The 134788-nt window shown below is 35.2% G+C and overlaps 13 protein-coding genes and 1 long non-coding RNA gene across 15 annotated transcripts; 8 read left to right on the top strand and 6 right to left on the bottom strand.

The window, feature by feature from the left end:
* The first annotated feature begins 20031 nt into the window (after window positions 1–20031).
* LOC115998295 (pathogenesis-related protein STH-2-like) lies at window positions 20032–21097 on the top strand. Its single transcript, XM_031237829.1, has 2 exons — window positions 20032–20215; window positions 20799–21097. Exons 1-2 carry the CDS (start codon window positions 20032–20034, stop codon window positions 21095–21097), a joined length of 483 nt encoding a protein of 160 aa, XP_031093689.1.
* Window positions 21098–24301: 3204 nt separating this feature from the next.
* Window positions 24302–28544, top strand: LOC115999339 (cationic peroxidase 1-like). Its single transcript, XM_031239196.1, has 5 exons — window positions 24302–24349; window positions 24483–24680; window positions 24812–24960; window positions 27822–27837; window positions 28398–28544. Exons 1-5 carry the CDS (start codon window positions 24302–24304, stop codon window positions 28542–28544), a joined length of 558 nt encoding a protein of 185 aa, XP_031095056.1.
* Window positions 28545–30334: 1790 nt separating this feature from the next.
* Window positions 30335–32403, bottom strand: LOC115999338. Its single transcript, XM_031239195.1, has 3 exons — window positions 32093–32403; window positions 31662–32016; window positions 30335–31564 (listed from the first exon to the last, which is right to left on the bottom strand). The coding sequence occupies exons 1-3, from the start codon at window positions 32401–32403 to the stop codon at window positions 30335–30337; spliced, it is 1896 nt and encodes a 631-aa protein (XP_031095055.1).
* Window positions 32404–44869: 12466 nt separating this feature from the next.
* Window positions 44870–46410, top strand: LOC116000421 (CBL-interacting serine/threonine-protein kinase 14-like). The gene has a single exon (XM_031240504.1). It carries the CDS (start codon window positions 45006–45008, stop codon window positions 46308–46310), a length of 1305 nt encoding a protein of 434 aa, XP_031096364.1. The 5' UTR covers window positions 44870–45005; the 3' UTR covers window positions 46311–46410.
* A 5290-nt stretch (window positions 46411–51700) lies between these two features.
* Window positions 51701–57088, top strand: LOC115998905. The gene is made up of 4 exons (XM_031238575.1): window positions 51701–51870; window positions 52055–53700; window positions 54127–55139; window positions 56736–57088. The coding sequence occupies exons 2-4, from the start codon at window positions 52219–52221 to the stop codon at window positions 56902–56904; spliced, it is 2664 nt and encodes an 887-aa protein (XP_031094435.1). The 5' UTR covers window positions 51701–51870; window positions 52055–52218; the 3' UTR covers window positions 56905–57088.
* A 627-nt stretch (window positions 57089–57715) lies between these two features.
* LOC115998367 (prosaposin-like) lies at window positions 57716–63847 on the bottom strand. The gene is made up of 6 exons (XM_031237927.1): window positions 63722–63847; window positions 62787–62900; window positions 62179–62348; window positions 61589–61786; window positions 58271–58330; window positions 57716–58064 (listed from the first exon to the last, which is right to left on the bottom strand). Exons 2-6 carry the CDS (start codon window positions 62893–62895, stop codon window positions 57852–57854), a joined length of 750 nt encoding a protein of 249 aa, XP_031093787.1. The 5' UTR covers window positions 62896–62900; window positions 63722–63847; the 3' UTR covers window positions 57716–57851.
* A 1617-nt stretch (window positions 63848–65464) lies between these two features.
* Window positions 65465–68810, bottom strand: LOC115998111. The gene is made up of 6 exons (XM_031237585.1): window positions 68781–68810; window positions 67532–67639; window positions 66933–67075; window positions 66123–66296; window positions 65935–65994; window positions 65465–65802 (listed from the first exon to the last, which is right to left on the bottom strand). Exons 2-6 carry the CDS (start codon window positions 67632–67634, stop codon window positions 65659–65661), a joined length of 624 nt encoding a protein of 207 aa, XP_031093445.1. The 5' UTR covers window positions 67635–67639; window positions 68781–68810; the 3' UTR covers window positions 65465–65658.
* Window positions 68811–78915: 10105 nt separating this feature from the next.
* Window positions 78916–79787, bottom strand: LOC115999337 (fasciclin-like arabinogalactan protein 1). Its single transcript, XM_031239192.1, has 2 exons — window positions 79774–79787; window positions 78916–79462 (listed from the first exon to the last, which is right to left on the bottom strand). The coding sequence occupies exons 1-2, from the start codon at window positions 79785–79787 to the stop codon at window positions 78916–78918; spliced, it is 561 nt and encodes a 186-aa protein (XP_031095052.1).
* A 1928-nt stretch (window positions 79788–81715) lies between these two features.
* LOC115998612 lies at window positions 81716–84263 on the top strand. The gene is made up of 2 exons (XR_004093926.1): window positions 81716–82029; window positions 83873–84263. It is a non-coding gene; the product is annotated as an uncharacterized LOC115998612 (long non-coding RNA).
* Window positions 84264–94301: 10038 nt separating this feature from the next.
* On the top strand, window positions 94302–102158 carry LOC115998610. 2 transcript variants are annotated; one of them, XM_031238218.1, is made up of 4 exons: window positions 94302–94417; window positions 99897–100057; window positions 100349–100391; window positions 101629–102158. In XM_031238218.1, exons 2-4 carry the CDS (start codon window positions 99941–99943, stop codon window positions 101919–101921), a joined length of 453 nt encoding a protein of 150 aa, XP_031094078.1. In that variant the 5' UTR covers window positions 94302–94417; window positions 99897–99940; the 3' UTR covers window positions 101922–102158. The 2 variants fall into 2 exon arrangements, with proteins under 2 accessions (XP_031094078.1, XP_031094076.1); XM_031238216.1 differs by lacking the exon at window positions 94302–94417 and having other exon boundaries at window positions 99863–100057.
* A 1760-nt stretch (window positions 102159–103918) lies between these two features.
* LOC115999336 lies at window positions 103919–110063 on the top strand. Its single transcript, XM_031239191.1, has 7 exons — window positions 103919–104029; window positions 104112–104144; window positions 104326–106113; window positions 106482–106735; window positions 106945–107097; window positions 108269–108415; window positions 109859–110063. Exons 1-7 carry the CDS (start codon window positions 103919–103921, stop codon window positions 110061–110063), a joined length of 2691 nt encoding a protein of 896 aa, XP_031095051.1.
* A 198-nt stretch (window positions 110064–110261) lies between these two features.
* LOC115999334 lies at window positions 110262–111071 on the bottom strand. Its single transcript, XM_031239190.1, has one exon. It carries the CDS (start codon window positions 111069–111071, stop codon window positions 110262–110264), a length of 810 nt encoding a protein of 269 aa, XP_031095050.1.
* A 5087-nt stretch (window positions 111072–116158) lies between these two features.
* LOC115999333 lies at window positions 116159–117043 on the top strand. The gene is made up of 3 exons (XM_031239189.1): window positions 116159–116289; window positions 116391–116695; window positions 116799–117043. The coding sequence occupies exons 1-3, from the start codon at window positions 116159–116161 to the stop codon at window positions 117041–117043; spliced, it is 681 nt and encodes a 226-aa protein (XP_031095049.1).
* Window positions 117044–117675: 632 nt separating this feature from the next.
* LOC116000404 (transcription factor bHLH61-like) lies at window positions 117676–121229 on the bottom strand. Its single transcript, XM_031240483.1, has 4 exons — window positions 121051–121229; window positions 120220–120351; window positions 119096–119263; window positions 117676–117970 (listed from the first exon to the last, which is right to left on the bottom strand). Exons 1-4 carry the CDS (start codon window positions 121126–121128, stop codon window positions 117875–117877), a joined length of 474 nt encoding a protein of 157 aa, XP_031096343.1. The 5' UTR covers window positions 121129–121229; the 3' UTR covers window positions 117676–117874.
* Window positions 121230–134788: the final 13559 nt, after the last annotated feature.

Genomic DNA, 134788 nt, shown 5'->3' with positions numbered 1-134788 from the left:
CCCCCCCCCCCCTCCCCCCACTAGCAATAATTTTGCCCGATAAAAAAATAATAGAGTTAATGCCCAAAATGGTCCCTCGACTATAGCGAAATTCACAAATTGGTCATCGACTATCAAGTTTAGAAAATCAAATCGTCAACTATTCAGTCATTACTCAATAAGGTCCTCAACTGTTCAATTTTTACAATATTTGTAAAGTAATTTATAATTGTACAATTATAGAAATATAGAAAAAAAATTATTAATCCCATAATGACCAAAATCATTCCCAATCATGCAAAAACATAATTAAAATATTCAATCTTGTTCTATATCATCAAATAAGATTAATTAAATGGAAGAAAAGAAAAAATTAAACTTAACATAGATTTATTTTTAAAAAAATGCAGGAAAATAATTTTCAAAGTTTTCTATTTGTAATATTTGATGCTCAACATTAAATTCTATGTATATAGTCAAGCTAATTTAATAGCCAAAGTTCATGTTAAATTTTATGTTGTATTTCTTTTAATACACTCTAACATATAGATAGTATATGTTCAACAATTATGCTAACTTTGATTGGATGTACTTCAAACTTAAGACATTCCTTATTAAAATCAATTAGTAAGTTAAGAATAATAAATACTTAATAGAATACTCTATTACTAAAGTTTTACACTGACGGAGTGCAGGGGTATCTAGGAAAAGTAAATGATATAATAGAGGGTAGATTACAAAAAATAATAAAATAATATAAAATCAAAATAATATAAACCATTCATTTCATCAAAGTATTGGATGGTGCTACACCCTGCGACGTGCACCACAACATATTCAGAAAGTTTAAGGTGCGTAATAAGATTATAGCTTTAGGTGCCTAAATTTAAAGTTTACGGTAACTTATGTATTTTTGAATCGTGATCAACATAACTGTGTGAACCACAGTCCACGCAATAATAATGTTGGATCACACCAACCCCATATAATATAAGCAAGCCTAAATTAATAGAAAGTTAGTGAAAAATGTAATGCGCAGCACACAGAGATGTTAAAACAATAGTTGTAACACAAGAGCTTGATAACGCAGTTTGGGAAAACCCCTATTCTGCGAGGCACTTCTCAGTCTTGAGAATTTGCCTAAATCCACTAAAAGCTTAATATTCAAAGTACATAGTTTTGGGACCAGAAATTACACAATAGATTGATCTTCTCCTATCTAATCTATTGTAACCTAAACACATGTACTACTTTCTAGGGGAATTTAGAATCCTCTCAAACTCTCTTATGCCTCACAATATTAGCTAGGGAATTCGTGAATGGTGTAATGGTGAGAGGTCCTTTAAATAGCCAACTAATCAGAACCAAAACAGTATTGGTGTTATTCCTAGTTTGTTTGGGATTTGATTTCTAATCTTGGTGTACTCCTTTTTCTGACTTGAATTGGATTTCTTTTTGCCAAACAATTGTGATCAACCTTTTGATTCAACACTCTCCCCCTTTGTCAAATTTTTGGCAAAAACCTTGATTTCTCCCCCTTAGTTGATTCTCCTGTATTTCCTCTTTTGGTCCTGAATCTTCTGTTTGAGTCTTTGTGACTTCAGGTCAGTATGGTATTTTTTTTGAGAGACAGAGGAAATGATTATAGTAGTACCAATTAGTGAGTAGATTCATCAGCATCAGATTTCATCATTTGTTAATGATTTGAATCATTTAGCTGCTTAGAGAAGTTTCATCATTAGTAGTATACATGATAGTTCATAGTATTCTGAACTTCATAGTAGCATTAATGGTACAAACATATGTTCTTATCATTCCAGCATATTAGAAAAAAAACTTCATCATCAGCATATTAGCAAAAGACTTGTCTTCATCATTAGCATAATATTCAGCAAAAGATTTCATCATTAACAGATCTTCAGTAGATCAACAAAAGAGTCAGAATATTCAGCAAAAGATTTCATCATCAACAGATCTTCAGTAGATCAACAAAAGAGTCAGAATTGAATTTGTTTCTCCCCCTTTTTTGCTCAAAAATTTCCTTCTGGAATCTTTTCTTCTTCTTGCCTTTCTTCTCCTTGATTTTCTTCTTGACTGTTTTTTTCACGTGTTCTTGGACCCACATAGTCAGATATTTCTTCAGTTTCTCCTTCTTTTTCCTCACTATTCCAGCTCTTTTCTTTTCTTTTCTTTTCTCTCTTTTTTTTTTGAACTATATTTGGCATAAGCCAATTTCGGATCTCAACTTTGAGAATCTGTTTCCATCTAGTGCTTTCGTAAAGATATCTGCCAATTGTTTGTCAGTACTAATATGTGTGAGAGATACGATTTCATCTTCAACTAGTTCCCTTATGAAGTGGTGTCTGATGTCAATGTGTTTGGTTCGTGAATGCTGAACAGGATTTTTGGAGATGTCTATTGCACTTTTGTTATCACAGTATATGGTCATTGTTGATTGGCGGATCCCATAATCTTCTAACATTTGTTTCATCCACAATAGTTGTGTACAGCAACTTCCGGCAACGATATATTCAGCCTCTGCTGTTGATAGGGATATTGAGCTCTGTTTTTTGCTTAACCAAGACACCAAATTTGTTCCAAGTAGGAAGCATCCTCCTGATGTGCTTTTTCTATCATCCATATTTCCTGCCCAGTCTACATCGCAGTATGCAGATAGGTGTTGGTTTGTGTCAAAAGAATACCATATACCTAGATGAATGGTCCCTTTTACATATTTGATGACTCTTTTTACAGCTTTTAGATGTGTTTCCATGGGATTGGCTTGATATCTGGCACATATCCCTACCCCAAAACTTAAATATGGTCTGCTCGCTGTTAAATAGAGTAGGCCCCCTATCATGCTTCGATACAGAGTCTGTTCCACCTTCTTCCCTTCTGGATCTTTAGAGATACTCTCTGTTGTTGGAACAGGTGTTCTAACAACTTTGCTTTCATTCAATCCGAATCTTTTGACAAGATTTCTTGCATATTTGCTTTGTGAGACAAAGATTCCATTTTCTAATTGCTTAACCTGTAACCCCAGAAAGTAGCTTAGTTCACCAACCATACTCATCTCAAATTCTCCTTCCATATCTGTAATGAATTGGTTCTTGTAGCAGCTTTGTGTTGATCCAAAAACTATATCGTCAACGTAGATTTGTGCAATCATGATATCTTTCTTATGAGTTTTTACAAATAGTGTCTTGTCTACACTCCATCTTTGGTAACCTTTATTCAGCAAGAATTGGGTTAATCGCTCATACCAAGCTCGTGGAGCTTGTTTTAAACCATATAGTGCCTTCTTGAGCTTGTAGACATGTTCAGGATGATATGGATCTTCAAAACCTTTTGGTTGGGCTACATAGACTTCTTCTTTTAGGTACCCATTCAGAAATGCGGTTTTTACATCCATTTGATACAATTTTATTTTTAGGATGCATGCTACGGCTATTAGAAGCCGTATGGACTCAATTCTAGCTACTGGTGCAAAAGTTTCTTCAAAGTCTGTTCCTTCGACTTGTGTGTAGCCTTGGGATACTAGTCTGGCGTTGTTCCTTACTATGTTTCCTTGTTCATCTGTTTTGTTTTTATAGACCCATTTTGTTCCGATGATGTTGACATCTTGTGGTTTGGTGACTAATTCCCATACCCCATTTCTTTCAAACTGTTGTAATTCCTCCTGCATGGCTTCTATCCAAAATTCATCTAACAATGCTTCATTGGTGTTCTTTGGTTCGATTTTTGATGTATAGCAAAGATCTCCTTCAGACATCTTGAGGTAGTCTCTCTTTTTCCCTCTAGTCCTTATTCCATCTTCTAGATCTCCAATGATATTTTCGAGGGGGTGATTTTTTTGAGTTTTTGATTTTGGTATGAGAGGCTGTTTTTTAGTTTCTTCATCCTCATCTTCTGATTTGGTCTCTGTTTCTGTTTTTTCTGAAGGGGTATTCATTGATGGTGGAACTGTTGTTTCAACAATTTCTGAGTAATCATCATTATCAGTGTTTTTTTCTGAATATTCATCGCTGATGGTTACATTTATGGATTCCATCACACTGTTTGTCCTGAGATTAAACACACGAAAGGCCCGACTGTTTGATGAGTATCCTAGGAAGATTCCTTGGTCACCTTTGATGTCGAATTTTCCAAAGGATTCTCTGTCTCTTAGTATGTAGCAGTTGCTACCAAATACATGTGTGTGTTTTAGATTTGGTGTCCTACCTTTCCAAATTTGGTAGGGTGTCATGTTTGTTTCTTTCCGTATGTATACTCGATTTATCAAGTAACATGCGGTGTTTACAGCCTCTGCCCAAAACTTTGGTGATATTCTTTTGTGATTTAGTAGGACCCTTGCCATTTCTTGTATGGTCCGATTTTTCCGCTCAACTACCCCATTTTGTTGCGGTGTTTTGGGAGCCGAGAATTCGTGATGGATTCTATTCTCGTCACAATATGTTTTGAATTGTGAGTTTTCAAATTCTCTTCCATGATCACTTCTTAACCGGATGATTTTTCCCACCTTTTGATCCTTTTCATTTTGTATTTTGTTGATGAGGATTTTGAAGGCGTTGAATGTTTCTGATTTGTCTCTGAGGAAGTTTACCCATGTATATCGTGAGAAATCATCAACGGTTACATGAACATACCGTTTTCCTCCTATGCTTTCTGTTTGAGTGGGTCCAAAGAGGTCCATATGGAGAAGTTCCATAATTCTTGAAGTGTGAATTCCTAGTGTTCTTTTGTGGCTACTTCTTGTCATTTTGTTTTCAAGACATGCATCACATTTTCTATTTTCATCAATGTCCAGTTTTGGAACACCTCGGTATGCTCCCATTTTTAGTCCCTTTTTCATATCATGAAAATTTATATGCCCCATACGTTGATGCCACAGAAGTGTTTGATTGATAGTGACTTGGTTGCAGGTTAAATGGCTATCCCATGTGTAGCATTTATCCGAGGACCTTTTTCCCATCATGACGCATTCTTGTCCTTGGTTGTACACTTTGCAATTTTCTTTTGAGAATTCTACCCTTAGTTCATCTTCACACAGCTGACTTATACTGATAAGGTTTGCTTTTAAGCCTTGTACCAGGAAGACTCTTGATAATCTGGGGAGACCATGGACATTTAGTGTTCCGCTAGCAATGATTTGCCCCCGTTCTCCATCTCCAAAGGTTACATGTCCTTCACTTTTGTAATGGATGTCCTCTAGATTGTTTGGGTTTCCGGTCATGTGTCTTGAACATCCACTGTCGAAGTACCAAACACTTGTTTCTTTGCTGATTTTTGAAGTATAGGCTGTGACTGGTGTTTGATTTTTTCTGACCCACACTCTTTGGGCTGGTTTTTGTTCTTGCTTTGCCCAGATTCTGTTATGGAGATCATTTTGTCTTTTGTAGCAGTGTGCCTTGATGTGTCCCAATCTGTGACAGTAGTAACATCTGATTCTTCTACGGTGTTGAAAGTGATGTTGTAACACTTCTCTGTTTTCGACTGCAGAATCTTTCCTTGTTGCTAAGTTTGATTGTTCTGCATTTTCAGTTAGTCTTCTTATTTCCTGTAGCAACTTGTCTTCCTCTTTTAGTGATTTCATTAACTTTTCTTAGGTTTCTTTGTGAAGAAGTATTTCATTTTCCTTTTCACTTTTAAGGAAGTGATTTTCTTGCATGAGATTTAAGTTTACTTTGATGATTTCTTCTCACTTGGCGTGCAGCTGTGTATACGAGTTTAATAGATCTTGCATGTCCTCCTTTGATTCATCATCGCCTTCATGATTTGTGAAAAAGGCCACAAAATTTGTGTTGTTTTCTTCTTCACTATCTGAGTCATCACTCAAGGTTGTTACATATGTTTTGTTCTTCCTCCTTAGGTAATTTGGACATTCTGACTGAATATGTCCATATCCCTTGCACTCATAGCACTGTATTCCATCAAGGTTTGGATTCCCTTTCTTCTTGGAATTGACGGATTGGTTTTGTGCAAATGATGGACTCCCTTGATTATTTGAGAAGCTCTTGTTCTTATTTCTGAATTTGTTAAATTTCTTGAGAACTCTGTTGAAGTTTTTTGTCAACAAAGCAATGGATTCTTCCATTTTTTCAGTATCTTCATCTGAGTTGGTGTCTTGTTTTGATTGAAGGGCTATTCCTTTGCCATTAGGCTTTTTGTTTTGCAGCATCTCAAACTCATATGTTTTAAGGTTTCCCATTAGATCACTTAACTTGCAGGTATTGAGATATTTGCTTTCTTGAATAGCTGTTACTTTCATCATAAATCTTTCTGGTAATGATCGCAATACCTTTTTTACTAACCTGTTTTCAGGAATGGGTTCCCCTAAGTTATAGGCTTTCCCAGCAATTTCTAGTATTCTTCCATTAAATTGTGTGATATCTTCTTCTTCCTCCATCTTCAGATTTTCAAACTGAGTTTGGACCATTTGTAGTTTTGATTGTTTGACTGTTGAATTTCCTTCATGATGATCACACAATATATCCCATGCTGTTTTTGCTACATTTGTAGCAGCGATTAGTTTGAATGTTTCTTCACTCACGGCTCCGTAGATGGCATTCATAGCTTTTGAGTTATAGTCGAACTCTTTGAGTTCTTCTTCGCTCCAATCAGCACGACCTTTTGCTTTGTTATTGTCATCAAGGGGATGTTTCCATTCGTTTTCAACAGCCCTCCATACTCTTTCTCCTTGTGCTAATATGTAGATTTTCATTCTAGCTTTCCAATAAGAATAGTTTGTACCACTTAGGGCTGGTGGCCTGTTATTTGATAGTCCTTCTCTGGGAAACTCCATTAGGATCCTGCTAATAACTTAAGCAGTTTGGCTCTGATACCAATTGAAAAATGTAATGCGCAGCACACAGAGATGTTAAAACAATAGTTGTAACACAAGAGACTTGATAACGCAGTTTGGGAAAACCCCTATTCTGCGAGGCACTTCTCAGTCTTGAGAATTTGCCTAAATCCACTAAAAGCTTAATATTCAAAGTACATAGTTTTGGGACCAGAAATTACACAATAGATTGATCTTCTCCTATCTAATCTATTGTAACCTAAACACATGTACTACTTTATAGGGGAATTTAGAATCCTCTCAAACTCTCTTATGCCTCACAATATTAGCTAGGGAATTCGTGAATGGTGTAATGGTGAGAGGTCCTTTAAATAGCCAACTAATCAGAACCAAAACAGTATTGGTGTTATTCCTAATTTGTTTGGGATTTAATTTCTAATCTTGGTGTACTCCTTTTTCTGACTTGAATTGGATTTCTTTTTGCCAAACAATTGTGATCAACCTTTTGATTCAACAGTTAGAATAGAGTCCATCAAAGAAGTTGCCCAAAATAACCAAAGCCATCATCATTGTGACTCAATTAGTTATATCATGAATCAGGTGTATATACTTAATGCATCTCTACTTTTTTTCCTGAAGTTACCTTTTTCCTTTTCTTTTTGAACAAGTAAAATTAATGTTACAGAGTCAGTAATACTAAAAATGAAAGTAAAATTAATGTTACAGAGTCCAGTAATACTAAAAATGAAAGTAAAATTAATGTATAAAAACTATATCATTAAAAGGTTCATTCATATTTTTTAAATGACATTCATATGGATATTTTCTTTTCAATTTTTTAAATAAATTTACACGTACATAAAATTATTATTTCAGACATATAAGTCATTATATTATTGTTATTTGATAAAGTTACAACTATAGATACATAAATTTACTACATTAAGTACATAAATTCACTACTATAAATTCAAAAAAAATCATTATTGCATATTCATGAAGTTATCACTTCATGTCCATAAAATCACTATTACAAATTCATAAAGATACCATTATAAGTTCATAAAGTCACTATTATAAGTTTATTAAGTTATTAATGCAAGTTCATAAAGTCACTATTATATGTATATAAAATCACTACTGAAAATTCATAACAAATTATTAAAACATATGTAATTTAGTTGACATATTTTTATATATTAATTTTATTTATAAAAAAATAAAAAATTTTATTTAATTAATAATTGATCAATTAATATCATTTTTTTTAAAGAATACACTGTATTATTTATATATGTATCTTGGTGCATAATGTAACATACAACGGGTTGTTATGCCGTGGACCCAGGTCTACCTTGTAAGGTGGACCTGGGTCTACATTCACATATCTTATACTCTCCATTCACATACACTATACTCTATATTCACAATTTGTAAACTCCACATTCACACATTACAGGATTATATGTTTAGTAACTATATTACCACTGTTATGCATTCACACATTCAAAACTCTATATTCACAGGTCCTATACTCCATATTCACAACTTGAGAACTCCACATTCACACATTACAGGGCTACAAGTTGCTAGAACTTCTTAACTCTATTACAGATTCACACATGCATAACTCTACATTCACGATTTCTATACTCCATATTCACAATTTGAAATCTCCACATTCACACATTTATGGGCAACTCTACATTCACACAATCATAAATCTACATTCACGATTTCTATACTCTACATTCACACTTTGAAACCTCTACATTCACACATTTGTGGACAACTCTATATTCAGCAATATGTTTACTAATTAAAAAAAAACAAAAACAAAAACAAAAACGATGTAGTTTTGGACCTATATCCACCTTGCAAGGTGGACCTGGGTCCACAGCATAATTTGCCACATACAACTTGGTCCATTATACGGCAAGACAACATCGCAGTCCAATTAGACGAAGGTCCTGTTACGGAAGCCCCAATGCAAGAAATAATCCACTGATTCGCCAAAAAGCCCAACTCTCAAATCCAAGTAAAAGGGTATTCTTGGGCAAATTATACATGGTTCAAAACAGCGTCATTTTTTTAAATGAAAGAAACGGGCCTCGTTCTGCGCCGTTCCGCGTAAAGTAGCTCTATTTGTATAACATATTCAATTTCATTTTATCTATAGTGTAGTTGAATTTCAACACAACTACAGTTTCATTTCGATATAACTACAGTTTCATTCGACATTATACACTCAAATATGTGAAACTGTTAAACTGTTATTCAGTTTCATTTTGCATACAATATAGTTTCATTAGAACACAACTACAATATCATTCTGATATAACTACAGTTTCATTATTGAACAATATATATCCAAATATGTGAAACTGTTATTTAGTTTCATTTTATATACTATACACTATACACTGCAATTTCATTTCAACATAACTAGAGTTTCATTTCGATACAACTACAGTTTTATTTGACATTATACACTCAAATATGTGAAACTGCTATTCAGTTTCATTTTATATATACACTATAGTTTCATTACAACACAACTACACTATCATTTCAATATAACTACAGTTTCATTGGACAATATACACTCAAATATATGAAACTGCTATTCAGTTTCATTTTATATACACTGCAATTTCATTTCAATACAACTACAGTTTCATTTTAATTCAATTACAATTTTATTTGATAATATAAAAAAAATATTTAAAAATTTGTTTTTTTTATTTTTAAATATGATTCAAGTTTCATGATAATTAAAGCTTATATTACTGATTTATTTGAGTTTCTTCTGAATTTCCTTTTGTACTGATTTTTCTACCTCTATTTCAATTAGACTACCTATTGCAAAGCTTTGCTTTGATCTAAATAAAATTCTCTTCATGAACATAAATGGATGGGATTGGGACCGAGAGTGGTTGCACTAAGCAGCTGTATTTTATGCATTTAGGTTACTTGGGTTGCAATTAAAGATGTAAAACTAACATTCCATGATTTTCAAGAAACTTTACTTTGATAATTTCAAAGCTGCAAAACTTATTATTAGTACAAGCCAATGTGATGTGATTTGGTTTTATATATGTGTAGGCATAAACAGACCCGGTGTAAACATTTTAGAGGCCATGGGCGAAATTTAAAAAATTGACCCCTTATATAAAAAACTAAAATTTAAATGTAATGTTATACTCAAAAATACTAATATCAAATAACATGATTCACTATTAGAAAATTTTCATTATTTTTTAAATACAAAAGTAATCATGACAAAAAAAAATTCTACGTGCAATGCAAAATCATCGATAATTGCATCAAGATTAACATTCTCTAGCATATCCTTCTCAATACACAAAATCGTCATTAACATGGCCTTATTGGTCATTTCAATTTTCTTTAGATTGTTTCAAATTTTCATTAAATGATTTTGATTTTATGAAAAATTTATTTAGCTCCTCTTTGTGATTCTATTAGCTGCTTTACTTGTTTTTTTTTTCTTTTTTCACCCTCACATAAATGCTTTTTAGGTAACTTTATATAAAACAATTTTAAAACAGCTCCACAACTACAATTTTTTTGTTCATTTCTTCTTTCACTCTCTATCCATGTAAATATAATAGATGAGACAGAACTCAATAACTCAGGGTAATTATAAATCAAAAATTATATATATATATATATATATATATATATATATATATATATATATATATATATATATATTCTACAATTACAGAAATCGCAAAATTCATTATCCAAATAAACATTACTCATTAGAGAATTATAGATTTATAGCCCTAAATCCCTAATGTCCTCCCTATAGGTGTGTTGTGTTGCATAGGAAATAAAGACAGAACAAATTAGAAATAGAAGAAAACTTACAAGTTACAATGTACAATAGGGCCCAAACTAGCAACAAATGAACAATCGTTGATTAATCGAATTGGAAAAAAAATTATTGAAGATGACGAATGGATTAGCTGGTTAGGGTGTTGATTCTAATAGATAAAAGATAATTAGGTGTCCTCAACTCCCCGTGTCGATTCTATTTCTAAATTATTTAATTAAGCGTCGATTCTCAGCTTCCTGCAGTCCCATGTATTCTTACTTTTTTGTTTTCTAATATAATTATAACACTAATTTTTTATTTTTTAATATAATTATAACACTAATTATAACACTATAATAGATATATGTATACATATACATATATATGGATGGGCCCCTTCTATCATGGGGCCCTGGGCGGTCGCCCATCCCGTCCGTGCTCAGGACCGGCCCTGGGCATAAAGAGTTCGGTTTGAGTTCCACAAGGGTGCTGCTAACCATACATTCATGAGGATTGACGGTGAACCATGGAAACAACCCCTTCCTATAGACTCAGACACTGTTCTTGTGGAAATTTCTCATTTTGGGCATGCCAACATGCTTGCTGCTCCCAACTGCTAATCTAGAAGTGTTCATGCAACGGCAGTCTTCCCACTTCTACTCTCAAATTATATGGACGAATTGCGTCGCAACTGCATTCTTCTCACTTTATGCCATGGCCTCCAACTAATCAAGCTGAACATTGTGCTAATTCAAATGTCGAAAACCTAAGAGATGATTAGATTATATGTATTACTATATTTGGTACCACTTTTAATGGTGTAACACTTTAGAATACTATACTTTTGTTATTGTTATTGACATTGAATTTCTTAATATAATATATTTTGTAATTATATTATTGACCTATTATATTATAGGTTTATTATTAATTAATTGGTAGATTCTTAAAAAAAAAATTAAAATTTAGTTATACACAACAATCGTAGTAAATCCTTAGCTAAATACCTGAAAATTTTTGTCGCTAAATTTAGCGACGGATATTTCCGTCTCTGAGGTGTAACTAAATGGCACCTATAGAAACAAATTTAATTTGCGACGAAAATTTTAGACGCTAAATATTGTGACGAACTTTAGCGATGGAATATTGGTCGCTAAATTTAGCAACAGAACTTTTCGTTGCTAGTTTCTTACAAATGTTTTCATTCAATCGTCGTGGGGAGGAAATTAGCGAAGGATATTTTTAAGTTTAGCGACAAAAAATCCGTTGCTAAATTTTGCTACGAAACTAATTGCGTCCTAAAATTTTAGCGACGGACCGATTCCGTCGCTAATCGCATTGACGGATTTTTTCCTTTTTAGCGACGGAATTGTCCATCGCTATTTTTGCATTTTTTTTAATGAATATGTGAAACAATTTCATTTTAGATACATTGTAGTTTTATGTTGTAATTAATACACTAAAAATACGGACTGCGTTAAGATGTAACTACAACCGTTTCTTTACTTAAAGAAACGGCGCCATTTTTGAACCATGGTCCACAAGGCTTTGTCGACCTTGTCCAAAAACAACGCCGTTTCTTAAGCTTATGTGGACCATGTTCCATGATATAACAACTGATATTCTTGAGCTTATTTTATTATGAGGTTTTTTTTTTTAAAAAATATTTTTTTTTAAAGCAATTAATTTTATTATGAGGTTAATATACGTTTTTTGTTAGAGTCCTTATTATGTAGAGTTATTGGTTTGATTTTTATAAAATCTGATCATTTTTATATTTCAAAGTAAGTACGTTTCAATGTCTTAAATTTGTTGGAAAGATTGATCACTTTTTCTAAAAAAAAAAATCATTTGATGTAATATAATTGATGAAATTGGGGAGTGATTTTATATATTAATTTCTTATTCTATATATAATATCATCATTTCAATGATATATCAATATGATTGAGAAATCTAACACAGATTCCTTTGATATAGGATAAATAATCAAGTATATATATTCTTGTCTTTGCACTAGATTTATATAGAAAAAAAAAAAAAAAAACCAGAAAACCTCTATTAGTTTTGATTATTTAAATATAATCTACTGAGGGAAATATAGTTTCGCGCGCTTAATAGTTAAAGTTAGGTTTGGTGTAGCTATTATATCAAATAAAATAAAATTAAAAATCTCACTATCCTATCACCAATACAAGTTGTTAATTAGAAGGGAAAATAATATTTGTAGGTCCTTAAATGTGAATATAGTAATAGATTAATCTTTTAATTATTTATGGTATAAATTTACACGGTTAATAATTGAGGGACCATATTAACATTCTGATTATAGCTAAATGATTCAAATTGTCATTCGTTATGTCAAGTAGGTCGAGTTGTGCTGTCATGTCGGCCCAACCTATAATTTTAAAATGTCAGCTGCCATATCTGATATATTTTAATCAATTAAAATATTTAAATTAATAATTTTAAAAATTTTAAAATCCAATAAACTATATTTATAATTTTTAATTATAAAGTTATTAAATATTTGTATAATTGTTATATTATATTTTTTTTGTACAATTGTTAAACTATATATTAATTATATATTTATAAAGTTAAAATTTATACTTTATAAACTAAAAACTTATAATTTTGGAAATTAAATTTAACAGTATAAGTTATTGATGGGGCCATTGGGCCTCGGGGCCTATCTTTGGCCAATTATACAATGGACTAGAGTCTACCTTGCATTATGAACTTTGGTCTAAAATAATCTTCAAATTATCTGTGTACAATTAACATATTCTGTAACTACATTTAATATTTTATGTGTCTATAAATAAATTGAAGGACATAAAATGTTACAGACATATAAAAATGGTAACTATAGACACAAATTATTAACTGTAGGTACAAGTGTACAACATATGTTAACTATAGGCACATAATATATTAACAATATATTATGTGTATGCAGTCAAAGTATTATGTACCTACAGTTAACAGTTTATGTGTTTGTAATTAATATGTTATGCACATGAATTGTTAATTGCAGATACATAATATACATAATTTTTAAACTAGGGTGCACAATGCAAGATGTACCTATTCCATGATATAACAGTTTCTAATTTTTATTGGTAGAGTCTTGGCCAATCAAGTGGGGGTTGTCTTTATTAGTGTGGTTTTGCCCCAAGAAGAATAAAGGTCTTGATGAGCTAGAGGTAGAGAAGGTATAGTGGCTCAAGAGGTGGAAGGAAGCCTTGATGAGCTAGCAAGGAGGAAGACATGGTGGTCCAAGGGTGGAAGGAATCCTTGATGCACCAGAGGTACAGAAGAAATGGGGCCCAACGAGAGTGGTGAAGCTTTTACGTCCATACACAAGATGGGAAGGAAAGGGAGCAAAATATTAAGAGGTGCACCAAATTGGAAATTTGGAATCAAACCTGCAACTTCATACACAAAAACAAATTAGTCCCAACCTACCAAGCTACTCCATACTTTGTTTAATGATGTGCGGCAATATACATTTATTATATTGAAGCACACTGGTAGCAAATGGGGGAACTCATGACTGGCCACCAACTGGCTTACACCTAGCTAGCGAATGAGTATGCAACGAAAAATATTTGTTACCCCCTTTTACTTGTGTTGCACGTATTTGATCTTGTTAAAAATTAGATTTGGTTGTTTAATTACTGGAATATATGTAAGTGCGGTAAGTAAAAGCTAAGAGAGAGAAAAATTTTTTGAAGTGGTTCGGCTAAAACCTAATCTACGTCTACCGTACCCTTCTTCTAAACTATAGGAGGATTGCACTAAACCCCTTAGTACAATGGCTAGTACTTGTGCCTTGACCACAAAGCCAGTCACAATCCTCAAGGTTTTTCATAAGTCAACACTTGTTACTCTACCTCTTTCTACTAATCCTAGTAGAGATAGATTGTTTGAACACAAATTTATTCACAATTTCCAACTATAAGACTCGACTTAATGACTTCTTGTTGATCGTCGTAGTCCATAGAGCTTGATCTAGATGTTTAGCTTTAACTCTCTCTTCACTAGTCTACTAGATGGAATACTTGTTCGCTTGCACTGCACTTAATCTCTTGTATGCAGAAAATAACTAGCACCTCACTATGACTTGAGTGGAGGAATTTATAAACCCATTTGAAAATTTATCCGTTGGACGGAAATAAATTTCAAGCATCGATCTATTAACGTATGTGCAAAGACCAGTGGGGTAATGTAGTAGGTTCCTTTTGTCAGATTTCCAATCGTTGGAAGCACCTTTTTGCGCTTGCTCCTTCTTTCTGAGCTGTGCAAAATGTCTAGCCCCTTTTAGAAATCTACCTTGCGATGTTAACCTAGGAATCATATTTCCTTGGTAACATTCTTCTTGGGACATTTGAGGATGTTTACTGTTCATTCAGAGAATGTTTGAACAATAGATACGGTGAATAGGTAACCTTGAATTCTCGTAGTATTAGACAGTGACTGTTTCCCAGGACATTCTTTGGCATGCATTCAAGATGATACGACGCAGCACCTTCTCTAGTATTTTTTTTATGCGCGATGTGCAAAAAATATGTTCCAAATATTAATATTTTATATTAAAATTTTAAATTTATTTATATTTATATTTTAAATATTTAAATTATTGTAAATAATAATAATAATGTAAAATATTTTTTATAAATATTTATATTTTAGAAAATAACTAACATATAACTCCAATATATAATGTGTATATATTCTTATTATTGAAGAAGATAAGAAAATATATGGTGGATGCATGTGCATGGTAACAATAACGGAAGTTATAACGGTAGGGATATGTTTGTCCAAAATATTGTAAAGTACAACTTTTATAGCACAACGTATAAAAAATTTAACTGAAAAACAGACATAAATGAAAGATATAACCTTCATTCACACTTGTTATGTTTTTAGATTAGATTAGTTATGTGTTTGATAATGGTTATTTATCAAACACATATATTAATGCTAGTGAATAAATATAGATATGAAAATATAATTAGCACCAAAACAACCTAATTAGTTAAATAAATAAGATTATGATTCAATTGTAACTTTTCTTAAAATAAGAATATTGATGTGACTTTTATTCTTTAACATGCTTCATTATATGTTTTCTAAAAAAAAAAAAAAAAAAAAAAAAACATGCTTCATTATATTACTCGCTGGATTTAAGAGATATATTTTACATTTTTTTTAAAAAAAATTTCTTAATTACTTAAGGTTGAGTTGAACAATTTAAAAAGAATTTTCTCACCTGGTTTTGTGCAAATGATTCTGGTGGACAATACTTGCAAATTGTTTAGATCAACATATAACTCTTTGTTAACACTAAAGAAGAGAAGACTCGCATTGTACAGATATTAATGTGACTGCCAAACTATAAGCCAAGTTGGTTGGGTCGTTCAGATAATCACAAGGTTACAAATTTAGAGGGTTCAAATTCAAGACTACACAAGTTCTTAATCACCAAGCCACACAAGATCTTGTACATTAAAGGGTAGGAACCTCCACTTATGCATGAGAGTGCATTGAAAGCAAAGTAGTGGATGACATGTGTGTAACTAAAAATAATGGCTGCCAAATGTCGTACATTTGTCAACGATATGTGAATCCTCCTACAACAGCATAAATAGGCATCATTCCCTCCCTTTAAAAGGCGTCCCTACTTTGTACCTACTATTTTAGGTAAAGTGTCTCAGATAATAATACTACTATTTTCTTACCCCGTCTTATATCCTTATAATCGATTTATGGTGGACTCGGTCTTGACTTTTACTTTCAGTTCATCGATTATAATGGCATCTTCTTTAGTCACCGACTTTTTCTACTTTTTATCTTCAACTTTTAAAAAAATATTTTATTTTTAATTTAAAATGTTCAAAATACCCTATAATGAAAATTGTACTACGTACAAATTAAGAATATTTTAATTTAAAAGAAATATTTTTAATGGAAAATATAAAATAAAACAAATCCAAATTAATGATAAAAATAAAAATGTTGGAGTACAAAAATTCATGGATCCATGTGAAAGACAAAATCAATTGACTGGACAAGCGGGAACCATGTATCCGAGACTCAAAAGTGTGCCAAACATTTGACTGCAGCAATCGGCATGCCAAAATAATAATTAAAGTATGTGCTCCAAGCTGATAGTTGGACTGCCCCTGAACTGCACATATCAATTATGTTTATATATATTATTTATGCTCAACACGTCCCCTCACGTGTGCGGGCCAATTATATTTATATATATTATTTATGCTCAACACGTCCCCTCACGTGTGCGGGCCAATTACTTTGATGGGCTCCAAGCTACACGTGGACCATAGTCTCTTTAGGGTGGCGCGGAGATTCGAACCCATGACTTTTTGCATGGCTCTGATACTAAATTGAATCATGTGCTCTATCTCAACTAAAAGCCTAAGCTGATAGTTGGAGTGCACATTTATGTTTATACTAGTTTTGTACGCGCATAGCGTGAATGGGTTAATGCCCAATGTTTATATTTAAATAAATATTTGAAAGTATATCAATGCAAGACTATATAGGAGAAGTTTATACATGGGTAATTGAATGTTGAGTTTTTTTATTTAAATATCTAACTCAAAGTATATGAATCCAAGATAATATAGAAAATTCATTATAATTACTACTAAAATAAATGTTTGCAACCTTGTATATTTGGTCTAAAAATGATAGTCTAAATAAATATCACTTTTAATTTGAATTTTTCTAAGTGTTCTTAATTTTCTTTTGAGTAACATTGTCATTGTCTTCATCTTTACTATTTGTTCTCTTCCTTTTTGTTGGTAGTGTGTTATTTGCAATTCGGTTATTGTTGGTAGCATAGATGACAACGTCATACAATGAGATTATGATATAGGAACTATGGACTTTCCATTAGGTGTTCTGCTTGGGGTTCATTTGGTTCAACCATTATTGTTGAATGAGTTATTGTGGATAAAGAAATTCCTAGTTTAAGAAAAAAGATTAAATAAATTAATAAAAATTTGAAAATTTAAAATATTATGTATTCCAAAATATTAAAAGGTAGTTTCTAGCTTCAATTTGTTGGGTAATGGGTCATTTGAGTACTTTCATTGTCAACAAATCCCCCAAGTAGTTAATATGATTGGTTTCAAACTATTCTTTTTTATTTTTTTTCATGGTATTAAAGAAATACATATGTATCATTTTTGGTGTAACTACTAATTTATTTAATTCAATAAGAGTAAATCAAAACAGAGTGATTCTGTTTCAATTTGTTGGGTTATTATTTGAGTACTCTCTTTGTCAACCAATCCCCAAGTAGTTAATATAATTAGCTTCAAATTATTTAAAAAAAAATTCATAGTTAATATAATTAGCTTCAAATTATTTAAAAAAAAATTCATAGTATTAATAAAATACTTGGTAAATAAATATATAAAATTCATAGTATTAATAAAATACTTGGTAAATAAATATATAACATTATTTTTTATTATAACTAACTTTGATATTTAATTACAAGATATTGTAAAAATAAGATAATGGACAATGTAATGAATATCAATTGATAAATTTGAATTTAAAGAAACAATGTAATGAATATCAATTGATAAATTTGAATTTAAAGAATCTTTGCATTGAATATCAATTGATAAATTTGAATTTAAAGAATCTTTGCATGAGAGAAAATAAAGACAATTTGAATTTAAAGAATCTTTGCATGAGAGAAAATAAAGACAATATAACTAATAAGAATCTTTGCATGAGAGAAAATAAAGACAATATAACTAATGAGAATCTTTGCATGAGAGAAAATAAAGACAATATAACTAATGGAATTATTTCTCTTATTTAATTTAATTTTTTGGTAATGAATAATTTTTTTCAAATAAAGGTATTGTAGACACATGATTCTAAATTAAAGAAATACATATGTATCATTTTTTGTTGTAGCTACTAATTTATTTAATTTAATAAGAGTAAAATAGAGTGAGAAACTTAATTATGTTAAATTTGATTGAGATGAGGTTCGAACCTAAGACCTTTCTTAGATAAATTAATGGGTAAGTTAAAAGTTAACGGAATATTAACGGAGAAAAGAATATTTAACGGAAAACTTAACGGATAATCATAAAAGTAAGGTTAAATTAGGTAATCTCTATTAATAATATTAATCTGAATTATATTAACCATCTATTTGATTAAATAATTCATCTGAACCATTCATTTGATTAAATAATTTGACCGCCATTTTTTCTACCCATTTTAGGCCTAACTCTCTTTGGCTCCTAACTCTCTTTGGCTCTTATTAATATAGTAGATATATTATTTATTCTCAACAAAAATAATCTAATCCTGGAACAAACTGTGGATCCGATGGCCAAAAATCAACAGAAATGCCGCAAATCCGAGGTGCTCTTCTAGACTTTTGATGTCATTATCCACAGAATACTAAAGTTGCTAGATGAAACCAGAGAACTTTTATGTATGTTTTAACTAGACTAGACTATTTCAAAATGGAATACCAACAAAATGTCAAAAATGGAATGATAATAATAATCAATTAATAATAGTAATATTGTTACTTTACAGTCAAACTTCATAGTAATTGTCACGATTAAATTCATTAAAAAGTTTACTCCATTTTGAACAACTTTAGCTGAGTTAGTGGAACAGTTGACTAGATAACCACAAAATTTCAAGTTCGATTCCATGTGAAAGCTATCTATCAGCCTTCTAGATTTGAGTAAGTCAATTATAGACAGCCTAAGATGATTTACAACTGGCTAAGGTCACAAGGCGAGTTTCACGCAAAATACATATTCGAGTAACCGGTGCACGCTTTCTCATGAATCAAAAAGTTTATTCTTTTTTTTTTTTCTTTTCAAATTCAATAAACTTTTTCATACTGCATTGATATACATAGCTTGTTCGATGAAGCTAATTCAACCAAATTTTTACGGTAAGTGAATTTATGGTGTTTGAGTTTTTCAAAAATTTCACTGATAACCTAAAATGACCAAAATACCCCATTTTGAACATATTTACTCTATATCACATATAAGAATATTTTAGATTAAAAATAAACATCAAAAACCAAAAGTGAAATAAACTCTTTCCTTTAAATAATGATATAAATAAATAAAAGAAGAATGCACATAACATCTAGAATATAATTTACATGAAAGTCTATAATGGAGTGCCTTGAATGTTGAAATTATATATGTATCCTCAGTTTCACTCAACAACCTTGCACCATGCCTATAAATAGAGTCACAGCTTCCATAATTATCCCCACAGCTCAGTACTAAGCATTCTAGCTAACCTTAATCTCTTCAAATTTTTAGTTTTACTAAACTAAGCAAAAAAAAAAAAAAAAAAAAACATTATGGGTGTGACTACCTATACCCATGAAGTGGCAACTTCAGTTGCAGCTCCTAGGATGTTCAAGGCTTTGTTTGTGGACTCACACAACCTCCTCCCAAAGGTGATCCCACAGACCATCAAGAGCATTGAAATTGTTCAGGGTGATGGTGGTGATGGGTGCATCAAGAAGACCAACTACCTTGAAGGTTTGTAAAAAATCTTAGCTTACAGTAAAAAAAAAAAAAAAAAAATGATGTCTAGCATGGGTTTTACAGGTGTTTAGTATCAATTACGCTATAATCAACACTACATAGAAATATAACCTGGGAAGCGTGGTTAAGTGGAATGGACTCATCCATCCTTAACCAAGCGTTAAGGGTTCGATGACCATCTTTTTTGGTAGTGTGAGTAATATCTGATCCATATTTGAAGCTAATAATTAAGTATGCATTTTTTTAGGCCCTGTTTGGTAAATGGTTGTTGGCTGTTTGGGTTAGAAGGTATGATTTGTTGATAATATTAGATGATTGTAGAAAATTGTTTGATAAATTAACTGTTAGCTGATAGCTGTTTGGTATAATTTCTTTTCTCAAAAACCTAATTGAAAAGGCTGCTTTGAGTAGTCTTTTGAATTTTAGCATTTTGGAGTTATAAAAAGCTTATTAACCAAACAACTAATAGTGGTCAAATAAGCCAAAATTGGCTGATAGGCTGATTATTTACCAAACAGGACGTTAGTGTTTTAAAATGTGATAATGTATGCTCATTCTTTTGATTTTGGAACAACAGATGGTACCTTAAAGTACGGGAAACACAAGTTTGAAGTGGTGGACATTGATAACTTGGTGTGCAAGTACTCATTGATCCAGGGAGACGTGATGATTGACAAAGTTGAAATCGTTTATTATGAGGCGAAGTTTGAAGTTAGTGGCAATGGTGGGTGTGTTTGCAAGACCACATGCAAGTTTCACACCAAGGGTGACTATGCTCTCAAAGAAGAGGAAATTAAGGAAGGCGTCGACAAGGCCATGGAACTTTTCAAGGTTGTCGAACAATACTTGCTTGCAAACCCAAGTGTCTATGCCTAATCAACTTGGGTTTTAATTTTCCTTTTTACTGTCTCGTGGGTGTGCTATAGTTTGTGTGCCATTTTTGGCTTTAATAAGTTTTGAGAGTGTACGTAGTCCTTCCCTCTCCTTTATGCGATACAATATGAATAATAACACGATTTAAACTCGTGTTACTTATGTATGTTGCTTTCTAAGTTTCTATTTCATATATAAAATAAAATAAAAAGGTTATTTGAATAAAAAATTATCGTGCAAATCAAAATCGATTGCTAGGAACTTAGTGACTAGAATCCAAAAACGATAAAAATACAATTTCAGTTGTATCTGTTAAGATGTTCGAGGCTTTATTTATAAACTCATTCATAAAACTATTAAATATGGCTTAGTTCACCGGTTTGTCCCGTCCCCCACAAATGGCGGGCCTTGGCTTTGGTAGGGTGCCCCAATGACCCATCAATATTTATAATAGTATAAATTAATTAATTTTTATTTATAATTTATTGTTTTTAGTTTTTAAACTTTAATTTGCACTATTTTTTTTTGAATTATTTCGACTATTAATATGTTAAAACTTTATATTAATAATTATTTAAATTATATAACCTATTTTATTGTTCTATTATTAAATTTTCATTGAATATGTATTTTTAAAAATTTAGCAATCGATCGAACTCGTCAAACATACAAGTCTTAACAAGGCGAAAAAGGCTAGCATTTTCGTCGACTTACTTTGAGAGTATTACTCACACAACCGCTACTCAAATGTGATGTTAATTGTTATATCATGAACCAGGGTCTACAATGTAAGATAGACCATAGTCAAACAATTATGTGTCTGAAGTTGATATATTCTATACATGCAGTTAACTGTTTGTGTGCCTATAAATAAATTGAAAACACATTACATGTTATTATAGACACATAAAATGGTTACTACTATATATATAACGTTACAAACACATAAACTATTAACTAGCGCGGACTATGTTAACAATATATTATGTGTCTGCACATATTCTATACTTGCAGCTAACATTTTATGTAATTGTATAGTAGTAACCATTTTGTGTGTTTGCAGTTAACATGTCATGTGCTTTCAATTTTTTTACATGCACATAAACTATTAATTATATATACAATATATATCAATTGTAGACACATACTCTTAAAGTTATTTTGAACCAGAGTCCACAATGCAAAGTAGATATTTGTTCATGGTGTAATTTGCCTGCCAAGACCATGAAGATGATTAGTTAATGAAATTAGTGGTTTTACAAAAATGCCCATGAGTTTCGGTGGGAAAAAGTATCCATGCACTTCTGTTATATATATATATATATATATATATATATATAATTAAAAAGTAAATATAGTAATTTTGGAAATATCTTATCAATTTTCAAAGAATATAGCAAAATGTACAAGTTATAAATGCACATGATTACACCAACAATTTTATATTCCATATTTCCATTAGAACCTTAACATCATGATTGAATTTATTTATACAAAAATAAATAAAAATGAAAACAAGGTTTTTCAACTGGAGATTATAAACCCAAACGAAAGAAAGGAAAACTCAAGTCGTGTATACTTATAATTTGCTTCTTTTAATAAAAGAAATATAATTAGCTAATCTTAGGTCTGATTTGGGAGAGGAGGAGGCCTTTTATAGGCATCAACTGGAGCAGAAAAATAGTCAGCGTACGCACATACACCCATGCGTACGCTGCCCAGAATGCAGTGCAGTACATCCATTTCTTCTTGCTTTTCCAGATTTGGTTCTTTGTATCCATGCAATTAATATTGCTCCTGATGATCCTCATCTTCTTGTGCTTTTTCCTCTTATTTTTTTGTCATTCTTTGTTTTGTCTTGTTGGCTCCACCTACTTTCATCACCAATGAATTCCAAAATCATACAAAATGATTAGGTAGTTAATTGCGATAATAATAATAATGATAAGATTAGTCCTACCTAATATCATAATTGTGCTAAATTATTTTTCCTTCTTCAACTATGATTAAATTGCAATCTATTTATCTCAATGAGGAAATTATGAACATATAATCTTAATGATTAGTGACAAAAATAAGCATTAAACATGGGGTAAAAATATGGTCAAATATGTACTTATCAACGCCAAAGCTAACGGAGACCATTTTGACTTAAAATTCAATAGTCGGGCGAGATCACTTTGAACGGAATTAAAAGTCAAGGAAGTAAATTTAAAAAATACCATAATCGAAGGACCATTTTGGAAATTAACTCTAATAATGTATGTTGACATTGAGTAACATAAGAAATTATAAGTTTGATTTCATTTAGATTTTACGGAGTAATTAGCTAAGTAAGGATTAGTTAGTTATTTCCAAAAATATAAATATAAATTTTATAAACATATGTACATTATTATTATATTATTGTTGTATAAATATCTAATATCTAAATGAAAAAAAAAAACTTATAACAGTGAACCCATGTTATTACCCATGATTTATATATGTATTTATACGTTAATTGAGTTGTACATTGTGTTATAAATATTGTACTCTCATTTTTATTAGACAAAATTATATGAAATCGTTAAACATCAGTTAGTATATACACATATTAAATTCTACCATAATTATATTTATTAAATTATCATATCAAAAATTTGTATTCACCAAATCTTAAGACTTGAATTCACTGCTGACAGTTGTTATGTCATTGTCATGGATCACACTTGTGTGAGACCGTCTCACGGATCCTTATTCGTGAGACAGGTCGGGTCGGCAAAGCACCATGCAAATGTCATACTTATATTCACCAAATCTTAAGACTTGAATTCACTGCTGACAGTTGTTATGTCATTGTCATGGGTCACACTTGTGTGAGACTGTCTCACGGATCCTTATTCGTGGTGTTTTCACGACCTGGTACTGGTGTTCATTTCACGACTTAGCATGATGTTTTGGTTGTTTCAGTCTTATTTTGAGACCTATATATAACCGCATGCTCGCCACACAACCTTCAAACACTCATCACATACATTATATTCATTCAAATAATAATATAATATAATGGCCTCTCTTAGGTTTTATATTCATGCTCTGGTCTTGATTTCTCTTGCAACTGTAACACTCACGCATCTCTCTCATTCCTTCTATGAGTATGCCTGCCCCCAAGCTTTGCCCACGATCAGACGCATCGTTGAAGATGCTGTTAAGCAAGAACGACAAATGGGTGGCTCTTTGTTGCGCCTACATTTTCACGATTGCATCATTAATGTAATGTGCCTTATATGTTTCATTTATCTATAAATGCATGATTAATTAGCTTATTAGCTAGAATTGTTTTAGTCATCATTAACTGTAAATATATTCGAATAGGCATTAATTATATTGATTGTACGTGGTGCAGGGTTGTGATGCTTCGATTCTTCTAGACTCTACATCAACCATTAATAGTGAAAAGAATGCAAATGCTAACACAAATAATTCTGCTCGAGGTTTTGAGGTTATTGATAGAATTAAGTCAGAAGTTGATAAAATTTGTGGTGGTCCAATAGTTTCTTGTGCAGACATTTTGGCAGTAGCAGCTCGGGACTCCGTAGTTGCGGTAACTATTATATATATTTCTCTCAACGTGCTTTACCAATTAGCTAGTTATAGGGTATGCTAAACTAGACATATATATATACTTAATTAATTAGCTTATTGTGCGTGCATGCATATAATATATATATGCAGTTAGGAGGACCAATGTGGGAGGTGAAACTAGGAAGGAGGGACTCTACTACAGCTAGCAAAGATGCAGCAAACGATAATCTTCCAACTCCCTTCATGGACTTGCATAAATTGATAACTTCTCCTGACTTCTCGAATTTATACACTCCCTGGTTGAATTAACTTCCTGATGTCTTTAATTCTGAACCATTATTTACTCCCTATTTTAGTTGTTTTTTATAGTAATTGCCTAATTCTTAATAGGAAATTTATACTTTTTATATATTTGGTGCCTACAAGTGCAACTGCCTAAAACAAGTAGCAAAGGAAGGATTTTGGAATGTTTTGGATCAATTTCGGAAGCAAAGGAAATTACATAAGCACGAAAGGGAACAAGAATCAAAATTGGAAGTTTCCAGGTGGGCCGTGAGGCCCATCTGTCTCTTATTTATGTTACGATTTTATGCTATTTTACTTGGTTCCCTTACTTGGTTCCCAACCGTAGTTAACTTTAGTTTATTTTTTCCCTCTTCCCTTTAGATTTTCCTAGCATAGTTTAGATTAGTTTTACATTAGATTATTTAATTTCAAGCTTAGAATCACGCATAGTTGGATTTGTTCTTCAGTATTAGTAAAGTTCTCTTATTCCGTTATTTATTTTCTTTTCAAATTTCTTGCAATGTTTATGGTTATTTATTAATTTTTTTCTTTGTTTACTTCTGTGATGCATGAATAGTTAGCTTTTGGGTTTGGATTAGGGTTCTATTGCTATTCTTGATGCTATGTTTATGATTATTGCATAAAAGGGATAATTTATTAACCTAGGGTTTTTATGTTTGAATTGGATTATAAATTCCTCTTATTGATAATTGATGTGCAGCTTTTATTGATTTTTTTTGGAGATGATTTCATCTCAACGAAAGTTGGGTGAAAGACTCAAGCCTTACCAATTTCAACCCAATTTTTCCTACTATGAGAATAGGGGTAATTTGGGAGCTTACGATGCTTTTGTGTTTAAGGTTATGATTGATGCATCATGAAAGTGGGGCAATCCTAGCCTAATTCTTGTTTATTGATTACGAAAGTAGCTGAACTGAATTTTTGAGTGCATTGCCAATAAATCCCTTGGTTAATTGTTTTTCCCCTAGTTCTAAGTTTGTTAGAACATTGCAATACCCCTAATCTGATCCGTTCTTTTATCATATAGTTTTTCCCTTATTTTATTTGCATCCTTTTATTTTCATTCCTTAATCTTAGATGCTTGAATTCTAGTGAGTTCTAAGACTTTAGTGGCTAGAATTCTATATATCATACAAGTACGTGCCATATTCCCAATCCTCAGCGAAAGGACATTTACACCCTCATTTTTACATTCACCATTTTACTCATCACAATTTTGGCGCTGTTGCCGGAGATTGATTTATTTGGTTGTATTGTATGATTGTTTTATTTCTAGCATTAGAGTTTGTGAATTCTTAGGAGATCAAATTTTTATTTTATTTAATTACCATTTTTTCCTTATTGCTAATGTGCATGCAAGTCTATATCATTTGATTTGATTGAAAGGAATGTCCCATGAAGGATCAAGGAGGATATTGTAATTCTCAACCCTACGAAGGGTATGGACACTACATGTCTCAACAAGGATAGCATAATGCCCCATCCATTAGTCCTTGTACAATTCAAGCCCCATCTCTAAATAATTACTAGATCCTCAACAGTATCAAAATTCTCAATTTGCTCCATATGGCTAATATTGTACTCCCAATATTCATATAATTAAAATCCACCTTAACATCCTTTCCCACCACAAGATTACTCTGAAATTTCATACCCCTCACCCATTCATTACACATCACACCCCCAAGGCACTCAACCCCCATATCACCACTACAACCATGTTGTTGAGGTTGAGAATTTTTAATAATAGATCCTTTAACATAGTGTTTTTATGAAGGAACATACAGAAAGTATATATAAAAAAGGATTTAATTTTAGAAAAATTAATCACAACCAAAACTTGGTACGAAACCAAATGATTGAATTTATTTATACAAAAATTAAAAAATAAAAATGAAAACAAGGTTTTTTCAATTGGAGATTATAAACCCAAACGAAAGAAAGGAAGACCAAAGTCGTGTATACTCATGCTCACATAGTGTTCATTATTTTTCTATTTTTTTCGTACATTATATTATAAGAATTGAACTATACAATTTTTTGGACTAAAATATTCCCACCCCGTTATAACTTCGGTTATATTTTCCATTATTATTATTATTATCATGCATGCATACACCATATATGGTTGTTTGAATATCTCAAAAGGGCTATGGGTCATGTGCCCAGCTGTACGGTGCTTGATCAGATCTACTGGAGCTCTAGGTAAATTGGAATAAGAGAGCATTTATAGAGAGAGGCAAAATAAATTGCACAAGAAATTTTATTCCAACATCATCCGTGTACATAATGCAAATGATATATATATATATATATATATATATATATATATATATATATATATAATTACAATGGTAACAGAAATGAATAATGGAGACATAAATACGAAGACGGTTACAACCGTTATATAATTCATTCATAATATCCACACTAAATAATAATTATAACATCAATTAATTTTAAATCATATTGTATATGATACGTACATATATTATTTATGTACCAATATATATGTAGTTGTTAGCTTAGTATAATAGATTATTTTTAAAAATAAATAAATATATTTTTTTTTTTGAAAATTGACTACATTATTATTAAACAAAGATATAAATTCTCTCTTTTTTATCTCTATATTATTCAAATAAGATAATTAAAATTTTAGTTACATACAAGGTAAATCCCAAAAATTTTAGTTACATACAAGGTAAATCCCAACTCCTCTTATAAAGAGATCGCACTCATACTCGCGATGAATTACAAGAATCTTTATGTATTAGTTTATATTTATTTGTTGTAATCTAACTAGTAATTAAACTTGTAATTTGTATTAATTTATTAATTCTTAAAATTACAGGTTTCTAGCTTGTAAAGTATGAATTTTAACAATGTACAAATAATTTATAGGTTAACAATTATACAAATATGTCACGATTTGCGGAGAGAAGGTAGTGAAACAAGAAGGAACTATCTGGATTATTTCTCATTGATTATGGCCACAGTATGGGAGTACATTATATACAGAGGAACAGAAAAGGGGAGGGAAGAAATCTAACTGCACTTAACAGATGGCTAACTGATGCTAACAAATCTTGCTGACTTGGCATCTTCTGATATCCTCCCGCAAGCTGGATCATACATATTATGTAGACCAAGCTTGGACACAAAGCTTTTAAAGGAAGCAGGGGCATGTGGCTTAGTAAATACATCGGCTAGTTGGCTAGCAGTTGGAACATGTAGTAGCTTGAGAACCTTGTTCTACAGTTTCTCCCTTACAAGATGACAGTCCAGCTCGATGTGTTTGGTCCTCTCATGGAAGACTGGATTCTCAGCAATGGCCATAGCTGACTTGTTGTCAGTGAATAGGGCAGCAGGTTATTCTAGTTTAACTTCCAGGGATTTAAGTAGATAACACAGCCATTGCACCTCACAGGAAGTTGCAGCAATGGCTCTATATTCAGCCTCTGAAGATGATCGAGACACAGTCATTTGTTTCTTGGATTTCCAGGAAATCAAGGCAGACCCTAGGAACATACAGAAACCAGAGATAGAGCGTCTAGTATCTGGGCATGCAGCCTAATCTGAGTCAGAGAATCCCTTTAGTTTGAGTTGGTTGTCTGCTGGGAAGAACAGGCCTTGGGTAGGTGCAGCCTTGATGTATCTTAGAACCCTGTAGGAAGCCTGTAGGTGTATGTCTGTAGGACAATCCAAGAACTGAGATAATTGCTGAGTAGCAAAACAAATATCAGGCCTGATTATGGTGAGGTATAGCAATCTACCCACTAACCTTCTGTATTGTGTAATGTCTGTTAGGCTAGTACCCCCTTCTTTGCTTAGCTTTGTTGTAGGAACCATAGGAGACTTGACTGGCTTGCTATGCATAAAACCAGTGCTGTCTAGCAGCTCCAGAGCATACTTCCTTTGGTTGACTGAAATCCCTCTCTTGCTTCTAGCAATTTCCAGCCCTAAAAAATACTTGAGTGGACCCAAGTCCTTGATCTGAAAGACACTATGCAGGTGTTCTTTAATCATTTGTATCTGGGTCTTGTCTGGACTAGCTAGAACCACATCATCCACATATACTAGAAGAGCAACAAAGGTGTCTCCTGCCCCTTTGATGAATAAGGAGGGATTTGCAGCAGTTTGCTTGAAACCAAGCTGGGTAAGTTCTACAGTGAGCTTGGCATTCCATTGTCTGCTGGCTTGTTTTAGACCATATAGGGATTTTGTCAATTTGCATACCATACCAGGTTTTGGAGTAATAAACCCTGGTGGTAGAGTCATGTACACTTCTTCATGGAGATCTCCATGAAGAAAAGCATTGTTCACATCTAACTGATGTAAATTCCACCCTTTGGCAGCTGCAACAGATAGAAGAGTTCTGATAGTTGTGACCTTGGCCACTGGGCTGAAGGTGTCAATATAGTCTAATCCAGCTGTCTGTGTGTAGCCCTTGGCCACTAACCTAGCCTTATACCTCTCAATGCTTCCATCAGACTTCTATTTGACTTTGTACACCCATTTGCACCCAATAGCTTGTTTGGTAGGTGGCAAATCAGTGAGTTTCCATGTGTTGTTTGCCTGCAGTGCTTCAATTTCAGCATCCATAGCTTGTTTCCAACAGTCTTGTTGAATGGCCTCATTGTATGTCTTGGGTTCTTTAACACAAGAAATGCTCATGACAAAGGCTTGGTAATTTGGGGATAGCCTGTCATGAGTCATAACTGAGGCTATGCTGTGAGGAGAAGTCCTACCATTATGGAAATCATAGTCTGCAAGGTAAGAAGGGGCAGCCCTATGCCTAATAAACCTTCTTAGTTCTATAGGTGGAGGGTGGGAGGGTGCTTCACTTAAAGTATCAAACTCAGTGGAGTGCCCCTGGCTGGACTGGATGTTTGCAAAATCACAACCAGCATTGGTGGCATGTTCAATGGGCATGACAGGTTCATCTAGCTTCTTTGCAGGTGTTTCTTTTGTCTGAAAAGGAAAATATTCCTCATAAAATACCACATATCTTGAGGTGATGACTTCTTTAGTCTGAACATCATATCACTTGTATCCTTTTACTCCATTAGTGTACCCAATGAATATACACCTCTTTGCTCTAGGTGAGAACTTTGTCCTATGACCACCATGAGTTGTGGCATAGGCAAGACAACCTAAAACCTTAAGGTACTGGTACTGAGGCATTTTGTTGAACAAAATCTGATAGGGTATTTTGTTACCAAGTGCTGCTGAGGGCAACCTATTTATTATGTACACAGCCTATAGTATGCATTCTCTCCAAAAACAATCAGGCAACCCTGCTTGAAACTTTAAGGCCCTTGCTACTGATAGAATATGACCATGTTTCCTCTCAACCACACTATTCTACTGAGGAGTGTATACACATGAAGTCTGATGCACTATGCCTTTTTGAAGATAGAATTCTGGCATTAAGAACTCCTTTCCATTATCTGTTCTGACACATTTAACCATTTTCCCAAACTGAGTATGAATCATAGCATAGAAACCCTGCACAAGTTGTCTCACTTCATCTTTACCCCTCAAAAGATAAGCCCATGTAGCCCTGCTAAAATCATCTACAATGGTGAGAAAGTATTGATGACCAAACATAGTTCTAACATGGTAGGGTCCCCAAATATCCATATGCACTAAATGAAAGCAATCAGTAGTAGAGGATTTACTAGGAATGAAAGGAATTCTTTTCTGTTTAGCCAAATGGCAACAATCACAAACACTATCTTTTCCTGCATTTATATTTACATTCAAAGATTGCAAGAATTTTATTTTGGCATGAGAAGCGTGCCCTAATCGGCTATGCCACATATTGTTGGCTACATAATTCACTAAAGGAATACAATGTAAGGCTGAATCTGCTGGTACTGTAAGGTGATATAGACCATCTCTTAGTTCAGCTGTACCAATCATCCTCCCAAGGTGTGGATTCTGGATTATACATCTGTTAGAATGCATTAATACTTGATAGCCTGATGTTTTAATCAGCTCACCTATTGAGATAAGATTGTAATAGAATACTGGAACACACAAGACTCCCTGCAACACAAGCATATTGGACAGATGAACAGAACCAATGTGTGTGATTGTGGCCTTGTTTCCATTTGGTAAGGCCACATATTTTCCATCAACCTTTCTACAATTAGTTAGGAGGCTTCTGTCACATACAATGTGATGTGTAGCACCACTATCAAGAATCCACATACTCTTATATTCACTGGAGATTTTGGTAGTAGCCTTACCTTCTGATTCAGTATTAGGCACAAAGTTTGTTGCAATGATATTGGCTTGAGGTGTTGTTCCAGTGCCTCCTGCATCAAGAGGAGTGCTCCTTTCCTTTTGCATATACTCAAGAAACTCAAGGTACTTCTTATACCCATCCTGATTTACCAGAGATGAAGCTTTCTTGTGTACTGACTTGATTGGCTGACCCAACATTCTTCCCTCTAAGTTTCCATCCGGGAGGATATCCATGTTTCTTGTAACATTTCTCAATGGTGTGCCCTGTGAAGCCACAGTAGCTACACACTGGTTTGGTTCTGCTGGAATAATGCTTGTCTCCTTTGACAAGCATTGCACTTCCTGATAAGTTGTCATTCAAATACTGACTGATAGGATTGTTAAATCCCACTGAAAACTGTCTTTCTTGTTGAGAAATCATGGAGTAGGCTTCACCTACATCTGGTAAGGGTCTCATCAACATTATCTGATTCCGTGCCCTAGTATACTTATCATCCAATCCAATGAGGAAGGCACACAACATATCATTCTCAAGGTTTACTGCAGTTTTATCTAAGAAATCATCACTACACTTACGTTTCTGAGTGCAAATGCAGGTAGGTGTAGGTCTTAGAATGCGGAATTCATCCCACAACAGCTTCAATTTTGCAAAGTATTCATTCACACTGCTACTTCCTTGCTTAGTCTGATAAATTTCAGCTTGAATTTCTACTATTCTAAATACATCCTGCTTACTGAACCTCTTTTTCAGATCCTCCCAAACTCCTTCTGCTGTGTCAATCCATAGAATAGTTCTTGCGATTGTTGGGGATAGTACGCGAACTATCCAGGAAACTACCATATTGTTGCAAAGTTCCCAAAAAAACATACCTCGGATCGTCTACATTCGGCATCTTGATCGCTCCATTAACGAAGCCGAATTTGTTCTTTGATGAAAGAGCTACTTTCATCGCTCTGGCCCATTCGTTGTAGTTGTTTCTATCTAGCATACAGGATACCAGTTCCACTGTAGGACTCTCGTTCGCGTGGAGATGATACGGACTGGTATTGTCCTTTGGATCAAAAGTGATCAGATTCGTCGGATTAGGGTTCGGAACTGAATGCTCTGCGGCAATTGGGTGAGGCAGAGAACTGGAGCTTGCTTGTCGAGTGGTGTTGACAGATGGTAGATTCCATGCCATTGTTTAGCACGAATGGCTCTAATACCATGTCACGATTTGAGGAGAAAAGGTAGTGAAACAAGAAGGAAGTATTTGGATTATTTCTCATTGATTATGGCCACAGTATGGGAGTACACTATATACAGAGGAACAGAAAAGGGGAGGGAAGAAATCTAATTGCACTAACTACTGCTAACTACTGCTAACTGCACTTAACAGATGGCTAACTGATGCTAACAAATCTTGCTGACTTGGCATCTTCTGATAAAATATGTAATAAATTTAAAATTTTATAATTATAATTAAAATTTTTAATAAGTATAAATTATAATTTATAGAATTGAAAATTTTTAAAAAATTATTATTTTAAATATTTTAATAAATTAAAGTGGATTGGACCATACTAACATTTAAAAATGTTAGTTGGACTTGCACACCCCACATTCTATGGTGGGTTAGCAAGGCATGACCCACTTGTCATCACTAATGTACATGTAATATTTTGTTTTAAAGAAAATTCTGCAGTTAATACTTGAATATACGCTTTGAGTGAAAATATCATTTTGTGAACCTCACTGACAAAGGACCATAAGATTGTAAACCAAGTTAAGTTTTTCATAATTAACCAACTTAAACTAAAAATGTCATTTTACATCAATAAATCCCTTGACTTGTCTTAAATTTTATTTAAAAAAAAAAAGATAAAGATAAATACATTGTAGTTTGATGATATCATTGTTGCTTTCCATAAAGTCTCATATTTAAGTTTAGGTAAGACTACATATACTCAATTAAAAAAAAAAAATCTTTTCAAAATTTCAATTGAAGCAAAATCGTATGTCTATCAAGTTTATCTATACTTATAAATGACTCTAAAAATAACCTCTGGAAAAGTCGTTGAGTGGAAAAAATTTATCCATCCTTAATTAACAAAAGGTCAAGGATTTAATTTTTAACTTTGGGGATTGAACAACCTTAAATCCAGCGCCGGATTTTAGGGCGTGCAGTGCAAGATGGGCAATAGCACAAGGTCCCAAAATTTTGGGGGCCCCTAATCTATCCTTGGCCCAATAGTTAGTATATGTATTTGTGATTATATTGGCTCAAAATTAAGTTTTCATAACTTGATCTAAATTCTACTACGTATTATTCAAAACAAAATTCTACTCCGTAATATCCACACGAATCACTTTTCTTCAATTCATAGTTTATTTATATTTTGATAGGGTCTTACTTATTTACCAGCACAAAACCACACAAATAAAAAAAAAAAAAAAAAAACTGGCCCTGCTTAAATCTCAAAAAAAAAAAATGTATGTCTTTTACCCTGAAATAAATTAATACCAACACACGCCAAAGTGATACGTGTTCAAGGGAATTGACGGATTTGAAGCTTGCCGGAGTGTAGAAGGGAATAGAAAGAAAGCAGTCTTCCATCTCACGCCACACTCTTTTAGATTTGTATCTTTCACCACAGAAATTGAAAGTTTCTCGTCTTAGGATTTCACGCTTCACAGCCCATAAAGAAAAAAAAAATCGATGTTTAATGTCCCACAAATAACTTATCATATTAAATACAACTCATATACTGTATTTATCATAGCTCGATCTTGTTTCTGTACTTACAATTTATTATCTAAAAATTAATTGAGTTGCTAGTACGGATTTATAGACTTGTATCTCATGTCGCATGTTAGATTCTTGCATCTTTTGTGAAGAATTTCTTTTTTTTATTATTTTATGAGAATAGGAGTTGCTTTCTAAAATAGGATTTTTTTTTAAACTTAATATGTAATGTCATCCATCCACATGGATTGCTTATGTTGTAACCAAACAAATTAAAGTAAAGAACAAAGTGGTGAATTGAAGATATATGGAAAGCGAAAGGGGCATGTTTATATGATATAACCTAATAACTATTCCGTGGTGTAGAATGGCCATTACTTCTTTTTTTTTTAGCTTCAAAAAAGTAATGATGACTACACCACCGGATGGTTATTTAGTTACCACATAAACATGCCCCTTTCGCTTTCTATATATCTTCAGTTCACCACTTTGTTATTTACTTTAATTTGTTTGGTTGAATAATAAGAAAAATTAAAAATGAAATATGAAAACTTTATATTTTAATTTTTTTATATTTGATATGTATTATATTTAATTAACAGAATGAGTAATTAGGTTTTGAGTCTAGTCAGACCTATGAAAATTGGGTAACCTTCAAACTTTTTATATTATCCTTGGTGTCCATACTTTTTTATTTATTTGTGTGACATTCATTTTTTTTATTTTTTTTTGCATATAATGCTAAAAAGTTTTATTAGAATTAAAACACCTAAAATTAAGGGTCCGTTTAAAAACTTGGAAAATGTTTTTCCGAAAATAATTTTTAAAAAATTACTCATTTTCCAGAAAATATTTTAATTTTCCGGTGTTTGATTGAATGTCAGAAAATTATCTTTTTATGTTTGGCTGAAAGTTCATAAATTACATTTTTTGTGTTTGGTTCATTTTCCTGAAAATGAACATATTATTTGTTATAACAACAACAACAACAATAATAATATGTGGTGATGGTGGTGGTGGTTGTGGTGGTGGTGGTGATGATGGCTGTAGTGGTGGTGGTGTGGTAGTGGTAGTGGTAGTGGTGGTTATGGTGTGGTAGTGGTGGTGGTGGCAATGGTGGTAGTGGTGATAGTGGTAGTGGTGTTGGTGCTGGTGGTTGTGGTGTTGTGGTAGTAGTGGTGGTCTTAGTGTTTTTGGTGGTGGTGGTATTGGTGGGGGTGGTGGGGTGGTGTGGTAGTGGTGGTAGTATTGGTGGCGGTGGTGGTGGTGTGGTGGTGGTGGTAGTGGTGTTGGTGATGGTGGTGGTGTCATGGTGGTGGTAGTGGTGTTGGTGATGGTGGTGGTGTCATGGTGGTGGTGAATGTTGTGGTTGTGTTGTAGTGTAGTCGTGTTGGTGACAGTGGTAATAATAATAATCCGAAAACTAACTTAAAAAAGAAGAGAGGAAAGAGAGATGAAAAATAAAAAATTTTAAAAATACCTTCCGACTAAAAAATTAGGAAGACATTTTTCACTAAATTGAATCTTTTTTCTGTTAACCAGGATAATTATTTTCCTTGACTTCACTTTTCTTCAGTACTAAATACTGAAAAATCTGGAGTTCAAACGAACCCTAAGTTTAATTTATTGAAAAATCTAGGCCACCAAGATTTTAAAATATCTTTTTCAGGATTGGTCCAATGGATATTGATATTTTTAGAAAGGTTTGAGGTCTTGTTTAATCCATTCCTCAAAGGTTTAGATATTATACACTAATTATGTTATTGTGAGATAAAATTATATTTACATTTCATGGTGAGTCTTGGGCAAATTATACCGTATGTCAATATTTATTTTATATTGTGGACCTTGGTACATATTTTTCGTAGTATGTACATATTTTTTGTAGTATCATAATTGTGCCAACATCCTTAGTTGGAACGGAATTCAAATTTGTGACCTTCCATTTGGAATAACCACAATGATGTCGTCAAACCACAAGATACTTAATTGGCCAAAGTATATTATGTATGATAAGTAAGTTATTAATTAATAAATGAGTAAAATGATGAATTCTGGTCGAATCTATAGAATTGAAGTAAATTTGTCGTTCAAATTTTTTATATTATCCTAGATCTCCATGCTTTTTGATTTATCTATATGACATTCATATTTTATGTATTTGCTAACTACTATGTAATGTAATGGCACACCTGTTACCATTTCAATTGGATGATTATAAGATCCAACTCCGGAGTTCTAAAATATTTTTTTAAGATTAGATTAAATATAAATTCAGATCTCAAACTCTTTCTGATGACTCCACAAAAGTTTAATTGGCCTAAAGCTTAATATTATACACTAATAAAGTTATGTTGAGCAAAATTATAATTACATTACACGGTGAATCAAATTAAAACATGGTGCACATTAAAGATGAAATTATTAATAGAGTCATTTCTATTTTTGGTCCTACTGTTATTGGGGCATTGCCAATTTTAGTCCACTTCATTAATTTTGGCCACATTGCGGCCAGTTTTATTTAGTCTTTGCCACTTTTAGTCCACCGTTAAAATTTTTGTCAAATAACCGTCCAAAATAGAGGTATTTTGATATTTTCATGCTTTGATCATCTCCTTTACCCTTTGTAGTGGTTTTTCTTACAGATTTTCATCCAATGAAGAGGTCCGGTAAAAGCCATGACTTTGTAATGTGGCTCACATAGCTTTCGCCGGACCTCTTCAATGGATGAAAATGTGTAAGAAAATCCATTGCAAAGGGTCAAGAAGATGATCAAAGCATGAAAAGACCAAAAATACCCCTATTTTGGACAGCAATTTGACGAAAATTTTAACAGTGGACTAAAAGTGGCAAAGACCAAATAAGATTGGCCGCAATGTGACAAAAATTAATGAAGTAGATTAAAATTGACAATGCCCTAATAACAGTAAGACCAAACACGGAAATGACTCTTATTAATATGGACACAAACAAACATTACTTGTAGCTTGGTTGTGGTTGTGCTTACAAGCAGCCGCGCAGCACCGCACTATATGGCCCCAATGATCCCATGCGTGCTTCACTGCCAATGCTTCAAAATCCAGAAATCTCTTGCTTTTACTACTTCATTATCTTCCTAGTTTGTGAGTTGTAACATCATTCACATTTTCAATTTCATTCCCCCTTTTTTCTCAACCACAAAAATCTCCTGTCACTATCGATTATACCCTACCCTTAATGGATACACAATTTGTCCCACACCTCACTTATCATTTCATTTTCGTCTCCCGAAATCAACCTTTTTTTATTCTATTATATTCCTGCATTTTAAGTATTTATATAATATATATTATTGATTTTAAAAGCAAGTAATTGTCAATGAATCATTTTCAGGTGTTTAGTTGCTTTTCATAAAATTGGCTTGGCGGTTCATTTAAAAAAAATGAATAAAATTGTATAATTAAACATTTTAATTTTTTTTTTGTTTAGAATATAACATTTATAATAATAATAATAATAATAATAATAATAATAATAATATATAATAATAATTTTAAATATAATAAAAAACAACTAATAAGATATCTATCAAAATAACTAACCAAAGTCTTGCAATTCAAAATAACAAACCAAAATAACCAATGTTTTACAATCCACAATTACGAACAAAGATTACTAACCAAAGTGTTGATTTTGGTGGTGGTGGTAATAGTGGTGGTAGTGGGTGGCCGGTGGTGTTATTTGTTATATAATAATAATAATAATAATAATAATAATAATAATAAGTGGTGGTGGTGGTGTGGTGGCGGTGGTGGTAGTGGTGTGGTGGTGGTGGTAATTGTAGTAGTGGTGGTGTAGTGTTGGTGAAGCAATTGAAAAATGACTTCCCCAAAAACGAGTTGAAGTCATTTTTCATTGACCAAACACTCATTTTTCTTTGATTCACATTTTCACTCTTTACCAAATACTGAAAACTCGAAAAATGATTTTTAATCATTTTCTGGGTATCCAAACACACCCTAAAACTTAATTGCGCATAATACACATATTCGAAAGACAATTATTCGATCATCACTTTTTGTTTCAAATAAAATTTAATTAAAAAATTTTGAAATGTCATCACTGGCTTAGTATTATATATTGTGGACTTTTTAAATATAATTATTACACTAAAAATCTTGTGGTCAAGCGGCATAATCAAGAGTTCCCGTACATAGTGCTAGCTTGAGAACATGCCACAGAAGCAAGAGTGTGAGCAACTAAGTTCTAGGGACTAAACTAAGTGAGAAATTTGTGAAATAAGACATACTACTCTACAATAGCAAAGCCAACATAGTAAAAAAGTTCAATATGAGAAGACGATAAATAATGGTAAAGATTGGAACAATCAATAAGCAATAACAGGACTCTAGTAGTTCAAACCTATTAGTGTTCTACTATCACTAGTCTTCTAGATAGTTTCTACATTCATCTGTATTTAGCCTAGATGTGTATTACGTTATTTTACAGATATTCTAATATACAAAATACCGTACATTCATCTGGTATCATCGCTAGTCGATTCTGGTTATGGCTTTCGTTCAATCTGATGCTTCTTCTGAGTGTACGCTCACTGCTGGTGCACCGCCCGTCTCTCCGATTGCTACTCCACCATCTCTTTCTGTGGCTCACCATTTTGTGTCGCTAAAGCTCTCATCTCGGAACTATCTGTATTGGCGCTCCCAGATGGTTCCTTTCCTCCGCGGGCAGGGACTGCTCAAGTATGTTGATCGTTCTTTTCCGTGCCCGTCTTCACCGGTTGCTGCTGCGCCCATTGCTGCTGCTGCCTCTACGCTGGCGGAAGCTTCTACCTCTGCTGCTGCTGCTTCTTCGCTAGAGGGTGATGCTGCCGTTGCTGCCGTTGCTGCCTGGGTTCAGCAAGACCAGGCGCTCCTGTCTATGCTGGTGGCATCCTTATCGGAAGAGGTCTTATACCTTGCAGTAGGGCAGTCCACATCCCAGCAGCTTTGGTCGGACATTGTGCGTACGTTTGGTTCTGTTTCTCCGGCGCACTCTCTCGGCCTACTCACTCAGCTGTAGGAGTTGAGACAAGGAGATAGCACGCCTGCGGAGTTCCTGGGCCGTGTGAAGCTGCTTGTGGAGGAGCTTGCTATGGTTGGAGAAACCATTAGCTTGAGCACGTAGAACCTGTACATTTTCAGAGGGTTGCGTCCGGAGTTCCAGGCCATGGCATCCTCGCTGCTCACCTCCGGTGCACCGGTGACGATTTCCCAGTTGTCTGCGTTCCTCACTGCTCAGCAGTTCATTTGCAGCGACGACCTCCTACCGCAACCTGCTGCCATGGCGTCGAGGCGAGTGGATGGTGGTCGTCCGTCCGGTGAGGCTGGTTTATGGCGCGGTGGCCGTGGTTCGGTTCGAGGTGGAGGCCGGTCTGGTCGGGGTGGTCGCGGCGGTCGGGGTGGTCGCAATGGACCTCGTTGTCAGATCTGTCGGAGCCACGGGCATACCGCCGTGCACTGCTACCGCCGCTACAGTGACTCGGCGGCTTCTCCTCAAGCTAATGTGGCGGCATCGACTCCGAGTGGTGACTCTACTTCGCTTTCATGGTTTCTAGACACCGGGGCGACTCACCACGCGACACCCTTGGAGGACGGCTTAGTCGATTTAGAGGCTTATAATGGCACGGACACACTCCGTGTTGGTAACGGCACAGGTTTGTCTATTACCCGTATTGGTCATGCCCAGGTTTCTTCCTCTAAGCCTCTTAAATTGTCAAATGTTCTAGTTGTACCTGAGTTGTCTCATTCCTTACTTTCGGTTCAAAAGTTTGCCCGAGATAATCGTGTGTTTGTTGAATTTTATCCTTCTTTTTTGTTATTAAGGACATCACCACCAGAACCCCGCTGCTTAAGGGTCCGAGTTCGGGGGGTCTTTATTCGTTGCAGCTTCCTGTGTCGGCGCTTTCTGCTTTTCTGACTGCTCGGGCGTCATCCAGTGTTTGGCACAATCGTTTAGGGCACCTGCATTTTCGGGTTTTGAATAAAGTATTGCGTAGTTGTCCAGTTAGCAAGTTAGATGTTAGCTCTTCTACTTTATGTTCCTCTTGTCAATTAGGGAAATCTTCCCGTTTTTCTTTACCTCGTGTTAGTTCTGTTAGTTCTGCTGTACTGGACTTAATTTATACAGACATTTGGGGCCCTGCGCCCGTTTTATCCTCTTCTGGTTATCGGTACTTTGTGCTTTTCGTTGATGATTTCTCTAGATATTGTTGGCTATTTCCGCTGCGCCTTAAATCTAATCTATATGCGGTGTTTGCCAAGTTTCGTTTGCTTGTTGAGAATCATTTTTCCTGTAAGATTAAGTCTGTGCAGTCTGAGTTAGGGGGTGAATATAACAAATTGGGCTCTGTGTTTTCTTCTCTTGGCATTTCTCATCGTAAGTCGTGTGCATATACCCATGAGCAGAATGGGCGTGTTGAGTGGCGTCATCGACACATTGTCAAGACCGGTCTTGCCCTTCTTGCTCAGGGATCTGTTCCTTTGAAATTCTGGGATTATGCGTTTGAGTCGGCTGTTTATCTGATTAATCGTTTACCCTCGTCCTCCATTCAGATGGATAGCCCTTACCATAAATTGTTTCGGTCAGTTCCCACGTATTCTCATCTCCGTGTCTTTGGGTGTCTGTGCTTCCCTTATCTACGTCCATACAACCGCCATAAATTAGATTTTCGGTCGGCCCCATGTGTCTTTTTGGGCTATCCATTGTCGTTTCGTGGGTATCGGTGCATGGACCTCAATACGGGTAAGATATATATCTGTCGCCATGTTCGTTTTGACGAGAGTGTTTTTTCCTTTGCCAGGCGTACTGTTTTGCAGGACACGAGCAGTCTATCACCTGAGCCCTGGGGTGCCGGGCCGTTGCTTCCTGTTCCCGTGTCTGTTTCACAGGTTGTCTCTTCAGATTCTGGCCAGAATATTGTCTCTCGGGTTGCTCCACCCCGAACTCGCCGTCGTAGGCCTCCCCCTGGGCCTCGCTCTCATCCCATGACTCTGCGACACATGGAGAACACTTCGCCTTTACGGGCCTTGCTTGTTACTAATACTGATCCTACTTGTTATTCTCAGGCAGTTCTACACTCTGAGTGGCGTACTGCGATGGATGAAGAGTTCAACGCTCTTCTTCACAATCAAACTTGGCGGTTGGTTCCGGCTACGTCAGGTATGAACGTTGTAGGATGTAAATGGGTGTTTCGTACCAAACAAAAGGCGGATGGTACTATAGAGCGGTATAAGGCACGATTGGTGGCGAAAGGGTTCAATCAGGTTGCAGGCGAGGATTTCTTCGACACTTTCAGCCCGGTGGTTAAGCCTACCACGGTGCGCTTGTTGCTTTCTCTTGCACTGTCTCGTGGCTGGACTCTCCGGCAGTTAGACATTCATAACGCCTTCCTGAATGGGCGTTTGGCGGAGACTGTGTATATGAAGCAACCGCCTGGCTATTCTGATCCAGCTTTTCCTGATCATGTTTGTCTCCTGCAGCGTTCTCTCTATGGTCTTAAGCAGGCTCCCCGGGCTTGGTTTAAGCGGCTGCACGATTTTCTTCTATCTATTGGGTTCTCGGTGTCTAAGACTGATGTGTCCTTATTTTATCGGTCTACTGCTGATGCTCAGTTGTTCATTTTGGTTTATGTGGACGATATCCTACTTATGGGGAGTGATTCGGCTCTCGTGTCTTCTCTTTTGCAGCGTCTTGCTTCCGCTTTTAAGATTCGGGATCTTGGGGAACCGAATTTCTTCCTTGGCATTGAGACTGTGTCTGTAGGTGATGGTCTGGTTCTCTCTCAACGACGGTATATGTTGGATATTTTGAAACGTGCAGGCATGGTTGATTGTAAGCCTCTAGCTACGCCTGTCTCGGTTGCTCGCAAGCCTCCGGTGACTGATGATGGTCCTTATCCGAATCCTACTCAGTATAGGAGTCTTGCAGGTGCGTTGCAGTACTTAACGGTGACCAGGCCTGATCTTTCATATGCTGTTAATCGATTGTGTCAGCATATGCACTCGCCAACCATGTCTCATTGGATTTTGTTAAAGCGGGTCTTACGTTATGTTAAAGCAACCTTGCAGTTTGGGCTACGTTTATGCTCCTCCCCAGTCTCTATTCTGCATGCTTATTCAGACTCCGACTGGGCTGGTGACACGTTGGATCGCAAGTCTACTAGCGGGTTCGCGGTGTATCTCAGTGATAACTTAGTTTCTTGGGCTTGTCGAAAACAACGTACCGTCGCCCAATCATCTACTGAAGCTGAGTATAAAGGGTTAGCTGATGTTGCGGCTGAGGTAACCTGGGTTGTATCCCTTTTGATGGAGCTGGGTCTGCCACTGTCCTCTCCTCCGTCCTTGTGGTGTGATAATCTAGGTGCCACATATCTTTGTGCTAATCCTGTGTTCCATGCACGGACAAAGCATGTTGAGGTGGATTATCACTTTGTTCGTGACAAGGTGGCTTCGGGTGATCTTCAGGTCCATTTCGTCTCTACACAGGACCAGGTTGTTGACATTTTTACTAAGCCACTATCGGTTAAACGGTTTGAATTGCTGCGTGACAAGCTTCATGTTGTGAGTCTCCCATCTTCAGCTTGAGGGGGTGTAACAGGACTCCAGTAGTTCAAACCTATTAGTGTTCTACTATCACTAGTCTTCTAGATAGTTTCTACATTCATCTGTATTTAGTCTAGATGTGTATTACGTTATTTTACAGATATTCTAATATACAAAATACCGTACATTCATCAGCAATTCTACCGAAGACACTCCACGATCCTTAAGTCAAGATAATGCCTCTTTACACGCCAAAGTCACTACCATAATAGGTGAAAAACAACCTAATAAATTCCCGTTCATTGCCGCGATGAAGCCACCATCTAAAGCCAACAAACTGGTGCCAAGAAGCCAGGAATGGGCCCAGATCAAAGATAACCAAGTCCCAAGTATTAGTATCCTGATCAATCAAACCAGGAACCATATAACTCATGGGGCATAGTAGTCTGAACTATTAGACTGGGTCATCAAGAAGCTAGGGATGACCCCAGATCAAAGATGACTTACCATTGCTAATCCTAGGCCTTATACCATTACAAATCAACTCATAGACAACCATAATACTACACTAATTTAACTAACAGAAAGCTCGGGCAATTACATGCATCAATAAAGGTAGACTTAGAAAAATACCTAGCTTTATAAACACGAGTCACCAGAGAATGAGGTTTTTTTAGAAAGCGCAAAGCCTGTTTCCCTAACATTATTGTCGAATTGAAAGCACGATCCCAAGCTTTCCAGTGAATCCCTCTATCATTAACATCACCATAGCCCCACCAATAATCATTAATTTAATTTTATGTCATTTTTAATTAAAGTAATAGGTAAACACGATACCATTGTTTATGGAAAGTGAATATATTTAATTATTTACTATTTTTGGTCAAATTTCACAAAATAAAATAAGTAAATCAATGTCTGGAAATCACACTCATCTGGAAAATTCATATGATGGTCCTTAATAAACTATTTTTAGTCAAATTTCACAAAATAATATGACTAAATCAATGTCACAATCATCGAGGAGGGAAATCACACTTATATGGAGAATTCATATGAGTCCTTAATAAACTATTCACCATTGATATAGGTTATATCGTAAATGTAAAGGAAGAAGTAGGAATAGAGCACAAGGATTAAAGCAATTGAAATTGAAGCGGTAAAGTTATAAATTTTTATTAGATAAGTTAAGTCAAATTTCACTTGAATAAAGGTAGAAATTAACAATTCCTCTATTTCTTTGATACTCGCCCCCCCCCCCCCCCCCCCCCCCCCCCCCCCCCTTTTTTATCATGTTAAATAAAACATTATATGTGTGAATTCACATTATGGCTTTGCTAAACCTAATCGAAAAATTAGCACTTGAAATTGAAAGTTGAAATGTTAGCCGACTAAAATTAGAAGTGTTTGAGAAAAATAGACAAAAGCATACTATACATAAACACACAAAAATGACAAAATATTGTATTATACATTAAATCATTCTATATATTTAATTTAAAATTAATTAGAGGATATAATATTATAGTAAAATTATATGTGTATAATTAATATATAATATACGTATATTAATAAATCTTTTTAAAATAAAAGTAACAATATATATATATATGTGTGTGTGTGTGTGTATATATATATATGTATGTATACATATATATACATATACATATATGTATGTATGTATGTATGTATGTATATATTGGGCTCACTACCCAGTTATTGTGGATATCGGTCCGACCAGTTGGACAAATTATTGTGTGGACCATGGTTCACGTAACTGTGTGTCTGTGTGGATCATAAATGCAATATACATTTGTAATATACTAAATGTACATTATTTGTTTATTGAATATACATTATTTGATAATATATAAAAAATCATGTACTTTATGTATACAAATAATATGATTTTAATATATTAAAAATGTACTTTTTATTTATGGTTCACACAAATGTGTGGAGCATGATCCATGAAATAATGATTAGACCAGTTGGCTTGGGGGAAATATTGTAGTTAGAATGGAGAGGAGTTAAATTTTTAATAAAAATGAGTATAGGCCGGTAGGGTGTCTTTTTGTAAACTATTAAAAATAAAATTTAGAAGTGAAAAAATATTTAACATTATTCAATATTTAAATTTTAATGGGTTTGAGAAATTGAAGTTATTTCTTTATAGTGGCATGGATATTAAAAAAAAATTGCTATAATCCAAACTTGCATTTTATACAACAATAATAATAATAATAAAATAATTAATAATAATAATAATAGTAAAATTGAAGTCCCTCTTGGCACCGTTTTAAATATCACAAATTCCCCTGCATCTCCACGCAATCAAAATTCAAATCAAAATCAAAATCTAGATGAATCGTTGAGAGGGAATATTCATCCTACGGTCCTCCTCATGATACCATACGTTTCTTCATTCCGGCTATAAATTCGCCGCAAGAATTGAAGTGATCGTTGCGTCCGATATTGATGCCAGAAATCCCAGATGGCGAAGTGGGTTCAACCCTGTCGGATTCCAAACTCACGCTGTTCGACAAGTACGAGATGGGCAAGATCCTGGGCTGTGGGGCCTCCGCCAAGGTGTATCACGCCCGGGTCATCCCAACGGGCCAAAACGTGGCGGTTAAAGCCATCAGCAAACAGCGCATTGTGAAAGGAGGTCTCACCGGTAACGTCATGCGGGAGATTTCTATCATGCGCCGCCTGCGCCACCCTCATATCGTGCGCCTCCACGAAGTCCTCGCTACCAGGACTAAGGTGTACACTGTCATGGAGTACGCCAAGGGAGGGGAGCTTTTCGGGAAGGTCGCGAAGGGCCGATTCAGCGAAGATCTCAGCCGTAAGTATTTCCAGCAGTTGATCTCCGCCGTTGATTACTGTCACGCCCGCGGCGTTTACCACCGCGACCTCAAGCCCGAGAATCTGTTGCTGGACGAGAAGTGGGACCTGAAGGTGACCGATTTCGGGTTGGGTGCGGTGAAGGATCAGGTCCGACCCGACCGCAGGCTCCATACCCTGTGCGGCACCCCGGCTTACGTGGCGCCGGAGATTCTCACGCGGAAAGGCTACGACGGCGCGAAGGTTGATTTGTGGTCCTGTGGAGTCATCCTTTTCGTGCTCAACGCCAGCTATTTGCCCTTCCGAGACTCCAATTTAATGGCTATGTACCGGAAAATCTACAGGGGCGAATTCCGGGTCCCCAAGTGGACCTCGCCGGAACTTAAACATCTCTTGACCCGGATCCTCGACGCAAACCCGCTGACCCGAATCACAATCGAAGGAATAAAGAATGACCCCTGGTTTAAAAAAGGCTACAAAGAGGTTAAAACCCATTCCGATTCTGAACCCGAATTCAAACCCCACCCCGATTTCTACGGAGAAAATAACTGCTTCAATGCATTCGATCTCATCTCAAATTCCTCCGGTCTAAACTTATCCCCAATGTTCGATTACCCCGGCGGCGGTTCAGTCGTGGCTAACCGGTTTTTATCCGCCGAGCCGGTGGAGAGAATCGGCGACACGGTTGAGGAGATTGGCAGAAGGGAGGGGATGAGAGTGACAAGGAAGAAGGGGTGGGTGAGGGTCGAGGGGCAGAACGGGGATTTCACATTGGTTGTGGAAACCAACCGGCTAACGGAGAAACTGGTAGTGGTGGATGTTAAGAGAAAGCAGACCATGGAGGAATCTGGACAGGATGTGTGGATTGTAAAATTTAAGTCTCGTCTAAGTCGATTAATTTATCGACCGGAAGAGCAGGTCTCCGGTATTTCTTAAGCTAAGCTGGACTTACAAAATTATTACATTGCATATCATTGAAAATTAAAACAACTATAAGCTACATACTCCGTATAATTCTAGGTTGTTACAATCTCAATTGTCTTTTTTTTTTTTCTTAACTTTTCTTTTTCCAGTCGTATGATTTAGTAATTTTTGGTGACCTTAATTTTAGACTGATTTAAGAAAAAAAAAAAGAAAAAGAAATGAAAGTTTGAGTGATGCAAGAGTATATTGTTTAGCACTAAAGTTAGAGAATTCATATCAGTGGAAAATTTTATACAATTTTTTAGTTATCATGTAGGAGAGATAAAAAGAAATAAAAGAGAAAAAGAAAAGTAAAAAAAAATGACAATAAACCAAGGGTTGTTTCGTCTGGCCGTCATTCTGACGCGTCGTCTCAAAGAGCCTGTTCGAAACAGGCGTCCGCTGGGGCACGAAGTGTGCTCCACTTGCTTTTGAGCTTTTTTTTCTTTTTTCTTTACTTCTCTTTGCAAAAACATACTTTTTGCAGGGGAAAGAATTGAAAAAAAATCATAGTCTACATCAATATAAAAATGCAGCGGACGCGCGAAGTGTGCTCCACTTGCTTTTGAGCTTGTTTTTTTTTTTTTTTCTTCTTCTTCTCTCTGCAAAAGCATACTTGTTTGCAGGATGGCAAAAAATCATAGTCTACATTAATATAAAAATCAAGCTGTGTTTTTAAAATATGAAAAAACTGTCAAAAAGCCTCAGGTCTGATTGCTCTAAGGCATTATCCAGCAACCTTCCCCTCACCCTGAAAAGATAGTTAGTTGATTGATGTCCATCGTATTCCCAATCTTAATGTCATTATAATACAAAGTATAGTTTATGGTTAAATGGACCTCTCATTTATTTTGATGTTTACACAGAATGCAGATAATGAATGATAAAGCATAAATTATAGTCTGATATGTATTAAGCATTTAAGTTACTTTATATTCGCTTTGTTGTGCTACTTGTAGTGTCTGCTTATACATACATTCACAACCTATTAAAGTACAAATAGTCAACCTCGCCTCCACTGAAACTCAATCTCATGACCTCCCATATGAGTGAGTCACTACATGCCATTTAAGCACAAGGTGCTTGGCTTATATGCTACTTGTTAAGATCATAATTTTTGTGAGAATTCTAGTAATGTTTCTTCCTGAAAGGAGTGACCAAGTTTTCATACTTAAAAAGTCACGACTCACGGGTTATATAAATAAAAGGAAACATGTTATATGTATAATTGTACAAGTATTTACTATCTAATATATATATATATATATATATATATATATATATATATATATATATATATATATATATATATATATATATATATATATAGTAGAGTTCAGGTGTGGTCGCGCCTTCCCGTGCGGTCGGTGCGATTTACACCATTCAATGTTAAGAAATGCACACACAAATATGTACTATTAGGTACACACCACTGGGTATAAAAAAAATACACCACACAGTATTCAAAAATGCACGATTAGAAACAGGAGAGTTGTAAGGTGTTTTTATGCATTTTCATTGTGGTGCATTTCTTAACATTGAGTGGTGTAAACCGCACTGAATGCACGGGAAAGCGCAACCACATTTGAATATATATATAAAAGAGTCAATAAAGTTAGACCTATAATGACAATTAGAAAATGTCCGTTCAATTATTTGATAAAATGAATGATTCAGATTATTTTGATTTTAGTATTTTGTTTATTTTTCTACTTTACCCTTTATTACATTATGTTTCTTCCATTAAATAACCCACACTCCGTTAGTATAAACTTTGAGTTAATACCAGCCAAGGTCCCTCGAGTTTGATGGTTTCGCCAGCTATAGTCCTAAACTTTGATTTTGAATTTCATAGTCCTCCGAATTACAATTTTTGACCTTCTGCTGTCCTTTTGTTACAATGAGCCGTTTACACTGTGATTTTCAGGGGTAAAATGGTACTTTCGCTGCTACTGATTTCCACCGTCAATTCCATTTCACTCACCAATTTAGCTCTCCTTAAACATACTCCGACTCGCCGTCCGCCTCAATCTCACCCTCGACGCTGACATCTTCGTCAAGAGCCCTAATCGGAGGCAATACTATCCACTACAACCCCAAGCATCGCCATTGGCGACGCACCAAGCTCTGGTTTTGAGGATACTGTTCACTTACTCGATGTCTCGATGTCAAAGCCTTGGAAAGCTTGTTCATTTCCCTGTCATTTTTGTTGAGTTTCAGTACTTGTTTTTTAGTTTTGAGTCATTACTATTGCAATTACAGTGATTAATAACCTGTAAGACTTGAGATACAATATGATGTTTGCTTCTTAAAAAAACGAACTATCTAAAATTGTCAATTTTCAAATTCTTTTGCAACATATACATATCATGTATTCTTTCCTCACTAGGTTTTTTCCATTGGATTTTATAGTATGGTTTTAACGAGGTATGTGTATGACATAATAATATTAATGAGAAAAGTTGCAAATAAAATAGACAAATCCCAAATCTTGAAGATTATGCCCCGAATGCTTATGGTTGTACTCTTTTTCTCTTAACTAAGTTTTTCACAACGGGTTTTCTTAAGTTAAGGTTTTTAACGAGACAATCAGGAAGGTTGTTGTCTTCAGGGAGAGCAACAGCATCTCGATACATATAAATTATTAGTCCAGAAGACCAACAACTCTTATAATCCAGAAGATTAAATCCAGAAGATTATGGTTGTGTTCTTTTTCCTTAACTAAATTTTTTCCCACGAGGTTTTTCTTAGTGTAAGGTTATTAATGAGGCAACCAATACAATATATATATATATATATATATATATATATATATATATATATATATATATATATTATCATCTACTCTTTTCTTTAAACTAGATTTTTCCCACGTGGTTTTCCTAGTGAAGTTTTTAACGAGGCATGAATATATTAAAATATATTACCCATATATCTTGTACTATTTTCTTGTATAGGTCTTTTCTATAAGGTTTTCCTATCAAGTTTTTAATGAGGGAAAATCATTGTCAAATAATGTCCAAGGGGAGTGTTATAAATATGTTATTATTGTGGACATTATGACTATTCAATTTTGTAACGGTTAGCATCATTAGTGACATTATTATGTATATTATATATACAAGATATATGACTGTACTGTTAAGGTTGAATGTAATGAAAAATACTCTTTTCCCTATTCTTTGTTGTCTCTCTATCTCTTTTTTCTTTACCTGTAATGATCATCGGTTAAGAGCTAATGACCAACTAACGGGCATAACCAATTCTCTCATGAATTAAGATCCGTAAAATAATTTCACATAAGTGTGACTTTAATGAAAATTAAAAATTTATAAAAGTCAAAGGTAAAACCCTCTCTTAAAAAAATGTATTCTTATTATCTCTTTTACTATATTATATTTTTAGATTTTATCATTACGAAATAGATGACTTCAATGTTCTAGGTGTCGAAATGATATGGAATTGAAAACCTCATCGTTCCCACATCACCAATAAAAGATAATTTAATTAGTAATTAGTATTCAGATAAACTACAAGTTTATCTTCTTTTAAGTTTATTGATGAACAAGTAGGGTATGTTTGTCAGGTTTGGCTTATAAGTTTAGAATGAAAATTAATTTTATAGTTAGTGTTTAGTTGAGAATTATTTAAAACACAATTATGAGATTTAATTATCCTTTTAATTAAAAATTTCATTACCTAATTAAAAAATGATATCATTTCATCTCATTAGTAATATGATTTTTATGTTTCGAGTAGTGCTTTTAGATTTTTGATTTGATTTTTTTTGTTCATATTGATATTTTAGATGTCATTAATTTATGATCAATTGCCTTAATTTTTATTTTTATATTTTTAAAATATTTATTCCCATTATAGGGTCAAACATAACCAAATATCAATATTGGTAATTTTTGTATTTTTGAAACATTTATTCCCATTATCAATATTATTGGTAATCATTCAAATTTCATCCTACTATCACATGCAAAATATTTTCACCATAACTCATTATTATTACCAAATATTTGATTGCTATTCTGATTTCGATTCCTGCGAACCAAACACACCCATAAAGTAATTATTAACTTGTATTGTAAGACTAGTTTTTCTTATGCGCGATGAGCAAAAAGTAGGTGCCCAATATTAGTATTTTATATTAAAATTTTAAATTTATTTAAATTTTAATATAGTAAATAATAATAATAATAATAATGTAAATTATTTTTATAAATTAGATATTTATATTTTAAAAAATAACTAACATTTAACTCTAATATTTGATGTGTATATATTATTATTATTATTATTGAAGAAGATAAGAAAATACATGGTGAATGCATGTGCATAGTAACAATAGTGGAAAAGATAACGGAAGTTATAACGGTAGGGGTATATTTGTCCAAAATATTATGTAGTACAACTTTTATAGCATAATGTACAAAAAAAACTTAACGGAAAAAACGAGCATAAATGAGGGGTATAACCTTCATTCATATTTATTATGTTTTTTAGATTAGATAATGTAATAGGAGGGTAGTATTAAATTAAGGGTCACACTTGTTTGAAACCATCTCACGGATTTTTATTCGTGAGACGGGTCGGGTCGGAGCAACATACAAATGTCGTACTTATATGCTCAAATATAATATTAATCAGGAATACAATTTTTGTTACTTATAAGAGAAAATGTATTACATTTTTCATAATAAGTAATGTTGACAAGTGTTACTTACTCCCTCTGTCCCATTTTACCTGTCCTATTTACTATTCATTGGTCAAACCAACTCTTTTTTCATTACTTATTTTCTTTAGTAATTTTTTATTATTTTTAAATTTAATTTTTTGTGTTTAATAGTACTTTTAATGTAGTTTCTAAATATATAAATTTTATATATTAATGTTAAACTTAATATTATTAAAAATTGAATTAAAAATAACTTCAGTCAAGCCTCGTTAAACGAATCAGACAACCATTTTGGGACGGAGGTAGTATAAGGGAAAATATAATATTTTTGAGAAAAAATGTAATACTTTTAATCAAAATGTAAAAGTTGTATTTTTTTCCTTAAAAGTATTACATTTACCCTTATAAGTAATAAAAAATTTATTTCTGATTAATATTACATTTGAGCATATAAGTATTACATTTTCATCATGACCCGATCTGTCTCACGGTGTGACGGTCTTACACAAATTTTTGCATTAAATTAAATATTACTCAAATACTCCCTCCGTAAATCCGTAATAAATAAATATTAATAATGAGTAGGGAACACGAAATCACCCCACTAGATCCTATCCATAAGCAATAAACCGGTCGTAATTGAAGACTCCGGTTCAACCGTCAACTATGAAGTATCTAGACATTTGGAAAGCAGTATTGTATTGTATTTTTGCAGATTTCCCTTTTACTCTTTTCTTTGTTATTACTGTGTTACCTCAGTCGTATACCGGTGTAGCATTCATTTCACCGACGAACCTCACCGTTCCGACCGCCGCCGCCGATGAATTTGTGATTGGAGATGTAACTGTGAGCAGTAACTCGATTACTTATTTTTATTTTTTCATTTCCCTATTTAAGTTTCAAATATTCATTCATTGTTGGTTTCTTAGCTTCGAAACCCTAACGCTTTTCGGAGTCTGTTCGTACCGATGTTAGGGTTGGGCTTTCGTGAGGGTTTAAACGAATTGAATGTTTTGGTGTTGCATTGCAGGGTTTTGCTCGGGAACAGAAAGGAATTGCAGGGGTTAGGTTTTCATGAGCTGTAGATAATAAATATAGGGGTTTAACTAATTTCTTATATTTACAGCTGGGTTCTGATTGGTTTTATTTCTCTAATTACTCGGGTTGGGGGATTGTAGGTGTGGTTAGGGGATAATGTGTATGCTTTGTGTGATTCAGAAATGGTCTCGGAGGGTTGCTGCCATGTTGCCGTGGTTAGTGATTCCATTGATTGGTCTATGGGCACTATCACAGGCACTGCCGCCTGCTTTTAGATTTGAAATCACTTCTCCGAGACTGGCCTGTGTTTTTGTACTGTTGGTGACACTTTTCTGGTATGAGATTTTGATGCCTTGGTTGTCGGCTTGGCGGGCAAAGAGAAATGCTATGCTTAGGGAGAAGAAGAGGGTTGAAGCAATTGAAATGCAGAAGTTGAGGAAAACAGCCACAAAGAGATGTAGAAATTGCTTCACTCCATACAGGGATCAGAATCCTGGTGGTGGGAAGTTTATGTGCTCATATTGTGGGCACATCTCTAAGAGACCAGTCCTAGACTTACCTGTTCCGCAAGGATTTGACCTTTCAAATTCTAGGATTTTGAATGACTTGGTAGGAAAAAGTGGGAAGATATTGAAAGGAAAGGTTCGATCTGATAGTGGATGGATATGCGGGCAGGATTGGCTGGAGAACAGAAATTGGGTTGGGGGTTCTTTCCAGGGGAGATCAAGTGACTGGGGCAAGAAAGGCACTGGGTTTTTTGTGGAAGATCATTATTTACCAGAAAATTCTTGTTCTCGTGTGTTGCTTTTTGTAGTCAAGGCATTTGCAGCTCTTTTCATGAGTATCATGTGGCTTTACAAAAAGATTTTTAGGATTGGTTCTTCCAGAGATGATACTTCCACAGATGCCGAACAGAGAGGAATGCTGGATAAAAAAGGTGAGGATGGAGGAAATTTTCAAGAGCGTAAAGGGGAGAGAGCCCGAAGAAAAGCAGAGGAGAAGAGGCTGGCTAGATTAGAGAAAGAACTATTGGAGGAAGAAGAAAGAATTCAAAGAGAGGAAGTTGCTAGATTGGTGGAAGAACGCAGGAGATTGCGTGATGATAGGATGGAGGGTGAGAAAGAACGTGGGAAAGGACCATCTATTAAGGAACGGGGTAGTAAAAAAGCAGGGAAAAAACGTCAAGAGAAGAAGAAAGAAAGAGGCCGAGGATCTAGCAAAAGCAATTCAGATGCTGAAGAATTGGAAAAAGGACCAAGTAAGGAATGTGAGCAAAACAGACGGAGTGAGACTGATCAACATGAACTACACAGAACACGGCCTGAATTTGCTAAGGCACAGAACGCTGACGCTGGACATAGTCCAAAGGGTACTAACACAAGCAACCATAATCATGGAAATGCTGGAAATCATTATTTGGACCGCATGAGGGGTTCCTTCTTTTCTTCTTCTAGAACATTTACTGGAGGTGGCTTTCTTGGGAAGAGTACTAATACTTCTAATATTATAAAAGAACGTAAATCTAATATGTCTGTCAACCATACTGAAACATTTGCTCATAGGAGGGAATTGCCTCAACCAGATTACATGTCTGGCAAAGCAACTGTAAATGTAGGTGATACGAACATCAATCGACATGTAAGGCAATTTCTTGTTTATCTTTCTAGTTTAATTTGTTTGTTACATATTTTGCCACATTTTATGTCTAGTTATGATCAATTTTTTTTTTTTCACTATTTTTTATTTTTTAATTTTTAATTTTATATTGTTTAAATTATTTATTTGCATTAGAAAACTTGGTCTCATTGCCATGCCAGTGGAGTTATATGCGAAGTCTACAAATATTACAGTTTTGATCTGTCATTTAAACTGATGCCATGTTTCTTTTCCTTTTTTAGTTGACCTGAAATTTAAAGGGACAGTTTTCTCACCCTACTATCAAAATCTTAATCTCACAAAAGATTCCTATGATTCAATGGTGAATTATGTCTTCTTAGATGTGTTTTTGCCATGGACAATGGATTTGGATTTATGTGTCGTTTTTACTAATTTTCTTTGTTGCAGGTGTTTATTGAACCTCAGCCATCTATAGCTCCTAAAAAATCATGGCAACAGTTATTTACTCGCTCATCTGCTGTTTCTCCACCTTCTAATTCAAATGTCATCAGTAGACCTGGTGGGAAGCCTGAAACTGAAGCTCAGAGTGTTCAGTGTACTAATAACACTCCTTCAGTGCAAGCATTTTACAATCCTTTTAATTTTGGTCTCCCGTCACCTTTTACCTTATCTTCTTTCTCTTTTGGACCAAAAAATAGCAATGCATCTCTTCCATTATCATCAGAAGGCTTACTTCCTCAGAATGGAGAACCACGATCTCCATTACTGCCTGAGGAATCGGAGATTTTTGAAGATCCTTGTTATGTTCCAGATCCAGTATCTTTGCTTGGGCCAGTTTCTGAGTCCCTTGACAACTTCCAGCTGGACCGAGGCTTTGTGGCAGATATGGAACCGGAAAAGATGCCTGCTACTAAGAATATGAACTCATCTTCTGAAGTGAGCAGGACATTACGAGTTTCAGAGGAAAGGCATGGTAGCTCTTTTCTTTCTCCAAATACTTGTGTGGTTCAGGATTTGCTCAATGTGCCGACGGATGCTTTAAGAATTGCAAATGATGCCGGAACATGGCAAATGTGGAATAGCTCTCCACTTGGTCAGGATGGTCTGGGTTTGATTGGTGGGATTTTGAATCAAAAAGTGAACAGAGAGGATCTTGTGCACTATGCACCTCAGAAGACTATGGCTTCACTCTTTAAAAATGATGATCAAGTTCATGGTACTCCATCTCTACCTGCTTTTACAGGAAGTCGCCAGAGTTTTAGCACATTTGGTACTTCTATGCCTGGAAGTAAGGATGGAAGGTTTTCCAGCTCTTTATTTGGGACGTTCTCTGGAGGTGAAAATTGGCATTCTCTTACGCCTAACGAGGAAGTTCTACAGAATGACATGATATATGGAAGCCACAGTGTTTGTCATACTAACCAACCATTAGAGTTGTATTCAGCTAATTCTTCAGCCAAGTAAGCACACCTGTTTCTTTTATACAAAATGAGTGAGTCATGATGTTTTGCTTGCATTTATGTTTTAGGTTACTATTTCTTACTGTGTTCCACATTAATCTTTTCTGATTTATATTAGTTGTTGCTTTCTGATGATCTCCATACAGAATAATAAGAATATGCTCTCTTATTGAATAATTAGCATTGACTGAAATAGAAGCCACTGTCTAGAGTGACCTCTGGGCTTCAAAATGCAACCTACTCAGTAAACAAACTAAAAATCTTTTAATTTGCCTATATACAAGTATCTGCTATTTTCATACAGTGATCCTTGTGTGCAGCATTGCCTTTAGATTGTGGATGTTAATGTTGGAAAGAATTAGATATCTAATTGCCAACTTTTAAAACAGGAAATTTTGGAGTAATCTGCATCATCGGATATAATAACAGTTATTATCATTTAGGTTAATGTAGAAACATTGGAACAAAGCCTCACTTTTTAGAACTATAAGAGTACAAGGAGCTTTTTAGGCATGACTTGAAGGGAGTTGAAGGTGAGTTGGGTAAATATCAATACCATGATGGGACTTTTGGCCTCTGCCATTTGAGCATTCCAGCTTGTGAATTGTCCCATTAGTTGCCTATGTTTCTTCATATTACTAGATAGTACAAATGTAATCCTGGGGTACAAGTTGTTGGGTCATGAATGAGATATAGCAAATATTTTGCAATCAAGGTTAATAATCATTAATATGCAGTACTGAGCGAGTCTCATTAACAGTATGTTCCAGTGCTTTGATATGCATACTGTTGAACTATCTTTAAAGTCAATGTGTCAAAAGTGAGTGGTCTAGCTGTTGGGTCAATTGCAATTGAATCATTGCCAAATAAGCATGGCATAATGTATGTTTCTGATAGTTATCTTAATGAATTATTGTCATGGAAAGTAAAATAAAATAGTTTTAGAATCACTTGTAATTTATAAATTCATATGCAGAGTCATTGTAGGATTGGCCTATCAAAAGCCATATAAATGAACTTTCAAGCCGGTTCTCTTAGGATTGGCCGATCCCAAGAATTCTTATCATAGTGGGAAGTCACCCGAATCCCCCATTGTTAATTCCTGTTATGTGTCTGTTACTACCTTAAAATATTCATGAGATAAGATTGTCAGTTTCTCAAATCTGTACTTGTGAATGCCATCAAGGATTTGATGATGTTAAACCTGCCCATTACTGTTAATATTATAACACAAGAAATTAGTGCTTCAATCAACTACTTTTCTTAATGATATGAAGTTGCATGCTGTGCTTATTGAATCTTGTTAGCATATGATACCATTGTGTTGGAGATGGCTAACATCTTCACAGTTTTATAATGAAATATATGATGTATACTGTAGAGAACCGGAACACAAATGTGGGGGTTTCCCTTAAAACTTTGTAATATGAAGATGCAAAGTTTAATTTTATTTTAATACACTTGTATAGAAGCCCATGAAAATATGGTTGCAAAGTCTTATGCTTGTCTCTTTCATTGCTGCAGTAATTATGCTGGTACATGTGCACATGCTTGTATAGTTATATCTAATGTATTCTTGGTTATTCTCTCTTTCAGCGAGGGGTGGACTCTCCCAGCCTTGCATGGAAACGGAAGCGGTGCTGGAAGCTCACCAGCAAGATCCTCGTTTTTAGAAGCACACCGGCAAGATCCCTTGCTGGTGGCTTCTACTCCACCCCAAATGTACAGTCTCTTTGGTCATACGACTGAGAAAATCAAAAAGTAGATTAAAAAAATGAGGAAAAAAGGGATAGAGTATTAGGGAATTTATAGGGCCAATGGCTTGCCTCCTATCTTGTGGAGGACAGTTTAGAATACTGGATTGACTGTATTCAATGTATCCTTTATTTTGTTTGTAAGAGAGATTTACACTTTAAATAGAATTATACGATACTTACCTCTTACGTTCTTACGTTAGTATTTACTCTTATTGATTGATATTATAGCAGTACAAGGCACGCCCCATTTTCTTGAAGCAAAATATGTTGCAACAGGAGTAATCCCAACTAAGAATCAAACATAGCAAGAGATCTACACTTGTAACCACAAACACAAGATTTGTGGTTACAAGTTCATCTTGTGGTTACAAGTTTGAATTGTTGCCCCTTTAATTTGAGTCATGGATAATTTAAGCTGATTTATTTTGGCTCACTTTCTTGTGGTTTTTTGTCGACTAGGATCACAAGATAATATTTACTTACATTTGAAAGGGTTTTAGGTTTTTCTCGTCATCCAAAAAAAAAAAATGTTGCAACATATTACATAAAAGCAGAAATGCAACATTCAGATTCAATATTAGCAACAATATGCAACTTGACGCCAATTATGCACAATGCCAGTATACTATATATTCCCTCCGTCCTATTTTATGTGTCTGATCAATTAACAAGACTTAACTGAAGTCATTTTTAATCCAATTTTTCATAATGTTAAATTTGGTATTAATATACAAAATTTATATATTTAAAAACTACATTAAAAGTATTATTAAACACAACAAATCAAATTTAAAAATGAGTTAAGAATACTAAAGAAAATAAACAAAGAAGAAATAGTTATTTGACCTATGAATAGTAAGTAGGATAGATAAAATGGGACAGAGGGAGTAGTAAGTATATAAGCCAAAGTCGCAATTCATCTCCCTCACACCAGTAAAAGAAAGCAAACAACAGTCTACAACATGTGAACAAGGTTTCCACTGGTTTTCTTCCTTAAGATGGAGAATGCCTCGAGTCCCCTCGACTCCTCCATCCTAGGTAATGCTAGCTCAATTCCAAGAGTTGGCGAGTCGCAAACATGCAGCAAAGTGCAGACGTCATTTATTTCTAGGAACTGCTCCGTGTTCACCAGAATCAGAGGGGCATATTCGAAAACCAGCTTCTTGCACTGTCAAATTTATCATGAAAGCGAGATTAGTAAGCCACATCAAACCAAAAATTATGAACAGCATTCCAAATGGCTCTTGTTAAGTGGTGTGTATATGTGTATATACATCAGGGAACTCATGAATATAATGTAATACTTAAAATATATCAATAACATATGCTATTCCTGCATTTTATGTACTGAGTATATTTTATTACAGCCCTCACCTTTGTTGAAAAGTTTTTAGCAGAATCACAAGCCTTCAGGAGCAGCTGAAGTACTTCAACCTGAAAATTACATGGATAAAATGATATAAAATCTTCCATTTCAATCTTACAGTAATATTAACACGAGTCTGTGTGCGTAGAGTTGCTGATGAGTTTAGAGAAATAAGAGAAAATAATAGTTGCTTGAAACAGCTCATGATATTCATCTAATATTGCTCAGAAAATATTTATTTGATATTTTATAAAAGTGAACCAACCTCATGCAGTATTGAACAAATTCTCCCTTGGTCCACAACATATTTGTGCACAATGGTTTAAAGCTTAAAAAAAAATATAACAGGAGCCTTAATAGATTGAGAACTTGATCTTTACAATCAAGGAACCCCACTCTCCCACATAAGTACATAACAGTAGCCTTTTATTAATTAAAAGTAAACCAACCTAGAGCAACATTGAATATATTTTATCTTGGCTGGTAAGGCCTTAACCATTCATCGAAATGATAATAGGAGTCTAGATTTTTACAATCAAGGAATCCCCCACCACCCAGCCAGCTGCCCGGCTGCCCCTAAAGGCAATAACTGTAGCTTTTTCTTAATATCAAGATAAAATGTTAACCAAAGTTGCGCAATTTTGAACATTTTCTCTCTTGGCCATTCAACTCCAATGAGAACCATGCCTACATGTACTTGGATTCTAGACACAGGGGCCTCAGACCACATTTCTGGTAATCTATCTCTTATGACTAATGTCACAAAGTCTAAGACTTTGCCCATGGTTACCTTAGCTAATGGTCATCAAACACCAGTTGCCGGTGTTGGTCAGGCTTCTGCTATGCCATCTTTCCCTTTAGAGTCAGCTTTATATGTTCCTAATAGTCCTTTCAATCTTATCTCTGTGAGTAAAATTACTCCTACCTTGAACTGGTCCATAACCTTTTGTGCGGATTCAGTTGTTGTGCAGGATCGTAGTACGGGAAAGGTGATTGGCACCGGGATTGAGTCAAAAGGCATCTATTACGTTCGTGGTGGTGATCTTGCTGCTTGTGCTTCCACAGACTCTCATATGCTTCTCTATAGTCGTTTGGGCCATCCTAGTATCTCCAAACTTTGACGGATGGTTCCAGGTTTGTGTTTAAAATCATTAGACTGTGAGTCATGTCACCTTGGAAAGCAATCACGTAAGTCTTTTTCACGGAGAGTCAAAAATCGGGCTGCGTCTCTCTTTAATTTAGTTCACACTGATGTCTGGGGTCCATGTCGTGTCAATTTTACTTTGGGGTTTTGTTATTTTGTCACTTTTACTTACGATCATTCTAGGTGTAATTGGGTTTTCTTTATGAAAGATCGTTTTGAGTTATTCCAAATTTTTCAAAATTTTTGTTCTGAAATACAAACTCAATTCGGTAAACCCATTCGTGTTTTGCGTAGTGACAATGCTAATGAATATCTCTCTAATCCATTTCAGTCCTATATGACCTCTCGGGGTATGTTACACCAACGGTCGTGTGTTTACACACCTCAACAAATTGGGGTGGCTGAACGTAAAAATCGACATTTGGTTGAAATTGCTCGCACTATGTTAGTACACTCTCATGTTCCTCATCATTTTTGAGCTGATGCTATCCTTACTGCGTGTTACATGATCAATCGCATGCCATCCTCAGTACTAAACAATGATACCCCATATTCCATTGTGTATCCTTCGGTCGATCTTTTCCCTCTTCCACCTCGGGTGTTTGGGTGTGTTTGTTTTGTTCATGACATGACTCTTGAGCGTTTGAAATTGGCCCCTAAAGTTGTCAAGTGTGTTTTCTTGGGTTATTCTCGGCTCCAAAAGGGTTATTGATGTTTTTCTCCAGAGCTTAACCATCGTTTTGTGTCTGTAGATGTCACTTTTATTGAATCTACCCCTTTTTTCCAGCCGTCATCAGGTGACCCAGTCTCTATTTCGAAGGTTCTCCCTCTTCCTTATCTTGGTCCACTTTAACTTGCCCAGGATCCTGATCCTCCAACTGCTCCTGACCGCCCTCTTCAAGTCTACTAATGTTGTCCTCGCCATGTGCCTATTGAGGTTCCTGTTGACTCACCTGTGCCACCCGATCCTCCGGTTGTGGTTCCACCACTTCAACAGCAATCTGGAACTGATCCCACTGAGGCACCCATTGCTATCCGGAAAGGTACACGTTCTACTCATAACCCTCATCCAATATATACCTTTTTGAGTTATCATCGTGTATCTTCCCCTTAATTTGCCCTTCTTTCTCACATTTCTTATGTGTGTATACCTAAATCCACTCGTGAGGCCCTCCCGGATCCAGGTTGGCGCCAAGCCATGCTAGCAGAAATGAAGGCCCTACAGTCTAGTGGCAAATGGGAGTTGGTTCTCCTCCCTCTTGGTAAAACTGTTGTTGGTTATAGGTGGATTTATACTGTGAAGGCGGGCCGTGATGGCAAGATTGATCGCCTTAAGGCACGGCTGGTGGCAAAAGGCTACACTCAAATTTTTGGTTTAGGTTACACTAATACTTTTTCTCCTGTAGCTAAAATTGCATCAATTCAATTACTTTTATCTTTGGCAGCCATAAATTATTGGGCCTTACATCAGTTAGATATCAAGAATGCTTTTCTACATGGCGATCTTTAATATTTATGAAAATGACCCCGCTCCTTATTTACTTGATTTCATATTCATCAGATCTTGTAGATTTATAGTTTGGATTTGTCCATAGGTTTTCACCTAGAAATTGGTTCTCATATGAACCGGATTCTATATATATTCAGCCATCATAGATTGAGAACTTGATTTTTACAATCAAGGAAAACCATGCACAGAAATAGCAGTAGCTATTTCTTAAGATAACAATCCAACCAACCTAGTTCAATATCGAATACCTTCTACCTTGACCCTTAACATATTCATCCAAATGGTTTAAAGCTAAAAAATATGCATACAATTGGATACACCATATTGAGAACTTGATTTTTATAATCAAGGAACTCTCCACCCCCAGCCAACCCCATGAAGGCAATGATAGCCTTAAGATAAAATAGTGCAATACTCCCATCTTGGAGTCCAATATATTATAATCAACAACAATTGCATATCTTCTTTAATTAATTATTTTACTTCCATACCATAAAGACGTGTGTATGTTGGTCAAACAATTTGTTACATGCAGAAACCATAATACAGTCATACAGGCTTTACTAGTTGAAAATTATGCTCTGTAATGCACTATTATGATGCAGGCCCTTTAACAAATACGGAGTATGAAACAGATCATGAACCAAAAATATATGACCTTAGATAGTATACCTGTGCGTCTGGATTTTTCAACTGCTGTACGGCCTCCATAACAGCACGATGACATAAATCGCAGCTACTATTGGATACATATTGAGAAATGGAAACAACTTTTTCACAGAGGTCAATCTCTTGGCACAAGTTTTCAGGCTGTAAGGAGGAGATCTCTATGAAGAAAAGAATAGCATAATGATTCACCCACCCAATGCACTGTTTGCAGAATGGAGTAACATTAGTTCAATTTTCAATATTGGTAAAAGGAAAGTTATAAATAATAACAGATCAATAACTGCAAATTCAAAGATACTACACCAATAGCAGATCAATGGTTGTAAATTTCAAGATCTGCTGCAAATTTAAAGATATTATGGCAGTAGCAGATCAATAGTTGTAAATTTTCCATCACTCAAAGGTCATTTTAAGTTTTCACAACTTATCTAGCAGAAACGTACCAGATAAGGGCTCAAATCTATGGATAACATATCAACACAACATTCTCTGCTTTTGTTGTAATATGTGCTATATTGTTAAGTAGATTGTTGAATTGTTTCCAGATAAAAGATGGAGCTTTAATGGACAATTAGGAGCTGAAGCATTAATACCTCTTGCTTGTACATTGGAAACTTAGAGCATGCCTTGAGAAGGAAGTCAGTTATCTCTCTTTGGGTCTGCTCATTAGAAAGGAAAGCGAGTGCCTCAGATGCATATTGTTCACACAATAAGCACACTTGTTCATTCCTGCTGACTAGTTTTGTGGCTTGAACTTGTTTCTCTGTGGATGCAAGCAAAAACTAATGTACTCCATAATTTCATTCAGCAGTTACATTTATCGAAATGACTCAAGAAACTGGATATTCCAAATAGATATAAGTAAGACCTCATTCTAAAATTTTCATTTAGACAAATAAGCAGGATGCAAGAGGCAGAGAAACCAAGGAAGCATCTAGGGAATGTTTGTTAGAAACTACAAATTCTTATATAGAGGAATGAAAAATATCAGCATTTCTAACTTTCAAATCTCCATGATGTTAAATAAGGTGTTTTATGATTAAAAACCAGAAGCTGTTCTACAGTGTTTGTTAACAAACGATATAGAGATCTTACCATTCAGATAATAATAGTGCATCACTATAACTCAAGACATTTATCCACAGCCTTTGAATTTATTATCAGGATATGGAATGGGAAACTAACCAAAATGGATAAGTACCTGAGGCATCTAAGGATTCTCTCTTAAGGTCAGCAGCTGCTAAATCTTTTGCACTACAGCACCAGCTAATAGCTAGTACAAGAAGAACGAAGCAGAGCCTTCTATCCATGCTTCCTGAAAAGAAATATTCATTAATTTTCAACTTAATAGCACATGGGTACAAAGGATAAAACACAAGAATCAAGATTCCATAATTAGGTCTCAATCTGTCCTAGTTCAATATCCAATCTGCATTCTTTTCAACATATTTCTGCCCAATATTTCAGTTCTTGATGCTTTGTCAAATTTACATGTAATTTTCTGAATATTCCCTGAAGCATGTTTCAATGAGCTTGCTAGATCTGAGTTATATCATACTATTTAAAACAGCAGAAAAGTTTTAAATGTAGACATCATTATTCTTGTAACAGAAAAGATAACAAAATCTATCAACAAGCAGAGATAGAAAGATTTGGACTTGTGACAACAAAGATTTGAACTTAGCAGTCACCGTCTACTGTTTTTTTGTATATCTGATAGTCACCATCTGTAATATGCTTAATTTATCATTATTTTTCAGAATTATATTTCTGTTACTTAATTGACTCAAGATTAGCATCAGAACCTTCATCTTGTGAAACCATTGAAAAATTAGCATTTACAATCTAAAATACTTAAATAATTTTATTTTGTAAATTAATTTTGTAAATTAATTGAATCAAAATCAGAATCAAAACCTTCCTATTATTTGAACCATTGAAAACCAGATTCAATTAACAAAATCAAGCAAAAATCAACTCAAAATTTCCAACACAAGTATCATACAATGATTAATCAAAATGCTGAAATAAATGAAGAAAAACACGAAAGTTTAACATGAACTACGATCAAAATGTATCAACAGATGCATTTAGAGATATAAAGTATTGCAATTGAAACAATGAAAATGAACTCACCGGAGAGCGTAGAGAGAGTAAGAGAGAATCAGAGAGAGTGGGAGAGAAATTAGCCACAAAGCCTTCTTGGACTATGATGCCTTATTTCCTAGAGGAATTGGAGGAAGAAATAATGATTGATGTTGATGGTTGCGAATGTTATGAAAAAAATTAATAATAAAATTGAATAAAAAAATTAAAAATTAGGCAAACGTTGCCACGTGTAATAATGTATTATCAACTATATTATTAATTATTATATATTATATATTATATATTATTAATAATAGCTAATAAAGTTAGACTTATAAAGGAAACTAAAAAATGTCTGTTTAATTATTTGATAAAATAAATGGTTCATATTATTTTAATTTTAGTATTTTTTCCTAATAACTTTACATCCGTTAGTATAAACTTTAGTAAAGAAATATTTTTAATGTACTCATCCCGTTAGTATAAACTTTCAAATTGAAGCCATAATGACTTTATTCCAACGTTGTGCATAGCAACGAAGCTTAACATTGTTATGTCTAGCAATTACAGCGTGTTTGGTTCGTGGAATAGGTATTCCATTCCCGGGAATAGACCTATTCCACCGTTTGGTTCGTCATTCTATTCCTAGGAATAACATTCCCAGGAATGAGCTATTCCCTTTGCAAGGGGAATAGCCATTCCTATGGGACCCCCTAGTATTAGCTATTTCCAAGCATTTGGGAATAGCTTTTATACTAAATACCAAAAATACCCTTTGTATTATATTATAATTCTTTATATATATATATATATATATATATATAAAAGTAATAATAATAATAATACATTTTTATTAATCTAAGTTATGAGTTGATTTTCAAAAAATAATAATAATACATTTTTTATATAGGGGTATTTATGTCTTTTAAACACATTCCATTTCTAATCCTTAAACTAACCAAACATTGAAATTACATTCCTAAAGTCTATTCCTTCGGCGAACCAAACAATAGAATACAATTCATATTCTATTCCTTACCTATTCCATTCCCTATGCAATACTATTCTCATTCCTTTAAAATTCATTCCGTTAACCAAACATGCTGTTAGGGAAGCATGCTGTGCTTATTGAATCTTGTTAGCATATGATACCATTGTGTTGGAGATGGCTAACATCTTCACAGTTTTATAATGAAATATATGATGTATACTGTAGAGAACCGGAACACAAATGTGGGGGTTTCCCTTAAAACTTTGTAATATGAAGATGCATAGTTTAATTTTATTTTAATACACTTGCATGTATAGAAGTAGCCCATGAAAATATGGTTGCAAAGTCTTTCATTGCTGCAGTAAATTATGGTGGTACATGTGCACATGCTTGTATAGTTATATCTAATGTATTCTTGGTTATTCTCTCTTTCAGCGAGGGGTGGACTCTCCAATTCAAGCCTTGCATGGAAAAGGACCACTTCCATTTTACTTTAGTGTTTACTTTTTTATTTATATATTGATATGATATGATTGTAGTAGAAGAAGGCATGCCCCATTTTCTTGAAGCAAAATATGTTGCAACTTGGGCGAAAATGGCAAGAGATCTACACTTGTAACAACAAGCTAAGGTCACGTGTTCAAATCTTTGTTTACTTGGTTTGAGTGAGTCAGGTATAGATAATCTAGGTTGGTTTATTTCTTTGTGATTTTTTGTCAACAAAGATTGTAAAGTGAGATTTACCTACACCTAAAAGAGTTGTAGGGTTTTCCTCGTCATAAAAAAAAAAAGGTCTGAAGTTTTACATAAGAAGATACTACAACATTTAGATTCAATATTAGCAACAATATGCAACTTGACGCAAACATATTACATAAGCAGAAATGCAACATTCAGATTCATTATTAGCAACAATATGCAACTTGACACTTAAAATTAAGAAAGCAAACCACAGTCTACAACATGTGAACAAGGTTTCCACTGCTTTTCTTCCTTAAGATGCAGAATGCCTCGACTCCTCCATCCTAGGTATTGGCGAGTCGCAAAGGTGCAGCAAAGAGCAGATGTCATTTGTTTTTGCCAACTGCTCGGCTTTCACCAGAATGAGAGGGGCATATTTGAAAACCAGCTTCTTGCACTGTCAAAGTTATCATGAAAGTGAGATTAGTAAGCCACATCTAACCAAAAATGATGAACAACTAACATTCCAAATGGCTCTTGTTATGTGGTGTATGGATCGGAGTATATTTTATTACAGCGCAGCTCTCACCTTTGTTGAAAAATTTGTAGCCGAATCACAAGCCTTCAGGAGCAGCTGACGCACTTCAACCTGAAAGATTACATATAAAATTCTCCATTTCTTCGATATGATATTACAGTAAGAGAAAATAATACAGTCATGCAGGCTCTTTAACAAGCTAAGTATGAAACCAAAATATATGACCTTAGATAGTATACCTGTTCTGTGGCCTCCATAACAGTACGATGACATAAATCACAGCTACTATTGGATGCATATTGAGAAATGGAAACAACTTTTTCACAGAGCTCAATCTCTTGGCACAAACTTTCAGGCGTGTAGGAGTCGATGATTTTGAATATATTAGAAAGTTGATCCACCTCGTCATTGCACTGTTTTCAGAATGGAGTAACATTAATTCAATTTTCAATATTGTTAAAAGGAAAGTTATAAATAATAACTGCAAATTCAAAGATACTACACCAGTAGTAATTTCAAGATCTGCTTCAAATTTAAAGATATTAGCCCTGTTTGGTAAATGGCTGTTAGCTGATTGGGTTGGCTGTTTGGGTTAGAATGTATGATTTGTTGAAAACATTAGCTGATTGTAGAGAGTTGTTTGATAAATTAGCTGTTAGGGGATAGCTGTTTTGTATAATTTCTTTTCTCAAAAAGCTAATTGAAAAGGCTGCTTTGAGTAGTCTTTTGAATTTTAGCATTTTGGAGTTACAACAAGCTTATTAACCAAACACATATATTGATTTTTTAACCAAATCAAATAACTAATAGTGGTCAAATAAGCCAAAATTGGCTGATAGGCTGATTATTTACCAAACAGAGCCAATATGCCAGCCAGTAACAGATCAATAGTTGTAAATTTTCCATCACTCATAGGTCATTCTAAGTTTTCACAACTTATCTAGCAGATAGCATATCAACACAACATTCTGTGCTTTTGTTGTAGTATGTGCTATATTGTTAAGTAGATGGAGCTTTAATGGACAGTTAGGAGCTGAAGCATTAAATACCTCTTGGGATGGAAAAAAATTGAAGCAAACTGCGTTAATGGCGCTAATTATCTCTCTTTGTGTCTCCTCATCAGATAAGATGGTGACTACCCCTTTACACAATAAGCACAGATATTCATTTGCGCTGACTTGAACTTGTTTCTCTGTGGATGTAAGCAAAAACTAAGTACATTTATTGAAATGACTCAACAAACTGGATATTCCAAATAGATATAAGTAAGAATTGAAAAGATAAAAGTGCACAAGCAAGTATAAAGGCCCTGTTTGGTATAATTTCTTTTCTCAAAAAGCTAATTGAAAAGACTGCTTTAAGTAGCCTTTTAAATTTTAGCATTTTGGAGTTACAAAAAGCTTATTAGCCAAACAATTAATAGGCTAAAATTGACTGATAGGCTGATTATTTACCAAACAGTGCCAAAATATTTAGTGGGATCTCTCTCATTTTAAGATTTCCATTTAGACAAATAAGGCAGAGAAACCAAGGAAGCATATATCTAGGGAATGTTTGTTAGAGATTACAAATTCCATTTTAGTCCTCCACAGACTTAGAATTTATTATCAGGATTTGGAAGTGAAAAATAACCAAAATGGATAAGTACCTAAGGATTCTGTCTTAAGGTGAATAGCTGCTAAATCTTTTGCACTGCAGCAGCAGCAGCTAATTGCTAGTAGCAGAACAACAAAGCAGAGCCTTCTATCCATGCCTCCTGAAAACAAATATTCATTAATTTTCAACTTAACACCATGCAATTCAAATGGGTACAAATTAAGGATAAAACACAAAAATCAAGATTCCATAATTAGCTAGCTCTCAATCTCTCCTACTTCAATATCCAATCTGCATTCTTTTCTGCCAAATATTTCACTTCTTGAGGCTGTGTCAAATTTACATGTAATTTTCTCAATATTCTCTTAAGCATGTTTCGATGAGCTAAACCATACTAATTTTTTTTGAAGGCAGATAAGTCATACTATTTAAAACACCAGAAACGTTTTAAATGTAGACATTATTATTCTTGTAACAGAAAAGATAACGAAATCTATCAACAAGCAGAGATAGAAAGATTTGAACTTAGCAGTCACCCTCTACTGTTTATTGTATATTTGATAGTTGATAGTCATAGTCTGTAATATGTTTAATTTATCATTATTTTTCTGAATTATATTTCTGATACTTAATTTACTCAAAATTAGGATCAGAACCTTCATCTTGTGAAACCATTGAAAAATTAGCATTTACAATCTAAGATACTTGAAAAGATTATATTTTGTAAATTAATTGACTCAAAATCAGTATCAAAACCTTCCGATTATTTGAGCCATTGAAAAAACCAAATTCAATTAACAAAGCCAAGCAAAAAATCAACTCTAAATTGTCAACAAAGTATCATACAATGATTAATCAAAATGTTGAAATAAATGAAGATAAACACATAAGTTTAACATAAATGTATCAACAGATTGTATGCTTGTAGGGAAAAAACTGACGAATGATTCAGACACAAAAACAACAAATAACATAAGGATTGTAAATCCGAGTCGTGTGAATGTCACACTTTCTTTAAAACATTATTTGCTACGCTCCAAAAGTGGTAGGAGTATTGTAGTCTAGGTTTCTCACGATAAAACGAATTTTGATCTAATTTATTGAACACTCAACAATTAGACCCAGCGAATTAGAACAAAGAAGAACACAACTGGTTTTCTGGAAATATTTCTCCTCCTTTTTGAATAATTCACTGCCTAATTATTCAACCAACAGTACGTGAATAATTAATCCAAACAGTGAATACTAAAGGGAAAAAAAGCTCATAAGCAACTAAGCAAGGAGTAAGGAGGAGAAAATACTCTGACGGATTTTTCTTAATCTTTCTTTCTTTGTTTTCTCTTACTCTCCTGATCTTTCCTCGTAGCATTCCCACATATATATATAACTAAGTGCCCCACAGGACAGAATTTAGAACGCTTCGCAGCGCGCCATGTGTCCAAATGTAGTTACACCTAAGGTTATAACTAAGTGCACTTAGGTGCATGAATGTTAACAAAGTAAATTAGTTGCACTTGTAAGTGAAAATAGGTACACAAGTGCATGTAAAATGTATTACATGTGCAAGTAAAATGTACATTGAGCATCAATAGTAATTGCACCTAATGTTATAACTAGTTGCAGCTAATGGTATAATTAGTTGCACCTAGGTGCACGAATGTTAACAAAGTAAATTACTTGCACTTGTAAGTGATTTTACTTGCATTTTTTACTTGCAAATGTGCTACTTGCATTTATAACACATTTACATGCACCAAAGTTCGAGTTATTTACGAAAATGCCACCGCATTGTTTTTTTTTAAATTACATCTGATTCGCTGATCTGGACACATGGACGGCTGTGAAACATTCTTATTTCTCTCTTAGGCACTCGTTTTCATTAGAACACGGGAAGGCGCAGCTACATTTAAACAGATTTATATATATATATATATTTTGGTTCAAATGCGGCGGTGAGCTCCGGTGCGGTCATGCGGCCTAATCAGCATTGTCCAATTTCATTAATCTTACTGAAATTCGCATGTTTAAGTGAGGTTATTATGGTAATTTTAGTATTTATATTACATGAATTGGAATGGTGCATTTTAGTACATAGTGTGGTGCGTTTGAATACATGTTGTGGTGTGTTTTATTACGTATGTCGGTGCATTAACTGTGTTGTGGAATGGTGTGTTTTAATATATCCGTTGGTGCATTTTCATACGTAGAATGATGTGTAATTGTGTTGTGGAATGGTGTGTTTTAATACGTCGTCTTGTGCATTTTAATACATTGAATGGTGTGTATTTTAACACATGTGTTTCTAATAAGTGTGGTGCATTTTAATACGTATAATGGTGCATATTTTAGCACATGTTTTCTAATATATGTAAATTAATATGTGTAAATAGTGTATGTTTATAATCTGACATGAGGCACAGTGTGGTACATTTTAATACGTAGAATAATGTATTTTATTAAGTATATTGATGAATTTTAAGTGAATAGACGCATTTGGTATATTGTGTGAAATGGTGTGTTTTATCGGTCCTCTGGTGCGTTTTAGTACGTAGAATGGTGTGTTCTGTAACATATATATATTGCGCGTTGATTTGATGAGTTGATATGATCTAATGGCTGAAAATAGGCCACACGACCACACCTAATGACCAGGCCACACCTGAACTCTACCCTATATATATATAGTCACGCCTTCTCGTGCAATTGGTGCGGTTCGCACCACTCAATGTTAGAAAATGCATCACTCAATGTTAGAAAACGCACCACAATGAAAATACACAAAAACACACCACACACCCAAAATAATGCACCATAACTCCCCTGCCCCTAATGGTGTATTTGTTAACACTGTATGGTGTATATTTGCATACCTGGTGGTGTATTTTTTGGTGATGCATACCGAATGATGCATATTTGTGTGACGTATTTTTTAACATTGAGTGGTGTATATTTATATACATTGTGGTGCGGCCGCACTGACAGCACGTTAAGGGGCGGCCACACCTGATTATGACCATATATATATATATATATATATATATATATATATATATATAGATTAAGGATCAAATGAGGACCTATAGTTAGGTGAGGATCCTGTAGACTTATCTGATCCTTTGATTTAAATAATTTAATGGTTGTGATTAATTATATGCAATATATATATATATATATATATATATGATGGGTATTCTTTAAGAGAGAAAGAAAAGGACTTAATCAAAAAAAAAAAAAAAATGTAAGGAGGCATGAGATACGAAACGTTTTTCATAACTTTTCTCCAAAGTCAAGAATGGCACACTAAGATGATGATGATGAAGAAGAAAAAACATTATTAAATTGATCTAATGTATATATTTTGAGAATCAATGAGTTGGTTGATACGTGGAGAGAGCATTGGGGAGCTAGATAAAGGAGCGCCAATAACAATTGAAGTGCTCAACAAGATTGTAGAAATGAGAGATCGTGGTGAAATGTTCAAAAGGGATTTTTTTCATATTCACTATTTCCACGCTGATAAAGGGATACCAAAACAATTTTTGTAACTACAAGATCCTCCCTTCACTAATCAATGTTGATAAAATCAAGGATTTAAATTGGTGTGGTTACATCATTGAATGCCTCATTGACATTGCAGAAACACAGTAGAGGAAATAAGATGGAGCATTTACTGGACCTGTCACTTTCTTAATGATACATATTGTTATTAAATTATGTGCATCATGTGTTAAAAACATGTGTCTTATTTATATAATTTATAGCATTGTATTATGAAATTATGTGCCTTTTTATATGAATTCTATATTTTAAGTGTAAACTTTCTGTACATAATAAATATAGGTATTAAGAATTTATGTACATTGTATTGTAAAATTATGTGTCTTCTTTGTATAAATTTTGTATATTCAGGGTAAACTTTTTGTACCTAATACATATTGATAGTAGAGAAATAATACATGATATGCTTATATATCTTATATTGAGAGTTTGTGTACATTATAGTTTGAAATTATGTGTCTTATGTATATTAATTATGTCCCTTATACATTAAAAAAAATAATAACCTACATATCTGTGTGTGTCTTTTTTAAAAACTTGCATACCTAGACAAAATACATTTTAAAGGTGATACGAGCCAAAGACTTTGTGGTCTAGTGGCACTCGGTGTTCTGAAAAACACTCCACATGGATGATGGGGGTGGGATCGAGCCTCAGTAGAGACAACTGTTGACTCTTTGTGCTTCACTAGATTGAGAAAGTAGCTACGAACATATACTACATTGTAACCTGAGTCAGTAACTCAAAAAAAAAAAAAGTGATACCGTGATAGAAGCGTAAAATATATTTTGATCTAATTTTTATTGAGCACTCAAGTCTCAACAAGTAGATCCGGCAAACTAAAACAAAGAAGAACACAAGTGATTTTCTTGAAATATTTCTCCTGCTTTTTGAATAATTCACTGCCTAATTATTCAACCAATAGCACGTGAATAATAATCCAAACAGTGAATATTAAAGGAAAAAAAAAACTCATAAGCACGGAGTAAGGAAGGAGAAAGTACTCTGAAGGATTTTTCTGGTCAAAGTACATGTCAGTCCATGTACTGTAGTGTTTTGTTCAATTTAATCCCAGTATATTAATTTTGGACAATTTAATCCCTGTACATCAATTTTGGTCAATTTAATCATGTACTTAGGGGTGGGAATAGGCCAGGCCCCTACTTAGGGGCCTACGGCCTGGCCTACTTAAGGCCTGGCCTACGAGCCCGCAGACTTGGTCTGTTTATATATATAATTTATATTTATTATATATTTTATTTTATAACTAATATCTTTCATATTTATAATATAACCCCCACACTATATATATATATATATTTAACCAAATAACCCTAATCGATATTCCCCATCCCAATTGAACAATCGCCGAAGTGTGTCTTCATCCGCAATTGAACAAAGAAAGCGGCATACCGCCCAAAATACGGTTGTAGTTATGTTACTGAATGCAACCCTTGCTAGTCCAAAATCGTGTATTTTTAGTTTGCAGTTTGCATTTACCATTATATTTTTTGGTTTAAGATCTCTATGATAAACATTGGCTGAAGTGAAATAATTGTAGGTCAGAATCAGTGAGCAAAGATCCACATTATTGTGTCCAACCATCATATTAACATATAAATTATGCACTGGACTATTACCCGTGTGCATATATTTCAAAGCATATAGCATCTGGTAGAGGAAAAATCAGTGATGCTTGTGTGTCAACAGAGTAACAAATTTTAACCTAGCTAAAACCCTAAAAAAGCACAGTGGATACTTACAACTACTGGTTATAAATTGAATTTAAATTATCCTCCAATACCCAAATACCCCAAAGCCATTATCATCTCCAGTAGACTCAAATGCCCCAAATCCATTAAAATCGAGATGGATAGGCTAACGACAGACACTTCTTGTTATACCTTGGTAGCAGGAGGACCAACAGGAGCCAAGGAGGTTTCAGGCAAAGCCCTTAGTGCCTTGTTGGATGATTCCATTGCTAGACCATACAAATAAACAAACCCAAATTAAAATCTTATCATGTAGTGAATAAGGACTAAGGTAAAAGCAGAGAATACAAATGTAAATATTGAGTCATATTTCCAAGCAGAACTATAAACCTATAATTGTATCAGATATAACAAATCAATAGCATCAGAAATCTGATTCAAACTGCTAAAGGCAGAGAAATGCTTGTGGATTCTCAAATCAAAACTTCAACACTAAACAATAAAAAAGCACAGCATAATGCAATCCTCCAAGACTATATTTAATGTTGGCCTTTCATTTCCTTAAAACTAAGGAATAATTGAAAGGTATACAAAAATTTCATAATATTAGACAATAAATTATAATTACCGCTACCTCTATGGCTCTATCTACTATCAATACCGACATTATAGAAAGTATGTAAAGAGTATCTACCAAATTAAAACTCTTTTTAGATTTCTTTTTTCACTAAAAAAAAAAACACAAACAAAGAAGCAATAATTTCAACAAATTATTAGCCTTATGTTTGCATAGACCAAAAAAGAAAGCTCATCATCATTCAGTTTATCACTCCATTAGATATCTACAATTGCTCAGAGCATAAACTTCAAGAAAAAATAACAATAAGCAGTTTCATAATAGTACCTCTATCAACAAACTGATGTTTACACACATGGCATTCAGATCCACAAAATCACGGCTTTGAAAAATTCTCTTTCATCTTCTTTGACATGTTCTGACATAACTATTACTTACACCAATTTGGAAGAATACGAAGCATCTTCTTCCAAATTGGAAGAAGACAACGCTGCCATGGCAGCCATTAATGACTTCCATGGCAGCTCAAACGTCTTCTTCCAGTTCGGAAGAAGACGATGAAGTGTTTCTTTCAAATTGGAAGAAACTAAGACAACGCTGCCATGGCAGCTTGGTTGGCTATCAAGCTGCCAGGGCAGCCAATATTTTTTTTTAAAATTATTTAACTATTTAAATATATTACACATCACCATTTAGGGGATTATATGGATGCCCAGTCAGCTAATTTTAACTTATTACCTGATAGTAACCTGTAAATTAAAAGGGTTTAATTGAATTCTTTTTTAAAGTTTAAGTACCTAATTGAAACTTTTTGTAGTTGAGGGGGCTAATTGCATTTTCATCAATAGTTCAAGGTCTATTTGGCCCTTATCCCCCTTTTAAATATTATAGGGGCGTTGTGGGGAAATGAAGATTTTCTCAAAACGCCATGGAGTAAAATTCGAAATAGCGTAATACTTAGGGGGCTAGGAATCTCTATTCTCCTTGTAAGGGGAATAAGTCATTCCCAAGAACAATGTTCATGTGAATAAAAGTTTTTATCAAACAAAGGAATAGACCTATGTTATTCCATTTCAGGTCTATTTCGCAAATCAAACGCGCCATTAATGAGAAACGAAAGGAATAAAGAAGAAACGTTACAAGAGTAATTATTTGACGAAAGTTCATTACAAAATTTCAAAATGGGGCAACCTAAATACAGAGTATATATATGACAAAAAGTAATGTAATTATTAAAAACTTTAAATCTATACTATTAATAAAAACAAACCCCCAATTTTAACTTCCCGTCCAAAACACTCCTATACTATTAAAGTTTGCGTAATATTGTAAAATATGATAATACAAATCTTAATAAAATATATTATTCATTACGTTCCTATTCGTAATACAATTCTAGATTAAAATTACTAATCGTAATAATACATTACATATATTTCCTTACACTACAATATATACTATTAATAAAAACAAAATCCTCAATTTTAACTTCCCGCCCAAAACACTCCTATACTATTTAGGTTTGCGTAATATTGTAAAATATGATAATAAAATTCCTAATAAAATATATTCTTCCCAACGTTCCTATTCGTAATACAATTCTAGGTTAAAATTACTAATCATAACAATACAGTACATATATTTTCTTGCAATAATGCAATCTATACTATTAATAAAAACAAAACCCTCAATTTATACTATTAAGGTTTGCGTAATATTATAAAATATGATAATACAAATCTAAAACTTCGTGCCTGCTAGTGTCGACACACACGAGTCCGCGAGAGAGAGAGAGCCTCTATGCTATACAATTCCATAAGACTTAGAAAGACTCTTGTATAAGTAGTTGTGCAAACTCACTTCCCAAATCAATGTGGGACAAAAAGCTACTTGAAAGCTTTTTCTCTCTATTTTGGTCAACTTTGATAACAAATTTGTCATTCACTCATTATCCGTTTTGAGCGTACAATATATCAATCTTTTCGTCTAACTATGAAGAACCTGAATCCACTTTGGCCCAACTCAAATCGAATGTGGACTCCACATATATTTGTACCACAATATAGCTACTAAAATGTCATTTTATGCTATTTTATCCAACAGTTATTTGTCCAGAGAATATCAACGCTCTACGGTTAACCAACAATCACTCAACTGATTATCTCATTACTCCCAGGTGAATTTTTCTCTAATATATTTATACTTACTGTATATCAAAATATAAGTGTACCTCAAGATCTTGCAATAACTAACCAACAAGTAATTAAATTAATGTTATATAATGCAATGCAAATTATCTACATATTGCATTTATACACTTATTTTAGAACACTGAATTTTTGTGATATTTGTTGTATGCAAGGAAGACTCATACTATAGTTTATTTGTCGATTCTTATATGTTATAAATCATAATATCATAAGAAATTAATACTTTGATGAAATATGAAGCACGAGTAGTCTGTCAATCAATGGTTATGAACATCGCATTTCAACAGTTTGGATGGACATCATTTCAAAAAGCCATACACTTCATTTGGTACTTTGGAGTGAAGTTTGGATTAACAGTTTAAATATATGATTCATACATTATGATATATTTTTGTTTATTACCTGATGCCAGTATAATGATTTGAATTTTGAGAGCATAGAAACAAACTCGAGACATGCTTATATGCTTCAATGGTCTTACCTCAAAGTTACTAACCACTGCCACACAATGCTTTATGTTGTATGTTAGACTCAAGGTTACTAACTTTCCACAATAGTTAGAGACTTGCTTTATATGTATGAAACATTGACAAAAAAATTAGTCTTTAGATGTGAGTTTTACTTATATATACTTGAGAATCTGAAACATTTTGAAACTTAGTGATTGGTAAAATTAATATGTTTTACAGTTTGACTATCAAAATTAATTTTATGGAAAAAATCACAGAATATATACATGTAGATTATAAAATTAAAATTTCAGTGTCAATATTGTTATGATTCAATGCATTGATTACATTAAAAGTAACTTTTTAAAATTGCAAGCTCAAGATATGGCACGTTTGATGAGTCGCAGCTGGAAGGTCAGTGATCTGCTCGCCGACTTTAGATGTCGTTAATCAAAATAATCAGTACATGTGCGACATGAATATTACAAAAGGAAAAACATATTTAAGCATAAATAATTCTCATTGATGCTTGCATATGCTATGACAAACAAATTGCCTAGATTAGTTGTTTTACAAAGCTATCCGACTCGTACTCTTAAATTGTTTGTGACTTCATCCTAGAATATCCTTAGTAGGTCAAATCCAATGGGTCTGGATATAACATCAAGATTTAATTTATACATATACTTGCACCATTTAAAAAGGGACAAAATGATTTGGTATGTGGTTGATTTGATATAATTCTTTGAAACGTAATTTGCTTTTATAAATGTAATGGTTCGTTGAGATACTTATGAGTTTGAAGTGATTATAATGGTGGCAATAAATTTCGAGCAACCTTTAATTTACAATATAATGGTGGTGAATCTGGAATGAAGAAAATTTATATTTAAATTTATATATACTGGTGTCGGTGTGAAGGGTTACTAGTCTTGGGGGAGGGGGGGAGGGGGGGGGGTTGAAAATTTTACTATTCGATCAACTGAGTCGAACGATAACCATGATTCAGTTAACCTTTCGTAGAGTTTGCATGCATAGCGGAAATAATTTACCCCGGCCCTTTTTAATTGTTAGCATGTGTGTTTTGATTTTCTTAAAATATTAGTTTAATTTGTTTGTTTGAAAGTATGAATGTTAGTAAGAGATTTTTATAGTGGTTCGGCCAATCCCAGCATACTCCACTCATCTGCTTAAACTCTAATAAGGAGGTTTCCGGTAATCTCTTTAATACAAAAGATCCCTCAAGTTTTGAACACCGGCCTGAGTATCTAGATTTTTCAACTCCACACGAGTTTACTCTCCCTTTTTCTAGTTCTACCGAGTAGAGGTATAAAGATTTTCAACAAAGGATTGTTGATACTCCAACACGTAAACTTGGTTCTTGGATCTTGTCTTGAATCTTCACTATTCATCAACCAAAGTCTCTACATTGAATAAAACGTTTGAGCTTCTATTTCTCTCTCACGTACTGGACACTTGAATAATAGTTAAAAACTTTTGAACAATTGTAATTTATTCTTGAATAAACCAGCACATTCTTCACTATTGAATGAAGGTATTTATAGGCGTTTTGAAATAAATTCGTTAGGAGGAAATCTATTTCAAATGTATTTTAACCATTGGGTAATGACCAATGGATAATATGAAAAAGTTGCTTTTTGTGTCATATTTTCAAGCCGTTAGACCACCATTATATACTGAACATTACTTTTTGTTCTATTCTTTTTGTCAAGGTTTTTTTAAGGAAAATCTCCATTATACAAGGTTTGGAAAATAGAAATTGAAATAATTCGAATGTAATTGCAATATAAACATATTTATGGAAATTGCACATACACAAAATATTTATATTTATATTCCAAATATATTACAAAGAGTTAATTCCAGCAATGGTCCTCCGATTATTGCGATTTTCCAAAATTGGTCATCGTCTTTTAATTTGGACAAAAAAGACACTTGACTTTCAGATTTATTCCAACATTTGGTAGCCGTTAGTGTAAGGGCTAAAATGGTCGTTGTATTAATCACATAAAATTCATGTTCATTTGTGTTTGGAGATGATACCAGCGTATTAAATATCCCAAGAACATTTGACAACCTACCCTGTTGATTAAGCTCATGAGGTGCTTTACGAAGAAACGCTTGGAGCAACCGGACAAGTGCTGGAACATTTCCAGACTTTTTCCATGAATCAGGTAAAAGAAGAATCTCAAATATCTGCATATAGTGTTGTGGCAGTGGTGATCTATTCAGCTCTACAAGCTGAGCCAGTAACTGGAATGCATAAGGGAAGAATTCACTCACATCTCTCTCCAATATCATCTGGGCTTCCTTCAAAACCAGGCACAAAAGATGGATCCTTTTCACAAGCCCGCCTGACAAGAACAACCACTGATTCAAAGAGATAGTGGTTGAAAACTGGATTTTTTGGATTTTGGCAGACTCTGTTCAGGACATTAGCCAGACCAGTTATGCAATGTAAAGCAACCTCGCGAGAAATTTTAGAAACTCCAAGCACTCGCATGATGCACTTCATTATGTACTGATTCTCCTCAGATTCTGGTTTCTCCATGGCTTGAAAAAGGTTGGTCATCAACACTAACAAAAATGGACTAATATCTACAGCTGTATACCTTGCTATGGCACCATCATCTTTGACCAGCAACAACTTCTCAATGCATCTCGCAGTATATGAATGAACCACATTAGAGTCTGAACCAACTTGCTCTGGCACCATGCCTTTTTTGCTTTTCTGTTTACATTTTTGCCCCATTCCCAAGTATCTGTTTGTATAACAGTATAAGGTTGGTTGTTTCTTGGTTTGATTATGATACATAGCATGAATCCATTCTGCTAATTAACTAACATTTCAAGGTCCCACATTCCTCATGTTCATTTCCATGTACCTTGTTAACGGCAATGCAGACGAATTAGCTTAGTGATGTTTGCCTTGCTTGGCTCAGGGCCGGCGCTTCAGCTACCGCCGATGGCAGTACACTATTGATATGAATGATGGAAATGTTGTAAGGAATCTCTTCAACGGCCTTGACGAAAGTTGCAGGGAGTCCTCCTCCATTGTCGTGAGGGCTGAATCTGACCTTTCCGCCTTTTAGATCTGCAATATTGACGAATCCGGCAGCACCCGGAGCGAACCCGGTGGCTTGGAACATAGTGGCAGTGACTGCAGTGTCATTGGTGAGTTGGTGGAGCTTATTTGCACCATAGTAGTCCAAGAGCACATGGAAGTAGATTGAGTGGTGCTTGGCGAGCAGATCTGCCATAGCGGCATCATCGACGGCGCAGACAATGATTGTGTTGCAGTTGTTGATGTGGGCGGCTAGGTGGGTGAGTGATAAGTAGTGGTTGAAGGTAGAGAACTCCTTGTACTTGGCCAGAATGGCGGTAATGTTGTAAGCCTCACGGTAGGAGCAACAGGGCAGAGAGAGGAACACCGCAGCCGCACATGTACTCACGAACCTGATGAAGAAGAACGAAAACTAATGAAATGACCATTTTAGCCCCTACATTAACCCCTAACAAACTGAAAGTTCACGAAAGGACTAATGTTGGAACAAATCTAAAAGTCAAGTGTCTTTTTTGTCCAAATTAAAAGACGATGACCAATTTTGAAAAATCACAATAGTCAAAGCACCATTGCTGGAATTAACTCTATTACAAATTATTAAACTTGATAAACAATACTATGTAGTAGGACTACTACACTCGTCGGAATCACAATATATCAACATTTTAAGTCCATGTGAACTACTAACGGTAGAGATATCTACATATAACTAACCATGATTTCGTCAAAAAAAAAAAAAAAAAAAAAAAAAAGAAGAAGAAAGTCCAACATGCGTTAATGTTTGTAAAGTAGTATAAATATAAAACTAAAAAAGTTTAAAATTTTATAAATATAAAACTTTAAAAATTAGATGGAATAATTATATAAATTTTAAATTATTATAAATATAAAATTAAAAAAAATTAAAAAGAAGAATTACATATTAGTATTAATTTATGTAATTAAACCCCATCCGATTTATTAAACATAATAACAAGCCCTATTATATACATAACCAGAATTTGGCCCAAACAAATATTTAGCTCATTTATTTAACCCTCAAAATCAAAGTCATTGTATTATGGCAAATTATTGTCCACACGGCTATGTGGACCATAATCAAATGTACATTTTTAATGTACTAAATGTACATTATTTTTGTACTGAATGTACATTATTTTTATACTATAAAAATAATGTACATTCAGTACACAAATAATGTACATCCCCTGAATATAATGTACATTATTTTTATACTGAATGTAGATTATTTTTATACTGAATGTACATTATTTAATAGTATGGTCCACACAGCTGTGTGGACCATGGTCCACACAATAATGATTGGCAAATTATGCTGTGGACCCAGGTCCACCTCGTTTTGTCTTCTTCTTTTTTTTTTTTTTGTTCTTTTTTTTTAATTAGTAAACATATTGCTGAATATAGAGTTGTCCAAAAATGTGTGAATGTAGAGTATAGAAATCGTGAATGTAAACTTATAATTGTGTGAATGTAGAGTTGCCCAGAAATGTGTGAATGTGGAGGTTTCAAATTGTGAATATGGAGTATAGAAATCGTGAATGTAGAGTTATGCATGTGTGAATCTGTAATAGAGTTAAGAAGTTCTAGCAACTTGTAGCCCTGTAATGTGTGAATGTGGAGTTCTCAAGTTGTGAATATGGAGTATAGGACCTGTGAATATAGAGTTTTGAATGTGTGAATGCATAATAGTGGTAATATAGTTACTAAACATATAATCCTATGTGTGAATGTGAAGTTTACAAATTGTGAATGTAGAGTATAGTGTATGTGAATGTAGAGTTTGTGTTCCACATTTCAGGCCAATATGTTTAGTAAAAAAAAAAAACGGCGTCGTTTTTGGACCTAGTTCCACCTTGCAATGTGGACCTGGGTCCACTGCATAACTATTGGTTCATATGCAATCGTTATATCGTGGACCAGGGTTCACAGTGCACTGTGGACCCTGTTCCGAAACGATGTCGTTTCGAATGTTAGTGGACAATGGACGTGAATGACTTCAGGGAATACCTAGAATCCTTGTCTAGAATACACAGAATGACTTGAGGAAATACACAGAATATTAACACAACTACACAGAAATCATCCACCTAACATTCGAATACACAAAACACGTCACAACCTACGTTTAAGTACCCCTAACATGAATACACAGAATCGTAGTCTACAATACACAGAATGCCTTCAAAGAATACACAAACAATGAAAACACCAAATGCAAAAACACATCACCCATGTGTTTAAGTACCACTAAAATGAATACACAAAATCATTGTCTAGAATACACAGAATGACTTAAGGGAATACACAGAATATTGACACAACTACACAGAAATCATACTCCTAACATTCGAATACACAAAACACGTCACAACCTATGTTTAAGTACCGGTAACATGAATACACAGAATCGTAGCCTACAATACACAGAATGCCTTCAAAGAATACGCAGAATATTAACACATACACAGACTGACCGAAATGGGAAACGTGGGTTCCAAAAAAACAAACCGTTAATTAAAATGACCAAAATGCATGACGTCGTTTTTGTACGTGGTGCACAATGTATTGTACACCCTGGTCCATAATATAAATTGCCGTTCATATTATTAAAATTCGACCAAAAAAACAAAACAAAACCCAACCCAAATATCTAACCCTAGAGACACAACCCATTATATATAGTTTGCAAATCCCTAACCCTAATTCATTATAGCGCAACTTCTCCCTAAAATACTTCTTTTGCCGATTATCTCTCTCTCCATTGCCTTCTTTCTCTGCCTTTCCGCCCTCGACTTCTCTGGCTTTCCGCCATCGGGATCTCCGGCTCTCCGCTCTCGGCTTCTCTGGGTGTCCTCCCTCGGCATCTACGGCTCAAACTCTTGGTGTCACCTTTCTTGCTCATCGCTTGGTCGGATTATCGATTCATACTCCTTACCAGGTATAAATTCCCTTTTTCTATATATATATATATTTTTTCTTATATGTGTAAATTGGTTCGTGAAATCAACCGTTTTGCTATCAGGTAATCTCCATTTATATTTTCTCTCTTTATTTCCCGTTTAAATATATAGTGCATCATTTTTAGATATTTTTCCAAATCTATAAATGCAACTGTATTTTTTTTTATATACAAAATTGCAGAAAATCTTTTAAAAAATTAATTTGAATATTTGTTAATGGGTAATATATGACACAAATATTTGATGTAATCAAATATGTACAAATTTAGTCATAATTTTTATTAATTGTTACTCATAATTTATTACAACATGTGCATTCTATGTATATGTACATACATATACATGCCTCTCTATTATAGAATATGCATCCTTGTATATATATACATGTATAGTACAAATTATGAATTTGTGTGAAAAATATACTCTTGGTTTTTTGGTCTGAAAAAAAAAAAAAACTAAATAAAACCTACAAGTGTGGATGCTCTCAATAGTGTGAGGTTTTTGAGAAGATTTTGCAGGTGTGACTAGGAAAGAGAAAATGAAAGTGTAGGGAAAAAAGAAAAGAATAGAAAAATCAAAATCTCTAAGTCCCACAGGTGGATCTACACTTCAATAACATTGTTCAACAAAACGCCAACTCCCTATTATATACTCCCTCTGTCCCATTTTACCTGTCCTATTTACTATTTATTGGTCAAACCAACTCTTCCTTCTTTGCTTATTTTCTTTAGTAATTCTTTATTATTTTTAAATTTAATTTTTTTTGTGTTTAATAGTACTTTTAATGTAGTTTCTAAATATATAAATTTTATATATTAATGCTAAACTTAATAATATGAAAAATTAGATTAAAAATTACTTCAGTCAAGTCTCGTTAAACGAACCAGACAACCATTTTGGGACGGAGGTATAACATAACACGAATTTGGCCCAAAAAAAATATTTAGCCCATTTATTTAACCCTCAAAATCAAAGTCATTGTTCATATGCAATCGTTATATCGTGGACTGTGGACCCTGGTCCGAAACGATGTCGTTTCAAATGTTAGTGTACGGTGGACGCGAATGACTTTAGGGAATACACAAAATCCTTGTCTAGAATACACATAATGACTTGAGGAAATACACAGAATATTAACACAACTACACAGAAATCATCATCCTAACATTCAAATACACAAAACACGTCACAACCTATGTTTAAGTACCCCTAACATGAATACAAAGAATTGTAGTCTACAATACATAGAATGCCTTCAAAGAATACAAAGACAATGAAAATACCAAATACAAAAACACATCACCCATGTGTTTAAGTTCCATTAACATGAATACACAGAATCATTATCTAGAATACACAGAATGACTTAATGGAATACACAGAATATTGACACAACTACACAGAAATCACCCTCTTAACATTCGAATACACAAAACACGTCACAACCTATGTTTAAGTACCCGTAACATGAATACATAGAATCGTAGCCTACAATACACAGAATGCCTTTAAAGAATACACAGAATATTAACACAAATACACAGACCGACCGAAACGGGAAATGTGATTTCCAAAAAAACAAACCGTTAATTAAAATGACCAAAACGACGTTTTTGTACGGGGTGCACAATACATTGTGCACCCCGGTCCATGATATAAATTACCGTTTATATTACCAAAATTCGACAAAAAAAAAAAATATAAAAAGAAAGCCCAACCCAAATATCTAACCCTAGAGACAAAACCCATTATATATAGTTTGCAAATCTCCAACCCTAATTCATTATATTGCAACTTCTCCCTAAAATACTTCTTTTGCAGATTATCTCTCTCTCCATTGCCTTCTTCGACTTCTCTGGCTTTCTGCCCTCGGGATCTCCAGCTTTCCAGCCTCGGCTTCTCTAGGTCTCCAGCGGCTCAAACTCTTGGTGTCACCTTTTCTGCTCATCGCTTGGTCGGATTATCGATTCATACTTCTTATCGGGTATAAATTCCCTCTTCGGGTATAAATTCCCTCTTTCTATATATATATATATATATATATATATATATTTTCTTGTATGTGTAAATTGGTTCTTGAAATCAGCCGTTTTGCTATCGGCTAATCTCCATTTATATTTTCTCTCTTTATTTCCTGTTTAAATGTATAGTGTTTCATTTTTAGATATTTTTCCAAATCTATAAATGGAACTATATTTTTTTATATACAAAATTACAGAAAATCTTTTAAAAAATTAATTTGAATATTTGTTAATAGGTAATATATGACTCAAATATTTGATGTAATCAAATATGTACAAATTTATTCATAATTTTTTATTAATTGTTACTCATAATTTATTACAACATGTGCATTCTATGTATATGTACATATACATGCCTGTCTATTACAGAATATGCATCCTTGTATATATATACATGTATAGCTAGTACAAATTATAAATTTGTGTGTTTATCACAATATATGCATCGTATATATATGTGAGCATTCAAAATCTGGGTCCACGAAATAGTGCTAATAATTCACTAAGAGCATCAATATCTAATTTTTTATTTGCACATTTTTTTTGGAAGTCACATAGGAAAGAGAATGAGGAGGAGAGATGAAGCAAAGAAAAAAAACAAAACAAAACAAAAAAACGCTACATTGTTCAGAAAAAGAAAAACATAAAAATTTAAACACTGCATATTTATGCGCACCTACTTTGATTTTGTCAACAGTGGGGGCCAGAAAATACAACCCTTTTAGGAATTACAAATCACAAAAAACCCCTTCCACACTACTTAAAAATATACTCTTTGTTTTTTGGTCTTAAAAAAAAACTAAATAAAATCTACAAGTGTGGATGCTCTTAATAGTGTGAGGTTTTTGAGGAGATTTTGCAGTTGTGACTAGGAAAGAGAAAATGAAAGTGGAGGAAAAAAAAAAGAAAAGAAAAAAATTCAAAATCTCTAAAAAAGAAAAAAAATATTAGGTTTACGCGCCCGCCTAAATTTCGCCTCACGTTCGTGAGTCGCATATTTCTGTCACAATGGGCCCCACTCCCCACTGCCAAGAACCTCAAATATGTTGGAGAAAGATTTCTCCATAAACTTAGTCCCACATGTGTTAAAAATTCACCCCCAAAATTTTTACTATTTCAAAACCCACTAAAAACCAGAAATGGAGAAGACCTAAGTACCACCGAAAAGTAATTTCTCCAAAGAGCACCAAAAGGTGCTAATTAACCTCAATGCACTGAAACGTGCTTAACAATCAACCTTTGACTTCTCTCAAATAGATCTACTATGAGAATTCATGTATCATTCACCGATTACGGTACCCATTTTGAGCGTACAATATACTGATTTCTTCGTGTCACAGTGCGAAGAACTTGAATCTACTTTGACCTGACTAAAATTGGAAATGGATCCGACATATATTTGTACACCAAAATAGGCACTCAAAATTGCCATTTTAGCTCAAATTTCATACAAATATTAGTATAATACATCAAATCATTATAATCATGTAATCTTTTGACAATTTAATGAATTTAATTTAATTTTTAAAAGAGTAAATTTGTAATAAGATTATATATATAATTAATTTGGGCAGGGGTTCCACAACTTTCATTAAAATACCATACCAACCTCTCCCTTGCAACTGTAAATACCCTACTGGCCGTCTCTACCTCCTCCGTATATACTCTACTTTTTAGACAGTTACATTGGTAATAGTCCATAGAGAATATTCGTATATGCATGTGCGAATGTTATTTGCAAAAAAACAAAAATGCATTCTATCGATGAATGCATATGCATAATTTGTGTTAGATCATTGTGTTTATATGTTATATGTATTGATTCTATATTTTAACCCGTATGTATATGTGATTTGTGATATAATGAACATGATGTAGGTATAGTTTATTGATTGAAGATGGCAATGAACATTGCTAACTAGAAGGTGGTGGCATTCATCGTGGGAGCAACTAGTTCGGGGAAAACCAATTTGTCTATTAGACTCGTCACCCACGTTTGAGGAGAGATCATCAACTAACTCTAACAAGATCTAGCTCTATAGAGACGTTGGCATTTTGTTGAACAATGTTATTGAAGTGTAGATCCAAGATGTGTTGCGCCATCTGCTTGGGGGAGCCGATCTAGACATGGAATATATTGCTAATGACTTTTGCCTTGACGCCACTGCTACGATCGAGCAAATCATCAACTTCGGCAAGGTGCTGATAGTTGTTGGCGGGTCGAATTCTTTCATTGAAGCTCTAGTGGAAGACCCGCTTTCCCAATTCAAGTTCAAGTACCGTTACTGCTTTATCACGTGATGACCCGCTATTAATCCAGATGAAGCAGTAACGGTACTTGGACTTGAACTGGAAAGTGGGTCCTCCACCAGAGCTTCAACGAAAGAATTCGACCCGTCAACAACTATTAGAACCTTGCCGAAGTTGATGATTTGCTCGATCGTAATAGTGGCGTCAAGGCAAAAGTCATGAGCAATATATTCCACCTCGAGATCGACTCCCTCAAGCAGATGGTGCAGCATACCTTGCATCTCCGCTTCAGTAACCTTGTTCAACAAAACATCAATGCCCCTATGGACCTGGATCTTGTTAGAGTTGGTGTCTCTCCTCCGACGTGGGCAAGAGGCTGATAGACAACTTGGTTTTCCCCGAACTAGTGGCTCCTATGATGAATGCCACCACCTTGGGTTCACAATGTTCGTTGCCATCTTCAATCAATAAACAATACATAGACCTTGTTCATCATATCACAAATCACATATTAATACACATTAAAACTTAGAATCGATACATAAAACATATAAACAAAATGATCTAACACAGATTATGCACATGCATTCATTGATAGAATATGTTTTTGGATTTTTGCAAACAGCATGCGTGCATGCATATACGAATATTCTCTATGTGTATGTATACTGTATAGTACTATACACTAACTGAATAACTATGAAGTATTACCAGTGTAAGTGTCTGAAGAATAGAGTATGTGTTACGAAGGAGTGACGATGGGTAGGGTATTTATAGTTGTAAGGTAGGGGTTGGTGTGGTATTTTAATAAAAGTAGTGGAACCCCTACCTAAATTAATTATATATATAATCTTATTACAAATTTACTTTTTTTAAAATTAAATTAAATTCGTGAAATCGTCAAAATATTACATGATTGTAATGATTTGATGTATTATATATAGTAATATTTGTTGAAAATTTTAGCTAAAATGATAATTTTGAGTGGCTATTTTGGCGTATAATTATATGTGGGGTCCACTTCTAATTTTAGTCGGGTTAAAGTGGATTCAAGTTCTTTGTAGTGTGATGAAGAAATCAATATATTTTATGTTCGAAATGGTTAATAGGTGAATGATAAATTAATTATTAAAGTGGACCTATTTGAGAGCGTAAATTATACGGTGGACCATGGTCATAGTTGATACTGTAGTTGTGTTGAACGAATATTGCAGTTGTGTCAAAAAGATACTGCAATTGTGTTGAAAGGAAACTACAGTTGCGCAAAACAGAGGTCGTTCATCTGTTCAACACAATTGCAGTATCAGTTCAACACAATTGCAGTATCAGTTCAACACAACTGCAGTATCAGTTCAACAAAATTGCAGTTCTAGACGGATGAAACGGCCTCTGTTCCGCAATTCCCTTTCAACACAACTGCAGTATCCGTACAACACAACTACAGTTAGGGATGTCAATCGGGCCAACCCTGTCGGTTTCGGGCTAACCCTGTCGGTTGTCGGGCTTATCGGATTCGGGTTGTCGGTTAATTATTATTTTAATCTCGGATTCGGGTTAGCCCTAACCCTAACCTTCGGGTTGTTGGGTTTATCGGGCGGGTTAGACTATTTGAACTAAAATAAAAAATGAATACTTACATTCGATAAAATGGGTCAAGTCGTCAACCGAATCCGGATTTGTTAGAACGGGCCAACCGAATGTGCTCAAAGCACATTAAAATTTAACAAATGCAATTGCAACGGTTCGATTTCGGTTCGAATTTAATTTGGTTCGGTGTTTGGTTCGGTTTAAGACCCCCAAATTTTAAAATTTCCTAGACGACAAGACGGTCAAGGGGTGTCGCGACTTAACGGGGCGTCGTAATAACTATGCATGAAAGTGAAACATCACATAACCCAAATCTAAAATCTAATATCTAAATATTAAATATCAACATAACAAATTAACAATTTATAAGTGAGGTCATCTTTAGTATTTTTTTAATTTTTTTTTATTACTAGGTACACTTTTAAATAAAATTTTAATAAATATATAAATATATATTATATATAATAAATAAATAAATAAATAAATAAATAAAAATATATATATATATATATATATATATATATAAATCCAAACTGTTCATTCCAGTGAACTCACTGGAATGAATTTCCAGTTTGGGTATATATATATATATATATATATATATATATATATATATTATAATTATTTATTGATTAATTATATGTAATATATATTTATATTTAACTCACTGGAATGAATTTCCAGTTTGGGTATATATATATATATATATATATATATATATATATTATAATTATTTATTGATTAATTATATGTAATATATATTTATATTTATATATTTATTAAATTTTTATTTAAAAATGTACTTAGTGATAAAAAAAATACTAAAGATGAAATCACCTATAAATTCAAAGTATGTTATGTTTCACATCACTTCTATAATAAATAATAGTTTTTAATTGCTCGGGCTATCGGGCTAGCCCTTTTAATTTCGGACTAGCCCTATCGGGCCATCGGGCTTATCGGTTTCGGGCTCATCGGGCTAATTTTTTTATCGGGCTAACCCGTTCGGGCTATAGCCCTGTCGGTTTCGGGTTTTTTTCGGGCTAGCCCATCGGGTTCGGGCCCAATTGACATCCCTAACTGCAGTATCAGCCATGACCCATGGGCCATAGTCCATAATGCATTGTGGACCACGGTCCACGGTATAACTACTGATTTGAGAGAAGTCAAAAGTTGATTGTTAAGAACGTTTGATGTTTTGAGGTTAATTAGCACCTTTCAATGCTCTTTTGAGAAATTACTCTTCGGTGGTACTTAGTGCTATTTCGTGCTAATTAAAGCTAAGAACTGTTTGGTGTTTTATTGAACCATTTAGTCCATAATTATGCACCTTGTGGTGCTTTAATTTATAAGCAACAGACGAAAGGTGCATTACATGCATATATTACAGTGGAGCAATTTACGAAGATTGGAAAAATCCTATCCTATCCTATATATAAAAAAGCCTGATGTTTTTGGCTCTCAAAATCCCGCCCAAATAAACAGTAGTGTGCTGACCAATCATTTTGCTTCATATTCCAGCCCATATAAAGTGTGCTGACCAATCATTTTGCTTCATATTCCAGCCCATATAAATCGCAGCGTTTTGGCCATATTCCAAAAGTCAAAGTATTTGCTTTACACTTGCTGACACCTCTTTGTCTTTGCGTACACAAAACTTTGACAACCATAAATGTCTTTGCTAATAGTCAAACCTTAAATCTATAAAATCTCTCAGTTCAAATTGTTTCCAATACAAATACAAATCATTAGCATATATACCAGATTACAGCTTGAAGTTCACGCGTGGCAGCTTTATACATCCTTGGCAGTGAGCTTTGTGAAACAAAGCCTTTCTAAAAATTAATGCAGTGTTCGACAAGCCTAGACACAGTTGTGGCCATAAATTTTCAGTTTCTTCAATACTCGAGCAAGCAGAAATTAAGAATCNTTATTTATTGATTAATTATATGTAATATATATTTATATTTATATATTTATTAAATTTTTATTTAAAAATGTACTTAGTGATAAAAAAAATACTAAAGATGAAATCACCTATAAATTCAAAGTATGTTATGTTTCACATCACTTCTATAATAAATAATAGTTTTTAATTGCTCGGGCTATCGGGCTAGCCCTTTTAATTTCGGACTAGCCCTATCGGGCCATCGGGCTTATCGGTTTCGGGCTCATCGGGCTAATTTTTTTATCGGGCTAACCCGTTCGGGCTATAGCCCTGTCGGTTTCGGGTTTTTTTCGGGCTAGCCCATCGGGTTCGGGCCCAATTGACATCCCTAACTGCAGTATCAGCCATGACCCATGGGCCATAGTCCATAATGCATTGTGGACCACGGTCCACGGTATAACTACTGATTTGAGAGAAGTCAAAAGTTGATTGTTAAGAACGTTTGATGTTTTGAGGTTAATTAGCACCTTTCAATGCTCTTTTGAGAAATTACTCTTCGGTGGTACTTAGTGCTATTTCGTGCTAATTAAAGCTAAGAACTGTTTGGTGTTTTATTGAACCATTTAGTCCATAATTATGCACCTTGTGGTGCTTTAATTTATAAGCAACAGACGAAAGGTGCATTACATGCATATATTACAGTGGAGCAATTTACGAAGATTGGAAAAATCCTATCCTATCCTATATATAAAAAAGCCTGATGTTTTTGGCTCTCAAAATCCCGCCCAAATAAACAGTAGTGTGCTGACCAATCATTTTGCTTCATATTCCAGCCCATATAAAGTGTGCTGACCAATCATTTTGCTTCATATTCCAGCCCATATAAATCGCAGCGTTTTGGCCATATTCCAAAAGTCAAAGTATTTGCTTTACACTTGCTGACACCTCTTTGTCTTTGCGTACACAAAACTTTGACAACCATAAATGTCTTTGCTAATAGTCAAACCTTAAATCTATAAAATCTCTCAGTTCAAATTGTTTCCAATACAAATACAAATCATTAGCATATATACCAGATTACAGCTTGAAGTTCACGCGTGGCAGCTTTATACATCCTTGGCAGTGAGCTTTGTGAAACAAAGCCTTTCTAAAAATTAATGCAGTGTTCGACAAGCCTAGACACAGTTGTGGCCATAAATTTTCAGTTTCTTCAATACTCGAGCAAGCAGAAATTAAGAATCAAAAATCAATAATCAAGTACGGCAGCAAATTTCCAGACTCGAAGATTGAAAATCAAGGTTCAACCAGTAATCCGAAAATTTTTACACAACACAGAAATCAAGGAGAGGAGACCGGATGAGTACCTTCAATTCGTCGACAGTAGAGGAGACCGTTCGTCGCTGGGAGCATGCATGCGAGGAGCGGAGATGGACGAGTGGTCTCTGGTCCGGTGAGGGATTTGGAGATAAAATTTTGGATCAATTGACCTGCTATTTGGAGATGGGATTTGGATCTCTGGACATGAGCTGTGTTCGATTGGAGGCGAGCAAGCCAGGTCCGTTGGTGGCTGAGCATGCGAGGCACTGAGCGGTGTTGGACCTTGTCTTCGATCACTTTGTTCGTTGTAAATCAGATTTAGGAATTACTCCGTAGAATGTTACGTTGTTCTTATGTAGTTTTTCAGGTGGTTTCATTGCATGCCGGAGAGCCCCCTCAGCTCGCTGGGAAGAATGAAGAACAGGTGTGGTCTTAGTCAACATTGCACAGGGCTCAATGTTGGAATTATTTTATCTAGAGTTGATTAAAATTTTGGACGACAAAGCATGGAATATGGCATGTCCTGGTGGATGTTGTGCTGGAAGAAAATGAGAAATGGTGGCTGCAGGGAGAAAACAAAGAAAAGTGACAAAGAAAGATGGAGAGGAAACGAAATCAAGAAAATGGAGAGAAGGACAGATAAAGAAAAGAAAAAGAGGAAGAAACGAAAAGAGAGTTGATGGAGAGAGAAATGGAAATAGAAGTAACATAGAAGAAACTATGAGATGGATCTAGAAGATGAAAGCCAGGAATGAGTATATTAAGATTTGCGGATGATATTTATACCTGGCTCGAATGGGTTGATTTTAGTTGGGTTGCTTTTATTTGGGCCGAAACAAACACGAAAACATAAATTTTTTTGAGGGAAATGACGAAAACATATACATATATATATATATATATATATAGGATTGCGTTCAGGTGCGTACTGGCCGCCCAGGAGAGGACTGCGGACAAATCACAGCGCGCCATGTGTCTGGAATGTAGTTGCACATAACGTTATAACTAGGTGCATGTAATGTTATAACTAGGTGCACATAGGTGCACCCAAGTGCATAAATATTAACAAGGTAAATTACTTGCACCCGCAAGTGAAAATAGGTGCACACGTGCAAGTAAAATGTATTACAAGTGCAAGTAAATTGTACAATGAGCATCAATACTAAGTGCACCTAATGTTATAACTAGGTGCACTTAATGTTATAACTAGGTGCACATAGGTTGCAACCAGGTGCATAAATGTTAACAAAGTAAATTACTTGCACAAGTGCAAGTAAAATGTATTGCAGATGCAACTAAAATGTATTACAGGTGCAAGTGAATTGTACAGTGAGCATCAATACCAAGTGCACCTAATGTTATAACTAGGTGCACCTAATGTTATAACTACGTGCAACCTATGTTAAAACTAGGTGCACCTAGGTTGCACCCAGATGCATGAATATTAACAAGGTAAATTACTTGCATTTGTAAGTAAAAATATTTGCGAAAATAGGTGTATGCATATTAACAAGGTAAACTACTCGCACTTGTAAGTGAAAATAGATGCGAAAATAGGTGCACTTGTAAGTGAAACTAGGTGCACTTTTAAGTGAAACTAGGTGCACTTGTAAGTGAAACTAGGTGCACCAAAGTTCCAGTTATTTACGAAAATGTCACCGCGTCATTTTTTTAAAATTGCATTTGATTCGTTGATCTGGACACGTGGACGACTGTGGAGCGTTCTCATTTCCTACCTGGGCGAGAGTTCGCATGAGAGTGCAACCCTATTATTATTTATTTATTTATACATAACAAATAAATGTATTTATTAATTTTTTGAGCACCGTGTTTGTAACGTAAAATATATATAGATATAAATATAGTGTTTCATAATACAGTATACATAATATTGTGGTATTTAATAACACAATGCTTTATAATATATGCTAATAGTATGCTCTGATGTTTAATATAACAATTAATTTAATATTTCCAAAGAAAAATACATTTCAGAATAAATTCTAATGATTAATGTTTGATTTTTTATGTTTAAAATATTATCAATAATAAAATTACTTAAATTTTATACCTTGCATCGCACGGGTCAAGTACTAGTATTTATATATAAGGCCATAGATTTGGCCAATGAAATTTGTTGTGAATTCCCGCTCAAACCAAACCGATGTCGTTTTGGTAGTAAAATTCGTGGAAATTATTTCATTTATTTTGAATTTTTTTTTTTACAAAAATGGTGGACCTGATTATTTTCCTAAGCATGAAAGGTGAACTATTTTGAGAAATCGAATTGTTATGGAAAATGGAATTATTGTGGATTATTTGTTTATTTATTTTAATAGATATCTCTACTAGAGGCCTGTTTAGTAGTGATGGACTTGTTAAGATCTCTAGTTATTGAATTTTGCTAGTGTGGCCCTTCTTTTGGATACAGGTTTAAGCATTTGAATTTAGCGGGCAAATTATACTGTGCACCACGGTGCACATAGTGCAATGTGCACCACGTACGTAAACGACGTCGTTTTGAGCATTGTAAATTAACCGTCCGTTTTATTGGAAATCACGTTTCCCGTTTCAGCCGATCTCTGTATTTATGTTAATATTTTGTGTATACCAGGCAATCATTCTGTGTATTCTAGGCAACCGTTTTGTGTATTCGAGGCAATCGTTCTGTGTATTCATGTTAGTAACACATGTTGTAACACATGTTGTGATGTGTTTGTGCATTCGAATGTTTAGGAGGATGAGTTCTGTGTATTTTGTGTCAATATTCTGTGTATTCATGTTATTAACATAGGTTGTGATGTGTTTGTGCATTCGAATGTTAGGAGGATGAGTTCTGTGTATTTTGTGTCAATATTCTGTGTATTCTGTGCAAACATTCTGTGTATTCTAGGCAAACGTTATGTGTATTCTAGATAATGATTATGTGTATTATAGATAATGAATTCACTGGAGTCATTCGCGTCTGCGCCCACTAACATCTGTGTATTTTGTGTTAATATTCTGTGTATTCTGGGCAAACATTCTGTGTATTCTAGACAAACGTTCTGTGTATTCTAGATAATGATTATGTGTATTATAGATAATGAACTCCCTGTAGTCGTCCGCGTCCACTAACATCTAAACGACGTCGTTTATGTACGTGGTGCACATTGCTATGTGCACCGTGGTATACAGGGTATAACGATTGAATTTAGTGCATCCCTACAGCGATAACGCTGCTATTTGTGTTGTAAAGTAGTCATCATGCCACCTAGAAGGATTGTGCCCGCTCGTGAAGAAGGTGATAGTGGGAATAAGGTCAGTGTTCTCACTAATGCTCAATTGGCTCAAGGATTTCAACAGTTGATGTAGTTGAATTAGACTTTGGGTACCATGCTACTTCAGCATGCATGGCAATGGGATATATAATATAATTTAAATATAATTGGTATATCTCACATATTATAAAATAGTAATATAGTTATAAAAATATTATAAAGATTTGGTAGTCCAAATGTATATAGCTCAAGGTTCAAATGAAATTGAGCATAGAAATAGAGTCCAATGAATATGGTATAGAGATTAGACGAACATTGAGAAATAATAGGGAATAACTTTGAAAATTCAATATGTAATATTGGAACAAAAAATCTCAAGTGTCACAATCTACCCCCTTAAAAGAAAGCTTCGACCCCGAAGCAATCTTAACTTAGCTTAAACAACTAAAATCTAAATAACATGTAACATGCTATTCTATAAAACATACGAAGTGAGGTGTTAAAGCCATTCACCCTGGTGTCACTACTACAGAAAACACATTTAACGTCGGTTTTTCAAAAAACCGACGTCAAAAAATTATTTATATTTATAATTTTTTTAAAGAGGGATACGACGTCGGTTTTAATAAATAACCGACGTTAAAATTTTTTTAAAAAGTTACGAAAAACATACGACGTCGGTTCGATGTTGAACCGACGTCGTATGTAATTTTTTAAAAATTTTAAAAATAAATAAATACTATACGACATCGGTTCGACATGGAACCGACGTCGTATATATAATAAATGTTTTTATTTTATTTTTTAATTTATCATACGACGTCGGTTCTTCATAGAACCGACGTCGTATGTGTATTTTAAAAAAATAAAAATAAATATAAACGTCGGTTGTGGATATTAGGACTCTCTGAGTTTGAGTCACGTTAGGACTAGCTATCCTACTCTACCTGAGACTCCCCTAGTATATATATCTCCTATTCATCATCATTGTAATTGTTCAATTGAATCAATACAATATTCAGTTCTCATCTGGTATCAGCTAGCCTAGGTTTATTTTCCAATGGATGACGGCTCTGTTAATTCTTCCGAACGGACCGTTTCTGATGCAGCTATTTCTTCTGCGGTTTCTTCAGCAGCCGCTTCTCTGTCTACTGCGCATCACTATGTTAGCATTAAGCTAACGAACAAGAATTTCTTGTTTTGGAGGACGCAGGTTATTCCGTTTCTTCGTGGGCACGACCTCATGGGTTTCGTTGATGGCACGAACTCTTGCCCTAATCGTTTTCTTCCCGTTTCTGAAGGCTCCTCCGCTGCTGCTGCTCTACCCAACCCGCTGCATGCTCCATGGGTGCGCCAAGATCAGGCGGTCCTTAGCATGTTAATCTCTTCACTTTCGTCGGAAGTTATGTACCTCGCAATTGGTTGCACTACGTCGCGTGATCTCTGGTTGGCGCTTGAGCAGGCTCTCGCTTCTTCCAGTCAAGCTCGAATTATGCATATTCTTGGACAGCTGCAAACAATACACCAAGGTGATGCCTCCGCCGTCGACTACATTGCTCGTGCGCAAGTTATGGTGGAAGATCTAGCTCTTGCTGGCCGTGCGGTTCCTTTGGAGGATCAAAATATGTATATTTTCAGAGGTTTACGTCCAGAATATCACTCTATCGTAGCCTCTTTGAATGTTCGAGGTCAGCCGGTGCGTCTTCCCGAACTCGCCGATCTCCTTGGCTCGCATGAGTTCGCTACCGGTGATAGCTATGGCAGTGTTCCAGCCCCTGCAGCTGCGGCTTTTGTTGGCCAGCGTGGTAGTGGAGGTCGGTCGCGGTCTTGGCGTGGCGGATCGAATCGCCGCGGTGGGAATCAGTCACGTGGCGGTGCTGTTTTCGCCGACCAACAGCAGCAGGGCGGTGGTGTGCAGCGTGGACGTGGCTCGCATGGCGGTGGCAGGTCACGTGGGCGACGTGGTGGTAATTGGCAGCCTCAATGCCAATTATGTGGCAATTATGGTCATCTTGCACCAGCCTGTTTTTCTTTAATTGGCCGTGGACTCCAAGCTCATTTAACATATGATGAGGATGCGCCGAATCTTGTGTCTGACTCGCATCTTTGGATTCCAGACACTGGGGTGACAAATCACGCGACCCCTGATATTGCTACGCTCTCTACATCTGAAGAGTACACTAGTGGTGATGCTCTTCGAGTTGGTGATGGTACAGGTTTGCTTATTAATCATACTGGTCATGCTTCTTTTTCTACCCCGTCTAAAGTATTTAGGATGTCTGATATTTTACATGTTCCTGGTTTGTCTTCCTCTCTTTTATCTGTGCAACGCTTTGCAAAAGATAATAAAGTCTTTTTTGAGTTTCATCCATCCTTTTTTGTTGTGAAGGATATAGCAACCAAGGCAATTCTTCTTCGCGGCAATAGTTGCGGTGGTCTCTACACGTTGCCCATTCCGAAAAACAGTCCCCGTGCGTTTATCTCGTCCCGTGCTTCCTCTTCCGTATGGCATGATCGTTTGGGACATCCTCATCAACGAGTCTTAGATCGTATTCTTCCTTTTTGTTCTGTTAGTGGTTCTAGTCGCAATAATCGTTCTACTTCTTCTTTGTGTTCTGCGTGTCAATTGGGCAAGTCTACTCGTTTCCCTTTGCCACGTGTAGACTCTGTTAGTTCGAATATTCTTGATTTGATTTATACTGATATTTGGGGACCAGCTCATGTTTTGTCTTCTTCTGGTTATCGTTATTTTGTTCTTTTTGTTGATGACCATTCTCGTTACACGTGGTATTATCCTATGAAATTGAAGTCTGACTTGTATGCCATTTTTGACAAGTTTCGTGCCTTAGTTGAACGGTCATTTAATCGCAAAATTAAGGCTATTCAGTCGACTTAGGAATACAAAAAGTACATACTGTTTCTTCTTCAGTTAGGGATTAATCATAGACATCCTGTGCCTACACTCATGAACAGAATGGTCGTGTTGAGGAAGCACAGGCATATTGTCGAAACTGGTCTTACTCTTATGGCTCGTGCGTCTGTTCCATCTCGTTTTTGGGACTTTGCTTTTGAAACTGCTGTTTACTTGATTAATAGCCATCTAGTGTTTTGCAGAATTCCAGTCCTCATTTATTGTTACATAAATCTTCTCCCTCATACTCTTTTCTTCGTGTGTTTGGTTGTCTTTGTTATCCTCACTTGCGTCCTTATAATCGTCACAAAATGTCGTATCGGTCATCTCCTTGTGTCTTCTTAGGTTATCCTGAGTCTTTTAGGGGGTACAGATGCATGGGCTTAATGACTAATAAGATTTATATCTGCAGACATGTACACTTTGACGAGAATGTGTTTCCCTTTGTTAGTAGGGTTGCTGTGCCATCTCCTCCCTCTGTGCAGAAGCCGTGGGCTGAATCGGTTTTACAGGTATTGCCATCTTCTCTTGCTGATTCTGCTCAGGCTGATTCTCCTGTCACCACCACTGCTCTCCTACTCGTCAAAGAGGACGACCCCGTGGCAAGTCCACACGTCCGACTGTTCGCTCCCATGCAATGGCTACGAGGAGTCGGTCTGTGGCTCCACTTTTGGCTCTCTCTGCTCAGGCCTGTCCTACCGAGCCCACTTGCTACACTCAGGCAGTTAAATTTTCTGAATGGCGAGAGGCAATGGATCTGGAGTTCAATGCACTTTTGCACAATCAGACTTGGGTTCTAGTTCCTCCTCGCCCAGGTATGAATGTGATTGGGTGTAAGTGGGTTTTTCGTACTAAACGTAAAGCTGATGGTTCAATAGAGAGGCATAAGGCGAGACTTGTGGCGAAAGGGTTTAATCAAGTTCCTGGTCAGGACTTTTTTGACACCTTTAGTCCGGTTGTGAAACCCACTACAGTCAGATTGCTTTTGAGTTTGGCTATTTCCTCAAGTTGGGTGGTTAGGCAGCTTGACGTACACAATGCATTTTTGAATGGTGATTTGGTTGAGACTGTTTATATGCGTCAACCACCCGGGTATGCTGATGCTCAATTACCTGATCACGTTTGTCTGTTGAGGCGTTCCTTATATGGCTTAAAGCAAGCTCCACGAGCTTGGTTTAATCGGCTGCATACTTTTTTACTCTCTGTTGGGTTTATAGCTTCAAAGACTGATGTGTCATTATTCTATTACTCTCGTGGTTCTGCATGTGTGTATCTTTTAGTATATGTTGATGACATTTTGGTAATGGGGACTGATGAGCTACTAGTGTCTGATTTACTCTCTAAACTGTTTAATGCTTTCAAAATTAGAGATCTTGGTGAACCTGGTTTCTTTCTTGGAATTGAGCTAGTCAAAACTAGCAATGGTGTTATTCTTTCTCAGCAGCGGTACATGTCAGACATCTTGAAACGGGCTGGAATGACTGATTGTAAACCTCTCGCCACTCCTATTTCTACATCGAAAACTCCATTGCTTAATTCAGATTCATATGAAGATCCAACGAAATACAGGAGTTTGGTTGGTGCTCTCCAGTATCTCACAATTACACGGCCAGACTTATCCTTTGCGGTCAATCAATTGTGTCAACATATGCATGCTCCAACATTGTCTCACTGGGAGCAGCTAAAACGAGTGCTCAGGTATGTCAAAGGCACCCTCTCATTCGGCTTGCGTGTAACTCAGTCAAATTCTAGAGAGCTTCATGCTTTCTCTGATTCTGACTGGGCTGGTTGTCCTGAGGACCGTAAATCTACTAGTGGGTATGCAGTGTTTCTTGGCACCAATCTTATCTCTTGGGTGTGCAAGAAACAGAAGACAGTTGCAAGATCATCCACGGAAGCTGAGTATAAAGCCTTGGCTGATGTTTGTGCTGAGGTCATATGGATCATGTCCTTGCTGCGTGAGATCAAAATTGATGGCATCCTTACTCCCAAATTATGGTGTGACAATCTTGGTGCTACTTATATGTGTGCGAATCCAATTTTTCATGCAAGAACTAAGCACGTGGAGATTGACTACCACTTTGTTAGAGATAGGGTTGCCAATGGAGATATTCAGGTTAACTTTATTTCCACAAAAGATCAATTAGCTGATATCTTTACAAAAGCTTTGCCTAGTCCTAGATTTTCTTTTCTTCGGGACAAGCTTCAGGTTAGTAGTTTACCCTGCGCTTGAGGGGGAGTATTAGGACTCTCTGAGTTTGAGTCACGTTAGGACTAGCTATCCTACTCTACCTGAGACTCCCCTAGTATATATATCTCCTATTCCTCATCATTGTAATTGTTCAATTGAATCAATACAATATTCAGTTCTCATCGTGGAAAACCGACATCATATATTTATTTTTATTTTTTTTTAACAACAAAACGTCGCAATTTTCATCGAAAAAGAATATAAAAAAAATATTTAAAACCCTACGGCGTCGGTTGTTGATACAACCGACGCCTTAGGGTATTCAAAACATTATAAGACTTGTAATAAACTTTTAGATCTGTATTCTTCTTCTTCTTTGGTCATCTTATTCTTTGGAGTTTGGACGCAATTCCGCAGCAGCCACTGCCCGCCATTCCGCCGCAACAACGCCCACCACCGGGATGGCGCCTTCGCCCACCAACATCAAATTCCTCTGTAGCTATGGCGGAAAGATACTCCCCCGTCATCCTGACGGCAAGCTTCGTTACTATGGCGGCGAGACCCGTGTACTTTTGCAGGTAATTAAAACCCTTCATTTCATTCGGTAGTTCAATCCTTTGCCGGCTTTGCTTCTTCTTCATCTTCTTCTTTGAACTTTTTTTTTTCCTGCAATTTATTGATGTATTGTAATTTGGATTGGTTGGGTTCTGATTAAATTCTAGAGTAGGTTGATTTTACTGTTCTTGAAGAGTGATTTTGCATTTTTAATTACGCCCGCCATCTGTTTGTGTAAATGTCTCATTCATGCTTAAATATGCTAGTACTAGTAAAATTCTTGAGAGTGAATTGGGTTTGTTGTGATCTGTCAGATGTCAATGCCCCCTATGGTGTTTCCCCCTTGCCATGAGAAAGGTACCGCAAAGCTTCCTCAGTATGCCTACCACCATGATCCACCATGGTCCTAAATAACCGACGTCGTATGTATTTTTATTTTTTAAAAATACTAAACGACGTCGGTTTTGAACCAAAACCGATGTCGTTTATTTTATTTTTTTTAAAGTATAAGATACGACGTCGGTTTTCCTTAATAATCGACGCCGTATGCTATTATTTTTATTTTTTTAAAATTATACGACGTCGGTTATCCGTAATAACCGACGTCGTATCCTATTATTTTTATTTTTTAAAAATTAAACGACGTCGGTTTTCCTTAATAACCGACGTCGTTGTTTATTTTTTAAAAATAAAAAATACATACGGCGTCGGTTTTTACAACCGACGTCGTATCATTTATATACAACGTCTGCCAGATTGACGTCGATTTTTAACCGACGTTAAAAGTGTTAAAAAACCGACGTTAAAAGTGTTTCCTGTAGTAGTGTGTGAATAATCCTCCCGTAGGATTATTGATTTTGGGCGGCAGCGATTGATCGTAATTTGTAATGTACAATCATTAACTAATTAGGATCTTAAATTAAAGGAGGGGTAAAAATGGTAATACCTACACAATAAAAATCTGGTAAATATAATAAAAGAAAATCACAAATGATTTTTGCAGTTTTAACTAAGGAAGGATTCAACTTTGCATATTTGATGGTTGAGATTTTTTGAAGATGGTTAGCTCTGCATGCTAGAACATGATTTTGATGGATTCTTGTGATTAATTGTTATATCTCTTGAGTATTGCAATGCTTGAAGAACCATAGAATTTTGAAATTCGAGATTTTGCACATGAGTTTGATGATAAGCATAGAATTGTTTGGAATTGATGAATGAAATTGCATTGAAACATGTTTATATAGTTGTTCATGAAAGAAATTGCACTTTGTCCACACAGTCTTGTTGAATTGCAGTCACATGCTTCGAACCCCATAGTTGAATTGGGGAAGGAGATGAAGTTGACTTATTAATTTGATTGTTGACCATGTAATTGAAATTGAGAATTGTTGATTCTTTATTGATGATTAGTCAATTGTTGATTAATGATAAATTTTGTGGCTGAGGAATGATGAAAATTGAGGGGAAATAATGCCATAATTTTGAAAAAAGAAAAGAAGAGAAATTCGAAAAAAGAAAAAAAAAAGAGAGTGTGATGTGTTTATTGCTAACCTTGTAATCATACAAAGATTCTTTTATTGAGACATTGTAGGAATCATGTTAAGAACCAAGGAAATAGCCAAGAAGAGAAAGTTTGACCAAGCAAGCTTTAGCCATGATCCGGCGGATGAGGACATGCAAAATGTGGAAGAACAGAAGGACGCCATTCTTGGAGCAAGAACACTAAAGTTGACTGCCATTCTATTGGCAAAAGTAGAGAAGCTCAAAACCTTGCAAGTGCTAGGGGGAAAGTACTTTGATCCCTCGATGTTGGATTCCTTCGGGTGTAGAAGAGAAGTGGAGGACATGATCTTCAATCCACAATGGAGCACGATCTTTAGTTGAGAGGGGATACCTATTCCCCGGTCACATATGAGTTCTTTGCCACCTTGCAAATAATGAAGGAGAATCACGATAACAAGCATTCCATTTCTTTCACCTTATTCAACAAGGAGTATGACATGTCGGTGAATGATTTGAATTCAAATACTTGCTTACAATCTCAATTCTTGATACTACAACATGAACCATTTGTACTTGATTTTCGTGACTTCGTATATGATGAGTATGACTCTCTATTCCTTGATTTAAGCACATATTAATGTTTCCAAATGGCAAATTTACCTTCCTTTGAGAACGATACAAACCCGTGGATCACATCCTACAATACATCTTTGACTAACCCAATTTGTCATTCGGGTATTGGGCTTTAGTGAATTGGGCCTTGGGTTAGAATTTAAGGGTTGATTATTATTATTATTTTTTTCGTTTGTTTGTATTGGGCTCAGAATTCATCTTGAAGCTATATTAATTAATATTGATTATGTGATTTTATAATATCTAAATAGTTCTTTTTATAATAATATACTATTTTTAATTACTATTTCTAAGATGTCTAAGTACCATTTATGACTTGATGTTTTTTATAATTTTCTTATAAACAAAAATTATTACGTCCAAGATGAAAATATGCCACGTAAATAGTTGGAAACAAATGCAGTTTTCACTTGTATACAAACATATTCACTACATACACCAATGAGTTGCGTAACACAAGCTAATGTACAACAACTTAGATAACATAAATTTTTTTATTTATGTTAAATGTTATAATATTCGTACAATTTTAATTATATTGTAAGAGTATCAATGACTAATTTTTATTATGTCTTCATTCTGTAGATCGTTCTAATATGGTGAATCCAACAAGTCGTGAACCGTTGAGCAGTCTTACTAATGTTACAATTCTAATTTAGACTAATGGTACAATTCTAATTTAGTAACAACATAATTATCTTATTCTTATTACATTGATATATCTTAGTTTAAATAATCTTATAATTTTTATTACAAAAATTAGTTACGCAATTCCTATCATCTTAATTTTGAAAATTTAACCTCTAACATTGTAATTAAAATACAGATTTCAAGTTCTCTATTATCATTTATCATGCATGTTGTGAATACCTTGAAAATTTCCATTTAATTTGTACAATTATATAATGATATTTATATACCTCAATAAATATTTACTGAAGCCCAACAAAGTCAACATTGCTCCCACTGATACTCGAACTCATGACCTCCCACTTAGGAGAATTACTTCATGTCGCTTGACCACAAGGTCTTTGGCTATGCCTCAATAAATTAATTTCATTATTTGTTGATTATGTAGATCGTTTTAATTTTCTAAATACAACAAACCGTGAACCTTTGACCAATCTTAATAAAGGTACAATTCTAAATTTATAAAAATATTGATTTCTTTTCTTATTATATTCCTATATGTATTTTATATTTGTTTGTATGTGTATATAACAAATTTTAATGATTTATATGATGACAAAAACTTGTGTGAGACCGTCTCACCATGAGACGGGTCGGGTCGGGTCGAGTCAAGATGTAAATGTAACACTTATATGCACAAATACCATACTTATATGCTCAAATGTAATACTAATCAGGAATAAAATTTTTGTTACTTATTAGGGTAAATGTAATACTTTTAATGGAAAATACAATACTTTTACATTTCGATTTAAAGTATTACATTTTTCCTCAAAAGTATTATATTTGCCCTTATAAGTGAGAGGCACTTGTCAACATTACTTATTATGAAAAATGTATTACTTTTTTTCTTATAAGTAACAAAAATTGTATTTTTGATTAGTGTTATATTTGAGCATATAAGTGTGAGATTTGTACATATAAGTATGACATTTGCATGGTGCTTTGACCCGACCCGACCCGTCTCACGAATAAGGATCTATGAAACGGTCTCACACAAGTGTGACCCTTCTATGATATATATAGGAAACAGTTCTTTTGTGAATCAGATAGACATGAATTTAATGCCAAACATTAAGGCCACTGCAAGAGATCTAATAAACGATTTCGATGATATGGATGCGACAACACAAATTATATTCAACAAGAGGTCAATTTACAGTCTGGTAAGTTTTTAAAAATGTATTTCAATTAAATATGTTAGAATAATTTTTACTAATCAAATGTCATTATTTACATTGGTTGCAGGGTGCAGACGCGAACACACGTTTTTTTCCACAGGTACGCCTCTACCCGTAGAAAGAAAAATTATTTGTCTAGGCCAAAAAATGAGGCTGGAGTGTGGGTGGAGGGAGAAGATATGAGGCCTGTTGTGCTCTCCTATTTTTAGAATATCTTCCATTCAGGGGGGTCCACCTCTATGGAATCTTTTTTCAACTCTATCACGCCACGGGTCTCACAGAGCGATAATGAGTTATTATTGCGACCTTTTGAGTGTGATGAGGTTAAAGCAGCCCTGTTCTCCATGTTTCCTGATAAGGCCCCAGGACCTGATGGGATGAACCCTGGGTTTTATCAGCATTATTGGGATGTGGTAGGTGCTGACGTGTCTGAATTTGTGGTTAATTGCCTGAGTACTTGTTGTCTCAATGATACTAACATAGTGTTGATTCCTAAGAAGAGTATTCCAGAGTCTGTGTCAGATCTGTGTCCCATTGCACTATGTAATGTGATTTATAAGATCATGGCTAAAGTTCTGGCCAATAAATTGAAGCACCTGCTAGACGGCCTGATTTCTGAGTCACAGAGTGCATTCATTCCAAACAGGCTAATCGCTGATAATATCCTGGAGGCGGTAGAGGTGGGGCATTTTCTACACAGGAAGCAAAGTGGTATGGTTGGGTGGGGGGCATTGAAGCTGGACATGGCGAAGGCTTATGACCGTATGGAGTGGCCTTTCCTCCGGAGTATGATGCTAGCAATGGGTTTTGCTGTAGAATGGGTTGACCTAGTAATGCTCTGTGTTACCACAGTTAACTATAACTTTCTGGTTAATGGAGTAAGCAGTGGATGGGTGGTGCCATCTCGTGGTTTGCGCCAGGGGGACCCTCTATCCCCATATCTGTTTATAATCTGTGCGGAGGGCCTTTCATTGCTGCTCCAAAAGGCTCAGGAAGAGGGTTCTATTCATGGTTGTAGGGTGGCTAGAGGTGCCCCTCCAATCTCGCACCTATTTTTTGCAGATGATAGTCTCCTGTTCTTTAAAGCAAGCACCCAGGAAGCAGGGGCGATTAAACATTGTCTGGATGTATATGAAAGTATGTCTGGTCAGGCTGTCAACTATCACAAGTCTAGTATCTGTTTCAGTAGAAATACATCGGAAGGTGTTCGTGACGAGGTGGCTGGTATGTTGGGTGTAGCTCAGGCACCAAATTTTGGAAAATATCTGGGCCTGCCGAATTTTGTAGGGAGAAATAGAAGAGCTGCATTTGCGTATATTGAGGATAAGATCCAGCAGAGAGTTTGTTCATGGAATAAGAAGTTGCTTTCACAGGCTGGTAAGGAAGTTTTATTGAAGAGTGTGGCCCAAGCTATGCCTACTTTTTCAATGAGTGTGTTCCTGCTTCCTGAGTCAGTTTGCCTTTCTATAGAGAGAACCATGAATAAATATTGGTGGGGGTCAGGTGCTGAGAAAGGAATACATTGGAAAGCCTGGGATCATTTGTGTGTGCCAAAGAAATTTGGAGGCTTAGGTTTCAAGGAACTCCGTGCTTTCAACCTAGCAATGTTAGGAAAACAAGCCTGGCGTTTCTTAACTATGCCTCAGTCTCTTGTGGCAAGAGTTTATAAGGCAAGGTATTATCCGAGGACTTCTTTCTTTAATGCATCTTTGGGCAATTGCCCAAGTTATTGTTGGAGGAGTATTATGGCTGCACAGGATCTTGTGTGTGGCGGGATTAGGCGGCGGATAGGCAATGGTAAATCAACATTAATCTGGGGCCATCCCTGGCTGCCTAGTGAGACTGCGTCAACGATTGTCACGCCTATGCCTCCCCAGTTAGGTGGTTCTTTGGTTTCAGGCTTGATTGATGAAGAAACTAATACCTGGGATCACTCTATTCTTACGGATATTTTTTTGCCTCCAGATGTGGACCGCATATTAAGAATCCCTTCTCTCCGGACTATGAGGAGTCATGGTTTTGGTACGGTGATCCAAGGGGTTGCTATACAGTCAAGAGTGGTTACAAGAGTATTATTGGTGACTACGCAAATTCCCCAACCAGCTTTGATAGTTGGATTTCTTTTTGGAAATTAAAAGTCCCCCCTAAGTGGAAAATATTTCTGTGGAGAGCACTCTCTGGTATCCTCCCTGTGACAACAAATTTGATTATAAAGAGGCTAGAGGTGGAACCCTCATGCCCAATGTGTCAGATTGTTCATGAAGACACTATGCATGCTCTCTTTTTGTGTGACTTTGCGCAACGAGTTTGGCATGAAACTCATTTGGATTACTCTAGCATTGTAGGCAATAATTTAATTGTATGGTTCACAAATCTGTTGAGTGCCTGGACTGAAGGTAACGTGTGTTTGGCAGTGGCTATACTATACCATATGTAGAAAGCAAGGAACAATGCATTATGGAATGGGTTTCTCCCAGTGCCAAGGAGTTTGGTGGCAACAACGGCTGCGACTTTGCAAGCTTGGAGTGTGGTCCACCACGGACAGCAGGCGAATGGGCAGTCTGTTCAAGCTCCGGCGCAAACCGACCAGGTGCTAGCCGACACTCTTCTAATGTGCTATTTCGATGCAAGCTACGACCCGGTAACATTGAGGACAACTTTCGGCGCTGTTTTGGTGGAACCAGGTGGAGAGTTCGTGGCTGCTTGTGCTGGACCTGTGCGCGACTGTTTTCTCCCCTAATGGCGGAATCCGCAGCGTGTAACGAAGCATTAATCTGGCTCAGGAGTAGGGGCGTCGCTGCCGTTCGCTTATTCACGGACTGTTCTCAACTATGTAGCGGGCTTCGCAGGGCGCAGTCTTCATTTTATTCCTATGTTGGTTTATTTATTGATGCTTGTAGGAGTGCTATTGATTCGTTTTTAGTTTGTCAAATCAGTTTAGTTCCTAGATCGGTGAACTTTATAGCTCATTCACTAGCTGTTGCAGCTGTGCATCAGACTAGCATTTTGTATTGGGACTCTGTCCCACCTGTTTCTATTTTGGCTCACTTTCAGTAATATATTACACGTATTTATTTCAAAAAAAAAAGTATGACTGTGAGTTTTGTGGAGTGCTATTTTGGTTCTGATGGATAAATACCACCCGGGTCTACCACGGGTCAACCCGGAGAAGGAGTATGGGGCCGACCCGGGCCCACCCGGCTGGGCCGTCTTGGTCCCAAGTCGACCCCTCGAGGTCCCCTGGCCGACCTCATGGGTCGACCCTGGCCTCACGAGCCGACCTCAGGGTCGTCTTGGCCGAGCCCCGGGCTCGGCCACGGCCTCGGGTCCTGGCTTGACGCGGCCTTCTCGGCGCAAGACGCGGTCCAAGGCCGTTAGAGTGGTTCTCTCCGAGCGGTTGGGCCTAGTATTAGTATAAAAACATGCAACATTGTCCTATTGAGATATCTTCATCTACTTTTGTCCTAACAACATTCTTGTCCTATCATTATACAATCTTGTAATAGCATTATCCTTAGCTTTATCCAATACATAATCACCTCCGATGTGCACTTTAATCCATTACTTGTCATACCCCCTATAAATTCTATCGGGTTTAGTAATTCGGGCTACCCGGGTTAATTAAATCCATCAGGTTCGAAGCTAGAAAGGATGAATAAGTTAGTTATAAGAGGGACACCAAAATATTCGCAACGTTACAGTCAAGGAAAGATACAATTGCCACCACCATCAATACCATCAAATGGTATACAACAATTATATTTTGGTGAAGACGAGAAAAACAAACACTTTCTTCAAAACATCGTATCATACAACAACATGTTTTGTTTTACTTCAATGGGGGTCGAATTGTTTTTTTTTTTAGTACTACTGACTCTGTTACAATGTAGTATCTGTCCATAGCTACTTTCTCAACCTAATGAAGCACAAAGAGTCAACAGTTGCCTCCACTGAGGCTCGGGGTCGAATTGTTAGATCTATAAATACAAGTAGAGGACCACCTATTTTTAGACTAAACGGTCAAAATTATCATTTGATGGGTAGTCTTCTACACCAAGATGGACAACAACCTCATTTTGCATAATTGTATATATATGACACTGACAATGGGATTTTTAATAGAATACATGCAGTTTGGTAAGTTTTTTTAAATTAATTTCGTATCAATCAAATATTTGTTTTTTTTTTCGTATTTTGTTCATTTTTTTCTTATATCATTTGTAGACCAGATACTGAAGATAATGTCATACACAGTGAAATAGTTGCAGATATAAAGTTTGAGCTCGATAAGCATAATGTGTTAGTCAAGTTATTTAGAATGGCCAAAGCACAAATAGATAACAATCCACGTCTTGAAGTTCAAATTGTTAGGTAAGCGCTCTAAGGATGCGAAAACATACAATCTACCTCAAGTTGCATTAGTAGCCGCAGTTGTTGGTGATCTTGACTTGAATATGGGAGAACGTGACATATTGATTGAGTCTAAGAATGGAGTGTTAAAAAGAATAAATGAGCGGAACATGGCATATTTGCCGTTGCAATAGCCATTGTTGTTCCAATATGGCGAGGATGACTATAGAGAACAAATCCATTTTTCTTGGGCTAGAGGGTGTGGCTAGATGTAGATAAAGAATAAGTCCAAAGGATTTTTTTGTTTGTTACGAATTACATGAAAGAAAGATGGAAAAATGAACATTAGTGTACTCAAGGTGACTCTTTCAACATTTCCTGGTAGACGGCTACACAATGGTTGAATCTGGTAGGCTACTATATGTTAGGATGCACCAAAAGTAATTACGCTCTGAATCATATAGTTGTTTTGCCGATGCTTTGACACGTGGTTAATTATATCCGGTAACACAAGGAAAAGCGTGTAGTCTTGCCATCAAGTTTTACTGGTAGGGCACGCTACATGATTCGAAACTAACAAGATGCAATGGCGATATGTAGATGGATCGGTTATCCAGACCTTTTCATTACATTTACATGTAACCAAAGTGGCCGGAAATTGAACGTTACTTGGGGAAGCATGGTTTGAGGCCAGAAGACCGTCCCGACATTATTAGTCGTCTCTTTAAAATGAAGTTCGATACATTAATAAAGGAATGCAGAGAAGATAAAGCTTTTTGGAACAGTCAAACCAACTAAGTGCTATTTCATTATAATAATATTTTTTGTTTATCTTATATGCTAGTAGTTAAAAAAACATTTATCTATTTATTTATATTTCTTATTGTTTTTCATTATTTTAGTTGTATATACAATTATGTTTCAAAAGGGGGAACTACCATATGTTCATATTCTACTATTCCGGGAGAAAACATTTGAAAATAAAATAGTGGAATATCTGGACTCTAACATATCAATCGAGATTCGAAACAAAAATATTGACCCTGAGTATTACAACGCTGTTGAGCAATTCATGCTTCATGGTCCATGTGGGGCTGCTAAGACAAACTCACCATGTATGGCCTCGGGAAAGTGTAATAAATATTTCTCAAAAAAGTTCTTAGATAATTCATGTTTTGATGAAGATGGCTATCCCATCTATAGGCGTCGGAATGATGGTGTGACGGTGAATAGGAACGGAATTGATCTTGACAATAGATATTTTGTACCTCACAATAGACACCTTTTGTTGAAGTATAAGGCTCATATCAATGTAGAATGATGTAATCAATCCCGTTCTATCAAGTATTTGGTTCAAATACGCGAATAAAGGTCATGACGGGTTGCCGCTGAATTCTACAAGACCTCTATGGATGAAGAACGTGGTACTGTCAATGATGAGATAAATATGTACTACGATTATAGATACATTTCACCGTGTGAAGCATCATGGCATCTGTTTGCATTTGAAATACAACATAAGGCTCATTCAGTTGAGCGTTTGAGGTTTCATCTACCAGATCAACAATCTGTTGTGTTTGCGGACGATGATGCAATGGAAGACCTCATACAGCACCCTTCGGTAGCTCATAGTATGTTTGTAGAATGGTTTGAAGCAAATAAAAAATAACCTGAAGCAAGGTCATTGACTTACACAGAGATGCCAACAAAATTTGTATGGAAGAAAGATCTTCGGCAATGGCATCCTAGAAGAAGAGGGTATGCTATTGGTAGAATATTTTACATACCACCAGGCACTGGAGACATTTATTACCTTGGTGTCTACTTTTTTTTTTTTTTTTTTTGAAAACCAAAACAAAACCAGACTTTATATTAAACCAAACAAGGAAAGAAAACGAGGTAAAAAGTCCAGGTACTCAACCCGCTCCCCCTCAACATTACAAAGAGCTCTTTTGGCTATAACATGAGCCAACATATTACTACTACGTCTCACAAAAGGAAAATGAACATAAGGTAGCTCACTCAAAAAAACACGAATCTCATAAACAATGGCCCCAAACAGGGTAAGGAAATCACCATTGTTAACAGCTTGAGTTACCACTTGTGCATCGGTTTCAAGAATCACTCGCGTCCATCCCTTTTTATTTATCCAACTAAGGGCCTCCCGAGCCCCCATAGCTTCAGCCTCTTTGATAGAATATAGTCCACTAACTCGTGACATAAGAACCCCTACAATTTTACCATAGTCGTCACGAATAACCCAACCAAAGCCCATACATCTTCGATTGATATCCATAGAAACATCTATGTTCATATTGTAATATCCAGTAGGGGGTGGCTGCCAACAACTGTCACGTTGCATATGACTGGCGCTAGTATCATTCACAGTAGCATTCAAATTCTGCCAAGTTTGAGCATAAAACAAAACATGTTGCACCAGAGTTGTGGAGTCACGGCACTGATTCGACCATAGCATAGCATTTTTATTCTCCCATAGCCCCCAACAAACCATTACAACCTTCTCAAGCATATGAACAGAAAGCACATCCATCATTTTGTCAAGCCAATTAGCCAAGGAATCCACATAGGATAGCTGCCAAGCATCATCCAATACCCGCCAACAATCACGCGCAAAAGAACAATTAGCAAAAATATGAGTAACATTTTCATTAGCCATCCCACATAATAAACATAATTAATCACAATCCACATGTTTTAACAGCAAAGCATCTTTTGTAGGGAGATACATAGCACACAATGCCTAGAAAAAACATTTAACCTTGGGTGGTAGATTTAACTTCCATATCCCAGCCCAACTCATCACATTCCCTGTTCGAATAATCCCGGTTGCAATCTTATAGGCACTCTTAACAGTATAAATCCCATTTTCACTCCCTCCCCAAAAAACAGAATCTGGAATTCGCACACAAGGGGCAAGGAGACTCATAATCTATTCTATATCCCGTTGGCAAAAAATATCCCGGAGAAGCTCCCAATCCCATGTGTTTGACATAGGGCAGAACAAAGAGTTAACAGTAGGACAATTCAAATAAGCAGGTTCTGGGGTTATAACATAAGGATTATCAACAGCAGGTAACCACGGATCTCCCCACACCCTCACCTTTTGACCATTTCCAACCCGCCACCGCGCACCCTCTCTCAAAACCCCCTGAGATGCACGAATACTCGACCATACAAAGGAAGGATTTGAACCCGGTCCCACCTCTAAGAAGGAACAATTCTGAAAATACCGGGCTTTAAAAACCTGAGTGACTAGAGAAGTTGGATTCGTTAGAAACTTCCATCCCTGTTTCCCTAACATAGCCACATTCATCTCCCTCACTTTACGAAAACCCATCCCCCCAAAAGCTTTAGGTTTACATAAATCCCCCCATGTACTCCAACGGATCCCTCTCCCTCTCCGGTTCTCACAACCCCACCAGAAAGAGTTCATGACCAGCTCAATCTCATCACACAAACCTTGAAGAAGTAGAAAAACATTCATAGCATAATTGGGGAGGCTTTGAACTACCGTTTTTAATAAAACTTTTCTCCCGGCCCGAGATAGAAATCTATTCCCCCAACTATTTATCCTCGACCGAACCCTATCACGCACAAAACCCAGAATCTCTTTCTTCCTTCGTCTCACATACCCCAGAAGTCCTAAATGCTTACCCCGCCCCTGCTGTTCATGAACCCCTAAGATTTCACAAACAGCCTCCTTATCCTCCCTTTCCACATTCCCACTAAACACAATACTGGTTTTATCAAAATTCACTTTTTGACCACTCGCCTCACCATACTCCCTCAACACCTCACCAATGACACCCGCCTCAAGACTATTTGCCCGAAAAAAAAACAAACAGTCGTCAGCAAAGAACAAATGAGACACCGCAGGAGCCCTCCTAGCAACCCTCAACCCATGTAAAGACCCCTTCCGTTCTTGAATACTTAACATAGCACTCAAGCATTCTGCCACAAGAAGAAACAAACATGGAGATAGAGGATCCCCTTGACGCAAGCCCCTACCCGGAATAATAGGGCCCCACCCTTTACCTTCCACTAAGACCCTGTAATGGACCGTAGTAATACATTCTCTCATTAAATCCACCCAACGCTCACTGAAACCCATTCTCAACATGACCTTTCCCAGGAAGCCCCATTCGACCCTGTCATACGCTTTACTCATATCAACTTTAAGAGCACCAAAACCTCCTCGACTCCCTCTAAGCCTATTCAAAGTGTGGGCAGACTCAAACGCAATGAGCACATTATCAACAATGGATCTACCCGGAATAAAAGCACTTTGAGCATTTGAAATAATAGAATTCAACAAAACTCTCATCCTATTTGCCAAGACTTTAGCTAAAATGCGATAAATCACATTACACAAAGATATAGGACGGAACTCAGACATCAAAACAGGGGATTTTGTTTTGGGAATAAGAACAATATGCGTATCATTAACACGAGAAGGCAAACGACCAATCAAAAGAAAAGCTTGGCAAAAGGAAACTACCTCTTCTCCCAGAATATCCCAATGCATTTGATAAAAGGCTGGAGATAACCCATCAGGTCCTGGAGATTTATCCGGGTGCATGGAAAAAAGAGCCCCCTTCACTTCCTCTGTTAGAATTGGGCGAAACAGAATTTCATTATGCTCATCATTGATTCGGCCATCAAGGTATTCCAGAACAAGCCCAGCACACCCTTCTTCGGAAGTGAATAACGTTGAGAAATACTTTGTCATTACAGCTCCCATTTGATCCTCATTCGACACTAGTACACCATCGGAATTTTGCAAGCGACGGATTGAATTACGACGACGCCTTCGATTTATTGACGTATGGAAATAGCGAGAATTCCGGTCACCGCAAGTGTACCATAATTCCTTTGAACGCTGTTTCCATCTATCACTTTAATTCTGTAGAATAGTTAAGGACTGGCCCTGTGCTTGACCAAACTGTCGAACTGCCTCCTCCTCCCTCTTTCCCCTCAATAAACCCATACGTAATTTGCATTGCTTTAAATCCTCCACCTCCCTCTGCCCCACCCTCTTTCCCCAATTCCACACCCTTCTCCCACAATCTTCCAGCCGCTCCACGAAATCCCTACCTTGAGAATCAAACCACGCCCCCTCAACAACCCCCTTACACTCAGGATTTTCCCCCAAGCATTTTCAAACCGCGGACGACGTCGAGTCCTCAAACCAGTAAAACTATTTGTGATCAACAACAATGGCAAAAGATCACTACTACCCCCTTCAAGAGCCACACCCTTCGCACTCGGGAAAACATCACGCCACTCTCCTGAAACTAAAATTCGATCCAACTTTTCTTGTACCCAATGTTCAGTTCCCCTACCCCTTTCCCAAGTGAATTGAAAACCCCCAAAATATAAATTCTCAAGGCCACTCTCTCTCACTACTTCCCGGAAGCCCCTAAGAAACCAAGGAGGGTGAGGAACCCGGCCTCTTTTCTCAAAATCCCAAAGTAGGTCATTGAAATCACCCACTAAGGCCCAAGGCAGAGTAGAAAGAGAAGACAAACACCTTAGTAACTCCCAAGAATCTCTACGGCGATTCCGGTCAGGGTGACCGTAAAAGCCCGTGAGCCGCCACGCTGGAGAGAAACCATCTCCGCCAACCTTCGCATCAATATAATGATTCGAGTACCCAACTACCTCCACACTTAAACCACTGTTTCACATTAGAGCTAAACCTCCACTACGACCAATCGCGTCAACAACAAAACAACTCTCGTACTTTAATTTGACCCGAACTCTCTCCACTCGTCGATTAGTACACATAGTCTCCATCAGAAACAAGATATCAGGCTTATGTTGCTGAACTAAGCCGAATAAAGACTGAACTGCCAATGGGTTTCCAAGCCCACGGTAGTTCCAACTTAAACAACTCATTGGGTCGGGTGGGCCTGGCAACCAAAGCCCACCTCATCATTAGAAGACTACTTCTCAATGACCATTGGAGAAAAACCACTACCATTACCTTCCTCAACATTTATCGTACGACGGCGTTTTGGATCAATAACCACTACTCCCTCACACTCATCAGTCTCATTACTCTCACCATAATGGACCTTACCCTCTACATTAATCAGCCCCTCATTACTCCCCCGCACCCCATTATTTCCTCCCCCCACTCCCTCATCTGCACTAATCATAGTCTTAAATGACTCATTCAACTGTAACGGCTTCATAACTCCGCCGTTATGAGTAACGGTTTCAGCCCCCGCCCCCGGAACATCCAGTTCAGGAGTTACCGCTGTCGGATCCAAGACTAACCACCGATTCACCGGAGCTAGTGTGCATCTCCTACCACCAGCCCTGAGCCACGAACCAAACGGCTTCTCACCAGATGAGTTCGTCGGTTTAACAGCACAGAAACGATCCCCATGATCGATGATTCCACACTGAAAACAGAACGAAGGTAAACGCTCATACCTGATGTCAACCCAAAACCAATCCCCTCCAGGCTTCTTCATACGGAGTTTCGGCTTCAGAGGTTTTGACAACGCAAGAACAACGCGAACCCGTAAAAACGTCTTCCAACCACCATCAAAGTTTTTTGGATCAACACTCTCATACCTTCCCACTGAACTACCCACCAGCTTTGCCACCTTCTCAGACATGAAGCCTCGAGGCAAGTTATGCACCTGCATCCAAAACGCCTCTTCCTCCAACTTAACCAGCAACGGATCATCATGTTGCTTCAACCACTTCAAAACCACCAAATTCTGCTCATATGTCCATGGGCCATAATCCACCACCCTCAAAATGTCACGTTCTTGATAAAAAGTAAAGAGGACACGATTGTTACCAAGTTCCTGGATATGAACACCCTTCGCCGGACGCCAAGCCGAAGCCATGACGTCATGGAAAACAACGAACTTCACTGGTCTATCAGTCACAACACGTCCTACTGTAGCGAATCTGAAATCGAAAACCGGCTGGACAATGTCCTCAGCCTCCACAACGACATCCACATCTTGATCCTCAAGATTCAGTGCTTCGTATGCCTCAGCTAGACCGCTCGGACCACCCTTCTCCATTGCAATGAAACAGGAAAAAACTCACTGAAAAGACCTCTTAGAAAGAGAACCCTAAAAATACCCTCCACGAGAAAGCTAAACGGGAGAGATGAAAACTTGCAACTATCCTGACTAAGATGTTCCTCTCTCTTCTACGGAATTAGATTAAAGTTAATGGTTGGTGTGGTTCCCTTGGTGTCTACTTAACAAAGTTAGGGGAGCTAGACATTTGGGGTAAGAGCTTAAGTGACTTTCCTCATATGCATCTTCCAAATTTTGAAAATTCAAGAATATCATCAAATTAAATAGGTTAATCTATGAAGAGCTTTCATATGATTGTGAAGAGCAAAGGAATGAAAATGAAATGTTGGTGAATCAACTAACTGAAAAACAAAGAGGAATATATGACACAATAATTCAAGATGTTAACGCAAACGCTAGACGTTTGTTCTTTGTGTATGGGTATGGTAGAATAGACAATACTTTAGTTTGGTGATCTTTATCTTTATATTTGTGATCTAAAGGTCAGATTGTTCTTAATGTTGCCTCTAGCGGTATAACATCGTTACTGCTGCATGGGGGACGCACAACACATTTAAGGTTTGCTATACCCATTTCAATAAATGAAGATTCAACACGCAACATTAAACAAGGAAGTCATTTGGAAAAATTGGTTGTTCAGTGTAAACTAATAATTTGGGATGAAGCTTCAGTGATGCACAAACACTGCTTTGAAGCATTGGACAAGACAATGAGAGATTTGTTGAGATTTCAAAAACCATTCAGCTCATATATGACCTTTGGAGGTAAAACTATTGCGTTTGGTGGAGATTTTAGATACTTTCGGTTATTCCCGAAGGAACGAGGCAAGATTTTGTTGGGGAAAGTATTAGTTCATCGTACCTATGGAAACATTGTTGAGTACTTGACCTCACAAAATATCTTAGATTGCAAGATATTCAAAATGGGGATGACTATCACGAAGTTGAAGATTTTGCCAAGTGGATAGCTGATATTGGTGACGGTGTGCTGGGGGTACAAAATGATGTTGATTCTGAAATCACTATTATAAGGGAAAATTTGTTAAATTTTGAAGAAGATCCTATTGCTACAATTGTAAAAAGTGCATTCCCAATGTTTCAGAATGCAGGTTGTGATCAAAGTTATCTAGAGAATCGTGTAATATTGGCTTCAACTTTGGATGTGGTGGATAGCATAAATGAGTATATGAATGCTATGAATGAAGCTGAAGGTAGAACATATCTCAGCTGCGACTCTGTATTCAAATTTGATTCAAATGTTGATATGTTGGCGGATTTACACACCTGAATTTTTAAATGGTTTAAAATGCTCAGGTGTTCCAAATCATTCATTGACACTTAAAGTAGGTTCACCAGTGATGCTATTAAGAAACATTGATTATTCTTTAGGCTTGTGTAATGGTACACGTTTAATAGTGACAATATTGGTTGATCGTGTGCTTGAAGCTAAAATTATTAGCGGAGCTCATGCAAGGACAAAGGTTTTAGTATCGCGGATGTCTCTAATACCTTCTGATTCAAATTACCATTCAAGTTTCAATGGAAACAATTCTCTTTGATGCTTTCTTATGCCAAGACAATTAATAAAAGACAAGGACAAACATTATCACTCATGTGGGTTTGTTTTTGAAGAAGTTCGTCTTTAATCACGGTCAAATGTACGTAGTTGTGTCAAGGGTAAGTCATCCAAGAAGTTTGAAAGTATTGATATGTGGGGATGATGAAGGTCTCTAAATACGACTAAAAATGTCGTATATAATGCTTAACATTTACCTTTTTTATTAATGTAGTTCATCAATGTTTTTCTTTCATTCTATGAGTTAGTTACTAATAACTAACTATTTTGTTTTTAATAAAATCATGTTATTATAAGGTCAATATTCATTATCGTGTATCGTACCGGTACAAACACTAGCATAGTGTGTGTGTGTGTATATATATATATATATATATTTCATAGTTGATTTTACCACACACATATATAATGTAATGTTACCTCAACTTAATTAATAACTTTCAACTTCTAAGTGATAGTTTTTAAACATTTACTTTTTACTCTTTGGCTTGGTATCCCATGTAGAATCCTAGCTATAGTTACATTGAATGAGAAATAGCATGGTCACTTTGTGTACTCAGTGTAACATTTTCTTTAAAATAGTTATTTACATTTTTTGAACTGCAAAATGTGGCATGCCTTCAAGTCCATATGATATATGTATACCCAAAGTCAATCCAAAAGGAGTTACACTTTTCGGAATTGAATTTTAGAATATTTTTAAAATATATATATTGTTTTAAATTTTTAAGTTTTTTTTATATTTTTTTGGTGGGGGGAAGTTTAAAGGAGTAGAAAAAGAAAACGATAAAATGCAAGTTCGTCTACAAGTATATCAATCTTGCCCACTTCTTGCACTCCAGTTTCTTACAGCTTGCACTACAGCTTGTTTAACCACTTGGTCATCTACGTTATCAGTATCTCCTTCTTTCTGCAATTCATGCCAAAAAATTCTCTTAATTTTTACTTCATCAGAATATAATCATATAATTAAATTAATAAACATTTGCTTTCATGAATATAATATATATGTCTGTGTGTATTTCAGCACATTTGTATTGAATCCTGATCTTTAATTTATAGTATCCAATTATCCATCAAGTGCAAATTACGTATCGGTGATGTAATTTTTATCATGTTTAATTTGAAAATGCATTGTAATATAGAATCAATAATCGAGTTAAATTCCTTGCGGAACTCATGATTATGTAAGTTAGTTGATACTGGTTGAGTGGAGGCTGGTAAGACCAAGTCTAACATCATGTGGCTAGAAGATTGTTGGGCAGAAGTTCGTAAAGGATCAAGCCGAGTACGACAAATTATTCTATGGACCTGGGTCTACTTTACAAGGTGTACCAGGGTCTACTTTGTCCATTGTAGAACAACTGGTCCAGTACTTAGCTGGCTCTTGAAAAAGGGATAACAGTCTATAAAAAAATAAAGTTACACACTACTAGTTATACCTTTTGGCATAGTGGTAAGAGATTGATGCTTACAAGTTATAATTTATAATATCAGAATGTGATGACGGTCTATTAAGAAATAACAATTGAAGCATGTGCTCCATCCCAATTAAAAGACTAAGCTGATAGTTGGACATGTGCTCCCATCTCAATTAAAGCTTAAGTTGATAATTGGACTCCACATTTATGTTTATATATTATTTATGCTCAACAATAACTATTATATTCGAGAAAATAGTATTATTGGTATTAAACTTAAATCACGAAAGCACTGTATATAAAAAAGAAACAGATGAAAAAAAAAATTTGTGGTCGTAATTATGAGGTGGATATATGGTGTTTTGTACTGAGTCACACGTGATGTTTAAGACAAGTGCATGAAGAAAACATCAGCTGGGACTATGAATAGCGTTTGCTATCCGACAAATCTTATGTAAAAGATTTTATGTGAGTTGTATAAGTTCATGTTTCACTGTACTTGTATGTGCTTCAAATCAAATTCTATATGTGGTTTATTTCCTAATTTTTAGGAAGAAAAAACATGAAAACCAAAATAATTAAATCGGAAAACAATTATTTAATTAATATCTTACTTCACTAACAGCTTGTAGGCGGAAAGTGTCGGAGCAAGAAACCCTAGCGTCCAGCACCTCCATGCCCAGGTCTTCAAAAGCTTCAAGAATGGTGACTAGCAAACCCGGGCAATTCTTTTCTGCAAATACAGAGATTAAGAACCCCTTTTCTAGGGTTTCTACTGTAACCTGCTTGAAAGAGAAGATGATCATATGGTCATTCCGAGGAAGGGTTATATATTTCTTGAAATAAAAACATGAATACTGGAATTAATTAACCGAGATAAAATGTTGAATACAAGAAGCTAGAAACAACTGAAAACCAAAGAAGCGGTCTAGACTGAAAATTTAAAGCTCAAGCTATAGTGTGAGCTAACACATTCTCTGATCATATATATGATCTAGGAAAAATTGTAATTTATGTTCCTTACAAATATGCTAATTATCAATGTTACCCTTGAATTATTAGTAGTGTAAATGTTGTCTCTCAATTTTTAAAACGTGACATATATTGCACTCCTCCCCTAATAGAAAGAAGTAAAAATATGGTTGTCGGCTGAAGGAGAACAAATGAAGAAAGAAAAATAGACGAAAAAAGGTGGTCTTTGAATAGAGAAAACGACAGGTAATCACATTTACACCACTAATGATTCAAGGGAAGGTAATATATGCCACTTTTTTAAAATTGAGAGACAATATTTACAGTACTAATAATTCAAGGGTGACATTGATAATTGACATATTTGTGAGGCTCATAAATTACAATTTTCCTTATGATGTATCAAGTGTAAAATTTGGATTGATAATGTGGAATGTCAAACACTTTAAAATCACAAGTTGAATTCACAGTCTCTCAATTAATATCTACAAAATGCAAATATAGAGAAATAAAATCTTATCTATATCAGTCTAATTGTTGTAACTATAAAAAGTTAAGAATAGTACGTCATATAAGTCATAAAATGAATGTGGTTGAAATGGTACTAAAAAGTTTATATTTTGAACTCTTCAAGATTGAAATTAAGACTAAGTTAATTAACAAAAGGAAGAAAAATTTCTCTCAATATAAATCAGAAATGATAGTATACGATTTTTTTTTATTGTAATTGATGATTTAATTTCATGAATGAAGTTAAAAACCATACAACAGGTAACGCGGTTTGGGTATCATCTTCGGAGGGTTGGGAAGATGAAACATCTTCATTTAACTTGTCTACTCTTCCCTTCAACTCCTCTATGTACCTTGATGCATCCATAATGATCGATGCTTTATTCACCTGACAGACAAAAACAAACTCATTTAATTATGCATATTTTGTCCTAATTAAAATCTTAATGAGATTTTAAGATTATACACGGAGAATAGAAATCAGAAACAATTAATGATTCTTATATATAATCACCCGGGCCCAAACACCTTGCAATTACACTACAAGTTGATCGAGTTCTGTAATTATAATTGTTGAACTCCATAATTAGCTAGGCGGACTAATAAAAACTTATTAACTTTTAGTGGGACTTGAATCCAAATCTTACAGTCAAAGGGTGTTGGAAGGAGGCCAGTGAAAGGCTAAGTCTAAGTGCCCGGTGGCTGGGAGATTATGAGGTGGAGGCCGGTAAAGAGTTTAAAGACCAAGTCCAGCACCTAGCGTCTTGAAAATGTGTGGAGATATAAGAAAATAAAGTTGCGTTTTTACTACCGGATATAACTTTTGATGTAAATGGTAAACCCTTGATCCTAAAAAGGGTATTCTTCCAAAATGACAAATAATTTCAATCTGTTGATAAAATTTAATCATCAACTGATACAATATGGGTCACTCCATCTCCAAACTCCAAAGGGAGCAAAGAACCGAAAGAAGCAGGTAAAAATGGATAAATAAATCTATTGGATTTTAAACGAATTAAACAGTGAAGGAAGCTAGCAAGAAATTAAAGGGAGTTATAAATGAAGATTATGATAGAGAAAATTTTACAGCGGTGGAATTAGTGGCGGAGCGAAGCTGCCGGAGCTGTTGATTAAGGGCAGCTCTCTTTTCATCTTTGGATCCCATATCTATCTGGGCTATATATATATATATCACTCAGAAAAATGATTTTTCTCTTTCTTTGAAGCCTCTTTTAGTTCTCATCAGACTCATATTGCTGGAGCGGCTGCGTTGTGTTGGATGGGTTTATAAAGGGAAAAGGAGTATTCAATTCAAACCCCATATGATCTCTTTGTTTGTATTCTGCATGAGTACCACAAGATTCACAGGAGATTTTGATTGCACAAAATTATATTTTTGTATTCTCAATTTTGAATTGCCAGATCTGCCCCTCAATCATCCAGCAACTATTATATATACCATGTTTTTAATACTACTAGGTGTAGTTTTTAAATTTTTCTTTCTTTTTCTTTTCTTGGAACATAGTATCGAGCCTAACACTGCTGAAAATCTGTTGGTTTCCATGCTATTTCGTTATTTTTTATTGCCACTATTTTTCATATTTTTACACTAAGGGGTATTTGGTAATTACAGCTGTTAGATTTTAGCTGATTAAGTTTGTAAATTTGACTAGTTGATAACATTTGTTATTTGTAGAAAGATAGTTTGATAAATTAGCTGATAGCTGATTACATGCAAAATGACTTTTTCTCAAAACGTTAATTGAAAAAGTTGTTTTGCGCAGCTTTTTGAATTTTAGCATTTTAGAGTAATAGTTGTTTTAAAAAGCGAATTAATCAAACACTTATATTCAATGTTTAATCATGTCAAACAAATAATAGTGGTTAAATAAGTCAAAATTGACTGATAAGCTAATTATATTACCAAAAAAGTTCTAAATAAAAACATTAATGCATTTGGGAACATATATATAACTACAAGATTCGATGTATGCATGCATGTATGTGAGAACAATTCTCAAAAATAGGAATTCAAAATTCTCTCTTTTATTATACTATGTGTCAATGTACAATGTTATCGATATTTGTTTTTTTCTTAAACCATCAAAACAAAAAATTATATTAATCAAAGAAGTGTTGAATACACATAAGGAGATCAGAGTCCCAAACTAAAACACTACTAAAAGAACTAACCATCGTAACTAAATTCCTACCATCAATATGAGCTAAATTGGTAAACATCGTTATTAATTTGTTTAAAATAATTTAGAGTTGGTTCTCATCACTACCAATTGATCCTTTAACTTAATAGACACTTTGTATATATTTTGGTAATGTTTTTCTTTTTGGCTTTGTCTTCTTAGGAGAGGGCATGTCCAGATGGTGCCCGACTAGTGGTATAAATATCGTATTTAATTTTTAAATTAGTTGATTGATATAAACTCATATAAACTCTACGATAGATTGTACATGTTGAGAAATTAAGTTGATGCCAAATGGTGGAATTAAATTTTTATACTTTTGTCACATCATTGATCTAAATATTGTTTATTTTGATCTAAACAAATAAATACTAAACAGGCTTTAAAAAATACAATAACTAAAATTATCCACTTCACCGTAACTACGTCAGCTTATTCTTTAGGCTGCTAATGGTAATGGTAACAAGATGGATGTTGACATGAACAATTAATTGTAAAGAGGCAAATGTAGTGGTGAAAAGCTGTTCTCATCACATTATACCCAATAGGATTAATTAAGTCATTAGCTCATCTCCACTTTTTATTCAACTTGTTATTTATTTATTTATTACTCAATACATGATTAAGACAACTATAAAATAAGGTATACGTACAGCCGATTACTAATGAATTGTATTTAAACAATTGCTCATATTTATATGAGACCGTCTCACGGATCCATACCTGTGAGACGGGTCAGGTTATGTTGGATCAACATCCAAATGCCATACTTATATGCTAAAATGTAATACTAATCAAGAATAAAGTGTTTGTTATTTATTATAGAAAATGTAATACTTTTGAAGAAAAATGTAATAAATTTACATTTTGATGTAAAAGTATTATATTTTCCATCAAAAATATTACATTTTTTCCTAATAAGTAATGTTGACATGTGTTTGCTATTTATAAGGGAAAATATAATACTTTTGAGGAAAAAATGTAATACTTTTAAATCAAAATGTAAACGTATTACATTTTGTCATATAAGTAATAAACATTTTATTCTTAATTAATATTACATTTGTTCGACCTGACTCACGATAAGATTGGTGTCACATAAATTTTTACCTTAAACAATAGACCATTTAGGCTTGGACGCTTGGTTGTTATTAGGATAAACGCGCTAATTCTATAAACAGAAAGTTATACTAATTTCAATAATAATGATAAATTGTCAGATGAGAATAAAAACATATAGAAAAAGTCGATAGGGATTTTTCAACTTAGGTTAATATGGTAATTTAGTACAAAACTACAACGTTGATGCATCATATGCCTTTACTCGCAAATTTAAAAATTGTAAATTACGCGAACCATGAAATGATGCAAATACTATTGTACGTACATGATAGTGGGGATAGGGTAAGTCAAGCAAATGAACGTTTGTCAATGCGACTGGCTGGACTGAAAAATTCTTGGTAAAAATTAAACTGATGATTATCTAGATACGAGAATAATGTTTACCTATTCAGATCGGTCTCCTCGAGTTATAATAAACTTATATATATATATATATATATATATATATATATATATATATATATAACATCATATATCTTCGATTTACGAGATAACCTGCAATGTACAACATCTTGTATCTTGACTACTATAAGATTAATTTAGATTTAGTTCGAATCGTATTTAAAGTGTCTCAATTTTAGTCATTTTGTAAGAATAAAAGTATTACATTTTTAATTTTTTAGATCAAAGTTATCGAACTTGGGGGTGTGGTTGATCATTGTCTTTCGGTATGGAGCGCGATGGTGGAAATCCAGAGTTGAGCACCAAAAAAAAAAAAAAGAAAAGAAGGAGAGATCAAAGTTTAAAAATATTGAAATCGTTAATCAATAATTGAGATGTTGATACATAATACATTTGGAAAATACTGTCTTATATCTTTATATTTATATATAAATTAGCGTTTTTGGTCTTTCAATTGTTGACATTAAGCATTATCGACAATGTGGTAATTTTTGTTCTTCATCAACAAAGACGGTTAAAGTTCATCACATGTAATTGTAAAGCATTAAAATTTGTATTAATAAATCAAGGAACCAAAATTATTAAACGTAACCCCTTACCGCGTGAAAATTGAAAAATTAATAATACTCAAACCAGTAATTGAGTGATCTATAAAATCGCTATTTCATATATAAATATAATGACAAAAATCCTATTGTTTCTTTTTAAAAAAAAAATTAATTATTTTGTAAAGAAAACACAGATGAGAGAATAATTCTCCCCTGCCTTGGGATAAGGAGTGGTGGTGGGGGAAGGTTTGTGCGTAGAGATATAGAGAACCCCCGTGAGAAGCGTTTGGAGGCATTCGCGACAGCTAGCTCATATAATGCCTCCACACCACTTATATTGTCATACATATGTGTATATATACATATTATATATATATCCACTTTCATTACTACACCTCAACTTATTATTTGACATCTTCCTTTCCTCTTGTCGAGTCTCGACAACTTCATATCAACATTTCTTTTCCCTTTCTCTTTTGCTTTGATAATTACTTGTTTCTTTATCTTTGAGCTACACGATAAACAAAAACAAAACAAAAAAAATTTTAAGGGAAAATTTTAATTTATTTTCATCACAAATATGACAATTATTAATGTATCCCTGAATTATTAATGGGGTAAATGTCGCATCTTAAGTTTTAAAACGTGACATATATTGCATATCCCCAAATAGGAAGGAGATACATTGTTGTCTGTGGAAGGAGAACAAACGAAGAAAGAAAAACGAAGGAAAAATGTGATCTTCAAACAGGAAAAATGGTGGATAACCACATCTACACCAATAATAATTCAGGGGATGGGGCAATATATGACACGCTTTGAAAATTGAGGGTCAATATTTACGCAGCTAATATTTCAGTAATGACGTTGATAATTGACATATTTGTGATGGCATAATAAATTACAATTTTCCAAAAATTAAATTTGAATTTATAATTAATTTACTTTATAGATAAATATGGAATTTTAAAGTTATGAGTATAATCACAATAACAAATAATGATACATTTAAATAAATAGATGTAACTTATAAAAAAACAATCATATTCCACTTAGAAACTATTCTTGATAAAGTTTGACTTGTGATCTATGTCGATAAATATTTATGTGCTATTGAATTTATCGCTTTTGTGCAAATAGCCACTGAATTTATCGCTTTTGTGCAATTAGGCCATTGAACTTAAAAAGTGTGCAATTCAACCATCAAACAAGCAAAATTTGTGCAATTGGACCATTTTTAAAAAAAAATTTAATTCAATTTGAGTTAAAAACATTTCAATATTGACTCCCAACTAGTATGGTAGAAGAAAATACTACTCTTAATACATATATGTTAGTAATATAATTGGATTTTACCAGAAAATTTTTGTAAAAATGGTCCAATTGCACAAATTTTGCTTGTTTGATGGTTGAATTGCACACTTTTTAAGTTCAATGGCCCAATTGCACAAAAGCGATAAGTTTAGTGGCCTATTTGACACTTTTTCCTTTTAAATTAAGTTTGTTGATCGTTAGCTTAGATGGTATAGTTAGCATCTTGTTATTGAAACATGACACGTGCTGATGGCTATTTAAGTATAGGGAGGTAAAGTTGTGTATCTGCTAACCGTTATAACTTTTGATAAGCATTTGATTCTGACAATTGATATCAGAACAGATCATGAATTAGAATGTTATTGAAGGCTCGACCCAACATCCTGCCATCCAAATCCCTCTTGATTTTGGAAAAGTTAAATATCAATACTGGGAATATTTTATTTATTTAGTTATTATTATTCTTTTTTCTGTGAACTTTTCATATTGATTAGTAATTTAGTACCATAAATTGTAATATACATTTAGGGTGTGTTTGATTGATAGGTTTGGCTATCAGAAATGGGTATCAAAGTCATTGTTATTGTTTGGTTGACAAGTTTTTAGGGTCTTGTTTGAGCACCAACAACACCGGGGATGAATATGGCGATCTGCTGGGTTGAATAATCCCAAGGGCCAGCATGGACTCACATTGGCGTTCGATTTCATATTTTTGTACCTAGGGATAGCGATAGGGACGAACGGCCACTGGGTCTACGCACGTAACCAACGTAATGCGATGATCGCACTAGCGCTTGGGTGGCAGTGCTGTGGGTTCTTGAAAAAGGTCAGAGTAATCCGTCAGGATGTGCTCTAGGACATTATTAAGGCTAACTTGGGCTTGGACGGCAGTGAGCACGTGACCGGGTGAAACTTGTTCCCCTTGCCACGTTATGGGTTTGCCTCCATACTGAAAAGACATGGTCAGGGCCGTAAAATCCCAAAGAATCGCACCTAGAGTGCGCAACCAATGGACCTCTAATACAATTTCAAACCCTACTAACGGAATTACATATAAATTAACAGGAAAATAATTGGAATCTTTCTGAAATAAAATGTCCTCGCAGATGCCCAATCTAGTAATTCGTTCGCGCGACTGCCACTTTCAGATAGGGACAATTTCGATACTTCAAACCCAATTGGTTAGCTGTTTTAGAATCCACAAAATTGTGGGTGCTTCCAGAATCAATTAAGGCAGTGATGGGACTATCATTTAAAAACAGATTCACGCGCATAGTATTCCCATTCCACATTCTCGAAATCGCATGCAAAGAAATCTCTGGGTTCTCTAAGTCCGGGTCAACCGGGGCGAAGGGTTCAGCGGAGGGTTCATCTTGCGGAGCTGCATCGTCAATCACCAACATGAACAAGTGTCTACAGTTGTGCGCTGGGGACCAAGCTTCATCGCAATGTAAGCAGAGACCTTGGGCGCGTCGTCGCAGATATTCATTACGGGAGAGGCGCCGTTCCGGTGGCGGGCCAGAGGACGAACCACCGGAGAAACGGGACTGCGAACCCGCCGGTCTGGGCGCCGCAACAGAGCGGCTGTCGGTAGAACTGAAAGCTGACACCGTCGGCGCAGGTAACTGCCTTGGTCGCGAACCAGGAGCGGAGTGCGTCAGCCCCTGTCCCGAACCACCTGCGAAGGGAATAGAAGATAAGGGAGGGTTAGTTGGAACCGCCGGCGAAAAACAGTGCTGCTTGCGCGATAAGGATCGAGCGAGGTTCATCGCAACGTCCAGATTGAGCAGATGCATGTTCTCGACGTCAATACGCAACCATTCGTCGAGGCCAGCGGTGAAGAGGCCCACCTTCTGGTCCAGCCGAACAGACGTCGTGCACACCAGAGTCTCTTGAAACTCGTTGAAGTATTCCTCCACTGAACGGCCATCCTGGCGAATTCGGGTGAGGTTGCCGAGGGAATTACCGCGGAGTCCAGGGCCAAAACGGAGGTAGCAGTGTTGCTTGAACTGAGGCCAAGACATGGCAGGTTCCTCCATCTCCAATTGGAAGTGCCACAGCTGCGCCACGCTGGTGAGGTGGAACGCCGCTAGACTCACGAAATCGCCTTCAGAGGTGCCCTGCGTCCTGAAAAAATGTTCGCAATGATGCAGCCAGCCAGTGGGATCATCGATGCCATCATAGCGAGGAAATTCCATCCACGTGAATTTCGGAACAGTCGCAGAGACAACCGCTGTTGCCGTCGCAGGTGTCGCTGCCTGAGCAGAGCCGTGGTTGGGGCTATTGGAATCGTCTCTCGCAGGTCCCTTCCCAGCCAGTAGCTACCGGAGCAGTTGCCTAGTTTCGTCCTGTTCAGACTGCATGGCTTCGACCGCGGTTTGAAGGGCTTGGACAGATTCAGCCGAGGCGTGATCGTCATGACGTCAGGCTCTGATACCAAATTTGTTGTGTGCCTAAAGAACTGAGAATGCGTCACTGGGCGATGTGCAGGTAAGGGGGACTTTTTGGAACCTTTCCTACCTATGACTGCTATTGACAACACTAAAATAAGGAAACAAAGTTGAAGAAATTTTGGAGTTCTTCCTCTCCCAAATATCATTAATTCAAAATTCAAATTCCTTGATGAAAAACAACTAAATCCTAAGAATTTAAATACTAAGGGAGGTAACAGTCATAAACGGTAACCTACACGAAAATAGGAAAGTTAAAACAAAAAGGAATTCAAAAAACTAATATAAATAGCCTTGAATCTGACTTAAGAAGCTGCCTTGCGCCGCTGATATTTCTTTCCAATGAATGCATCAGTATTTATTTCATTTATATTTAATTTCCATCTAGATCCATGGTATCCCCTGGTTTAAATTCAAATCGGATCTCCTTCCATACCACACAAGGAGCAGAAAGTTTAGGGCTCCATTTGCAAGTGTGGTGAATAATTTCATTACCTTCCTAAGCAAGATCACATCCTTCATTAAGAGCTTGTACACATGCTTCTAGAGCGACTCGATTAGCTACGGAACCTGGCGCATTACTACAAGGGTGCTTTAAAGTTTCTCCCCCGAGCTGTAGTATGGAATCATCCCCAAAGATCTCGGTCAGAGGAGACATATGCCAAACATTAATACTCCTGAAGCCACATGCATAACACTTGGTAAAGAGACCCAATCTTGAGTGAAATAAATACCGCGACTTCGGTCTTGTTCAACAAAATCATCACTTAGTAAGTCAACAAAGCCCAAAGTAATTTCTCTTTCCCTTCTATAAATTTACGATGAAAGTGTAGTGTTAGTCATTTATTATTTGTGAAATTAAACTTTGTTGGTCAACAATAAATTCTATGTTTAGATTTTCAAAATAAGTATTTATTTATTTTAATTTATCAACATATATATACCATAAAATTGAATCATCAATGAATTTGTTTGATACTATAACTATCAGATAATTGTAACTTTAAAATAATGAAAAATAATTATCTTTTATATTAGAGATTTTAATCTAGGAAGAATAATATTTTAGCTAGAAATATGAGAATAATTTATATATTTATAATAATTTTACTTTACAATTTACAATATGATTTTTATATTTATTAATTTAATTTTTCTTAATATTTAAAATTAATTATGTTTCCATATAATTCTCTTAAATAGGTAATCATAATCATATTAAATTAACCCACATAATTTTCTAAAAGATATAATCACAATCATATTAATTAATTAATTTAACACTCATTTAACAGAAATTTTAATGGATGACTATTTGCGATAAAATAAAATAAAAGTGAAGGTATGTGTTTTGGTCAAATTGAAAGTTGCGAACTAAAAAGAGTACTAGCTTAATAGTTAGAGGACCATTTGTGGTATTAGCTCTATTTTTTTTTAATAGAAATTAGTAATATAATTATGTAAAGTCGCATTTATTGGTGAAAACTATGATACCCCGGATTTAAATCATGCCTTGAACCCCGCTAATTCCTTCTTTCATAGAATTAATTTAATTAATTGGGCTCGATTCTTTTAAATAAATATATATTTCATAACCTAGCCTATTTAAATTCTAATGAGGCCTAATTCTCTCATTTAATTTTGTAAGGGATACCAATTAGAGTCTTTCATCCCTTATAATATATTGTGCATTTAAATTGGCCCAATCCTTTGATGATTCAAGCCTTATGCTATTTAATTAATTCTTGATAAGGCATGGCACATTCCTAATATGAGAGCCCATATTTCATTTAAGTACCCTAATACTACATACATTATGTATGTATAGACTTTGTGGGATTCATATAAAAGCTTTCTAATAATTAATTGCCCTAGTCTTCTTCCTTCTCCTACATGATATTCACACCACTTTCTTCATCCCTAAAAACCTACACACATCATCTTTTCATCCTAGCAAGGATTCAAAGAAAGACTACTCTTTTAAGGATTCCTAAGCTTGGGTAAGTACCAAATCATGTTTAGATTGCATTTTATCCCACATTTCCTTAGTCTTTATAAGTTTCTTATGAATTCCTTGGGGTGTTCTTGGGTCAAGATGATCATGGTGATGATGGAGGCTTGAATGGATGAGCTAGGAGATTGGGTTTTGGAGAAGCTAGCTTAGAGGTAACCCTCCATGTCTCACTAAACCTACTTTCACTCTTGTATATATGTGTTTTGGTGTTTTGTGGAATCATGTGGATTATTTCTTGGTTATAGCTTGTGATTTGTTGGATTATTGAGCTTATCTTATGGATCTTTGGATTGTGTTGGTCATTCTTGAGCCTTGGTATGTTTGAGTATTGTTTTGATGGATTCCATGTATTATTTGGCTTCTGAAATGTGTAATCTTATCAAATTCTGGGTACTGGAATGAGATATCATGTATTCTGTTTAAGTCTGGGATCCGTGCTTTGGTATTGCACTTGCGGTGCATTTTGGTGGTATAATGTGTCCCGTTGGGGTTTTCGGCAAGTGTAGTGGTGGTGAGGTGTGGCGGAGAGTGGCGTACCGCAGGGTTGTTCCGCCCTCTCTTGCGAATTGGATTGGCGGAAAGTGGTGTTCCTTGAGAATGTTCTGCCAGGTCAATCCCATTTATGTTCCAGTAGTTGTTTTGTGGTCTAATGACTCTGATTGTTTCACCTTTGCTTCTAGAGTATATTCTGAATGTGTCATTGAGTATACTACCTTGATTATTGAGTATTGATTCATGGTTGTTCGTTATTTATCTTGGATTATTGATTGAGTATTGTTGGTTGATTCCTTGGCTAATGTTCTGAGCATGATGTCCTGATTGATCATGTTCTAAATCTGAGTATCGTTTGTATGAGTATCTTACCTTTGGAATGAACTTGAGTTTGATATGTTGAGGTCTTGAACCCTTGTGAGTAATTCTTTGGCTTCTTGAGTCTTGTATATCCTTGGGAAGTGGTTATTCGAGCTACGGCTCTACCTATGTCGGTTGGGATGGGAGAGAGTTAATTGGTCACTATGTGCCTCTGTGTTTGTGATTCATTCAGCCTATTGTTGTTGAGTCATTTGGGTTTTAAACAAAGGACAGTTTCTTTGGCGTATATATTCTATATGCGTGTGTAAAATCTATTTACAAAGCTATGCTATACTATTGTATTTCTCACTAGTGTGAGTGGTGGATTACTTACCATTTCTTTGCTAATATTTCTAATTGTTTTCCATGTATGGAGTAGATTGTGCACGAGAGAGCGCTAGTTGTAAATCTACTTCTCCCTTTATGTTTAGCTTAGAGATTGTTGAGGATGTTTTGACAATTCGGACCTACGTGCCTTAGACTCATGTTTTATATTGACTTTTTTAGATTGTGGATGGCATTTGAGGATTCTGAGTTGGATGTTGGATTTTGCCTTAGCATCTAGGTGGTTTTTAACCTGGATGTGGCATAGCACCCTCTGTGTTTTAGTTATCGCTTCCGCATTTATCTAATTTAGCATTGAGATTTGTTAGCCTTTGCTTTAAATTATTGCATATCTCATCAACCTGAAAGTTGTGGGTGTTACAAAAACTTGGACCTAATATAGAGGTTTTTTCACATTCGTTCCCACAACTATTAGATCATTTGATGTCAATCGGGCCAGCCTGTTTAGTTTCGGGCTAGATCTGTCGAGTTGTCAAGAATCATTTTCTTTGTCTGGTTTAAAATACTTGACCTAAACTCTAAAACATCATGTTATCGAGCTTATCGAACATACAAAACTAAAACTTTTGACATTTTCAAGGTAACATTCTAAAATTTCAATTTTAATAAACTGACACTTTTACACTAATAAATATAAACTTATACATCATTCAACCAATCCAAATTCCAATCCGTTAATATATTTACGCTATAATATAATAATTATGATAAGTTTTTTTTTTAAATTTTCATATTTATTTTCATAATATATATTTTATTTTGTAATAAATTTATTAAAATTTTATTTACAAATTTAATAAAAATTTTTAAGATTAGCTTACATATAAATTCTCTGTATATTTTGTTTAACATCACTTGTAAAACAAAGAATAATTTTGAGTGGTTCGGACTATTATTCTGTGGACCGCTTCAAAATATACCTTTGAGTTAAAAGAAAAGTCCATTCAGAGGCAAATTATTCTGTGGACCGCTTCAAATATTACCTTTATATTAAATATTCACAATTTATATACTGAATGTTCACAATTTTTATATACTAAATATTCACAATTTATATACTTAACGTTCGCAATTTATTTATTAAATATTCACAATTTACATATTGAATGTTCACAATTTAAATTGTGAACATTCAGTATATTAATTGTGTATTTTGATCTGGATCATCTTGTAAAGTAGACCGGAATCCATGGATAACTTTCGCCATTCGGACCATTGGGCCTTGTTGAAATAATATTTTTTTATTGAACTAAAATTTTTCGATTTTAACCTTAAATTTTTTGGGAGTTTTTTCCACTTTTGGTCCTATGACTTTAGTGTCTCCGTCAATTTAGGTACACGACTTTCATTCCTGACATAAGTAGTGCTTGACTTTGATTTTTTTGCCACTTTTAGTCCTTGACTTTGATTTTTTTTCCACTTTTAGTCCTTTCGGCCATGAGAGCAACAATTTTTAATCAAAATCAACAAATTGTTGTGCCATTAAGGGTAAATAACGTTTAATGTATTTATGAATTTATCAAAAGACAATTTTACCCTTAATGGCACAACAATTTGTTGATTCCGATTAAAATTTGTCGCTTAAAAAGCGAAGCAGAACAAGCAAATAACGTTTCTTTTTCCTATTTTTTCTATGATTTTATTTATAAGTATATTTAGGGCTTTATCAAAAGACACTTTTACCCTTAATGGCACAACAATTTGTTAATTTCGATTAAAAGTTGTCGCTCACATGGCCGAAAGAACTAAAAGTGGAAAAAAAATCAAAGTCAAGGACTAAAAGTGGCAAAAAAATCAAAGTCAAGTACTACTTATGTTATGAATGAAAGTCGTGTACCTAAATTGACGAAGACACTAAAGTCATAGGACCAAAAGTGGAAAAAACTCAATTTTTTGGACATATCGAGCCAATTTATTAGTTTATAGCTAACTTTTTTATCGGATAAAAACTTTTGGGTTCCTACCCGCATATCTACACCTCACGGCTCACGTGCACTTAATTCTATTTTACTACAAATCAGGATTGGCTGCTGCTCAATTTTCTACTGCCACCTCTTCCAACATTATGGGTGAATTGCATCACGCATGAATAGCTCGGACGAGGCAAATTATGCTTATGGACCACCTGGGTCATGTTTACAATTTTAATATTCTGCATTTATAATTTTAGATTTCAATATATAAAATTATATATTTAATATTTACATTTTTAAACTTTATATTTACAATTTCGTTATATAAATTATTCAAAAATTGTGTTATACTGTTGAGTATAACATTATAAAATTGTAAATTTAGAATTCTAAAATTATAAATATAGAATTCTAAAATTATGAACATGAACTCTTGTCCACCTTAAAAAGTGGCTCAAGTCCATTGCGTAACAACCGCTCAAACGATCATAAGAGAGAGAATTCCCAACATGGGTTTAGTGTCCTTTACCAATTAATGACAGTAACACTAACTTCTTGATTGAAGAAAAGGATCCCAAAGAAAAATAATAAATTTACTACTTATTTCTAACGAAAAATTGTAATTTATATCCCTCACAAATTGACAAATATATCAATTATCAATGTGAATTATTAGAGGTGTAAATGTTGTCCCTCACTTTTCAGAACGTGAAATATATTGTCCATTCCCTGTATTATTAGTGGTGTAAATGCGGTCACCCGTCTTTTTCCTGTTTGAAGACTACATTTTTCCTTTATTTTTCTTTCTTCATTTGTTCTCCTCCCGCCGAAAATAATGTATGTTTCTCTTTTTTCCTATTAGGAGAGGGGCACTGTATGTCACGTTTTAAAAATTGAGCACCATTACATCTCTAATAATTCAGATGTGACATTAATAATTGGCATATTTGTAAAGGGCATAAATTACCATTTTCCCTATTCCTAACACATTTTTTAGAAATTTTGGCTTGATACAGTTTCTGATTTAAAAAATGAATGGTATTTTTCCGTTTTTAATCCTTAATGTTTTCAATTTTGGCATCCTTGTTAAAAAATTTTTGAAATACTCATGATTCTTTACAAGGTAGTACATGTTCACTGCTGCAAAAACCGGCCGCCTAGACCGCCTAGGCACCGTCTAGGTGCTAGGCGCTTCTAGGTCGAGGTGAATTGCTCCTAGGCGGCCGCCTAGCGCCTAACTCGACCGACGACTGGGCCGAGTTGGCTGCCGACTCGACCGAGTTAACTTGCCTAACTCGGTAGAGTTAGCCAAGTTAACTCGGGTGAGTCGACCTTATTAATTTATTTATTTATTTATTTAAATTTATTTATTTATATAAATAAGAGAAATAATTACAGGTGCGGCCGTGCGGTCACACACCACTCAATGTTACGAAATACACCACTCAATGTTAAGAAACACACCACACAAAAACCACAGTGCATATTTGTGTGGTGTGTTTCTTAACATTGAGTGGTGTATTTCGTAACATTGACTGGTGTATTTCGTAACCGCACGGGAGAGCACGACCGCACCTGATCATGACTATATATATATATATATATATATATATATATATATATATATATATATATATATATATATATATATATATATATATATA

The sequence above is a fragment of the Ipomoea triloba genome, chromosome 12 (assembly GCF_003576645.1).
Source record: "Ipomoea triloba cultivar NCNSP0323 chromosome 12, ASM357664v1".
NCBI lineage: Eukaryota > Viridiplantae > Streptophyta > Magnoliopsida > Solanales > Convolvulaceae > Ipomoea > Ipomoea triloba.
Note: the sequence above shows the minus strand (reverse complement) of the source record. Positions and strands in the feature narration are given on the sequence as shown.

Bases quoted from the DNA above. Each gene is read 5' to 3' on its own strand.
- LOC115999336 (XM_031239191.1), top strand. From the start codon at position 103,919: ATGAATTTAATGCCAAACATTAAGGCCACTGCAAGAGATCTAATAAAC. The intron at 104,030-104,111 runs GTAAGTTTTTAA...CATTGGTTGCAG, and splicing joins AGAGGTCAATTTACAGTCTG to GGTGCAGACGCGAACACACG. The intron at 106,736-106,944 runs GTTCGTGGCTGC...TGATGCTTGTAG, and splicing joins TTGGTGGAACCAGGTGGAGA to GAGTGCTATTGATTCGTTTT.
- LOC116000404 (XM_031240483.1), bottom strand. From the start codon at position 121,128: ATGGGATCCAAAGATGAAAAGAGAGCTGCCCTTAATCAACAGCTCCGG. The intron at 120,352-121,050 runs GTAAAATTTTCT...TTTGTCTGTCAG, and splicing joins CCGCCACTAATTCCACCGCT to GTGAATAAAGCATCGATCAT. The intron at 117,971-119,095 runs GTAAGATATTAA...CATGAATTGCAG, and splicing joins GCCTACAAGCTGTTAGTGAA to AAAGAAGGAGATACTGATAA.
- LOC115999333 (XM_031239189.1), top strand. From the start codon at position 116,159: ATGCACAAACACTGCTTTGAAGCATTGGACAAGACAATGAGAGATTTG. The intron at 116,290-116,390 runs GTTATTCCCGAA...AAAATATCTTAG, and splicing joins GGAGATTTTAGATACTTTCG to ATTGCAAGATATTCAAAATG. The intron at 116,696-116,798 runs GTAGAACATATC...TAAAATGCTCAG, and splicing joins TGCTATGAATGAAGCTGAAG to GTGTTCCAAATCATTCATTG.
- LOC115998295 (XM_031237829.1), top strand. From the start codon at position 20,032: ATGGGTGTGACTACCTATACCCATGAAGTGGCAACTTCAGTTGCAGCT. The intron at 20,216-20,798 runs GTTTGTAAAAAA...TTGGAACAACAG, and splicing joins GAAGACCAACTACCTTGAAG to ATGGTACCTTAAAGTACGGG.
- LOC115999338 (XM_031239195.1), bottom strand. From the start codon at position 32,403: ATGGCATGGAATCTACCATCTGTCAACACCACTCGACAAGCAAGCTCC. The intron at 32,017-32,092 runs GTATGTTTTTTT...AACAATCGCAAG, and splicing joins CCGAATGTAGACGATCCGAG to AACTATTCTATGGATTGACA. The intron at 31,565-31,661 runs GTAGGTGAAGCC...ACAACTTATCAG, and splicing joins TGATGAGACCCTTACCAGAT to GAAGTGCAATGCTTGTCAAA.
- LOC116000421 (XM_031240504.1), top strand. From the start codon at position 45,006: ATGCCAGAAATCCCAGATGGCGAAGTGGGTTCAACCCTGTCGGATTCC.
- LOC115998905 (XM_031238575.1), top strand. From the start codon at position 52,219: ATGTGTATGCTTTGTGTGATTCAGAAATGGTCTCGGAGGGTTGCTGCC. The intron at 53,701-54,126 runs GTAAGGCAATTT...TCTTTGTTGCAG, and splicing joins ATACGAACATCAATCGACAT to GTGTTTATTGAACCTCAGCC. The intron at 55,140-56,735 runs GTAAGCACACCT...TCTCTCTTTCAG, and splicing joins TCAGCTAATTCTTCAGCCAA to CGAGGGGTGGACTCTCCCAG.
- LOC115999339 (XM_031239196.1), top strand. From the start codon at position 24,302: ATGGGTGGCTCTTTGTTGCGCCTACATTTTCACGATTGCATCATTAAT. The intron at 24,350-24,482 runs GTAATGTGCCTT...TACGTGGTGCAG, and splicing joins TTCACGATTGCATCATTAAT to GGTTGTGATGCTTCGATTCT. The intron at 24,681-24,811 runs GTAACTATTATA...ATATATATGCAG, and splicing joins CTCGGGACTCCGTAGTTGCG to TTAGGAGGACCAATGTGGGA.
- LOC115998367 (XM_031237927.1), bottom strand. From the start codon at position 62,895: ATGGATAGAAGGCTCTGCTTCGTTCTTCTTGTACTAGCTATTAGCTGG. The intron at 58,331-61,588 runs GTATACTATCTA...TGTAATTTTCAG, and splicing joins TGAAAAATCCAGACGCACAG to GTTGAAGTACTTCAGCTGCT. The intron at 58,065-58,270 runs GTGAGGGCTGTA...TAAATTTGACAG, and splicing joins CTAAAAACTTTTCAACAAAG to TGCAAGAAGCTGGTTTTCGA.
- LOC115999334 (XM_031239190.1), bottom strand. From the start codon at position 111,071: ATGGCTAATGAAAATGTTACTCATATTTTTGCTAATTGTTCTTTTGCG.
- LOC115998111 (XM_031237585.1), bottom strand. From the start codon at position 67,634: ATGGATAGAAGGCTCTGCTTTGTTGTTCTGCTACTAGCAATTAGCTGC. The intron at 67,076-67,531 runs GTACTTATCCAT...TTACATCCACAG, and splicing joins CCTTAAGACAGAATCCTTAG to AGAAACAAGTTCAAGTCAGC. The intron at 65,995-66,122 runs GTATACTATCTA...GTAATCTTTCAG, and splicing joins TTATGGAGGCCACAGAACAG to GTTGAAGTGCGTCAGCTGCT.
- LOC115998610 (XM_031238218.1), top strand. From the start codon at position 99,941: ATGGCGCCTTCGCCCACCAACATCAAATTCCTCTGTAGCTATGGCGGA. The intron at 100,058-100,348 runs GTAATTAAAACC...GTGATCTGTCAG, and splicing joins AGACCCGTGTACTTTTGCAG to ATGTCAATGCCCCCTATGGT. The intron at 100,392-101,628 runs GTACCGCAAAGC...GAGACATTGTAG, and splicing joins TCCCCCTTGCCATGAGAAAG to GAATCATGTTAAGAACCAAG.